General features: G+C 39.5%; 2 protein-coding genes across 6 annotated transcripts; one reads left to right on the top strand and one right to left on the bottom strand.

The window, feature by feature from the left end:
- Positions 1-4580: 4580 nt before the first annotated feature.
- Positions 4581-82078, bottom strand: WDR25 (WD repeat domain 25). Of its 2 annotated transcripts, XM_076345462.1 has the most exons (7): positions 82061-82078; positions 78673-79445; positions 40584-40731; positions 27782-27912; positions 9211-9381; positions 6189-6329; positions 4581-5805 (listed from the first exon to the last, which is right to left on the bottom strand). In XM_076345462.1, exons 2-7 carry the CDS (start codon positions 79384-79386, stop codon positions 5584-5586), a joined length of 1527 nt encoding a protein of 508 aa, XP_076201577.1. In that variant the 5' UTR covers positions 79387-79445; positions 82061-82078; the 3' UTR covers positions 4581-5583. The 2 variants fall into 2 exon arrangements, with proteins under 2 accessions (XP_076201577.1, XP_076201578.1); XM_076345463.1 differs by lacking the exon at positions 9211-9381.
- Positions 82079-82364: 286 nt separating this feature from the next.
- WARS1 (tryptophanyl-tRNA synthetase 1) lies at positions 82365-112838 on the top strand. Of its 4 annotated transcripts, XM_076345466.1 has the most exons (13): positions 82399-82413; positions 83814-83889; positions 84350-84405; positions 87230-87436; positions 88528-88735; positions 99687-99795; positions 100538-100657; positions 101267-101449; positions 102776-102876; positions 104126-104238; positions 105329-105502; positions 109143-109283; positions 112373-112838. In XM_076345466.1, exons 4-13 carry the CDS (start codon positions 87323-87325, stop codon positions 112529-112531), a joined length of 1422 nt encoding a protein of 473 aa, XP_076201581.1. In that variant the 5' UTR covers positions 82399-82413; positions 83814-83889; positions 84350-84405; positions 87230-87322; the 3' UTR covers positions 112532-112838. The 4 variants fall into 4 exon arrangements, with proteins under 4 accessions (XP_076201579.1, XP_076201580.1, XP_076201581.1 ...); XM_076345465.1 differs by lacking the exon at positions 83814-83889 and having other exon boundaries at positions 82381-82413; XM_076345464.1 differs by lacking the exons at positions 83814-83889; positions 84350-84405 and having other exon boundaries at positions 82365-82413.
- Positions 112839-115409: the final 2571 nt, after the last annotated feature.

The raw sequence follows: 115409 nt of genomic DNA, 5'->3' as shown, positions 1-115409 counted from the left end.
GGATTGAACTCCATTCACCACAATGGACATTCTTTACCTAATATTCAACTTAAATCATTTCCTATGCACCATGAGGTGGAAGGGCTCTGGAATTTACTTGTATCACTTAATGGTAAAGTAACAAAAGAAGTGGTTATGCAGTAAAACGTGAAAAATAACATAGTGCATGGATGAAGATATATCTAAATTATATCCTGAGGCAATTCTTTGCTACTTGCTTGTAAGAGAGTGGTAACAATCTGAAAGCAAGAAAATTGCTTTCTCAAGGTAACTAGGTCTGTACCAGGGATGGTACACTTACGCAGAAGTTGTTTCATAAATTGCTCTTCTAAGGACACACTTCAAACAATTTGTTAGTACAAATCTTACTCAGAACTAGGAATGATACCTGAGTTTTGTGGCCATACTGATGGAAATTGGAGACAAATGGATCTAGCTGAAGCTGTCTGGACTGTAAGTTCAGGCATTTTCAACCTTGGTGAACTTCAACCTTCTCCAAAGAGTTCCTGCAAGAGTTTTTAGATTGATTTTAAGAGGCACTTATCCAAAATGGTGAAAATCTAGTGAGAATTACATTTGGATGAAGCTTTGTCATTTCTGTGCAGTACCTAGGTACTTTCTGGTAGGCTTCTAAATAAGCTTGTGTAGAAGGATATCCAGGGACTGGGAAAGGGAGGTGAATAAGCTTAATTCCTCTAAACCTCCACCTAAAGCCAGCGAAGGGAGCACTACTCCCATCTAGAGATGCAACATTCCCATTATAGACTAGGCTGCTCTGTCCCAACTCAGAGTCGTTCCACAGAATTCATCAAGCTCTGGGCAGGGGCCAGCTTGTCTTACTACCACTGGATATCAAGTGCTTCTAAAATTGTTTTCTTTTCCCTTCATAAATTAATTTAATTTCCTGCATTTCCACTCTTTGAAGTATGAAAACATCAGATGTATGGCCACTCTGCGCAGACTGGTGAGTCATGAAGAGATAGGTGAGAGATTTATCAACGGAAGGGGAAAGTGCCAAAGACTCTTTGAAACTCCTGAGGCTACATTTATGTTAGCAAGTAGTAAGGCCCTACAAGAGTAAATTTGTAAAGATTGTCTCACTTCTGAAAATGCAGCATCTAACCTACATGCATTTGGGGGGGGTAGGGGATACTCTGAACTATTTCCAGTCTAGTTCCACCAGCTGGGACATGTTAAATATGGTCTTGGAGCACATCTCCTCATTTTGAAGAAGTGTAGTTTGTGCACTCTGTGAACCAAAGCATTGTAAGTGGCAATAACTGGGAGATTTTTTTTTTGTTGTTATTATTTTTTTTTCCCAAAAAGTGCACTCCTGACAAACTAAAACATTGAGGTAGGTACACCTTGTAGGAGCGGCTATAATAGAAAGGATCTGCAAGACAGTAAAGCAGTAATCAAAGGTAGAAAGAGAAGTAGGCAGAAGAGAGGCTAAGAAAGAGGGGAGAAGAAGTAATAAACCTCATCAAAACTGGAAAACAGAGAAAGGCAAGAACAGAGTGCAAAGTGCTCTGGGATTTCTGGCTACCTTTCTAATGACAGCTGGAATGAAAGCCTGAAAGCCGCAAGTCAGAGCACAGCAAAATGAAATTTATTGAAAAGAAGATGAATGGAGTGTAAGCATATAGACTACTATACATTTAAATGCAGAGCACAAGGTGCTGAAGCAAGGACAGAAAAACTGAAAATTAAATGGTGAGGATGCGAGCAGTGGCTAGGAGGAGCTGAGATTAAGAGAACAAGATGAAGGCTAGCCAAAGAAAGCAGAGCAAGTATTTTCAGTTGAATGCAGTCCAACCCCATATATCAGGATAACAGGAAATTTGAGATCCCATGATTTTTGGTCTTCCTGTTTTGTTCTGTTCCACCATAGTCTTGTAGCTTTACATTTGCCTGTCCCCTACGGAAAGAGTCATCCCATTGTAATGCCATACCTTATTTTCATGATTAGGCCTATCCTATAGCTGAAATATAGAGTGACTCACCAACAGTATTTCAGCTGAGTGAACACAATGATTTTAACAACTGTCTGCTAATTAGCAGGTTTTTGAGATAAAGGCAGTTGAATAGCTTGCATCCTCTGACACCCCAAATTACTAACGCTCCAGTAGCAAATAATAAAGTGGTAGAGATTTGCATTATTAATTTTTGGTACAATACAAAACAGATTAAAATGAATCTGGCTTGTTTATCTACACAGCCTAGACCATTTCAAAATGCTGAAGATCTCTGCCTTGGCTCTAATATGTGATGCCCTAGAGAGTTCTATATAAAGCTGGAAGAACTGCTCCTAAAGCAAGATTCAAAAATTTCTAGATTACAATTTTATGAATAAAATTAATTAACCAACAATTCATTACATTCTAAAAGCTTCATCTGACCATAATAATCCTTGTTTGCAGCCCAAACAGTATTTGGTAATTGCAGAATGATGGAGCAATGTGGATATTTTTTGATTACAGTTCATTACATAAGATTACAAGGAAGAATTTGTCTTTGAATCATAATGAAAACTTAATTGACACCACTATTCTAAAATATTTCCAATGACTAAATTTCAGTCTGTGTCTTAATCAGTTTTATATTAGAAAGAGATTTTAACAAGATAATGCTGTGAACATAATTTCATTGCATTATAAAACCTTTGGCTGGATCTCATAAGTAATTAAAACTCCAGCCATCTTGGAAATCTGACACAAATGCAATTCTAATTTTAATATTCTTTAGGATTATACAGTTTCAAGTTTCTTTTATTTTTCTCTACTACCTTTAATCAAATTTAAGCTCCCCCCCCATCAATAGTCTAAAATTTGTACTTGAAAGATAATTTCAGGAGGGATAAAGGTCAGACACCAGAATCATGCCTTAGGACATAAGTTAAACTTAAGCAACATGGGTAATATTACAAAATGCAGTTACTTTTCTACACAGTATGTGCAATGATTCCCAAAGACTGCTCTCTCGGATCTTTCACTCTATCCAGAGGTGCTCTCAGCTGAGGCTGAATGTGCTGAGAGCTCATTCAGATATAGAGCAGTCTTCACATAAGCTGGGGCCTCATCCAATAAGGCATTTCTACCATGAGCTCACATGTATTTCAGAGGCCTTTCTCAACACTGTATGTAATAAAATGACAGACAGACAATCTCTTGTGCAGATAACAGGATGCATCGCACAACCTCAGTGCTGCCCATCCTTCATATAGACACAACTGGTTGCCAGAAGTTTTAAAGTGGCAATAGCACATTTTGACCTAAAACACCTGGAGGGAAGGACACAGAAAACGCCGTGCAGTTGTGATTCAGCCTGCCCAGTGACAGGCAACTACCACTTCACTTTCAGCTGAACTCCTTCTGACATTTATGAAGATCCCACAGCTTGAATTAGGAGTAACTTAACAAATCACTGAACCAGTTGTCACTTAAAGGGTCCAGCCTGGCTTGTATGCTAGAGGCACAGTCAAGAGAAGTGCAAAAGCCAGGCTCCCGTCGAACAGCTAATTGCCAAAGAAGGAAGCAAGAAATTAAGAACAGTTTGGGGGAAAAAAAAAAAGTTACTTGTGCTACGTTGCATGTTCACTAAAATGTAATGTCCCGTGTTAAAACCTGTCATAACTGTTAATAAGATGATTAAAACCACGCAGCCACAATATCTTGGTCCAGACCTCAAACAATATAACTGTGGATGCACAGTTTTGGTACGGGCTTATTTCTTACTGCAAGCTATAAGGAACACAAGCTACAAACCAATGGAGTACATTTTGCTCATTACTTAATTAAAATCTGCCATTTGCAAGAGTGTTCTGAAAATTTTTCTCTGAAAAACCTGTTTTAACTGAGTATGTGAAAAACGGATAAAAACCCCTTGTATTTGTGCCAATAAGAAAAAATCAGAAGAATAAAAAGATGCTACAGAGGAAAAGTTGCTAGTATACCTGTCTTCTGGATTCCATGACAGAGACAATTTACTCAACACATTTATGCTGTGTGTGTTAAAATACCTTTATAGACTAATCAGACCAAACACAAGCCAAGCTTATAGCACTCACTGCAAGGTAGCACATATTAATATGGAGCCAAGGTTGGGAATACATATGGTTTATGTGATGCACAGACACACGTTTTTCAGTGATACATGTATGTACACACACACGCACACATATAAAATGGATAATAATTTATAGAACTAAGCAATACAAGTGCAGGGAATGCAAATTTAAAATACATTTACAAGCAATCTATACATATGTAAATACACAGTTATGGCCTAATGAATTTTCTATTCGCTGCAGAATAGCCCAGCTCCTGTCTGAATGTCAAAGAACATCCCCTGCACTGAATAGCATGATGACAATTTCCTGTGTCTAAGTGCCATCAAGAAGTATGGAGAAATGCATGTGTGTGCGCTATAAATTAGGGTAGCATACTCATTGTTTCCCCCCCAAGTATTAATTCCATGATAGTCTTGAGTACTAACTTGTCAAGAATAACAGGAGTAAAATAGTGAAATACAGACACCATGTATAAAAAAAAAAGTTTATTTTTTCATTAAAAATATTTACACATAGTTTTGCTTTGTTTATGTACAGTCATAAATGTAAGTTTAAAACTCAAGTTTAAACATCGGGATTTCAAGAACACAAATTTATTGACTTCAAAATTAGCTTCAAGTTATCTGGCACACCTTTCCCTGGAACTCTCAGAAGGCATTTTACAATAAGTTGAGCTGGTAACAGCTACCCATTTCCAAAAGAAGCAGTCCCACCTGCCCTGCGATCTTCCTCCTTCTTGTGCATAGAAGCTGTTTTGCCTTGAACTACATTATTGCTTGTCTAACCCTACAGTGACCAGGTCGGGAGATAAACTAGTGAAAACTAGTTTAAGCTAGTGAAAAAAAAAATCCCAGAAAGATCAAATAGGCATTAATTGATCTGAACGTCATCCTCTGTTAAATAATATGTCCTCACCAACTTCTGGTGAGGATGGGAGGAAACTGCCCCAAGTTGCACCAGGGGAGGTTTAGATTGGATATTAGGAAAAATTTCTTCACCAAAAGGGTTGTCAAGCATTGGAACAGGCTGCCCAGGGAAGTGGTTGAGTCACCATCCCTGGAGCTATTTAAAAGACATGTAGATGTGGTGCTTAGGGACATGGTTGTGTTAGGTTTACGATTGGACTCAATGATCTTAAATGATTCTGTGATTCTATGAATCTAACATAAAACCTGGTTTAAGAAAGCTGCATTGAAAAGCTACATAAAAACAGCCATAATTTTCCTAAGTTTAGCTACTCAAACCAGGGTGGGGCTAGATGAGCACTAGAAGGTTGACACAAAAGGGGCAGAAATTTGTCACCAGGGCTGAGGGAGAGAGTAAGACCACTTCTTTGCTCAGCAGCTAACCACAAGACCATCTCAACTGCATTACGAAAGCATACACTTAGAGGTCATAGAAGAAAAGACAACAGTCTCTCCTGCTTACAACACATCACAACAATGCATACCATGGTTTATTTCCTACACCTTTGACAGACTAACAGGAGACATCCTGAAAAGTAACTCTGCTTGTTATTGCCAGATCTTGATTTCTCCAGCCCAATCACATGTCGCAAGGAGCGATGGCAAGACTGGGTGAAATATTGCACTCACACAAGCTTCTTTATGTGCAGACAAAGTGCGAATAATCCTAGCGGTATGATAGTTGTAGAAAAACACTTTGCCATCTGAACTTCCTGTCACCAAAAGTGTTCCATCTGGAGAAAATTCACAGCCCACTGCAAATCCTTCCACCTGTGAAAATCAATAACAGTGTAACTCCTGATGCTGATTAGAAAAGTTCATTGTGATATACTGAAAATGAATATAGTACGAAAAAAAATTGTATCTTTAAATAAATATACACTAAGGACTTCTCCAGGTGTTTATTAAGACACAGCTGTAACACAAACTTATTTAATCAAGCTATTAAGTATTCATAAAATCTTAAAATAACTATTTTCTTCAGTGTGCATATGATTCAAAATACTGGCACACGGGAAAGCAAACGAAGCCAATTAGTATCTATCACTGATTTACAATCAAACACTATTAGCAGACATATTAAAAAGCACAGGTACTTTGCTATCTATCTTCCTTCTAGACTTGGATACTAAGTTCCCGGTGAAGAAGGATACCTTATGTCCTTCGTATCTTTTCTTTTTGTTGATTCGGTAAGGTCGCTGGGCAGAAAACAAAGCCATGTAGTTCCCATTCGTCTGAGCAACAAACATAGACTCTTTTGGGTGCAGAGTCAGACTTGGGCAAGTGTAACGCTCCTGAAAATAATTTTAAAGAAAGTTTTGTTGTATGAAACAAAGGATTTGTTCAAATGATTCAGGTTCTCTTTAGACATTTGAAAGACCATTGTTGTGGTTTAACTCGGCAGGCAGCTAAACACCACACAGCCGTTCGCTCACTCCCCCTGCTCCCCCAGTGGGATCGGGGAGAGAATCGGGAAAAAAAGAGTAAAATTCGTGGGTTGAGATAAAGACAGTTTAATAGGACAGAAAAGGAAAAGAAAATAATAATAACAACAACAATAATAATAACAACAACAACGACGATGATGACGATAAAAGAATATACAAAATAAATTATGCACAATGCAATTGCTCACCACCTGCCGACCGATGCCCAGCCAGTCCCCGAGCAGCGGCCCCCCCCGGCCAGCTTTCCCCAGTTTATGTACTGAGCATGACGACACATGGTATGGAATGTCCCTTTGGCCGGTTTGGGTCAGCTGTCCTGGCTGTGCCCCCTCCCAACTTCTTGTGCACCTCCAGCCCTCTCAGTCGGTAGAGCATGGGGAGCTGAAAAGGTCTTGACTAGTGTAAGCACTGCTCAGCAACAACTAAAACATCAGTGTGTTATCAACATTGTTCTCATCCTAAATCCAAAACACAGCCCTGTACCAGCTACTAGGAAGGAAATTAACTCTATCCCAGCTGAAACCAGGACAAGGTATACCTAAGTCATCTCCACAGTATATATTATATAAAGATGCTTAACTCATTACAATCCTCTGAAAGTCTTACACCAAGACAAATATCAAATCAAATCTCTACCCTGATTTCCCACATACTGACCAAAATCCCATCTCCCTTTGAACCATAATTATACTGCAGAACAGCTGCAGAAAGGTAACTCCAACCTGATGGTACTCAATCATCCTCTTCCTGCCCAAGGAAAACTGAAGTTTGAATGTGAAAGTGAATCCTCTTCTCCCATATCCCTTCCTCCATAGCCATACCATGCCTTCCATGCTACTTTGTACAGTTCTTGAATCCTCCATCCTCTCATTTCTGGCCACACTGACAGGAATAGAAATCACCCCATTTAAACAGACACCTTTCCCCACCCCATCCTTATAAAAAAAGAAAAAAAAAAAAAAAGGGATCATTATTAGCCGACTAAGTCAGAAGTTCCTTATGACAGTGATTTGCCATGTAGACTGCTGCTGGCTGTAATTTCATAAATATTTGCAAAAATTAATAACACTTGGCTTTACTCTAGTGTTCCTATTTAAGACTGAATTAAGATTACTTTCAAAACTCTGCATGATGACTGCATCTCGCAAGGTTTCCACCAGGTCCAAACCTCTTCTAGCTTCAGCCTAACCTAAAGACGCAGTGCTGAATTTTGATGCCATGAATACAAATTAAGAGAGCTTTGGCTGCAGGATGTGTCTGCATGTGAAGGACAGCAGGCTGACAGTGACCACTGGACACCATGGGCTATGTGGTAGAATGGGAAGAACATCAGACTGGTTTTGTTGTGTGGTTTGGAAGTGATGAACGGGGAAGGAAGTTCTGGGTATTGTAAGGTATTGGGCACAGAAACCAAAACAGGGTTAGGCAGTGTGCCTGGTTAGGAGTGTGCTCCGTGGCAGAGCACTGCATGGTTCTGGGGAGAAACTGGGTCTAACCATAAGGGATCAGAAAGCACAATGCAATCTGCAGGAGCACTGTGCTGTTATGCTGGGTATACTGTAGTAATGGGTTATTTTAGAGCTCTTAACTATTCATTTGTTAATGCAGAGAAGCAATAGATCAAGTCCTGTTTGGATCTAATCTGTTTGGAGGGCTCAGGGGTTCTCTCCCACCTTGAAGGGTTCCAAGGTGAAATTCAGAAAAGTGAAGCACAGTTTCCAAAATCACCACCAAGTTTTGTTTATTCACAGTGCAGAAATGGGGGAAAAGAGTCCATTTCAGAGATGCTGTAGTCATGAGAAGGTAGGCTGGGGGGGGGGTTGTTGGTTTGTTTGGCGGGGGATGAGGAGAAAAAAGTTGTTTTTTACTCCTTGATACTGAACCTGACTGGTCTGTACTTTATATATTCACAGCTTTTTTTTTTTTTTTCCTATTGCCTATCCAAGATGTTGATAGATCCGATATTGGATAAAGGCATAACTGTGGAAATTAAACATGAAACAATCCCATTAGATCATCAACTACATGTCCTTGTCAGTAGAGAACTCTTCCTTTCAGCCAAAAAGCATCTATATACAATCCAATCATATTATATTACATAGGATATTAGACTTAGGTTTTCAAAAAACACCCAGGGAGTTGGAATTATCTAGTAACTTCCTTGGTAATCTCCTTGGAAGCTGTCAGTCTTTCTAGACAATTTAGTCCATTAAATATCTTGCCTGGATAGATTACTGAGAGAAATACTGCACCTGCACTGATAAAAGTAAATTTTGCCCCTGTGATTATGCCATACTAGATATACATATACTATGCAAATATTAAACCCAATTTGTCAGTAGCCCTCATTGCAGCTGATGAAAAACATATGAAAAAGTGTGGGAAAAGAAACGTGGCACTATAGCAACTAATGCCATGCACCATTGGCAAGCTAGAATGACACTGCAGTGGCCTTGCCTAAATATAGCTTAGATGTCAGTGAATGAGCACTGAAATGTAAATATTTTTAACACAAGGAGACCTATCAGTTTTCAAGGTCATTTTTTAAGAATAAGTAAGTGTTTTTAAAATATAAAAATAAAGCAAGCCCTCAACTTACATTAAGAGCATTTTATACATCACACAATGATCTTACAGAAAATCAAAAGCTTTTTTTTTTTTTTTTTACAACACTGACAAGCATGAAATACTAAATCATGACCCAAACAATACTAGTTGTTAATCTTACATGAAAAATCTGATTGGAGATTTTCGCAGCACTTTGGAAGTCCCATGCAATAACGGTACGATCAGCTGAGTCCCGGCTTACTGCATCTGTGCTTGTAAGAAATTCTCTTCCTTCAGGGAGAAAGAGTATATCCAATGTCTGTTGTACTGCAGCTTTGTACATTCTTAACATCTAGTGGATAAAAAAGTTTGTTATTTTTTGACAGATTAGAAGAACACAATAACCTATGTTTTCTCTCTTTGCATTAATAACGATCTCCAACAAATTATATATTATTTTAAAATATGAAGTAACAACTCATTTTTAAATGTTGAAGTACTAGTATATTAAACAGCTTGTTAATGTATGTAAAGAGTTCACACACAGGAAAATTAAATGAGATAAAAGAAAGCATCAGTGTGTACAATTTATATATTATATTTATCTATACATAAGTTTCTGTTATAAATTCCCAAGGAATTAAGAGTTAGATCCAGAAAGGGCTTTAGACAACACAATGCTGTGGAGCTGGGTCTACACAAACTGCCTTCTATTTTATGAACTGTTCTAGGTTCCCTAGAAGAGGCAAGGGAATCTTTGGCAGCAGGCTGGTCAACTTGGTGAGGCAGGCTTTAAACTGAAGAACTTGGGGGGTGGGGTCCAAAGTGGCAACACTACGCCATCGCAACCAACTGGGGAATAAGCCAGGCCAACCAGATCAGCAACAAATGTTCCTTAGCTGCCTCCCAAGATGAGAACCAGAAGACCAACCACCTCAAGTGTATGTATACTAATGTACACAGCCTGGGGAACAAACAGGAGGAACTGGAGCTCCGCGCCTAGTCAGAAAGTTATGATATCATAGGAATAACTGAAACATGGGACAACTCACATGACTGGGCAATCACAATGGATGGTTATAGGCTGTTTCGTAAAGACAGGCAGGGAAGAAGAGGAGGAGGAGGAGTCACACTCTGTGTTAAGGAGAACCTTAGAAGAAGGTTAGTAGAAGTCAACTATGGTGATTGTGGAAGCCCTATCGAATGCCTCTGCGTCAATATCAGAGGGGTCATCTCCAAGGGGGATCTTACAGTAGCATCTGCTGCTGACCTCCAAACCAAGACAATAAGGCAAACGAAGCAATATTTGGGTCGCTTAAGTAAGCTTCGGGTCAACAGAACCTTGTTCTTATGGGTGACTTCAACGACCCAGACATTTGCTGGAAGAACAATACAGCAGCTCACATCATCCATCAAGTTCCCGGAATGCGTAGAGGACTGCTTCCTCATAAAAATGGCAGATGTGCCAATCAGGAATGAGGCACTGCTGGACTTGCTACTCACAAACCAAGAAAACCTGCTTTATCTCGGTTAGTGATAACCTTGGCTGCAGTGATCACAATACTGTGGAGTTTGGGATCCTGCTGAGCATGCTGAAGGTTAGTACTAAGACAAAGGTTTTAGATTTTAGAAGAGCAAACTTCAGCTCGCTCAGACCTCAATTGGGAGGGATTCTGTGGGAAGCTTCCATGGAGGATAAAGGAGCTAGTGAGTGCTGGGAGTTTTTCAAGAACACTCTCCTGGAAGCACAAAAACAGTTCATCCCCTTTAAAGGTAAGGGAAGTAGGCAGAGCAAGAGACCCCCTTGGCTTAACTGTGAGCTTCTGTGCCTGTTCAAAATCAAAACAGGAGCGTACCAGAGATGGAAAAGCAGATGAATACCCGTTGAGAACTACATGGGCATTGCCAGGGCGTGCAGAGATGCAGTTAGAAAAACAAAAGCTCAGCTCAAATTGAAATTGGCTAGACGTCAAAAACTACAAGAAAGGGTTCTTTAGGTACGTAAACAACAAGCAGAAACAGAAGGAAAATATTGGCCCACTGTTAAACAGGAGAGGTGAATTAGCCACCAACAACACTGAAAAGGCAGAGGTTCTCAACACTTTCTTCACCTCTGTCTTTACCAGCACCGTTGGGCCCCAGGCCTTGGGAACAAAAATCCAAGTTGATGCAAACACAGACCCACTGTCAGTGAAGAAAGAGCTGGTATGTGAACTATTACAGGAGCTTGACCCCTACAAATCAATGCGCCCTGACAATATCTACCCGAGGGTGTTGAGAGCTGGCTGACGTCATTGCAAGGCCGCTCTCCATAATCTTTGAGAAGTCATGGAGATCGGGGGACATCCCAGAAGACTGGAAGAAGGCTAATGTCACCCTCAACTACAGGAAGGGCTTAAAGGAGGATCTAGGAAATTATAGGCCCATCAGTCTTACATCAGTCCCTGGGAAAGTTATGGAATGAATCCTCCTGGTGGCTATCACAAGTCAAATGAAGCACATGATTGGGAAAAGCCAGCTCAGATTCACCAAGGGCAAATCGTGCTTGACAAACCTGATCACCTTCTATGACAAAGTAACCTGCTCGGTTGATGTGGGGTGAGCGGTGGATGTTGTCTACCTGGATTTCTCCAAGGCTTTCGATATGGTTTCCCACAGCCTCCTCCTTGAGAAACTGATGCATTACAGTCTAGACAAATGGTCTGTGTGGTGGGTGGGGAACTGGCTGACCAGCTGCATCCAGAGGGTGATGGTAAATCGCTCCTTTTCAAACTGGTAACCTGTGACAAGTGGGGTCCCTCAGGGATCGATATTGGGCCCGAGGCTGTTTAATATCTTCATAAGTGATCTGGATGATGGGACCAAGTGTACCCTGATGAAGTTTGCTGATGATACCAAACTGAGTGGGGAATTGGACGCTTTGGAAGGGAGAGCCACCCTGCAGGAAGACCTGGATAGGCTGGAAGAGTGGGCTAGCAAGAACCTTACGATGTTCAACAAGGACAAATGTAAGGCCTTGCACCTGGGAAAACATAATCCAGGAGTGCAGCACAGGCTAGGATCTACCCAGCTGGGGAGCAGCTCTGCGGAAAGGGACCTGGGGGTCCTGGTGGACAACAAGCTCAATATGAGTGAGCAGTGTGCTGCTGCGGCAAAGAAAGCCAACAGGATGCTGGGTTGCATCAGCAAGGGCATCACCAGCAGAGATAAAGAAGTCACTATCCCACTCTACTCAGTGCTTGTCAGGCCACACCTGGAATACTGTGTTCAGTTTTGGTCCCCGCTATACAAAAAAAGATGTGGACAGGCTGGAGAGGGTCCAGAGAAGGGGCACAAAGATGATCAAAGGACTGGGAAGCCTGCCATATGAGGAAAGGCTGAGAGAACTGGGTTTGTTCAGCCTTGAGAAAAGAAGGCTTAGGGGAGGCCTTGGCACCACGTTCCAGTGTTTAAAGGGTGTCTCCAAAGAAGATGGAGACTCCCTTTTTACAAGGAGTCACATGGAAAAGACGAGGGGTAATGGGTACAAGTTACTCCTGGGGACATTCCCATTGGACACAAGAGGAAAATTTTTCACAATGAGAACAATCAGCCATTGGAATAATCTCCCCAGGGAAGTGGTGGATTCCCCAGTGTTGGACACTTTTAAGGTTCAGCTGGACAGGGTGCTGGGCCATCTTGTCTAGACTGTGCTTTTGTCATGAAAGGTTGGACCAGACGATCCTTGAGGTCCCTTCCAACCTGGCATGCTATGATTCTGTGATTGAACTTGGAGCACTCTGAGGATCAGTCTGAGGATCTCTCCTTCCTCCTTCCAGGAAACTTCAGAAGTTTAAGTTTTTGGTCTTTTTGTTCTCAAAATCTTCAGCTATAGAGCCAGGGAAGGGAAAGTAATTAGGTTAGTGGGGATTTGGGACTTACAGGTATAAAAAGAACATGGCAGGAAGTGAATATCTTGTTGATCATTCTGGACTTAATTATAAACCACTGTTTATGACTGGGGATGAGTAAACTTGATGATTCAAGTCTCTCCCAGTCTCATGCTGCTGTGTGTCATTGCTTAACTTGCAAGTGGTGAGACCGCGGTGTCAGGACTGTACGGCAAGGGAGCAAAGCTTGCATGTTCAGTCAGAAACTGCCAACTGGACACGCTCAGCAGAAGAGTACACCATTCACCCTGCAGAAGATACTTCAATCCCATTAAGGACTCGGTCTGACACCCTCTCCTGAAAAAGAAACCCAAGCAGAGTTTGCTCTTCCAAAGTGCTGCCAGAGAGGGAGGGATGGAGGTGACAGGAGCGCTGCTGTCAAACAGTTCAGTGCTTTAAGGACTCAGCCAGGATCCTGCCTTGTTCTACACGGATTCAATCCCACACCTCCCACCTCACTGTCCTGGCAAGAGGCAGACTCTACAGCTTCTGCTGAAGCAGAGGCTTTTTCTGTCACTCTGCTGAAAATGCAGGGCAGCGGAAAAAGAGTCATCAATACTTCAAAGCACGTCTGGGCTCAAGAGTAAATAATGTGTCTCATCCACTAGTTCCCATCACGTAATTAATGCATATGAACAATCACTGAAGAAGTTTGTGATGTAAAAGGAAATACCAAAGTTCCCGAATCTTCTTCCCGAATCAAAACCACCAGATTTCCCAAATCTAGATCCTCTTTCAGGACTTATACCAAAGTGGGTTGGAGCCATGCAGAAACAGGTCCTCAGCCACAGGATTCTGAATATTTTAACAGCCTGTGAGTTGGATCTTAAAAAGTAAGAGAGATTTTTCTAAGGAACTATTAGGGGAATTCTATTCTAAGGAATATAGGAGCTATTCCAAGGAATATATGAACAATGTGAATTTCCTTTCTTTCCACCTTTCTTCATGAAATTCTGCATCTATGTTGTCTACTTTGAATTTTGCAAATCAATACTTTTGCTTTCTTTTTCTCTGATTTGCCTCCAGTGAAGAGAAACTTCAAGGCAACTGGCCAGATCAAAGCAATCCATCTCTCTGAATATGGTGATCCTTAAAACTAGGACACTGGAAGACTCCTAGTTATTAATATCTAAATCTCTCTCTCTCCAAGATAGCTAAAACATAGCAGCCTGCACTTCCAACAGGGTGTTCAGACGTTAGTCCTTCTTCTAATGTCACTGGAAAAACCAACAGAGCAGAGAGAGTGCTTAAAGTATTATACTGAAACGGTTCCCAACTTCGTGAGGCATTGCTTACTGTCGTGGTTTAACCTTAGCAGGCAAGTAAGCACCACCCAGCCGCTCGCTCACTCCCCCCCACTGGGATGGGGGAGAGAATCGGAAGGGTAAAAGTGAGAAAACTCGTGGGTTGAGATAAAGACAGTTTAACAGGTAAAGCAAAAGCCACGCACGCAAAGCAAATCAAGGAATCCATTCACTACTTCCCATGGGCAGGCAGGTGTTCAGCCATCTCCAGGAAAGCAGGGCTCCATCACGTGTAACGGTTACTTGGGAAGACAAACGCCATCACTCCAAACATCGTCCCCCTTCCTTCTTCCCCAGCTTTATATGCTGAGCATGACATCATATGGTATGGAATGTCCCTTTGGCCAGTTTGGGTCAGCTGTCCTGGCTGAGCCCCCGTCCTACCCCCCCCTCCCCGTGCACCTCCAGCCCTCTCAGTCGGTAGACCATGAGAAGCTGAAAAGTCCTTGACTAGTGTAAGCACTGCTTAGCAACAACTAAAACATCGGTGTGTTATCAACATTGTTCTCACCCTAAATCCAAAGCACAGCACTGTACCAGCTACTAGGAAGGAAATTAACTCTATCCCTGCCAAAACCAGGACACTTACCTTACACCCCTAACATAGCACGTGACTACTGACTTCAGGGCCCAGACCTTTTACAGATACTGTAAGCACATTCATTTTTAAAAAAATAATTTTCAGGTGTCGCAGTTAAATATCCTGGATTATACCTCTGTTTTATACTTTAACCAATAAAAGAAAAATCATTTCAAATATCAAACACAACATGAGAACTTCCTGATTTCTTGCCTCAAGTTCAAAAATCTATGACTGTTTGGAAATGTTCAGAACTAGCTGATCCTGCTTTAGGGTAGCGATATACTAGCTGATCTCCTGAGGTCCCTTCCAGCTCTGCTTCCTGTGATCTTGGCGTGTAGGAAGATGGCAGCAGCAGCTGCTCCAATTGCTTTTCACAGGTTCTGCAAAATGTACAGTTTAGAAACGCGATGTTTGCATTCCGTGAAGAACCTCAGTCATGCAAGCACCCTACACACCCTGTAATAACATCAACAAGATGTAAACCTGCAGACTCAAAAAACTGGCACACTTTTCAACTGCCTGCAATTTTAAGATAGTGAATATACAAATGTGTAACTTGCTTTCGTCAGATTTTTCAGCCTAGGAATCTGCATAATATACAAAGCAATTAAACTTTGTAAAGCCAAAAGTGGTATTTGCATATTTATAGCCTCCACTTTCTCTATGGAGAAATCACCATGCATAGCTATTTCTTCACAGAGTTATAAAAGGAAGTGCATAGTTCATTAGTAAAGTAGAAAATTAAGCTATTTTGTAGGAGCAAAAATAAAAAATAAAATTAAAAAAACTAAAAAAACCCCCACAAAATATAATAGCTGCCTAGAATGAGAAATGCAAAACCATACAGAAACCTGACAGCTGTAGGAACTGCAGGAGAACTGAAATAAAGTTAAACTGAGAGGAGGGGACACAAAACGCTCTACCACCACGACAGACTGAAGGAGGCAGCTACTTAGCAGCAGGCACCTTCACAGAAATGACAAGTCCCAACCGGAGAGTCGGCAAGATCAGAGAGTGGAGCAGCACAAATGTGTAGAAACAGGGACAGGGAGGCAGAAACAAAGGCCACTTGGTGCTGGGAAATGAAGAAGAACAATATAGAGCAATAAATGATAATAAAGTCCCAAATGGTGATTCACAGTAGCGATTCTTTAATATTTTCTTATTTTAAAGATGAAAAACTCAGACGTACTGTTTGGGTCTTCGTCTTCCAAAAAAAACCCTTGTGAAATGTATGTAGGTACGTATCCATACATACACTGTTAAGGGGTTAGGGTTTAGGTTTGGGACTTGTTTTTAACAGCTTTTGGAGCAACAGACATCTCTCAGTAAGGAAAAAGAGGAGACTGTGAAGTTGGTAATGGGCACACGCTTTTAATTTTTGCTGAAATCCTGTTGGGCTCTTACATAAACTGCCACTATCAATTTAAACATTTTCACTGCTAATCATTAAATATATTTGCTTGTCTGTAATTTAATAGGATATCTAACCAAATTATCTGTGAATCTTAGCTCTGCAACAGGAAAGTGTCTTTATAAAAATTAGTAAAAAAGACCATCTTTTTCTATATGTTTGATACATACCTTAGAAAAACTATGCTGTTTAATCCTCAAACCACATAGTAAGAACTGACTCAGAGAACAATAAATTAACAATTTGAATAGCAGATGGGAACTTGATATACATAGTATTTAAATTCCCCCATAAAGATAGCTTTCAAAAATAACTAATTGCAATACCCCTGCTCAGAAAAGTACTCATAATTAAACCTGCTTCGTTCTACCTTAGACAATTAATTCATGACATGCCTGAGGAACTTGCTTGGGGAAAGCACCAGTTTCCCTACCCTGCTGGCTTTAGTTTGTTAATAACAGCTTTTCCTCTTTTTCTATTTGCAGATTTATCACCCATAAGCATTGGAAAACCACAGTCCACTTCTTCAATCTAAGCATTTTCTGGACATAAAAGAAATCATTTCAAAGGAAGGCCTAATGGTTTCTGGTGTCAACACAATTCAACATAATAATAAAGCTTCATCACTAAGGCAAGAGTTCATGGCTGCAGGCATTTGACAAGAAAGGTAATTTAAGCAAATTAAATCAGTTTCAAACAGATTCTTATGGTTCTGGTGATTTGAAAAGCATGCTGTGATGCTGAATTCAAGGTATGTATTTTAGATGGGTGTTCTATAATACTTCTCTGCATAAAGCACATGCCATGCCTGGTATTTTGTTTGTCAAGAAAGCTCAAAGCCTCCACACAAGCAATTCAGAGGCTGCTGCTTGCGCCAGCTCTGTGCTGGTCACCTGTAACCTATGTGCACTGCATTTTCTTACAATCCCCTCAAGCTTTATGTAAGCAATGAGAAAGAAACGTGCTTTTATAGTCATTGCCCTGAGCATCAGGAGATGAGGTCTCAAAACAAAGCTAACAGGACTACAGGCAATCTGGATGGTCATGGAAAAAACCCTTAATCAGTCAGTGCCATGGCTTCCAACCTGTACAAATGGCCATATTTTTTCTTCCACTTCTTGTCCTACCTTTTTAGATTGAGTGCTTTGGCATGAAACTGCCTCTTCCTACTGGCATGTTGGGTAATTAATGCAATGGGGGACTGATTTAAGTTTCCTCTGTGAAACAGTACTACACCATTACTAGTAATAAAAAGTGCATTTTAACTTAAAAGAAAGCTTATTTTGCACAAAATAGAAGCTTTTTTATGTACTGCAGTGCAAGCCATTTGTGTTGATCTATTCTAGAGAGTAAGGTGTTGAGGCAGATGACTACTATTTGCTTTTTAGCTACATACTCACAACAAAACCACAACCACATGACAAATCCAATGTATGTCTCTGATCTCCATCTGAAAACTATAATGGTAATTTTAATCAAAACACATGACAATATCATAGACAAGATCAAGCATGCTACAGTCATGTTCTTTTAGAGTCTTTTAACATGACTGCTGTATTTCTCTTTATGTAATTGAAAAAAAATATTTTGCCTTTCTATTTAATTTTCTTCCTGTTTGCTCTGTTTTCAGACACCTCAAGATTATCAAGGGGTCTTGAGAATAATTAAAAGGAAAGGGAGACTGATTAAAATGAAGAAGTGGTTGAGCTTAATCTGGTATTGATCTATAAGACTTTAGGTATGAACAATGTACACTGGTTTTTTTAGTCACTTTCAGATTGCTTGAGAAGGCACAAGAATCTTGTGATAGAAATTGTCAACCATTTATTAGGGAAAAAAAAATATATTTTCCCATCAGATTTTTTATTTAAAATTATCTCCCCATCTCAATTAGGATGAGAAGTGAAATCTGTATATAGGAAACAGACAAGGAACATCTGAGATACAGAATGGCTTTTCTATGAGGAGCAATAATCAAGGACTTTTCTGTACAGAAATGAGATGACCGAGGGGAATTTGAAAGAATCAGAAATCAAGCCTGAGCGGCATGGAGAAGGGGAACGGTTTCTTCCGTTATAACAAGTTAGACTCCAAACTAGCAGAAGGCAGCTTCAAAACACATAGAACAAGATGCTTCTTCACACAATACATATTTAAGTTGAATTCCTTGCTACAGGATGTTGCAGATGTAAAAAAATCAAGAACAACCAATTCCACAGCGTGAAAACTCAAAAGAGAGCCATGAAAGACAAAGACGCCATCTGTGGTGCAGGAAGTCCCCAAGCTGTAAGTTAGAAAGGCCTGGGTAACCACTGCTGGGAATTGTGATAAAGAAGTTTGCTGTGCTTTCATATTCTTGTTTTTTAAAAGCATACTGGTCGCTGCCAGGGTTGTAAAATTTGTCTAGAAATGGGCTGAAACCGGAACGGCTATTCCCCAACAGCTTCTCACTCGAATATTCATGCTCCAGAAGGAGGCATGTTTTGTTCCTGGCCCATTTCAGCATCTCCACTTGCTCCAGGAGAGATTGTATGCACAGACCGGTCTACAATTCTCATCTGCGATACCACTATATGAGATTTCCAAATAAACACAGCAGCACTGCTCATGTATGTGATACAACCACATAAAATGTGTCTTCACACTCAGAAAGGACCCCTGAATGTTAACATTTAAAAACAAATGCCATTTCGCAAGTACAAATGTACCCCCACCATATTTCTTTGAACTTTTTGTCCATAGATTCAGTAAGGATTTCTCTGACTGTGAGAAGAATAACTTTAGTTTTCTAAAGCACTGAATAAATCATCTTATTTTAATTACATTGTTCTTCCTAATACCACCAGTACATGACAATGTATTGGCTGTTTCTATAGAAACCAGAAGCTCCACCAATTTCTACAGCCGTTTTTCATATTTATATGCTATCCAGAGACAAATTCATTAGGTCTCCTAAATACATGCTACTTAAAATAACTGCATCTCATCTGAAAGAAATTGCAATAGAATGTTTCCAAGGAAACAAATGCACTGCACTTGCACTCTAAATTTATTATTTTTTTTTTAACTGTGCTTTAATGACTTAGGCTTATTTCTTTATAAACTCAAGTATGGAGAAATAGCTCAACAACATAAAGAGCATCTCTTTCATTTTTTCTTTTTAAGCATAAAGCTATAGATGATAGTTGCAATTTTGTAGCTAAACAATGTTCAATCCAGAGTAATAAACCAAGACAGAGAAAAAAAAAACCCTGTTGTTTCTCTGCCTTGGCCTCTGTTAATAATAAAAATTCTGCAGTGCATTTCTAGACTAATTTTAAAAGCTCAAAATAACTGCTTCCACCATTTTTCTAGTTAATTTGTTCTACAGCTTATAAGACCTCAATTTCAAAAATGGGAATTTTGTGTAAATCTTCAAATCTAAGTTTTCCTTAAATTTGCCTATCACTCCAACAGATTGACTTTGTATTCATCTTTTTTGAAACCTTCCTTGTGTCCTGACAAAATTTTGTTATTAATCCCAAAAAGCTGGACCTTTGTATTCATTTGTACTCTTCCTCTTTCTAGTAAGTCATTGCTATTCGTCCTGCATGATATTCTATTCCTTTTTTTTTATTATTGATTGTGCTAGCATGATACTTTCTGTAACAAACATTCTTCAAAAATAAAATAATAAATGTTTTCTCCATTTGGAGCCGTTCCTGAAGCACATCACTAATTTCCTCCCAGTCGGTTTCCTTTCTTGAGATCTCCCCTTTAGCTAGTTTTTTCATTTTACAATACCTAGGTTAGTCCCTGCCTTCTCCACCTCCTCTAATTGCTCCATCAGAGTCCAAAATCATAGAGTGACATCAAGTAAGCTTCCCACAATCAACCTTCACTTAACTCCTATAATTTACTTTTTTAATAATTTCATTTATTCCTGTATCTGTAACTAATCTTTCCTTCAAAGTCTGTTCTGTGGCTGTGTCAGGTCATACTACTGGGTCTCCACTGCCTCATGCCCTTCCTCTCTTTCCCTCCCTGTTTAACATAAGCAGTGGATTTGCATTTATGGAGGTCTAAGAGCTTCAAATATTGCTTAAAGATTAGAGCCACAGCCCTGTCGCCTTCCACTTATTCCCTCTCCAGATTACTGCATGGTGCTTTGTCAGGACTTGCTGTTCTGACAGCTATAGCAGATAGCTCTTGCCAAAGCTCCAACGGGCCTCAGTGGTTTATGAGACAGAACACATGAACATCGACAGACAAAAGATCAAAAACAGAGTACATCCAACAGCTGAATAAATTATTCCTCTATTTTTAACAGAGTCCAAAAAAAAATGTTAGTGATCTCCCTACCTTTAGAGTTCCTTGCATTTCTGTATGCACATGATAAAGAACAAGTTCCTGAATGCTTACAAAATGTGAAGTTTCATCAATCAAAGCAGAATGTAAATAAAAGGTAAAATATGCAAAACTCAAAAATAATTATACAGATACATTTAGAAAATTTAACTGAATACATTCAGATGCAAGTTCTTGAGTGCTCTATGTCCCTTCAGCGGAGCTAACAGCATCCCTGCTTTACACTATGCAAACCTTGCTCACGCGTGTAAATAAATCTTTTCAATTCAGTTTGGCAATTCACTCATGATATATGGAAATTTAACTCCTTTAAAAGTATTATCAGTACAAGACAGTTACAGTTGTATTCTTGTTCTGATATCACATCTGTGTAAGCTTAGAAACCCAAAAGAAAAAGAAAAAAAATTAGCTGTAGTCATATTTTCTTTTGTGAACACAACAAAGTCCTTATTGCTGAGCCAAAGGATACAAGTCTCAACCCTTTGTTCTCTTTGGTATTTTGCAGAATATTAAAATTTCAGGTAGAATAAGTTGTTGGAATATATATTGCCTCCTGTCTGAAAAGCTAATGTAGATCAGCCAAAATGGAGAGTGACTGTGTAATTTAACTGCTTGTGCTGAACATCTTAAGAAATTCTTCCACAGCTCAGAGAAAGGAAATACTTCTGAAATACATAACTACTTTAAGGTCTCAGTGTTATTGCACAATTCTTTTTACAGGGCATTTTACAGGGTTTTTCTAGGTTCAGCTCCAAGGTCCAAAGATCCCATGGGGGTTGTTCAATATGATGCTCTCTCCTTGGTTGACACTGCAGAGATTTTTTTTGTTTGTTTTTTTTAAACATAGCAGCTCGCTTCCGAGTTTTCTGGTCTTTTCATAAAGTCTCTATAAACATTCTCCAAATGTTTCATAAATTTAATCAATCTGTTATACAGCAATATAAGATCTCCAGAATAATCTCTTCGCCAGGGAGACAAAACTGGGTTTAACACAAACAGAAAGAAATACCACTGTAATAAATCTCTACATGCTGTTCAACTGCCTCTTTTATTCTTTTTTTTTTCAGGCTTTGATTACTTGTCCCTGTAATTTTGAGATGCCTGTATACTTTACATTTCACTGAGCAGTTAACAAGCTGTTCCATCCATTCATTTCTCTGAGGTATATTGCTTAGCTTTATCTTGAAGATTTTAACTCCCTTATTGTTCTTTCATTCTTTATCTTCTCAATACCCAATGCTACATTTGAAATAATTTTTCCTACTTGCTCAACAGAACAGGGGTAGCAATAAATGTCTTTCAACATTACTCCTTTTTTTTTGGTATCTGCCTTTCTGATTAATAGCCTACTGTACATTTCTCAATGTTTTAGTAGCTGAAAGGCTGCCTCAAACCTATCTTCATACATTTTCTCTGGGACTTAGAAATCCAGTTTTTATACCACATTCAATACATGAATAAATATTAGTAATTCATGCTCATAAATTTATGCTCCTGTTAAAAACTAGTTGCCCATCAAAATTAAAGCAAGATTTCAGAAGTACTAATTTGGAAAAATGCCACTATCAGCTAGTCTATGTCATTTTCCATCAGCAGAAAGCACCAATGTGTGGCATGCTGGCATAAAGCAGCCCATTTCAAACACTGCATATGTATGTGTAATTGGACAATATTTTTGTTATTAGTCATTCTCTCTACCTCCGTGATGCTTATTGCTTTGCTCTGAATTTCCACCAAAAATTCCCTCATTTCCTGATACACAATTATCATTTTGCCTCACATAGTTAAATTTAAGATGTGCAAGCAGATAGCCTGTTAAAACACAGGAGTACATCCTAAAGAATGACCTCTGAAATTGAATTACCAGCGAATGCTGAAATTGAGTTTTCAATGTGCAATGAGTAACAAGATTCAAGCTCTTGATTTAGGGTGCTCACTCTATTGACAAAATATGCTGCAAAGCCTGAAAAGGCTATCAGGAGTATGATGATGGGAACAAAAAGAACCATTAGTTCACCCACACGTGGTTCCAAGCTGAATGACAGGCTAACACACTTGAAAGAACAGGAAAAACAGGAAAATCTTGTAATGAACTAGGATGAAAGCACTTGAAAGATATTAAGATTGTTTGCATCAAAACTGAAACGAAGTGGCAAGAAGCCTCAGACATCTATTTCAGTTAAGAGCAAATGGCACTTGTTAGAACAGGGCAAATTGCAAAATACTAGCCAGCATGCTTTATCCAATCTTGAATATGGCCTTAACTGTGTTAAGATGGAAAAGATAGAAAGCATGCTGGTTTTATCTTGTGAATTAAGATAACAATATAAGCTGAAAGCAAGAATACCTGAAGAATCCATTGAAATCCCCCAAACTAGAGATAAGCAGACATGAGATACTGACGATGATGATGATTCCGGCCTAACCAACATACTGTTCTGTGGCTGAGAGTTTGAAATGTAACTACATTATTTTGCAGTAACGATGCATAGGTGATACTCGCCATTCTGCAAGAAGAAGCCATAAGCAATCAAATCAATTTGATATTTTTCCCCTTTTCTCCACTCTGCTATGACCTTCTACATTCACTCAGTACACACACAGAGTTCTTCAAATTTTAAAACCAATACAAATGTAGGTGTCTAACAGTCTACACCCATCACTGAGCTACAGCTACCTCAGATTGGGGGCGGGGGGGGGGATCAAAGGATAATAGAAGCTCTCTCCCCCTTTTGGAAATGTTTCAGAGTAATAGAGTAAACCACACTGCTGATTTAGACAATCACAATACATACAAAATTATGTATGCTCATTTCAAATGAGCAAACATGTCAAACAAACAAAAAAAAAGGATCAGTATCTGTTACCAGGCTAAACCCACACCTTCCACTTTCTAAGGTGATTAGACACTGCTTATTATTAAAATTAATTTCTCATGCACTACTTAATTGGCTAGTTTTCCAACTGATGAAGTTCTGCATGAATATAATTGTTTCCTAATGAACAAAGCAGGTAACAGCTTCTAAAAACTTCCAGAAAGAATCCAGTACAGGATCTGTACAAAAGAAACAGGCTGGGGTTTTTGTTTTACCAAGCCTAAAACCTTTCCTATTTTACCTGTCAGAATACACATTCATTCACTTATTTATTCTCTCGGAAAGTAAATGATTTCCTTGTAATACGGTGGGATGTTTCCCTTATCTCTTCATTAGCATCAGCTTACGGAAATGGAGTTACACACAATCTTTCTAAGCACTGGAAATGGAGTTACACACAATCTTTCTAAGCACTGGAGTGTCCTGCAGGTACAGAGGCAACCATTGTGTGCATTCCTCAGTGATCAAAAGCTCTTTAAGGCAGGTTCCAAAGCTGGAGATTCAGCATTGCAAAAATGAGTGTCTGGTTAGTCGTTGAGATAAAAATGCATTATTCTGCTAGTCTCATTTTTGCTGTATATAACATCCTGGCCACAGAACGCACTGCCTTTTGAGAAATCACATCACAAGATGGGATCAAAGGATGTCACAGCGTGCAATGTTGTGACATATTGCACACAACAGCAATACTCTCAGTCAAAAAGAAAAAATTCATAATGTAACAATCTTGAGTACCGTCTACTTCAGCAACAGTATTAAAAGTGTACAGGGAATGGCCCATGGAAAGACAAATGCCTCATCGCACCCATTTGAAAAAGGTACCACACCCAGATCAGTAAGCAAGGAGGCAAAAAACCACAGTTGGGCAGTAAAGCATAAAGATATAATAAAATACTGTTTGAATCTCATAAAGATAATATACTCCCTAATTAGCAGAAAACATGAGGGCTGTTTTGTTAAGTATTCATGTTCCTCTTCTACACAGATATAAATGGCTTTTACGGTGTCTGTCCTCTGGAAATGAATCGTAGATGTTGTCACCGAAAGCGTTCACTACTGGCTCTGCATGCAGACACACACGCAGCTTATACGTCATCCCCTGCAACCTACACAAAGGTGATCCCAAGCATAACTATTGTTTCTTATAACTATGCAGTGGTAAAGTACTGAAAACTGCAGTTTTCCTCTGCAATTTTGCCAGATGTAATTTACACAAAAGTTACTATATCAGAACATCATCTCAAGCCAGGCTACTGGTAGTCAGAATTACAGAAGATGTGAATGGGTGGGCTATTAAAGTCTCCAGTTTATCAGTATGGGCTTGCTCCTTTGCCTTCTTACAACGCCTTTTACAAAGGCCAATACCTCACAAATTGCACATTGCCCCTTATCTTTTCATCTTCTACTGCAACCTCCATCTCAACACATTTGTCTGCTCCTCACTGCAATAATGCCTCATGTAAAATATGCCAGACATATCAATTGACAGTTTGGCTGTGGTTGAGCTGAGGCACCAGAATTTAAAACCTAACAGGAAGGAGCTGCTTTAAGAGATGAACACATTTAGTGTCCTCATTGCTTGGAATAAAATACTGTTTGATACCTCATCTGGTACAAAGAGAAAGCACTATTGAAACTCTGAAATTTCTTAAGAGGGAAAAAAGACCAAGAACAGCATTTTTCAAGCCATTTGTCTTGGTGCCACCATAACACCGTTCAAAGATAAAACCAAAATACAAGGATTGGCAGAGATACTGACAATAGGAGAGCATCAGACTCAGGAGATTGCTCAGAACTAACTTATCTAGCACAGGCATTAACATCTGTTATTTAGCCCTTTAATTCCACTTGAGTCAATGCCAATTTTGCATTATCCTCAGGTCTTGTCATCACAATCTCTGGTATCAGAATTGCTGCCAAAAAAAATCTTGTTCAAGCATAACCCTTGAACTGTAAATATCCATTGTAAATGAATCCTCTGTTTCCTTGAAACTGAAGTGCCTTCTCCACTATCAATATTTGAGATTGTGTCCTACCATCTATGAAAGATTTCTAACCACATTCCCCCATAACTGTATTCAACAGTAAGCTACCGTTCCAGACATGCACATTTTTGCAACATGCCATTTTGGTCATTTGTTACTATAGAACAGAATCACTTATAATTTTCCATCTGTAGAGACTGGGCACCTTAGTTACATGCAAGCTGGAAGTAGTGCCATTTTTGGCATGAACATGCTCACTAATCACAGCTGATTTCAAATCTAGAGAAAAATCATCTGTACAGGATTCTCAGAGATAGTCATTCAAAGACATACATAGGCATAAAATCCATCATAAAGAAACTACAGGGGGTAAAAGAAAGAATGTCTCTGGCTTTGTACACAACTAGACTACCATTTGACTTTGTGTATAACTACAATATCATTTACAGGAAAGCTTATTGCACCAAGTCAGAAAATCTCAGAAATAATGTTTTGTCACCTACATCTGCCATCCTCTCCTTGACTAGGACCAAATATCTCAAATTTTGACACTACAGTCAACAATCTTTAAGCCTTAAAAAGATTATACCCATTTAGTTCCTGAAGTGCTTTTTAAAGGAAGTTCAGCCTACCATGACATACAATGGCTTCTCTATGTTAAAAAGGACAGCTAAGCGTTCAATTAGAGATTGCACCTCCTCCCCACAGTTAAGGTCTACCGTTATGAGAATCTCAAGAAAGAACAATTGTATTCCCTACTTCATCTGCATGCTATTAAACCACTGACCCTGCTGTTCAGGAGAGAAGACTTCTATTAGTCTTTCTTCTACAGCCCGCTGCCAGAAAAAAAGTAATGTTTTTGTTCTACAGTGAATTTACAGGGTAACCTCTGATCACCTGGAACAAACACCCTTTGAACTGGTACTACTTCCTATTTGTGTGATATATATTTTCATGTTCTGTAAGTTGCCTATGCTAAAGACAGTATACCAAAATCACTTATTGACAACACCAGAATACTGTATACCAGTGCAAGGCAGGGGGAGGGAAGAGTTACTATGGAAAATCTGATAACTTTTTTAAAAGTTACATAGATATTCTTTATCATAAGTATTTACAATTTTGGCAATCTAAAACTAGAATCATCTTCCTTCATAGAACTTTGTGCTTTGAGTATCTCTTCATATCCTTATCAAGGAAAACCAGGCATCATACAAGCATGACGGATGGAATAGATCCCATCAGACTTTTTACAAAGGTTTTCATGCTGACACTGTAACTCTGAAACTCACAGTAAATTTATTTTCAGAGTAGCCTCAGACTTGGCAGTCTTGATATGTACTTAACTAATGTTTTTCTTTTGAGAACTTACTCGTGTGAGGGAAGCCTGTGGTATAGATCCTACACAATTAAATTCTTTTCTCAAACATCAGTGACAAATCCAAAGGAACAACTGCAGCACAGGAATGAGATTGTTAATTGCACAATAATACTGTGTTTCCTTAATAGAGCAACTTCCATAACTATTTCATAACTCTGCTGTTAGAGCCCTCATACCTGAAATGCATCTGCCTACATCTCTCACCTATTATTCTTAGTACATCAAAGTCAGAGACAAAGTTTGGATAAGCAATCTTGTCTTTTTCAGATCCCTTCTGTCACCCTCAAGAGCGAACAGATGGCTAACTATGATGAGTAGGATCTATCCACATAGAAATTCAAAGGAAAACAAAGAACTATTCACTTTACAGTAATGCTGCTCTTTGAGCTGTTCTGTGCATGAGGATGTCAGCTTGCCTTACACTTCCACTGGCAGAGTACAGCTCTGGTCTTACCTGAGCTCTGAATGGCAGCTGGGAGCACTTCATAGTTCAGGATAAAGGCAGAAGCTATACATGCCTCTCTGTGGCCCTTCATGAATGTAAGATTACTCCAGGCTTCTACACAAAAGCTACAGGCACACATCCTGACCTGCACATAGCAGCTTGAAGAGCAAGTTAGCTGTACTGCTTCCTAGTACACAACTGCCTTTTTAACAATCCTGAAGCGAGCGATTGGCTTTAATTCAACTGTATGTTACTCGTATTTACATAAACCAAAAAAATCATATTTTCTGTGTACAATGTTCCTCTTCATGCTTCAAAAACATTACAGAGGTTCATATCAACAAATGGCAACAGAATCAATGACAAATGCAAAATACTTCAGAATAACATTTCATCGAAAGACCAGTACATCTAGCAGCTTAGTAATGCACAACACATCCAACCTAGGAAACATTCTAAATGAGAAAGAGAAAAAATATTTCCATTACCTTAGAAGTCCTTATATCCCAAGCTTTAACTTCTGGGCTGAACCCCCCACAAATGAAAATATTTGACTCTGTAGGGTGGAACTTCAGCGCGCTGATCCTAAATTCATTTTTGCTGCTAAATATCTGCTTCCCTAAAATAAAGTGAGAAGTGGAGATTAGAATTTGAGCAGAAAATGAAATACGTTATTCATTTCAACCTAGTTTGAAAAATATCAAGGTTGTCAAAGGTGAATATGTTTATATTAACACATTTGAAGTATCGGGGGCGACTCTGATTTATTGAAAATATAAGACTGAACTCACTAATTTCTATCCACGTGAAATTGCTCCTGCTCATGGGCCTCTGCACCACTGACTGCTTCCTACTGAAAGGAGAGAACAAGTGGTTTCACACACTAAGGAGAGGAGCTCCACCGAGGTCCCAGTTCAGTTGACATGCAGGACTAAATCTACAAATGGTTGAATGTTTCCCTACAGAGAAGCCATAGTCTTTCTTCCAGTGGGATAAAAATAACGAGAACAAAATATTGTCTGTACAGAAATACCATGTCCCAAACTATACTACAACTCTTGAGTTGTTTACTTATCTTTCTGTGAAGGTAGGAGTGAAGCTTCATCTTGAAAGTAGGAAATAATTTGCATACCATCATATGAAGGCAATAGCTGTTCCCATGGATACACTATTCCCAACATTTAATTGTGTACACTAATCTCCGCGGGATCCTGTGGTTAGTATCAGTTGGATTGTTGACACTTTCAAAGGCAACAGAATGCAGCTAGGTTAATTTATAGGACTTTTCCACAGTCCGCTGCTTCTTTTCATCCTAACAAATTCATGATATTAATGTACATTCACTGAAATATAATTTTCGGAACAGGAGCATAGACCAAGATAAATACATAAAGCACAATTTCAGCTGTGCTTTATATTCAACATATCACATATAAAGATCTACATTAAATAAAGTTACTGCTTTAAGCCACAGTGAAGAAGGTACTGCAGAAGTAAAAAAAAAATCCACCTTAAAATACTATGACAAAAGCTTCTTAAAACATTCATTAATCTACATTTTCAGCAAGTGAGAGTTGTCTTAAGATAGGCTTTCTTAAAGAACTGAAAATACTTTGAGCTAAAAACATTAGTGACAGATGTAAATACTTACTGTTAGGTGAACAATACTGAAAATCATTCATATAGATTTTTTTTATGCTTCTTTCATGATTTGGAGACAATTTATTTGATTTCATCATCAGTTCCATTTTTCCCATCTGCTGAACTCAACTTACACAGTCAAGAGGCTGACTTGTCAATTTATTTATTTATTCGTTTTAAAAAAGAGAACAGAGAGATTTTACTTCATCACACGTGCTTTTCAAGCTAGCAGGGGCAGAGAAAATGTATTGCAGGGAGCATAAGGGAGGGTTGAGTGTTGTTCTACGTGAACTCTGGTTTCTGTAGGGTTTTTTTGTTCTTTTTAAAAAGATTCTCCACCAATTATCCATGCAAGATCTAAAGGGCTTCTATGTCACTACTGAGTGAAAGATTTACTTTAGTCCATAAGTTCCTTCCCCAAAAAGAGAAAAAAGTTATAAAGGTAGCAGAGGTTCTCTCTACAAGTCATATGCAACAGTGACCATCTCTCACCATGGGAGCTTTCAGTAGCCCAACAGCTACAGAAGGAAAAAAAAAAGACTCCACAGGGAAGGAAGAAAGTATTAAAATCATCAGTTATAGGAGCAACAAGATATTGCTCTCATGTACACCACTACCAGGCATCATTTGCAGGCTTTAGAAAAGCCACATACACATGCATCTTTCTTACATCCACAGCACTTGAGAAAATACTGAATTTCCCCATGGAGGTTCACTAGTCAGTTTAATTGCACTTTGCTCCCAAAGAAATTTGGTTCCTACTAGTACCTAGTTTAATAAACACTCGATGTTTTCTCCAGAAACTAAAATTCTCTAATTCCCTACTCCATCTCCCCCTGTTTTAAGACAGACGGGGGCACTCCGTTTGCCATTTTCTTGTCTTCTAGAGTCTCTTATTTATCCAAAAGCTCTCATAGGACTGAGATCATTACAGTCCAATTCTATGAATTCTACATTACAGTGTAATACTAAATAAAATTAATGCAAACAACTTGAGCATCTTGTTCACCTCTATGTTCTTTAACCCCCTTCCTTTTTCCTATTTTAACCCATTTGATGCAGATGTTAACCATGCTAGCTTTTTGACTGGTCTGAGGAGTAATCAGCATACATTCATCTTAAAAGCACAGGCTCTCCAATTAATACTTTGAAATACAACTCTCTTTCTCATTCTTTCACACACACCCCAAGTGAAATTCAATGAAATGTCTCTTTTTGGAAGCTCAGTAAACAGTGTTCTGAAGAGTTTGGTGTTATTAGATGCATATGTGAATTTCATTCTACTGCCATGTCACAGAAAAGGAGAAAAAGGCTGGAATGTAGAAAAGAAGAGCATGGGAGCAAAGAAGCAGCAGATAATATACTCAAAAGGGGAGGATCACAACAGTACAGCAAGTAAACCCTCTTATTGCTAGGACTGAAATTTATGCACAATACACAGAATCTAAATTGGACTGCTTGCCATACAAACATGCCTGAACCCAGCAAAATGAACTTTCCTAACATTTATATGAATACATGCCTTAAACCCTCCCCTTTTAGGTATTAGGACTGCAGGGCTGAAGTGCTGAGGCACATTCTCTACACAGTTATGAAGCCTCTAGCACCGTAAATCTTTCAGAACCTTAGAAACTTAGGAAAAATATCCATCTGAGTGATGAACAGATCACTGTGGAAGATGATGTGGGACAAAATAGCTCATGCAATTCAGTACATTACAACAATGAACTCAACTCTTAGCCCCTTTCCGTACAAACTTTATTTAGTGTGTTTTACTACTATGAGCAGAATTTGCTGCTTCCCGTGCTGTAATGGTGCTGCAACAGAACCTAGCCCCATGGCTTGAGAAATCCAGCTTCAGTGTTTGCTGGAGACCCTGCTCCACCTTTCTGGAAGTCGGTATTTAGTTACATATATTTTTGTCTACAATTATTCAGTTTATTAACATTAACATAACTTTTGGGGGCCTTATTTTATATATTGCAAAAGATGTCCTTTGAGGAGAAGTCTCCCTTATCCATAATAGAGTACAATGGGTGTAAATCAGCAAGCTTTTATATACCTTTATTGTGTATGTATTTATTGTATTTTAGTTCCTAAAGGCAGCATAAAAAAATTCAACCAACTCATAGGCTGTAGAAAATTACATATTCTGAAAATCTATTTGGCTAATTGAGGCAAAATCCATATCACATACCACTTTCCTGTATGAGAGGTTGTTATTCCAAAGCAGAAAGCAAATGTTTCTCTCAATCTTTAATTTTCACAATTTCAGTAACAATACCTACTACATCTTTGCAGTGTGTTTTATATTCTTAAAGTGCTTTAATTCACTTCTTCATTCATTAAAGGCTCACCAGTAACATGCACAGTATGAAAAAAAAACTTTAAAAATATCTTGAACATATGTTTCTGCTCCTTTATGCTGCAGCCTACTGTGAAACTGCTCAACTATGAAATCAGATATTTTAAAGGCTATTTAACATTGTGAATTTTTCACAGAACATCAGCACAGCTATTGAGCACAGGATGCTTCTGTAACTGTGTTTAGTGGTCCTCAGGTTCACGCCCCTACCTGCATAATCCAAAAACATTCACTTCCTTACACTAATCTGTAAAGAAAAGTGAAGCCTAAGACTTACAAGGACATGAGAGTAATCTTGCTAAGCAGAACGGATTTCCTTACTGTGTTTACAAAAAGACACAAGACAATGTATTAAAAAAATAAAAATCTCATTACAGTCACAAACTCTCTCATGCACAATAATGAGAAGAAAATTAGATTGATCAGACATAATTTGTTCTTAACAAATCAATGTTGGCTGTTACTTATCCATTTTATCTTGGCGCGCTTACAAATTGCTTTATTATTTTTCCAAGAACTAAAGTTATACTGACTATGTGTTTCCCAATTTTTTCCCCTACATAGTCACAAGTTTCTGGCAAGCAAAGGTGCTTGAAATATTAGATCATTTTATCTTTTACCCTTGAAAATGTCCCCAAAATAAACATTTGTCTCGCTTCTTATTTCAAGGACTTTACATTAGTGAGTATAAAAAGTAAAATGCTGTTACCTCCTAGCTGGAGAATGACCACTAAACTATGTTGAACAAATTACTTAAAACTGCTGAATTTTGGGGGGAGTCTTGAGACCTCACATCAAAGATGCCTGTAGGCATTCAAAAGAAAAAAATAAAATAAATTAAAAAAAAAAAAAAAACAATCAACTGGGCTTTTTTCTGAGGTGTCATATAAAACCTTCATGCATATTAAATCAACATACTATCTACATAGTACTGGGAGAGAAGGGGAGGAATAGGAGAAGAAAGTCACAGCTCTCCTGAGGTGATGTTTATGTATGAGCACTAAAAATTCTATGTGAACAAATACAATTACAATAACAATAATAATGTTATATCTATAGGACTACCAAATTGGAATGTAAAAGAAAATATAGAAAAGCAAATTTGGACCATCCTCTTGGGGGTACAAAATATTCCATTAAGGAACTCTCAAAATAATGTAAAATAAAACAGGTTAAAATAAAACAAACCAGATTTAAGTGACCACATTATATATAATCTGAACTTTCCTTCAAAACCAACAGCTTAATTTCAGTTTCCTGGCCATGGTAATGTGAAAACTTTCAAAATAATGGGGAATTTAAATTCTCCATTATAACTCTGAGGATGTTATGTTTGAAATTAAACTCAGTCTATGAACTAAAATACAACTGCAGCATTTGGCAACATAGGAAATGTGCCAAAATTTCTTGGAACATTGCCTCTGTCATAATATTAAAAAAATGAAAAGTATCTACAATATGCAAATAGTATCAACCCAGCCAATGTTCTGCCTATGCTATTGTACCAATTCATTTGTGACTAATGAAAAATCCACTGATGAATAAAACATATATTCCAAAAATAAAATAGTTATAAATAAATTTTTAAAATACAGTTACCTTTCTAAAGTTGGTAGAGCATGTCCATTACATCTGGACGTAATAGAAGTTAAATGACAAGTGTACTTGACCTAGAATTGTTTTAAAAGCAATTTTTTTTCAGTGCTCTCTGAATATACCACTACTTACTACTCTGTAAATAACAAAGTGTCTGAACTATCACTAGTAGAAAATGACTGCAAGTGTGGTGTTAGTAGAGATGCACAAAACCAGGGAGTCTCACTGGTTCAGAGTGCTGCATTATTATCACATTTGTGAAACCTTTCAAAAAGCTTTATTTTTATACAGACATAATGTATATAAAATAAGACAATAAAAAAAATTAATCAGTAATCTTCACAGGCAGCTCAGCTGCAGTTTCTGGATCTACTAATATTTATGAAACCCCATATTGCAGTACTGAACTTGCCTCATGCAAACTGTAGCCACAGAACCACTGATGTGAATGACGCATGAATAACCTTGAGTTCCTTAAACATTTTATGCATATTTTGCATCAGACCCATACTCTGAATATGTATAACAGTTTTCAAGAAAACCATATTTGTGGAGCGTCTTAGCTTGACATCCTGGTGTCATGACAATGGATGACCATTTAAGATAATAAATGACAAACTATAAAAAATGAATTTAGAAAAAGACGACTTAGAATCATAGAATCATAGAATCATTGAGGTTGGAAAAGACCTCTAAGATCATCAAGTCCAACCATCAACCCACCACCACCATGCCCACTAAACCATGTCCCTAAGCGCCTCATCTACACGTCTTTTAAATACTTCCAGGGATGGGGACTCAACCACCTCCCTGGGCAGCCTCTTCCAATGTTTAACCACTCTTTCAGGAAAGAAATTTTTCCTCACGTCCAATCTAAACCTCCCCTGGCGCAACTTGAGGCCATTTCCTCTCGTCCTATCGCTTATTACTTGGGAGAAGAGACCGACCCCCACCTCGCTACAACCTCCTTTCAGGGAGTTGTAGAGAGCGATGAGGTCTCCCCTCAGCCTCCTCTTCTCCAGGCTAAACAACCCCAGTTCCCTCAGCCGCTCCTCATAAGACTTGTTCTCCAGACCCCTCACCAGCCTCGTTGCCCTTCTCTGGACACGCTCCAGCACCTCAACGTCCTTCTTGTAGTGAGGGGCCCAAAACTGAACACAGTATTCGAGGTGCGGCCTCACCAGTGCCAAGTACAGGGGCACGATCACTTCCCTACTCCTGCTGGCCACACTAGTTCTGATACAGGCCAGGATGCCATTGGCCTTCTTGGCCGCCTGGGCACACTGCCGGCTCATGTTCAGCCGGCTGTCGACCAACACCCCCAGGTCCTTTTCCGCCAGGCAGCTTTCAAGCCACTCTTCCCCAAGCCTGTAGTGCTGCATGGGGTTGTTGTGGCCGAAATGCAGGACCCGGCACTTGGCCTTGTTGAACCTCATACAGTTGGCCTCGGCCCATCAATCCAGCCTGTCCAGGTCCCTCTGCAGAGCCTTCCTACCCTCGAGCAGATCAACACTCCCGCCCAACTTGGTGCCATCTGCAAACTTACTGAGGGTGCACTCGATCCCCTCATCCAGATCATTGATAAAGATATTGAACAAGACCGGCCCCAAAACTGAGCCCTGGGGAACACCGCTCGTGACCGGCCGCCAACTGGATGTAACTCCATTCACCACAACTCTCTGGGCCCGGCCGTCCAGCCAGTTTTTGACCCAGCGCAGAGTACACCTGTCTAAGCCGTGAGCCGCCAGCTTCTCGAGGAGAATGCTGTGGGAGACGGTGTCAAAGGCCTTACTGAAGTCCAGGTAGACCACATCCACAGCCTTTCCCTCGTCCACTAGGCGGGTCACCTGGTCATAGAAGGAGATCAGGTTGGTCAAGCAGGACCTGCCTCTCATGAACCCGTGCTGGCTGGGCCTGATCCCCTGGTTGTCCAGCTCATGCCTTGTGAGCGCCTTCAAGATGAACCGCTCCATAATCTTCCCCGGCACCGAGGTCAGGCTGACAGGTCTGTAGTTCCCCGGATCCTCCTTCCGGCCCTTCTTGTAGATGGGCGTCACATTGGCAAGCCTCCAGTCGCCCGGGACCTCCCCCGTTAACCAGGACTGCTGATAAATGGTGGAGAGTGGCTTGGCGAGCACCTCCGCCAGCTCCCTCAGCACTCTTGGGTGGATCCCATCCGGCCCCGTAGACTTGTGAGCATCCAGGTGGCGTAGCAGGTCATTGACTGCTTCCTCTTGGATTATGGAGGGTTCATCCTGGTCGCCGTCCCCGTCTTCCAGCTCGGGGGGCCGAGCACCCTGAGGATAACTGGTCTGACTGTTAAAGACTGAGGCAAAGAAGGCATTGAGTACCTCAGCCTTTTCCTCATCCTCGGTGACAATGTTCCCCCCCACATCCAATAAAGGATGGAGATTCTCCTTGGCTCTCTTCTTGTCATTAATATATTTGTAAAAGCTTTTTTTGTTGTCTCTAACGACAGCGGCCAGATTGCGTTCTAGCTGGGCTTTTGCCTTTCTCATTTCTTCTCTGCATGACCTAATGAGATCCCTGTACTCTTCTTGACTCGCCTGCCCCTTCTTCCACAAGTGGTAAACTCTCCTTTTTTTCCTGAGTCCCAGCAAGAGCTCCCCGTTCAGCCAGGCCGGTCGCCTTCCCCGCCCGTTCTTCTTACAGCGTATGGGGACAGCCTGCTCCTGCGCCTTTAAGACTTCCTTCTTGAAGATCATCCAGCCTTCCTGGACCCCTTTGCCCTTCAGGACCATCTCCCAAGGGACTCTCTCAACCAGCGTCCTGAACAGGCCAAAGTCCGCCCTCTGGAAGTCCATGGTTGTGGTTTTGCTGCCCCCCCTCCTTACTTCACCAAGAATCGAGAATTCTACCATTTCATGGTCACTAAGCCCAAGACGGCCTCCGACCACCACATCTCCCACCAGTCCTTCTCTGTTTGTAAACAGCAGGTCGAGCGAGGCACCTCCCCTGGTAGGCTCCCTTACCAGCTGTGTCAGGAAGTTGTCTTCCACACACTCCAGGAACCTCCTAGACTGCTTCCTCTCTGCCGTGTTGTATTTCCAGCAGACGTCCAGGAAGTTGAAGTCCCCCACGAGAACAAGGGCTAGCGATTGAGAGACTTGTGCCAGCCACTTGTAGAATGCTTCATCTGCCCCTTCATCCTGGTTGGGTGGTCTATAACAGACCCCCAGCAGGATATCTGCCTCATTGGCCTTCCCCCTCATCCTTACCCATAAACACTCAACCATATCATCATTACAATCATTGAGCTCTATACAATCAAAACACTCCCTAACATACAGGGCCACCCCACCGCCTCTCCTTCCTCGCCTGTCCCTTCTGAAGAGTCTATAGCCATCCATTGCAGCACTCCAATCATGAGTCACCCCACCGTGTTTCTGTGATGGCGACTAAGTCATATCTCCCGCTGCACAATGGCTTCCAGCTCCTCCTGTTTGCCGCCTGTGCTGCGTGCATTGGTGTAGATGCACTTGAGCTGGGCTATCGATTTCACCCCCAGCATCGGCATGCCACCCCTAGGCTCATCTCTAGTGAGCCTGGTTTTATCCCCTTCCCCCTTTGAACCTAGTTTAAAGCCCTCTCAATGAGCCCTGCCAATTCATGAGCCCTGTGAGACAGCTGGACTCCATCTGTCGCCAGCAGGCCCAGTGCCGTGTAAACCTCCCCATGATCAAAAAAGCCAAAATTCTGCTGATGGCACCAGCCCCTGAGCCACGTGTTGATCAGGTGTGTTTTCCTGCTCCTTTCAGTATCCTTCCCTGCCACTGTAGGGATAGAAGAAAACACTACCTGTGCTCCCGATCCTTCAACCAGTCGCCCCAGTGCCCTGAAGTCCCTTTTGATCACTGCAGGACTTCTCTCTGCAACCTCATCACTGTCAGCCTGTATAACCAACAGCGGGTAGTAGTCGGAAGGCCGTACCAGACCAGGGAGCTTCCTAGTGATGTCTCTGACCCGGAAATTTACTTGTACAACAGCATCTATTTTCACCAAACCAGGACAAGTGTGAACTCCTTGTACCTCAATAATTTGAATTCTTCTCTTTCCCTGTTCTTCATCATAGCATCAACAAATCATGTGGGTTGGACCTCCAGGGGTCATCTAGTCCAAACGCCTACTCAAAATAGGTCCAGCTGCAGCAGGTTACTTAGGGGTCTGTCCACTGAAGTTCTGAGTATCTCCAAGTATAGAGACACCACGGCCTCTCTGGACAGCCTGTTTTAGTGTTTTATGATCCTTGATTTGAGCCAAAAAGTTTCCTGTGTTCCTACATTTGTCCTTTGTCTCTCATCCTTTCACTGCACATCTCTGAGAAGAGCCTGGCATCATCTTCTCTATGTACTAGGTAAACACTTGCTAATCTGGCCTGGGATGAAGTTGACCACCTTTGCTGCAAGAGATCACTGCTGGTTCATATTCAGCACCAGGACGCCCAGGTATTTTTCTGCAAAGCTGCTTTCTAGCCAGTTTAGCACCAGCCTGTTCTGTTGCAGAGGATTACTCCATTCCAGATGCAGGACTTTGCATTTGTCCTTGTTGAACTTCATGAGGTTCCTATCAGCCCATTTTTCCTGCTTGCAGCATCTTAGATCTTCTTATATATAAGAAATTTCATTAAATACACTTGACAAGGGGAAGAAGTTTGATGGTGTAAAACTGCAGGATAAGATTTCATGGATGTGTCTTCTACACTTACATCAGGATTTCTATGCCAACAACAACAAAATTTCTGCTTTGTGATTAATGAGATTTCAGTGTTTGCTTCTATTCTGATCTTGTTCAGATCACAAAGATTAAAAAAAAAGAAATCACTCCAGAAAATGCAATATCCTAGGACAAAGGATACCCAAACTTAAGTCCAAGCTTAGAAACAAAATTTCCTGGAGAATTTATTCTAGAACAGTTTGTTACAACAATGCTGGTACATTCCTTTGAAGAATCTCATAACTAGCTGTCATCAGATCCAGAACAAACAATTAGCTAGACTACAATTTTGATTTAATAGGGCAGAAACAATGTTCCTAACAGAAAAACAACACAAAATGACAAAAAAAATACCCAGCTGAGCAGCTTGATACCGCTCATGTACTAAGCTGTATTTGCAACCTTTCCTAAACTTTTAAAAGTAATTATCTTCAGATGTTAGGTTTCTTTTGGTGAAGGACATGTAGCAATTTCTGTAACACAGACGTAATATGTAAAATCTATACTGAAAACAAAGATGAGAAAGATTAGACTTTAGCAAATCTGACTAAAAAAATGTTGAACCAGAACAACGTACACAAGAGATGAGCATAGAGCCTTAGAGACAGCATTATTATTTATAATATCCCACCGGCATGCATTTACTGCATTTAAACACACTGGTAGTTAGTTCAGTCTAGCAATGGAAAGTAATTAAGACCAAAGTCCAAAAAAGTATCTAAAAGTCCTCTGTGAAGGAACAGTTCTAACATCTATCTGAAGTTAATCAAAGAAGAAATCATCTCAGCACTGATGAAGAGTGAGGAGGAATGAATGATTCAGTGAACTAATGTAAATCAAAATCTTATAGCTGCCTTAGTGTTTTTCAAATGGAAATGAGGCTTTTTATATCAAATTGATTTGGATTCCAGAGGCAAACTGCTTGCCCTGTTTCTCTGAAAAAAATTGACTGAAATGTATGAAAAAAAAGAGTAACTTTACAACAGGGAAGGAAATCAGAAACTGGCCTGCATGCGTAGGAAATCAGAATAAAATTCCAATCACTCATATCATACTTTTCCAAATGAGGTGTGTATCACTGAAAGTCAGGTCCAAACATCAACATTACAACTGCAGTTCACAGGAGCTACAAGGAATCCTGTATCCTTGAATTAAGGCAATAATGAATATCTGGTATTTTCAAGGATTATAAGCATTCATTTTGCCTTTACACATACAGTTTATTTAAGTAGTTAGAAATACTACATAACTCACCAGTCAGTAAGGAAAGAACCATTTATAAGCTTATCTGTTCTGAAACTTGGTAAATATAATTTGTTACTGTTGTCATTGCCTAAAACACTAGAAATACCTTCTTTCAAATGAACCACTACAATCAACTTAATCCAGACTATTATCCCATTACTGGATAGTTAAGTCGAAGAGATGTTAGAAATTAAAGTATATGATTAAAATTACATATCTTTGGAATTTGTTCTATGATTTTTTAAAATGAGATTTTCCCCACAGTAGTCCCTTCGAATGACTCAGGCACATAAAATCTATTCTACTGCTATAAATCCCATTAACGGCAGTAGCCATTCTGTTTAGAATTTGTAAGCAATACAGTCAAAATTAAATCCCCTTGGATTAGTAAGATTCAGTTATATATGAGACTAGAAACGAGAAGGTTGCTGCAATGAGAATGAAAATAAAAAAAGACCAGAAGTCTGACAAAATTAACAACTTAGTATATTAACCTCATGTACTACTACTACATCAGATATATAAAGCTCTTTTCCCATTACACAACCTGAATATTCTTGAAACATCAATATGCCATAACTGTGTCACATTTTACATTCCCAAACTACAACAGCTCCCTTCCAGCCATCACTGAATTTAAATAATTCTCGTATGACAAATGTTGAGAAAAATAAATTCTTAGAGCATAGGAAAAAATCTTCTTTTCATGCGAACAATATTCACAAATTTCCTTGGCCACTTTCCCAGTTCATCTGAATAGGACTTCTGCTCTCCAGATATTCACATACAATGTACTTCTTACTTTTATGTATGAGAAAACCCTCCTAGACAAGAACTTCTTGTAATTTTTGTAAGGATTTCTTTTGTAGTCTTGCAAAAAAATATTGCACCTTTGCAGGAGTTAAACATTTACAAATAAATTAAGTGGCAAAAATAAAATTGCATCTCTTCAGTTGACAAGGTACTATTTTAGGCCTAATCCTTCATTTATACACACACAGAGGTGCCCTATTATGTACAGCCCCAATGAATGCTACTGTATGAATGCTGATAACATACATAAAGGAGAGAAGAAATATAGCTGACAGAAGTACTTTAGTTTGTGAAGGAGACATGAGGAGAGACAGCATCCAGAAAATTAGTTGTTAAGGTCACAACAATCAAATCCCAAATCAAATTCACAACTGCATCAAAGCAACACAGGTTCAGTCTCAAGGTTTCATACCAGAATTTAATTTTCTATACTCCTAATTAAGGTCCTATTCAGGGAAAAAAAAAAAAAAATCACGTAATTAACTTCAAGCACAAACTTAAAACCAACCCAACTGAGAATGAGGTACAAGCCTATGTTTAAATTACCCATATGTATAAATGTTACTGAAGTCAGCCTTAAGAGGTTCTTCAAACGCTTTAATGAATGATCATGACAGAGCATAAAAAATACATGCTTCATTCTGTTCATCTGTGCAGTATCTGATGACAGAAGTTACATGTGATCATGAAGTTAAAGATAGCTCAGTTTTCTTAAATATCTCCAACTACCCTTAATCGCTTAGATTTTTTTTTCAGTGAGGACACGTTTCAACAATTCTAACTTTGATCTATAGATTTTATCTATATTTTCAGAAGAAAGAATAAGGCTAACGAGATCCAAAGTTATCTGTACTCAATAAAGATAGGGCTATAATGCACCCTTATGAGACCTTTACCTGTTTCTACATCTGTTAAATGCAACATGGAATCAAAGCCCCCACTGAGGATCCTTCTTCCACAAGACGACCACCGGGCAGCTCGAACAGCACAGGAGTGACAGGAATATGTTTTTAAACAGCAACCTGTATCCACAGCATCCCATACCTAAAAAGAAGGATAAGGACAACTTTATAAAGAATCACAATATTTTTTTCAATGTACTGATAAGGAGCTACAGCAAATCATCGTGGCTGAGAAAGCTTTGCATTCCAAAGTTGTATCTGCTAAACTGTAAAATTCTGTTTGAAATAATTGCACAGTTGATTAGAATTAGGGCATTTAATTAACAAGGCACAAATCAGTAACACATTTTTATGACTTCTATGATTTCTTGAAATGTCTACATTGCTCTCAATGGCAATTCACGTTATACTTTTCAATTCATAATGCTGTCCTATCTCTGTGCAGGGATGTATCCAAATACATTTTCCCTTTAAATCATTTTTCTTCCAAATTTTTGTCTGTATCATATCTTGCTTTCCATCGAGTAAGAGGAATCCTAGCAGATTACAGCTTTCACATCTGCCTATAGATAGGTTATTATATTTCTCACTCAGTTTGTAATTTTAAGTAGAATTTTAGCTTAACTTCACTGAGGAGGCAGATAAGAATATCATCATGCATCTACATGGAGATTTCTAAGGACTGGTCTAAGTCCTCTCATTTTTCAGTTTCTTCTGGACAGAATTAGGTTGATGCTGAGCACTTCTGAAAATCCTATTCTACCAGTTATCCAAATTTTTTTTAAGTATATAAAAGCTAATATTTTCAGAACATAAATAGTTCTGCTCATATTTTTAAAATAATTTTTAAAGAGAAAGGCAGTTGTTTCCAAATAATATATTTTAGAAAATAGAACTAGTCTGAATTATAATTTCAGTTAGTAAATATAGTTCACAATAATCAAAATCACATCCTTTTCATGGTGCTCTTTTTGTCCTAGTTTTAAGACAAAATTAGACGTTTAGCAACAAATGACCCATATAAAGGTCCAGTATGCTCACTTCCGTGAGAGAAGGCTAAATATCAAAACTATTTTCCCTCTGAATATTCTGCTTCAGTAAAAGCTAGATTATAAAATATCTTATGATTGTATGATACAATATAATACCTGTTGAATTGTCTAATAAAATGGCTACCAAATGCTATAACCATACCAGTAAATCCTACATTTTATTACTTCCAAAATTAGTAGTACAAATAAATCACACTTTGACAGTGCTTCATGATAGTTTTATTGCAGTTTCAGTAAACCCAAGGCAGTTTATTGCTTTAAAGTAATCATTTTACTTCATGGTACTTGTCTTTGCAATTAGTCATTTTCATCCTGCAAAAACCTGCAGGATGAAAACAACACTGCATATAAGCTTAGAAGGTTATTCTGAATTTTGTCTATTCTAATCAATTTCTCAATTCTAAGAGTGTTTATATAATGCTGGGAACAGACTAGGCAATTAACAGAATAAAAAAAAAAACAAAACTTTTTTTAGAGTGAGATCAAATTCAACCTTCATGTATGTTGACACAAGAGCACTGAAGTTAGTACCAAAATAAAACTGACTGCATGCTTGTGTATTTTAAAGGATGTTAAAAACAAAAACAACTCAGTAAATCAGAAAACATAAGTAGATGTTTGCTTTCTTGTGGCAACAGCACAATTCACAATACAGGAGAATGTAAAGGGGCAGAAAAAAGCAAGACTTTTGGTAATGTATTTTAATCTTCAATTATATTTTCTTCTACTGGACAAAAAGGACTCGCTGACAATATCATTGTTATATAGTCCATCCTCAGAAGACAACATTCCATTATAGAAAATTATTTCATCAAAGTATCTTCTAGCACGGAGTGTAGTTCTGCAATGCAAAGCAACCAATTATCATTAATTACTTGAATAGTCAGTTAAGACTGGAACCGTGATGGCCACACCCTAAGTATTCTACCCTATCCACAAGAAAAGAAATCAAGAAAATTTTAGTATTAAACTGCTTTTGAAAGTAAGTTTCTCTGCTTTAATGAGTTTTAATGATCATTTCAAGCTTCACAGTATTAAAAAAGGGTTAATTGTGTCTTGGAGGGTTTTTAATATGAAGAAGCTAATGAATGAATCAAGATTAAAGTAAAACCAGGTGGTACATGCTTCAGATATTTTTCTGTCATGTGTTAGTGATTAAGTATGAAAACTCAATTTTCACAAGAAGGATGAAGTAAAGCAAGTTCAACAGCACTGATTAAAAAAAAGCTGTATAAATGGAAAAAGCGCATGCCTAAAGCTGCACATTTCCCTCCATTATGTAAAACAGACTCTTGTGGATGAGACCACTGACCATGCACAAGGGACAAGTTACCGAATACCACAACTCTCTCCACTGTTACGCTTTCCATCAGCTCTTTTTGCTCAGGTAATGGTGGTTCTGCGATGTCTCCTGGAATTAGAGCCGCATGGGCAAGGCAGTCTTGACTGAGGAAATTCACTTAGTTTATTGCCAATTAACATAAACTCTTAATTACAGATTCAAGTATTGAGGAAAAAAGATCAAGAGTTAAACGAGCACTTAGGGGAGCTCCTTCCCTCCCCAGGCCCCACTTCAGTCCAGCACTTCTCCTCCCCTATTCCTACCCCAGCTTCCTCTGTTTTCACCAGGCGTTACGCTTGGTCCCTTCCACATCCCTTTGGTGAGACAACAGCCATCGCAGGAGGCTGGGGCCAGGGCTCAGAGGTTTCTTGTTGCCTCTCCTTGCGTCTTACTCTTTTCGTCCCCTGCTCTTTGCTTCTTACTGCTTCTCTGCTCCTTCTCTCCAGACGTACATCTCTTCCCCTATCTCCTCCCATCACCTTATGTGTATCCTCACACACATCCTCATGTTTCCTCATGTGTGTCCTTGTGTCCTCTGTCCTCAGCAGCTGCTCCTTTTCTTCAATATGTATGAACAGAGGCACCACATGCTCCTCTGAAGTTCTGGCCCACGGTGAGTTGTCTTCATCCATTTCAGAGTGAGCTGAAACCAGCTGTAGCAGCGCCGGGCAGCTCACGACCTCCTCCCACACAGGGGAACCCTGCAGCCCCTGCTACCAAACCCCGCAGTTTATGCCCCATACAAGCAGCCAGTTCAGACAGAAAGTTAGGACAGACCACCATCAAGATATGGTCCAATGCAAATTCACTGGAGCCCATGAATGTGCTTTTAATAAAGGTGAGACGTGCCACTTCTGCTGTGGCTTCACAGCTTAACGGACAGAGAAGTCAAACAAGGCAAGCAGAAGAGGATGGCAGACCCTGTCCTGCTGTGCAGTGGCAATGCTCTGCAAGCTTCATCTGGGCGCATTCAATCCTAGGTATGGTTCCATATGACCTGCCTGGGATTTTCCTTCAAGTCTCACATCTGCTGAATTTAGCTCAGTGTAACTTTGATACATTAGTGTGCGCCCTGTTGCAAGGAGGATACTGTGCAGTGCATCCCCAGAAAAATTTCAGAGTTTTAAGTTTCAATATTCATCTTCCACAGGAAAAGGGAAGCTCTACTTGCTATTTGCAAGAAGTGGTATTTGATATTTACAGTTAGCTCTTCAGCAATCACTTAAGAGATGCAGCCATGCCCACAGAAAGTCATATAAAGGTGTGCCATTGCATATCAAGAAACAGAAATGGGTGTGCAGAACCCAAACCAAGGCAATTAAAGGACAAGCTATGCCCCTTCTGCACGAATCAGAAATTATGAAAAAGTGGGAGCTATGAATGCTCAGCTGTAACAGAATGTGTCTGTCCCAAGCTACAAACACTGTTCTTTCTCTAGAAGTGACAGAGATGTTAACTGTGTTACACCCACAAAATGGAGAATCTACTGGTTTTTGTTACCAAGGAGAGATGCTTCAAATCCCATCACAGCATCATCACAAAGCCACCATCAAGTCTACATTTTCTTAGAGAGTCTGTTCAAGTAGTTTCCCATTCCTGTGGTATGGCATTTCTACTGCTTAATCATAATAAGGGGAAAATGTGGCTAGAGGGAGAGTTCCAGCATACTCCAAAGCTTCAGATGAATGTCTACTCAGTAGCTGGTGCTCGCTCTGTATAGGCAGCCGCTGTCATTAAAAAAAGGAGGAAGGGGGTTGCAAAGGAGTGAGTCCTTTGCATGTGAGTTTGCCTCTCTCTGCCAAACACTCAGATGCCAGATTAACAGATTCTCCAGGATGAAAGGCATTTCAGGGTTTTTCTTTCAACTGAGATAGTCAAGTGTTTCAAGAACAACTTGTGTGGAAATTATTTTTTTTCAGTCTTTCTTTCTTCACTTTTTCCATATGCTGGATATGCTGGCTCAAACCAGGATGGAACAATAAGCCTGAAAGACTGCATGGGCATAACCAGCAGAGTTGATTGAAATAACCCGTATCCTCAAAGAGCATCCAACATGATGCCTGAACCCAGAAACATGTTCTCTACATTACCAAGGTAAATAATAAACAGACACTAATCAACTGGTTTAGAGCATGGCAATTCTGCAAAGAATATAGAACTAGGTTACAATATAGCCACCGGACTTCAACCTCAAAAGAAAATTTTTTCAGGGCCTGGTACAAACCAGGGGACAGAGAGTCCCCTAGGAATTAGGACCATTAAAACCTTCCTATTTCAAGTGAGTGAAGCTGTTGATCATGCCTTCTCTGCCAAAAAGTAACATGAATTGCAGACTATTACAGAAGAGGATCCCAAACTCATTCTTCTGAATGGCATCTACATATGAGCTCAGAAAAAGGATTTGTATCCAAGAACAGCCTAAGGCTGAAGGCAAAGGCTGCAACAATATAATTTTAAAAGTCACAGTTCTAACAACTACAGCTTTAATTTTAAAGTAAGTGTTTTTAAGAAATTAAGTGTCTTAGAACTATTTAGAAAGTTGTATTTTAAATACCAAAGGCTGCTAACTTTAAGCATACCTAATAATAAATACCTTTAAAATAAAGGTTTATAAAATAAACTCATAGATCTACATGGAATAAAGGTTTACATACTTAGTACATAATAAATTACTTGGGCAGTGGGAACAGGTTAATAAAAAATACACAGGCTGAGATACATATCTTCTTTCACAGGCATTTAAACATGTATATCAAGTATTACAGGACTAGACGCTATCATGCATCTGTCTGAAAGGAGGACAGATTTATATTCAATTATTTTTACCAAGAGATCAACTGTTTTAAGTGTTGTTGCTTGACTTCAAAACTCAGATCTTATAGACAGTATTATTTCTAGATGAAATACTAAATTCTCATTAAACCTGAGGTTGTTCTTTTTTCTTGTGATGTCAGATGTGATTTTAATTGCTCAGTTAAAAATTTAAAAGCACACATTTCAGCCTGCTATTCTGAAAATACTGCTTATTGCCACACATTCAAGCAATGTTTTACATTATAAACAGTAATCAGTCCATCCTATCCCTTTACAAAGAATCTTGAAAACAATGAAATATGCAACTGTTATTAGGAAAAAGGCATATATTACTGTCTTATCTCCCCTAAATCTATGATTATAAACTAATGAACTCTCCAACATTTGAAAGAAATAAACAGCCAAGACTCGAAGCTTTGAAATTAGCTAGTTATTTTAAAATATTTTCTTCAATGCCTTTCTGGCATTAAGGTATCAAGACCACTTTAATTGCATTTTTTCCAATTTTACTAAAATTGGCTTAAATGTGTCACTCTGGTTCATATTTCACTACTAGTTCTTACTCTTCTGTACTTCACTATTTATAACATCGCCTTTCCATTTCTTTTCCATCAACTGCTTTCATTTAATTTCCTCTCATAGTATAGAAAGTATGGTGGTTACATAGTTATCTGCTAGGATTAATATATGGGGCTAAAATGGCAGGTACAAACAGCCAAGTGACAAAATTATACTAGAGATTTCTTTACAAAAGCAATTTTCTTTTTACTTTCTCTGAGGCATGTTGTAATTCAATTGCTCTTTCACATTCTTCATAGTATTTGGAAATAAAGGCTTTAGAAGTTGCTTTCCTGTATAGCTTAGGAATGTTGTGAAAATACTGTAACCAGCATTTTAGGTAATATAACCAGACCTCCTCACCCTCAAGATCAAAACTTCACAAATCATGTAAGCAACTAAACAATATAACAGATGAGATTTATTATAGATGATATGTTTCCAGATCCTGTTTTCTGACTGAAAGCTTTCAGGAAAGCAGCCCCTGAAAATAAAGTACTTTGGGTTGAAGATAATAAAAACTCTCTTGGTAAGTCACAAAAGAAAGCAGGAGAGGGTAAGCATTTGATACTCAAGTAAATAGCAGCCACAGAAGAACGTTCAGGGGTCCACTAGGCTGTCAACCAGCTCATAGGACACAGAATAAAGGCTTTTATCTTACTGACCGTCCAAACTAGGCATTCATTCCTGGAAAAAAAGTCACAGCAACATAAGCAGAGTAACCAAAACAATGTGAGAACTCATCTAGCATGTGAAGACTGATAAATTAGGAATTAGGCACGTCTCTTCCATTGTCGTTCTATGATTATCTATAATGCGTTTGCCTCCAAGCAAATTAGATTGCAGAAAAGAAAATATAGCAGCCTTACTTTTAGAAAGAGAAAGGTGCATCTATTCAAACAGACAGTCACTAATTGCACAATGAACCCAAGAACAATGATTCAATTGTCATAAATTAGAGGTTGGAAGCAAGTATCAGGAATTAAGTTGTACGCATTTTGAATTTGCATGCATAAAGGAACTACAGCAGATCCAATCAAGAATACTAAACAAGAAATTAATTTCTGCAGCATGCATAACAAAATTAAAAACTTTTTTAACGGAGCGATTCAAGTTAATTTCAACATAACTTCCATACTAAAATAACAGAACTCTTCCCCCTCCATTCAACCACGTTGTGCCATTCTTCTGTAATTACCAACTTCCTCTGTCAATGGCTCCTACTACACGAACGACAGCAACAAATTGTTTCCAACTTCTCGATCAATCTAAATACAAAGATGGCATTTAAGAAACAGCCCTGTTCAAGGATGATGTGGGATAGTATTGAGTTACAGGAAGCACGAAGAATTACTATGCTTCGACTAGAACATATGCTGCTCCCTTCCAAAACATGCTCAGGTTGCTCCATAGACTTGTGAAGTTGAAGAGACATGACCCTCTCCTTTCCCTTTTTGGAATAACATTGCTCCCTGGTGCAAGGAGAAAAAAACTGATTTTTTTTTTTCTTTTTTTTTAACTGCAGAACTGAATTCATCTCTGAAATTTGAACGTCATATCTGCTAACATGCACAGATTCAAGACAATGGTACTCCCTGAACCATACTGCTTTTCTGATCTCTTCAATATCTAAATCCTGTAATTTCTAATAAATACAGTAAAGAAGGAAGCCCCACACTATCTACAGAAAATCATGCCTTTTCTAGTTTGCAAAGCAGACTCAGAACTGTAGTTTAAAAGGTTCTTCAAAAGTCAATGGGCCAAAGGGCAGCAGTCCCACGGAAAAATTACAAAAGGGTATTTGCTGCTGCTACTTCTTCAGATTCTCCACTTGGATGAGGTGCAGCTTTGGGCAGGATTGCAAGAGTTAAAAGTGCCCCTTGGGTACCTCTAACCAACAGCAGTAAGGGTAAGAAGTCACTCACCTGCACAGGTACGTTCTTTTTTTCATAGAATCGAGGCAAGAGAAAGCCAGGAAAAAAGCAACAAATGGCTGAAAAGCAATAAATAGCCAAGGATTAGAGTTGGTAGGTGTGCCTAAGCCTCTCCAAGCCACTGTGTGATTCAAAAAAATCTGATCTTGAATGGGCATGTAATGTAATATGTATAAATTCCTAGAGTAACTACAGGAAGATTTAGAATGTTTCATTGTTGTTTCAATTAGTGTCTTCTTAAAATAGTGAGCTAAATGTTATAGTTTTAGTAGAAGGTAAAATTTGTTGAAAGGAGAATTACAAAATGGATCACTGCCTTTGCACTCTTTTGTCTAAACATGTAGTTAAACTGTGTGAAAACTAAGAGCTAAGGTCCAGGAAAAACTACGAGCTAAGGTCTAGCTTAGCGTATAACCTGTAAGTGTTAATAAACTTATTTTCATGCAATTATGAAGGATGTAAATAGATGTTCAGATTATTATGTAGACTATGATTGATGACATTTGGGGCATACCAGCTTAATTTGTAAACCAAGTGTCCCAAAAAAGAGTTTTTCAGCAGGATTCTGAAAAGCTAGATAAAGCTAACACATTTTCAGATGTGTTGAACACTTGCTCCAGGAATGTTTTAAAGTGTGCTAGGGAACATATTTTAAATTATATCAATCTTCCTAATCTAGACACGGTGTAAGAAGTATATATCAACGTTGTCATTTCAGCAAGCACTTACAGATTTCCACTAGGTTTCTTCTCGCAGCAGACATAACTCAAAACACTATTATCTTACTAATCCAAAGCATAGGACTAGTGACTGATAAAAAAAAGCCAACTTTATTATTGCTTTAATATCCGAATAAGAGTTTGCATTTGGATAGTTTATTACTAGACTACCCTCGCTACTGTAGAAACAAGGAGAATGGGAAGTAGCAAAATATAATAAATTCAATTAGCTGAGACAGCCAGCATAAGGTCTTCCTTCATTTTTTTTCCACCAAAAATTTTAATATTAAAATGTTTCAAGTACATTTATCAAACCAATGAGGTGGAAAATCTTCTCTTTTACAAAAAAAAAATAGAACAGTACATTAGATCTTAAGATAGCTCTTCATTTGTAGGGGGCTTTATTCAGGCAGAAGCATTTTAAGTTGTAATACTAGTTGCATACTGCTAACCAAGTTAGCAGTACTACTATAAACTAGTTGGTGGTATGAAAACTGGTTTGCAAATATGTCAACAAGCTTTAATCCTCGTGAATCCAGCAAAGACTGAGTTAAGTACAAGCACTACATTTAGCTTCAGGAGGCAGCACTAACATACTAAGCATGCCTGTGAAATACATTTCCAATTATTTGGTGTGTTTTATTTTAATCTTCCCTCCCACAGAAACTCAGCAGCCCTTTCCCCAAGGCAGGCTCCATAATTGTTAATTGTGAAGATTCATTTGGGTGGTTTTGCCATTAACAGGAAAATAAAAACCTAATCAAAAGTGTACTTTGAGCTGCCAGCATCCTATAAGTGTTTTTAAGAAAACACTAATGGACTAAGATAAAACATTGACATTTTCAGCTGGCAAAGGGAGAGACAAGAGAAGTAAAATAGAGTTCTGTAAAAAGAAAACAAAAACCCCACACCACTATGGCAAGAGCTATCCATCCGATTCTATACAATAAGGGAATGTTCTTGGTAAAGCTTTAATAACGAGACCTACTCCACTTAACCTAAGCTTGTTTTTTGGCCATCTACTCTTGAAAATACACCCACTGATTCCATACTTCAAAAGCTAACTTGTAGCACTAGGAACATCTAATCAGCCAATCAAAACTGTAAAATTATTTATGTTTTAAGTATACAAATTGGATGGGTTTTTGCCAATATGAATAATTAACGTAGCCTCCATGGGAGCCTCTCAAATCAAAACTGGCAAACAGAACTCATAAGATGTAAATCATAAAAAAAAAGGGTAATGGTAAGAGACTGAACAAGATTGATAGCAACATTTCATAGACATTTCTATTAGAGAATTTGTGAATTATATATTGCCATTGTATCAAAAGCTGAAGTTTTACCCCACGTGCTATATTTTTCTCAGGACATACTAATCTCACCTGCAAATAACTTTTTTCTCCATCCCCTTGATTTGGAAATGGAAAAAGTAAAGAAAGCACTGACACTAGTGAATTCCTATTTCTTGGATGTTATTCATGTCTGGAATTACAGAAAGACAGACAAGATGGATAGCTGGGACAAGACATTATTTCCATTTGGTGGGTTTCAATATTCTTCCCCTGTTAATTACATACAGTTTCTGGACAAACAAGCTCAATCCTCCAGCATTTCACAACCCTCTCACAGAGGGAGGCCTTCAGTTTCAGTTGTTGGGATAGCACATACACACACATTTAGCGTCCGGATGAAATGTTGCTAAACATTGACACGTAACGCATGCATGGATGTTGCAACATGAAATATCAGAATACTAATAACATATTTAATTGCTCAGTTAAAGTAAATAAATGCTAGAGTATTACATAATTATTCTGAAATAGGCCCTGCTGCCTTTATAAACTGAAGCTACAGATCAGAAGTAGTTTGTTTATAAAGGATGTTTACCCAAAATTAACATCTCTGTGATGAGAACTGAAATAAAACTGTTGAAGTATGAACAAGCTCAGGGTGAAATCTCGGCCTGCCAGGCCATTTACAGGAAAACACAGTTAAAAGTTTCAAAGTTATTCAATAGTGTATCTGAGTGCTTTCATGACACAGCAACTCATTGTAAAATTTCCTTTTTGTTATGGCATATCTGTAGCTGTGCCTCTTGAGCTGAAGTCGTGCCAGATTTATAGTGAACTATTTCCATTCAACACCTGGGCTTCACAAAAATAACAAAGCTGAACAGCCACTTTCTTTCAGTCTATTTGCACAGAATAACATAAGCACTGGATATGTAATAATCTACTTCTTCACGACACCTAGCTTCTGAGTCACACATACACATGAAATGAAGAGTGTATCATGAGAAATTCTCCTCTTGGACAGCAAATCTATTCAATATACACATTATTGTTATTTTGCCATATAGATAAAATTTTACAAAAATCAGTTACTACCTTATTATTGCTGAGACAGACAAAATATTTAGGTGCGGAAGATAGACCTAATACAACAATCAAAAAAAAAAAAAATCTAATACTTCCTTTATTTGACAGAATGGTAACTTAGAGGGTTTGTTATATTTAACAAACCAATGAAAAAAATTAAGGAGACCTTAAATTGTGCTGCTACAGTTCATTATGAAGTGCAATTATGAGAAGGTAAAATTATTTCCGCACAAGTCCTCAGAGAGGCCATTAAGGTGCCATTAAAAGACCATTATAATGTTTAACTTCAACAGTAAAGCTACTTCATTACAAGTCATACCGTTATTTTGAAGAGACGATCGCAATTCTCGCCAAAAAGAGGTATTCTAATTCACAATAACTACATCATCCTCATTTTGGCTCTTTTATTTGCAATTTTAAAGTTTGTTAACCTTCTTCTTGGTTATGTAAGAATTAAGATCCAAGCGGTCCAATTTCCAGATGTGTTGGCACTTACGAGAGTCATTAATGCCAATGGAAGTTGAGGGTGGGGGGTTAATAAACTTTAAGCTTTAGATTGAGTTTGAAAATTTGGATTTGAATCTCTCAGTGTTATAGCATCTACTATAACTTACCCTCCTAACTGAGGGAATATTAACACCGCTATTAATTTCTGATTAAGCAATTAGCGGTTTCATACACGTATTGCATAAGTATGCAGTTAAGAACAATTAGACAATATATTTATGACCACCTGATAAGCATTTGGGTCTGAAAAAATATTGTAAAATTACTTTTACATTCATTAAATACATAGTGATTCTTCACCTTTAGGCACCGAAGAGAGCTCCTCTTTTCAGTCTATAGAGATTCTCTAACCTTTGCTTCACTTTCCACCGGAAAGATCATTTCCCTCAACATCGGAGTAAGTCATCCCTGCAGAAAGTTTGGGTTATTTCAGATGCACTTTCAAGGCTAATCTAGCAGTTATTCTGACATGGCTCTGCCACAGTGAAGTGACTGATGAATAGTTTCAAAGACAGGAGACGTGTCAGAGAGAGCTGTCTGGGCCTCAGCCTGTTGTGACACCGCAGCACACACGATGCTTACAGAGCGGCATCCTCTCTCCGTGCACCAGCACAGCCACATCACAACATGAGTGACTTGCTGCTGAACGCGGACCAGACGCATCTTCCTACAGACGGGCAGGGCAGAATCTGACACAGGCAGCGCTTGGGAGAGCGGTTCAGGGGAACAATAACCAGACATTTTGTTACTAAAAACGGTTTTAAAAGGGTACTGTTAGAGAATGTGCTATTAAGCGGCAATAATCAACAGCATCTCCAAAAAAAGCAATACTAAAGCAGGTTTCGATCTCTTTCAGCTTCCAGAACTGAAAGAAACCCCCAGTGGGGACACAGACCGCGCAGCTACCTTAAACCGACTGTCAAATAACACGCTTTTCTTAATCACTTTTTATGGATCCCTTAGAAGTAATCTCTGTTCCCAAGGATCCCGTAATCACAGGCTTAAGACATTACTACTACCTATTAAATGATATTTTTAAAAGTATCATTACATTATTGAAGTACGATCGCTTCTGTGCAAGTTTTGGCCTATCATTTGTTATATACTTCAGCTTTGAACCTCTCACCCAAAATAAATGAAAATTGATTCATTTCAACAGTAGTTGATTTTTCAACTCTGATAATTACAGGCTGAAGGTGAGAGGGGCGTGAGACTTGGAATCAGTGCATCTTGCTTGAGGAATAAATTATTCCACACCATTTAGAAGTAAAAAATTTTTCCCCAGCCAACTCAAAACACACATTCAGAGTCAAAGAACTAAACATCTATATAGACACACTGTTTAAACAATACCTGGAGTAACTAGAACCGCTTATGCACTTAAAATCAGTTATGAGTTTGAATAGTGAAAACAGTATTATAGCATAGAGAAAGATCTAGATTCCCCAAAGGAAAGAGTATCCATAATGTGTTGCACATGCCTGATGTTAAATACCACATTAAGGGGCAAGATAAAGCAGTATTCTATTTTTTTTAAGTGTCATAATAATTTAAGGATCAATATCTGCTTTAATTCTTAACATCTTTGATCACTACTTAAACAAAAGGCTTTTAAATTTCAGGGAGTCTTTTTTAAGACATATTTCTAAAATGAAACTTCAGAGCATTTTTAAATGCTGGAGTACTCCCATATTCAGTAGAAAATAAAAACAATCTACAATTCCCTGTTTGAGGGGGTTTTGGGTGTTTTTCATTTTTTTAAAATAGGTTTTATAATACAATCATGGACCATCTGACTTCAGTTCGTTGTTTTGTAGCATCTCCAGAGAACATCTAGTTAAGATATGGCACCAAGCTTTGAGTTTTAGGGGCACAAAGTCTACTCATGTACAGTGTGTGTGGCAGAGAAGTTTGTTTTTTAAACAGGGCTGAGGGCTACAAGTTTTGAATATGCATTTATTTTTAGTATCACAGTGGAATCAGAGAATCATGGAATACTTTGGGTTGGAAGGGACATTTAAAGGTCATCTAGTCCAACCCCCCTGCCGTGGGCAGGAACATCTTCAACTACATCAGGTTGCTCAGAGCCCCGTCCAACCTGACCTTGAATGTTTCCAGGGATGGGGCATCCACCACCTCTCTGCACAACCTGTGCCAGTGCCTCACCACCCTCAGCGTCAAAAATTTCTTCCTTAGATCTAGTCTAAATCTTTGAAGTTTTTAAACTCTTCTAGTTTAAAGCCATTCCCCCTTGTCCTGTCGCAACAGGCCCTGCTAAAAAGTTTGTCCCCATCTTTTTTATAAGCCCCCTTTAAGTACTGACAGGCTGCAAGAAGGTCTCCCCAGAGCCTTCTCTTCTCTAGGCTGAGCAACCCCAACTCTCTCAGCCTTTCTTCACAGGAGAGGTGTTCCATCCCCCTGATCATTTTCGTGGCCCTCTTCTGGACTCGCTCCAACAGCTCCGTGTCTTTCTTATGCTGAGGGCTCCAGAGCTGGACGCAGGACTCCAGGTGGGGTCTCACCAGAGCAGAGTAGAGGGGCAGAATCACCTCCCTCCACCTGCTGGCCACGCTGCTTTGGATGCAGCCCAGGATACGATTGGCCTTCTGGGCTGCGAGCGCCCATTGCTGGCTCATGTCCAGCTTTTCATCCACCAGTACCCCCAAGTCCTTCTTGGCAGGGCTGCTCTCAATCCCTTCATCCCCCAGCCTGGATTGATACTGGGGGTTGCCCCGACCCAGGGGCAGGACCTTGCACTTAGCCTTGTTAAACCTCATGAGGTTCACACGGGCCCACTTCTGGAGCTTGTCCAGGTCCTTCTGGATGGCATCCCATCCCTCTGGTGTGTCGACCACACCACTCAGCTTGGTGTCATCTGCAAACTTGCTGAGGGTGCACTTGATCCCCCTGTCTCTGTCATTGATAAAGTTATTAAACAGTACCAGTCCCAAGACGGACCCCTGTGGGACGCCACTCGTCACCAATCTCCATCTGGACATTGAGCTGTTGACCACTACCCTCTGGATGCGACCATCTAAGCAATTCCTCACCCACCGGACAGTCCACCCATCAAATCCATACCTCTCCAGTTTAGAGAGAAGGCTGTTGTGGGGGACCGTGTCAAAGGCCTTACAGAGGTCCAGATAGACGACATCTGTAGCCCTTCCCATGTCCACTGATGCAGTCACTCCATTATAGAAGGCCACTAGGTTAGTCAGGCAGGACTTGCCCTTGGTGAAGCCATGCCGGCTGTTGAAAGATCTTATATATATTCAGGTTCCTCAGGTGGTCACGAATCAGATCTTCTCTTACAGTGGGAGGGACTTTGCTCCCCCAGTCCCTGTCTTGCGGTCCATCCACTCAAGAGGTGTGGGAAGAGAGGTTGCCAGTGAAGACTGAAGCAAAAAAGTTGTTGAGTACCTCAGCCTTCTCCTCGTCCATTGTTACCAGTTTGCCAGTCTTGCTCATCGGGGGGTACACTTTCTTTGACCTTCCTTTTCTGGCTGACATACCTGTAGAAGCCCTTCTTATTATTCTTTGCATCCCTTACCAAGTTCAGCTCCAGCTGCGCCTTGGCCTTCCTGACCCCATCCCTACACAAGCGGGCAGCGTCCCTGTACTCTTCCCAGGATACCTGTCCCTGCTTCCACTGCCTGTGCATTTCCTTCTTGCCCTTCAGTTTGACCAGCAGGTCTCGACTCAGCCATGCCGGTCTCTTGCCTTCCTTTCCTGATTTCTTACACCTGGGGATCGAGAGCCCTTGCACTCTACGGAAAGCGTCCTTAAAGATCTGCCAGCTCTGTTCTGCTCCCTTGTCCCTGAGGGCAGTTTCCCAGGGGGTCCTATTGACTAATTCCTTGAACAGCTGAAGTTTGCTTTCCTAAAATTCAGGGTTCTTACTTTACTCTTTGCCTGACCCATATCCCTCAGGACTGTGAACTCCCCCAGTGCGTGATCACTGCAGCCCAGGCGGCCTCCAATCTTGACATCACTGATTAGCTCACTTGCGTTGGTGGCCATCAGGTCCAGTATCACATCCTCTCCGGTAGGGCTGTCTATTACCTGGCTTAAAAAGTTATCCTCAATGCACTCCAGGAGTCTCCTGGATTGCCTGCGGCTTGCCGTCCTATTTTTCCAGCAGATGTCAGGGTGGTTGAAGTCCCCCTGCAGGATGAGAGCCTGTGAGCGCAATGCCTCCTGTAGCTGGAGTAAGAAGGCTTCGTCAATAGGCTCCCCTTGATCGGGCGGCCTGTAGTAGACACCAACCACAAGGTTCCCTTTGTTGCATCGGTCTCTAATTCTTACCCATAAGCTTTCAACCTGCTCGTGGCTATTCTTCAGAGACAGCTCTTCACACTCTATCCATTTCTTGATATAGAGGGCAACCCCTCCGCCCCTCCTTCCTTGCCTGTCCCTTCTGAACAGCCTGTAGCCATCGATAGCTGCACTCCAGTCATGGGATTTGTCCCACCAAGTTTCAGTAATGGCAATTAGGTTGTAGCTTTCTAGCAGCACGGTGGCTTCCAACTCCTCCTGCTGCATGCATTGGTATAGAGGCACTTCAGCTGGGCTGCCGGCCATGTCACCTTCTTAGAGGAACACCCCTTAATTCCTTTGAGGTATTCCACTGGTGTTTCCCTGTTGGATCCTATTACCTCAGGAGCCCCGGCTCATCTCCATAAGACTTCAAGTGTGTTCCAGCGTATCCAGCACATCTCAGAGCAACAGGTTGAGGGCCCTCGCTGGCACCCCGTCCCTCAAACCTTGGTGTGCCATGCCACAGCTTATCACAGGCAAGCCTGATATTATCCCCCCCTCCCCCTTCAAGCCTAGTTTAAAGCTCTGTCAATGAGCCCCGATAGCTCGTGAGCAAAGACCCTCTTCCTCCTTTGAGAATGGTGAATCCCATCTGACGCCAGCAAGCCTGGTGCCATGTAGGCCATCCCATCATCGAAAAACACAAAACTGTGGCAGTGACACCATCCACGGAGCCATGTATTAATAGATTGGGTGCGTCTGTTTCTTCCAGTGTCGCTGCCCGCAACTGGAAGGAGAGAAGAAAAAATAACCTGTGCTCCAGATTCCCTTACCAACCGTCCCAAGGCCCTGAAGTCTCTTTCGATTGCCCTGTGATACAAGGCACATTTTAAAAGTGACAAAATCAGTTTCAACAAATTAAATACAGTAGGAGCTATATATCTTACTTGTTTAATGAACAGTACTAGCAGCACAGGTTCCACCCCCGCTAAATTAAAAAATATTAAAACAAACTCAGTAAGATGATCTTGCTGTTTAAAAATACTTCCAGGGAAGTAGGCAACGAAGAGAAGCTCTAACACAATTCAGTGTTCCTTAGACATCATCTGAATTTCTCTACAGGAATGACTGCCATCCTGGGGGGGATATAAACTAAAAATTGAGCAGACATGTTGAACAACGAGAGAACTATCAAATTTTATCATCTATTTAAACTATAATCAAGGTGGGCAGGTACACAGAGTGGTGTGAAAAAGCAGCTTGGTTTCTGGTAATACATATTAGGGCTTTAATTCATATGTTGGTTAGAACCTATAGTATAAATATGTTCCAAACACAATCATTGTGCAGTTGCTAGCATTTCTTATTGGTTACATTTCTTTACAGCATTAAAGTTGAGATAAGACTGACGTGTTTATTTTCATTACTTTTATGTATTTTTTCTACATTGCCAAGTGAAATCTTCACAGTTCTAGTTTCCTTCCTTGAAGCCAAAACATCATTATTAACAAAATTCTGAAGCCATTTTATCTTGCCTGCTCACTTAAAAACTTCAGGGAAATTACACCGATAGGCTTTCAAAACACATTGATTCCTTCTGCAAAAGCATATATTTGTCTGTTAGAATGTTTTATATCACATGTATCATTTTAAAAGACGCTAGAAAATTGCAGCCATTTGCAGCATAAATTCTTCGCATAACAAGATCAAGATCTCCAAATACACTGATCCTTCTTTTGACTTTTGTTTTGGCAGACAGCTAGAGTTTTCCCAGTTCTTTTTTGTTCTTAAAAAGGAGAGATTCCAAAAGAATGGAGATGCAATAGGGTAAAGGCAGCATTCTTTCCCCTTCCCCCTATTCCAAGATTTGGGAAAATACTTTGCTTTTCATTGATATCAGACCACTCTAAACATAGCCTTGTTGGCTAAGAGCCCTTTAGAGGCCAGCAAGACACTTGCGGGACAGCAGTGTAGCTGGCAGCAAATACCCTTGGACAAGACATGCCAGCTCCTCAGACCAGCTCAGCATCCTCTGTACTACGTAGCTCCCTCCACTGCTGGTTTCAGCATAAACTCCGCAGTACCAAGACCTCAAGTGAAGGCAAGTGACTCAGTCACATTACACACAGCACTTGCTCGCCTCTCTAAAAGGCAGGGAAGCTGCAACCTCTGAAAACTACACTAATCTAGACACACTGGGAACTGCAACAAGTTGAACATATATTAAGGTGTAGGATCCATATTATCATGGATTTGAAGATATTTGATTTTGGCTAAATATTTTAATACCCAGTTGAATAATTAATTCAGGACTGCCCACGACAGCTGTAGTAGCATTTTACTGAAACTGTATTAAACAATTAGAAACAAGCTGGAGTGATCTTTACCTTCAGAGGAAGAAATATCAGAACCACCTGGCAGCAGAGCAGCTTTAACAGCTTGATTTGTTTCCACAGAAATAGCCTTATCCTGCAGTTCAGAAACAGGGGTGAAGAGAAAAGATGGCTGCAAGTCCACTGTTCGATTAAGTTCTTGCAGTAAAGGTCTTGAAGTAAGAGCAGATTTTTTTAATTTCCCAGAGTGGAATACAGTTTGAGAAATACAATGAGCAGATTGATTAAGTGACACTGAGGATAAGGCTAAACTTTAGTTGTAGCAGAGAGAACTTTGTACTAGAATCAGTTTAGCCAGGACAGCAAGAGAGCACCGAAGAAGGTAATAACTTATTTAAAATTATACTGGATATTTTTAAACTGCTCTGAAGAATACACCTAGCCTGAAGGCTACAGGGATAAACTTTGGTTGAGGTCTTTTAAAGGTTTTTCTCTATAAGATGTTATTTAGCAGGATGGATGCACAATATAGGAGCCTCCACTTGTTCAAGTTATATCAGGGTCACCCAGACTGAGAATCTTTTCCTATTTTTCTTGTGGGAAACATCCCGCTTTATAACAATTGTTTGTACCATTACTAAGCTATTATGATTTTTACGTGTCTCCAAGAACTGGGGAAAGTAATAGGGAAAACATACAGGAAGTTTATGGTCCAAGTGACAAAGGTCTCTGGGTACAAGGTTTGGTCTCCTGCTACCCCTGGAACAAGTTGCTATGTATGTTGTGAATATTATGCCTTCGAACACACACATTGAATTGTTGCATGTGAATTGGAAGTGTGTACTTCCCTATGTAAATTAAAGAGCCTCCAGACACTAACTCCGAGCACAAAGCTGCCTTCCATAATCCTCACGGATGATTCCTCTTATGGAGATCAGCACAAGGTCCAAATCTCTCTGCTGCAGGAATTCCTGCTCAGGTGGGTCTCCACTGGATGGCTGAAGGCAGATTTTATCCAGAATGAAGTCTGTGAAAAATACTGTTAAGTCCTGGAAGCTGAAGAGCATCACAGAATTAATAACATGGTGAGATACTAGTGATTATTACATTAAGGATGTTTGCATTTCCTGGCCACTCACAAGGAGTGTCTCTAGTATTTGGAAGTGTAGGAGGCAGATGTCGAAAAGACCTTGGGACTTCTCAAACATTCACATTTGGCTCCCAAGATATTCAGTGCCTCCTATAAGATCTGCAGACTGAAAGCAAGCAGTTTGCACCACAGATGGGGATGGCTGTCTTCCACAGAGCCCAGGTTTTCTTTAATCTGTGCAGCAGCGCACACAAAAGGTATTCTGTCAGCATATTCCTGACATTTAAATGTAGTAGAGAGAATTCTGCTCTGCAGCGGCTATCTAGGAAACAAGCCAGTTGTAAAACATCTTGCCCATTTTTAAATTTTTTTTTTTTTTGCAATTTCCCTCCACACACAGACCACAACTCAGTTTTCTTCACCCAGTGCAGCCATCACCATAATTATTCCTTGGCCCACTGGTGGGGCACTGCACAGTTGCAGGGCTGGTAAGCATGCCAAGAAGCTTACTATGACCGACAGAAGTCTCACCTTCCCTTCCAGCTTCCCACATGTTACAGACAAAAATATTTCACTTCCACATTTATCTCTAGCATGCTGGGGCCATTGCACTGATTCCTGCTCCTCACATCCATGTGTCTGTACACTAAAGAGAGAGGTACAGTTTTGATTTGTTTCCCTAGTTGGTAAAGCCCCCACCAACATTACATCAACTGTCTCAGGTTAACTGAGACTTGACTAATTCACAGTAATTTTAGCACAGACGTACAACATCGGCTGTGTGATCCTCTCTTCTTTTTAAGTATATTCACTTTTCAAGTGAAGTGATTACAGCAGCTCCTCTTCTCCGAGCAATTTACACAATGTCAACATGCATCATTAGAATACTCATTTTATTTTTTTTGAGGGAGCTCAAGTATCTACATATTAACAGCTTTACATAAAACAAAACTGATTAGCTTTTGTTATTTCTCCTTTGCATATCTATGCAATCCATTAGACAGAAAGGGGCCTGGTATTCATATGACAAATAACAGAAGATTGCAAAAATGTTTAATATTCCTCTTTGTAATATAGTTCGGTTCCTATAACATCATTTAGATTGCCCTACGGAGTTTCTGTACTTTGTACTTTATAACATTTAATCTCTCTCCTGCGAAATCTTGAAGAACAACCTATTACATAAGTCAACCCAACAGTAAGTTATTGACAACGACTTCATGAAGGCCTTTATCCCAAAGGGCGTTGGTAGGTAATTTACAAACCTAATGTACATCTAGTCAGCAGAGAGGGTCTTCTATGTTCGCTTACATTCCTATAATGTAGTACAGTGATATAGCCAACCTGAAGTTGAACAACAGATCTTTGACTATATTTTTCATCACTACAAAGCAGAACAGTTTGCATCAAATTTTAAGATTCAAAAAATAACCTTGAAAGAATGGCTAGCTATTTCTTTCACATCCTCCAAAAGACTTTGGTAAATAGCCTTTTCTTTATTAATACATTAGGGGGCTGTTTAATAATAGATTCAACAACATTAAACACAGCCTTAATATTAATTTTTAAAAAAACACATTTTTTTTTTCCTTAAAGCTGATAAGCATCTAAAAATTGTGTATTTACTTTACCTGGCTATCACATGGTGAGAAAAATGACAGCAATTTAAGATACAAGAAGCTGTGCCTTAAGGAGGAATTATTATTACTGTAGTTCAAATGTTTCAAAGCTATTTTCCATATGTAACTAATCTTTTTTAATTTAAACTAGTAGTAGAGCTCAAGTGAGAAGTCCTGATATAAAAGTGTGCGTGAAAGCATCTATAAATACTCAGAATTGTACAAGTTAAAAAGTATTACTACATTACTCTATGGTAATGATTTAGAAATTAAGTAAAAAGCTTGCATAATTATTGTGGTTTTGTCATATTAAGGAGACAGTATTACTAACTTTCATTTTACAGCTGGTATAAGAGCATACCTTACCCAGTTTTGAACGTATTTCTCAGGAGTATTTAATACCTATTTAAGCACATAAAAATAAACAATTTCTAAAATAAACAATCATAATGTCAGCAGCTGCATATCAAGTTTTTTGATAAACCAGGCTCTGTACTGAGATACCCAAAAGCAGATTTCTCATCAGTCCTTGCAAAGAAAAGAGTCCTTCACGTATAATGGTGGGAAAAAAATTAAGCAATAAATGTTATTTTGCTTCAACCCATTTGACATAGCAGACATATGAGCGAAAGCTTTCTGACATTGAGAACATTACCATTCAGTTAGAATGGGTCTATGATGCTCTCCAAATACTTAAAAATCAAAACCTGTTAGTTGTGAAAAGTGTGTTTTCTCCAAGTCATTCTATAACTGAAAAATTATTATTGGGAAGTTTCCCCAATGAAGTGCTACCACTTCCAACACTATTTTCACATAACACGTTGAAGACCCTTCCACAATCAGATTCATGTTATTATTTCATCTTCCTATCACTCAGCTTCTTCTCCATCTGTGTTGCCATCACTAAAGTAGTTTTACCACTCCAAACAACATTCATCACTTCCTTGGTTATGCCTCCATGTACCTACAGTTATCTCCACTCCCACTGCACAAAGCACAGATAATTAGTTTAATTAATCTTCATGACTGTTTCTAAAATTTAGTAGCTTTTCTTGCTGTTCTCTGAATTAGCTTTAAATTGATGTCTGAGAATTCAAACATCTGTTTAGCGCGTTGTAAGTGCTGTCACAGATTAAAATCTTTATTGTAAAGCATTTAATGTCCTTTACAGAAAAAGATTATTATGAAACGTATGTTATACATTATTACCAGGATTTCAGCGGACACCTCATTCACACAGGTGAATGAAGTGTGCAGGCAAAGAGAATATCCAATCTATAAATATGACTAATTGACAGTAGAGGTTTTCTGATAATTTAAAGCTCTTTACATATATATATTTTAATATATATACACACACAAGCATATGTAAAAAGTGTGCTGCTGCAAACAAGGAGACTATAATCGTTGAAGAAAGATTTATTTTTTAAGGGAAAAAACTTGAAGGGAATCCTTTGACATTTCAATTAAGTTTCTACATGAAAGGCAGAGAAGAAAGATGGAAGAAGGAAGCTGGAAACTAGAACATAGGGAGGATTTTCTAGGATCTATGAGGGGTTTTTTTTGGTTGCAGCGTAAGCTATCTTGGGTTGTGTAATGCTCTTTGCCAAGAAAAGCCATCCTTACAGAGAGAAAAACATACTGAGCATAGATGCTATGACTGAAAAAACCCTTCTGGTATTATCATAAGCTATATTTCTTTAGCTGAAGATGTCAACACACCTTTGTAACACGTCATGATGGATCTAGACTGCCAGTCTAATTTTCTACTGCTTCTCTCTTCTTATTCTGCCTATTAAAAAAAACCCCACACCACAAATGCTTGCCTTTTTTAAAAAGAAAAAAATATTATATACAGCGTGGTTCAGATGTTAAAAACACTGCCCAGATATAGCGGAGGAAATGGAATGGAATAACTGATTCTCCATGCAGCAATGCTCAAGGTAAAAAGTACGGAGGACCTAAGCAACAGTAACACTTTAAGCATGAGTTAAGTAAAATCTGTTTTTTATACTGCTAAACCTTTAGAAGCAAAGTACATTTTTCACAGTGGGTAAGAAATTCCAGAAACATAAGTACTACCTTGAGTAATTATTGTTAATTAACTAGCAATGAGGCACTATTTCCAAATGTGACATTTAAAGCACATAATGTGATTGTGAATATTCACAAAGATAATAAAGTTCATCTGCTTCAAGTCCTTGATTTCAGCACATCTGAAAACACCTCTTAAACTATCATTAGACCTGTAATCAAGTATTTTGTTGCTCAGGAAAATTGGATACCTTTGCTTACCTGCTAATATAGTGATATGTGTTCAAATGCAAGTACATGTCTTTTGTTAAGAAACTCTCCTTCAGGCAAAAGCTGAGAAAAACCACACTAATTCTGATTGTCTTCTCAGAAGAAACAGTTAAAGATAAATACCTCACACCATCAGATGGAAACAAAAATAAAAATGACTGAGCTTCCTTAATTGAACTCAAGATCGCAAGACTGACATGAGGGATACTTCTTTGAAAGTATTCATCATCATGCCAGGGGTACCACTACTGTGCACACTAAGGATACTATCCACGTTAGGCTGTATACTTTCTTCCATCTTGTTTACAGCTAAGTCAAATTCATTACAAAAAGAAGAATTCAACCAAATTACAGGGATAAAATACAATGTGTAATGCAAAAATGTGAGAAATCAGAAAATGTATTGACATCATTACTGCCTTCAGAGAAGGAAGAAGGCTTTGATCAGCACTGATCTTCATCTCGATCAAGACTTCTTGGAGAAATAAACCCTGAAAATAGGAAAAAACTGACCCCAAGAACAGGGTGTCAAAACAGTCATGCCTTGGTATTTTATCCTTTATTCTTTTAAGAGTAAAGAAAGCTTCTTTCCACTAGAAAAAAGATTAATGAATAATGTGCTCCAAGATGGAGAAGAAACATTTAGGCAGCATTCTAAGATACAACAGATTAAGTTTACTCTATTGCCTTCCAATTATTTGACACAGAGTATTTTTAATCAGTCAAAATAACAGCGTGAATAATTGTATGTTATAAGGATGTCCTACTGGTCTGTATCTCTCAACCCAGTTTGACTAACAGTTTTATTCTATACCTGAAAAGTCTCTCCTGACGAAAGTTCTGTCAAGAATTATGTTTGGAGAAAAAAAATAAGGTGAAATCTTTCCAAAAAAAGAAAAATCAAATGTTCTGAGAAAGTGTGTAGTGCCAAGAAACTCCTGACCTTGTCTAAAAGACAGTTCCTGCTGCTGCCTAGCTGTGTAAGTGCACATTTAGCATTCTGCTTCAAAGGTGCATCGCAATCGCTGGCAGTGCCGACTGCCCAGAGAACAGAGAAAGGTATGAGGCACTCCATGCTGCAGGTCATTAACCCTCGAGTCTGTACCCTGCTTATAACAGCAGCCAGCTGGACTTTGCTCAGAAGGATGTCATCCTCCAAGAAAGCATTGGTCCTTATCTCATCAGTGAAAGGACAGTACCTGACCCCAAACAGTGCACACATCTCAGACTCCCGGTTCCAGGTTTGGAAAGAACTTCCTCAAGAGATCTACATGTTACCCACCTTCCCCAGTATCTGTTTTCTTAAGCTGTAAACGGACTGAGAAAGCAAGAAAAAAAAAAGTGTTTATAAAGTCTCTGGAGATGAACAACAGCGAGAATTAAGACCACGTTGCTGTACTCCTACTAAAGACACAAGTTCAGGTAAAAGTGATCTTCAACCAAACTAATCAATAAAATCACAACTATCGTTCTCCAACAAGTGCTCAAGGCTTGTTTTTAGAAAAAAACAACCTACTCAGCCTTATCCAAAAAAAGAAACACAGCGGAGGACTAAAACTTAGTATAAAACTTTCTTGTCCCTCTCTTTATTCTGTGTAAGAACACAAAAAATACTGTTGAAACACTTTCTTACAGTCAAAATTCAGTAACAGTCACTTTTGGAAAGTTTAATGAGAACTACTTCTGTTCCCATAGAAAGTGGTCAGCAGAATAAAACGGGCAGTGGGAGGTTACATTACACTAACATTACCGAATGTAAACGGTTAGCCTAAAGCAAGCCAGGTTGAAGGCCAACTGCCATGGTACACGTCCTCAAAACTACTGCAGATTTTAACCCCCCCAAGAGCAGCTGGGCACACTCCAAGGGATACTGCTTTTTAGAACAATACAACCAGGGAATAGAAGGAATAAACAAGAAGCAAAACTATGTTGTTAGTATTGTTCTCCTATTTTATTTCTGTGAAAGTATGACAAGCTAATGCTTTTTGACATTTCAGGGGAATAAATGTGTATGTTTCAGATGCTCATCACTGAATTTACAGCAAACTACAAGGAAAGCAACATTTTAAAACATGTTTTTCAATAGAATTCATCTGCTCTACAGAGATAGTACGATGGTATTAGACCACATACATCATAACCCAACATGTAGATTACACGTGCTATTTTCTCAAACCATTTTAAAATCCAAATTAAGTATTCTCTGAATTACTGCAGAGATTTGTACTAAAGGAGCCTAGAATTTAACACCCTATGTATTAGGCAGTCCAAATGAAACATCAGAAATTCTCAGCCAAAATATCCAATAAGAGTTACAAGAACAGTTGAGGCAAATGAGACCAAAAAGTAAGATTCATACTATCAGAGACTTCATCTGGTATTTTAGTCATCTGTACCAATCAATCTTTTTTAGCTAATTCCCACTATTTGCAAAAGAAGTATGCTTACCAAATGCTGAATAATAAGGCAAGCTGCCAAGGGAAGGAAAAAAAGAAAAAAGAAAAAGAAAAAAAGAGAACCACCTATAACAAAAAAAATATTTTTTACTCTGAAGTCAGGCAACCTTTACATTACAAGCAAAGCTCACAAAAAGGCAATTTGTAAACAAGCATGTATATCCAGTAAAGGATACTTAAAATCATCAGTTACCAGCGACTCTGTCCTTCTCAACAGCAAAGTATTTCTGCCATCGATTGCCATCTTTTAACATAGTGTGTTCTTTATTGTGCAGAAAGATTCTGGGATAATCACGCCTAAAGCTAATCACAAATTCTCCATAAACCATTGACTCTAAGGAAGATGCTCATACAGATCACATTTTCAGCCAGCTAAAAGTTATGAGCGTGACTAGGTTTTTTTGTACCTACAAAATAGCAATTGTACATTCATGCTGGGCAGACAGTGCAAGAGAAGTAACTTCCCACACACCAAACTAAAGGGAAGAATTCCCACCTATTTTGCAGTTAACCTTTAAGTGTTTTGTGACTAATCACTGTAATATGGCTAACCCTGTGGATGTGCCTCAAATGGTAAGTTCCTGGAAAATGAAGAAATGAAAAGAAGTTACAATATACTTATAAATCAGTTCGTGATTTAAGCTATGGTTTGTTGTACAATATGAAAAGTCGGAATTATTTTAGCAGAAGGCGAAGCCAAGTATGGCAGAGATACTTAAATCCCCACCCCAGTTGTATACTACATATACTAAAATTTTGGCTTGAGAAAAAGAATACACAAAAATTTACTTCAGGTAAATTAGCTACTTTATACACAGTATTAGGCATATTTGGGATGACATGGTTAAAGCAAAGCAGTTTGAGGCATGTATTCAAGTAGTTCAAGAGAAACCAATATATAATGACAGGTAGCTATTAAGAATTACTTTAAAAACACTAAATTTTCTACTGCTGAACCTATATGGGAGAAGAATAATATGGCATAAATTTGGCAGTTTCTCATCAACTTCACAGTGTAATAGTAGTGTTTTAAGGATGACATAAACGTGTTCAGAACACCTAAAAGCACAATCACAGTAGTGGTTACTAGTAGTTAGTATTCGTGCCCAGAAAACACTTAAGCAATCAATATCTTACCAGTAGGCAAAGTAGAAGAACTTCAAACGTATTACAACTCCCCAGGAGATAATTAGCTAAATTACTATAGCCATTTATTAAATAATCTGATTTTCCCTTCACCTCTATGTATCATACTCATTAGCATCAATCACTTCCCAAGTCACATACACTTATGCTCTACTAAAAGTGGGGATTCCTCATAAGCGTTAAACGCCTCAATTTCAGAATCACAGCACTTCGGAGGCAAATTGTGGTAAGTGTCCTCAATTCCTACAGGTAACTAAGGACTGCATAGATACGTTCACAAAAACGTATCCCACGGATTCTTGCATCCCACAGATTTTGACATCCACTACTAGAGTAAGAAACACTGTTCTATTCAGAACATAAGTACAGTCTTAGCAACTGTACGCCCCACCTTCTGAAACACTGTATCTATTTGCTGTTGACCTATGACTTATTTCTGAAAAAAGGAGGGAGAAAACCAACACTGACCAACTCTTAACTTGGGTTCCCCCCCCCCCCCTTAAGCTTCAGTTAAACAGTGGCTATCAAAATTCAAAACGTATCTATTCGTACTGTACGTCAATACTATCATACTTTTTTAATATAAAATTGCGAATCCACTAAGGCCACTCACATGCTTTACAGCTTTATATTGATATGTGTACATCTATAAAACCAGATAACCATCTCTTCTATTCATACAGTCAATAAAACAAATAAGCACAAACACAACAAATTAAAAGGAGCAATTTAAGCTGTCTCATTCTTGCACATTATCCACTGGGAGAACTTGACACAGCAGGGACAACAGCTATGGACAAACTCTGCTGACCCAACCATCGGATGAGTGGCAGCTGTTCTACAGCACAACACAGCCAGATACACCGTAAGCAGGTGCACGATTGGCAGCATTTGTGCAATAGCACAGAGTAACACATTGCTACAACAGTTCTAAAAATAAAGGTAAACAGTTGTACTTAAGGACAAATTTCTACCTGTAAGAAATAACCTAATCCAAATTTACGGACAAATTCTGTCCCATCCCCAACATTAACCAGGTGGCTTTCTTATTTTAAGAAGTTGTTATTGCAGCCTTATTGCCCACACTGATTTGAAGTAATATCTAACTATGAGGGGCAGTATACAGTTAATGATTTAGAACAGCTATCTGAAAACCTGAGCTTTGATAAATCCTGCACTCATTTATCGGTGAGCCTGGGCAAGTAACATTTTCTTTACAACTCTTTATTCTTTCAACTAAACAATAAATTGTTTATTATTCCCGAGGCTATTGAGAATGTTAATAACTGCAGAAAAAACAAAAGATGAAAAATTCTAGGCTATGGAAAATATAGATGCAATCCTAAACCCACTGATGTCAGTGACATAACCCAGTCTTAAACATGAGCAAAACTAGGTATTTAATTATGAACATAAACTATTAATTATGTCAAGCAGCTATGTGTTTCGCTGGCAACGAGGACATTCATAACTAGTACTATCTCAACACTAGCAAGCAGAGTAAGATTGAACTACCTAATTAATTTCTTTTGCATTGTTAACATAGTGCTAGCTTTAACATACCTTGGCAAAGTGCCAAGCTTTAACATGTTTATAATGACTATGTCATCCCTAACCACCTGCATCCCTAACAGCCATCCTTTCCATAGAAAACCAGCTGTGTCCCTTCCTCAGTATATAACAATATACAATTCCAGCCACTAGTCATAATGTTCAGAATGAGAAAAATTCTTTTAATGAGGAAATTATAATCTGGAGAAAGGCAAGACGACTAGACAACAGGACGAATTCCAAAATCTGACTTCAGAAAGCGAGGTGTTACACAGTTGGCACATGCACAACATGGAAGCATGTGCAGTTACTACCTGTCATGCCCAACATCTTTAATCCATTAACCAACTCAAACATCTGAAAAAGGTAAAAGTTTCTATAACTACATTTTTAGATGTGTCCTAGAAGAAAATCAGCAGTTTTATTTAAATTAAAAAATAAATAAATAAGCAGCCTTCATAAGCACATTGATGGTAAAGCTCAGTCATAATATCCTAACCAGCTGGTCAGCCAGCACGTACATACTGGAAGACAAATCAAACGCAGTTCCAGACTAGCCACAAAATGCTTTTTCTTTGAAGAGGGAGGATAACTGCAATGAAACATGATATGTATGATAAAGGACAGTAAGTCATTAGTTCCATAGTAGTGAAGCAACTTCTCTAAAGAACAAGGGTTTTTTTACCATTTGTTTCCCCTTTAATTTAAAGGGAATCTATAACTAACAGTTGTCTTTATAGCACAAATATATAGCAAAATGTCATTAAAGTTCTTTCTGTCAGGCTTCACCTAAAGTTCAAGCGTCAATAATCTTTGGAACATTCACTGATATTATGACCTTAAAGATGCAGCTATTTCACACATGCTAAAAATAAAATCTGCTTTAAAAAAGCAAGGACATGAACATACTGAAAAGAATAGAAACTTCAGGCAAATTGTTTCTACTCCTGATGCTGGATAAATCCTACACAAGTAATCTCTCTATAGAACCTGAAAAAGCAGAGCAAAGCTTCTCAAAAATTTGTTTCCTTGACAACATTGACAGACCAAGAGAGGTAAGGAATCAAAGTCATAAGATGCTTGGTAGCTTTGTTAGCAGATTTAAAAAACCCCCCCCGATATATATATATATATAGCAGTATGTGAGATGCATCTATAAAGCTAGACTTCTAGAAAAGAAGCAAAGTTACACTGGTGTTATTTATATTTTTAAACAGCAAAAATATTCAGAATTTCTCACCTGTTTTTAAAATTGAGATACTCCCATACTGTATTACAGTCACTTAAGAACTTAAAACTACTCTAGCTCAATTTTTTCCAAGCACCAAAATCTTGACTTTTTCCACAAGCAATCTTACTGAAGCATCCAGAAGGGAGATAACACCACCATACATTTTTCCCATCTCAAGTGACATTCTGACGTTAGACTGCACAACAGCTGCCCACAGAGATCCTATACATAATTAAAGGGCTTAATTTATGACATTATCGGTTAAGCTTCATTAGAGACACTACTTCATTGACATCTCTAGCCCTGACTTTCTTCCCTAGTAGGCTGGCTATGCTGGGGGGAGGACAAGGTTGCTTATTTCTCTGCTACAGGCTACTTCAGAGACACTTAGTAAACAGCTGGAAGAGTTCTCAGTAGAAAGGAACTGCCGATCTCAGCCATCCAGGACAGGTGGGTTTCTAAGAAAAAAGTCAGATAAACACTTAATATTCTTGATATTTCTGTAAGTAATGACACAAGTAACCAAAACTCTTTTTAGGTAACATGAGGAAACAGAATCCTTTCTTCCACATCATTTTTATAGAATAGAATCATTAAGGTTGGAAAAGACCTCTAAGATCATCAAGTCCAACCATCGACCCAACACCACCATGCCCACTAAACCATGTCCCTAAGCGCCTCATCTACACGACTTTTAAATACCTCCAGGGATGGGGACTCCACCACTTCCCTGGGCAGCCTCTTCCAATGTTTAACCACTCTTTCAGGAAAGAAATTTTTCCTCCTGTCCAATCTAAACCTCCCCTGGCGCAACTTGAGGCCATTTCCTCTTGTCCTATCGCTAGTTACTTGGGAGAAGAGACCAACACCCACCTCGCTACAACCTCCTTTCAGGGAGTTGTAGAGAGCGATGAGGTCTCCCCTCAGCCTCCTTTTCTCCAGGCTAAACAACCCCAGTTCCCTCAGCCGCTCCTCAGAAGACTTGTTCTCCAGACCCTTCACCAGCCTCGTTGCCCTTCTCTGGACACACTCCAGCACCTCAATGTCCTTCTTGTAGTGAGGGGCCCAAGGATTTAAGGATATGCAAAAGTCACTCTCCATCCTTTTGGATTTCTGCAGAAAAAAAGATTTGTGAAATAACACTGTCACAACAGCCATGTCCCCCATGCATCTCACCTGTGGCCACTTTGCACCTATTGGTCAATGTCAACCAAATTTCACAGAGGTCTCGGTATGTTTCCCTCAAGACTTAATCAAGATAAGCAGCTGAATAAAAGGGAAAGACACTGCAGAAGCCCAGAGGGAGAGAGAAATTGAAGAGGATCTACAGCCAGCCAGCCTCAAGAGACAGCCAGTCTCCATTAACTCTACTGCTCTTGGAAGAACTTTATTTTCTGAATTTTTCTTTAAATAATTCCCAATTTTGGGGGGAAACACAAGCATATTAGCTGTGCCATGAAATATCCATCTTCTCCCGCTCTTCTCCCCCATAGCCACATCCTCTAACATGGCCATAAAGCAGTCAAAAATGCTTTGCAAGACTACTTAGGGTACTACTCTAGTATTCTTTAAGGAGATCCTAATTCAGGAGACATTTCAAAGTGTAAAGAAAAACTAATGCCTTTACAGAACTGAAAACCTAACCCAGAAGCTGAGAGGTTCACTGCATTTTTGCCCCCTTTTTTTTTAAATGTCAGTTTTCACACAAGTGTTAAGATAAATTCTAATCCAAAGCAGCACTGAATTTAGTTCTTGTTAGTGAAGAAGGAAAGAAAACACGGTCTATCAAACAGCATAGAGATCAGAATGGTGCTATTTATACTCAAAGAAACATACTCCTTTGAAAAAAATCCTTTGAGGCACAAGAGTGTGTCAACTACTAAGAACATAATAAAAATTAGACAAGTCATCTCCAGCTCTGGATTCTGAGAAAGTGAACAAAGGCATTACAAGGATTTCTGTTTCCTTGACAACAGCATTGCTGGAAACAAGAAAATAATTTAAAAAAATACATCTCTATGTAACAGTGATCTCTAAATAAATCTAGGTATTAACATACCAAATGTGGAACAACCCTTACCCACACATACCTTTGGGATGAAGAGACCAAAATCCACCACCTTGCTGACTTGCATTAATGGCTTTTGCAGAACAATTGTGTGAGAGCTAGCTATTACATCCTGACCTGTATTATCATCTAGGCATAAGCACAGTCAGAAGCTTTCATTGATGGTCAAGCACATTCCTTCCCACATGATATTCCTTTTCTTACAAAATAAGCATTATGGAGAATACTTTTCATTGAAGTGTATGAAATAATTTTGTTAGAAAAAGATCAAGGTATACAAAGCCCTTTCAGCACTCAGGAAACTGGTATTACTATGCATATATCTATCAAATAATAAGTGTACTTCCATCTTAATAATCAGCAAGCTTAAAGTCCTTGGAAAAAATACACATTGTTCTAAATAGACAAGGGAAGAAAGTCAGAACAAGCCATCATAAAGAAAAGCCAGCTTCAGTATTTCAGAATAGCCTATGTAGTAGCTTCTTCAACAATAGCCTCTTCAATGAGAAAACGACAATGCTTTTTTCACACGTCTAGGTAAGCAGCACACAATCTCCAGAATATGAGCGTTTCCTTGCCACTTCCAAGATAATGGGGAGAACTTCTTGTTATTTTAAAAAAGTATTAAAAGTGTACCAGAGAGAGTTTTTTTAAACCGTTTCAATTAAAGTCGAATATATGTATTAAATAGGATGACTCCACAATTCTCATCTTATGCATCAGCTACAGTTAAAGGAGCATTGCCACAATTAGATTTTAAAAATGAATCTAAAAATTGCAATACCTGGGGTATTAGCAGCACGATACCTAATACTGCTTAGTGAATAGTTTGAATCTAGCTTAGCAGTGACAGGGCTCTAGTCATCTGATGGCTACACATGAGTTCATAGGAAATATGCTGGCAGCTTAAATTCATTCCTTCATAAACAGACATGCATGTGACAGAACAACAAGAAACACTGCCTATTTCAAGTGAATTGTGTGCAGAATGGTTGAAAACAGGAACGTTAGAGTTTGTTACTCTGAGGCAGGGTAACGGCAGTATCTAGGAAATCTGTATTGCTACCATCAGTGCTACACACATTATACAGATGAATGGAGGCTATCATGTTCCATCGCTTTCAGTCCGATACAACAGGATCAAGAATAACAAATTCCTGGAATATACTACTATGCTATCTTTCTCCTAATGAACACACAACCACAAAAGAATAAAAGGTTTTGAAAATATGAATAAAAATGGTATTTCTTGTAGTACTTGATACACTCTAGGAAGCAAAATCTGTACATTAAATTTGACCAGTATGAGTAATATACCACTCTAGATCTAACGATCACGAGATCGTAAGACTGGAGAAGTATCTGGAAGAGATCTCTTGAGGTAGCAAGTTACAAAGATGAACTACTTTGGAGCTCAGAAACCCCCTGACTTGCAAACAAGCAGAGACCAGAAGGACTTAGGCACATAAACCTTTGACTTGTTCTTTTGCTCTAGGCATCTACTTATGGACCCTACTAGAGACTGACCACTGGACTAGACAGAGCCTTGGTTTGAACCAGTATGGCTGTTCTTGTGTTCTTAATCATGAGAAGTAGGCAACACCTCTGTTCAACAGGCTGACATTATTAAACTAAATTTAAAACTTCTACTTTCCTTGTATAGATTCAGCTGTGACTAAATGGAGATACAGTTCAACTAGGCAAGTAGGGAACAAAATGCTTAAGAAAAACTTCCAACAATGTGTTACAATACAAGTCATCCCATCAAAGTGCTATTAATAAACATTTTGCATACTGAAGAATCACAGTACTTTTCTTCCTTGATCCTGTTCATCAACGGAGGGTGAAAGTGCTGAAAATTAAGAAGTACTTTGCAACAAATAGAATACCTGCTGTGATGCTCTAAATAGAAAACCAGGAACACAGAATTAAAAGTTTACAGATGATTATATAAAGACCTTACCTTGAGTTAATTTTAAGACAAAATAGGAAATACAGAATAATGGTATGGGAGGCTTGAAGTTATGAACAATTGTTAAAAAGCTAAGTCCAGCATAAGTAACTAGTGAAAATGTTTACAACTCTGTGGCTCTATGCAATTCCAAATAAAAGACACTAACAATGTGAATGCTGTATGTATAGTGGTTTCTGCAATTGGTAAACATGTCTTTCAAGAGATAACCTTTTATCTACCCTGCTACCTAAGGTAAACAGCTGTATTCAATGGTAACCTGTGATTTTGGATTCTGTATTTGGGGTTCCAAACCAGAAGTACCTAAACAAGCTCTGATGTTCAGAAAGTGTTGAATATCCACACTACAGAAACAAGGCACCTTTAATAATGGTGCTGAGTCTCAAAATCTATGCAAAATATACTAGATGAGATATTAAAATCACAAACACTATTTCGGTGTTTAAGTAGTCAAAACCAAAAATGGCAGCAGCTATTCAAACAGAAGGTAGAGAAGAAGTGTTATCCAAAGAAAACAAATTTAATCAGTCCAGACAATCATGTTTAACAATCCTTAAAATACATACTTAAGCCACTGATAATACAGTTAGAATGTAGTAGTGAAGAGCAGCACTGCCACAGTAAGAGCTCCCAACAGTACTTGAATCAGGTTTCCCGCCCCTTTCTCCAGCTACCTAGGCTGGAAGTACTATCAGCTTCCCCTTTCAAAGCTCAAAATCCTAAGAAAATAGAGGGTAAAAGACTTGCCTAAGCCTAAATCTAAGCTTCCCTCCTGCCCCGCCCCGCCCCCCCCCATTCCTTACAAATTTAAAATGTAGCATGAAATATTCTTCTATTAATGCTCCAGATTTGAAGAACTGTTGGTAATTAACCTGCAATATGTATCACTTCCCATATGAGGTTCTATCTTACTTTCAGGTCTCTATGAAGTTTTCTTATACGTTTTGCAACACATATAAACTTTATTCTGGTCTTTCAACGCAAAACATGGAGGCAAACGTTAAAGTCTTCCAGTCTTTAGAGGCACAGTTGAGTTACCATCCCTTTCTAAGATGCTGAGGAGCCCCATCTGCTGGTAGAAGTGTTACTCTAGAGAATTACACCCCTGAGCTGATAACTGATTTTTTTCAAGTGTACCACTTGATAACTGTTTGGTTTTTTTTAAATGCAGCCATATACAAAAAAATAAAGAGCAAATACTTTTAATGAAAAAGATTAAATCCTCTGGGATGGTGCATTCCTTCCTAAACATGCAAGATATTTGTACAAACTGCTTCAGATAATCTTTCCTGACACTAGGCTGTTCTTCAGGCAACACAAACTGAAAACATCTACTCATTTTTTGCAAACATTTTAATATGACTCACACTGATCCATAAAGAAGATGGTAAAGTGCACGTTGGTTAATCTGGGAGAACATAAAAGGAAGACTGTTCTTTTCCCCTGATTTAAACAGGATACATACACACACCTAAAAAGTAAGAAACCACATAATCAGTTCTATATATACACATTTTAGATATATCCCTGTGTGATATGGACGATTTAGTCATAGTCATTTAGATGGGAATAAAGAAATTAAGGTCACTAAATGAAGATAACTAAACCAAGTATTTCTTCCTTCTCCATGCAAAAAAAAAAGAAAATCCCTTCCCAGAAAGGGAAATTCTTAGTTCGTGAGGAAAAATTTGAGAGGAAAATATTTAAGCACATAAGAACAGGTAAAAGATGCAAAACTGTTTGGCTAAATACTACAAAAATTGCATACAACTATAGATCTTTTGATTTAAGCACAACGTAAACTACCACAGTCAGTCAGATCTGCTTAGACAGAACTCTCAGTTCTGAGAAATCTCCACTAATACTAGACTCTTCAAAAGATAAATGTCTTAATGCATAGGCTGAATGTAAGGACTGAATGCAAGATATTTACACATAAAAATATTCAGTCACAGTTATTCATATGACTAACTGAAAGTACAGAGTTTTGAGGCTCTAGATTGCCTACTCTCTGTGATCATACAGGGATTTTAGGCTTCTAACTGTGCTTTGAGTTTTATCTGAATCAGATGTTCAAAGTAAATAGTGCAAACATCCTGAGTGCCTGCATATTCCCATTAAAGGGAAAGAGAACATGCTTCCACTGCCTGAATTTAAACTAGCAATTCCAAGCAGGTGTTTTTGGAAGAAAACAACAAAAAAAGTAAACCGTGGGAAGGTACAGAATCAGGGGGGAAAAAAAAAAAGTACATCTGCACTTTCAATCAATTGTTTTATGCTTACACCAGAAAATGGAGAACTTCAGGCAACAGTAGACAGCCAAAAAATCCCCAGAAGATAAACTACCGCTGTCATAGTAATTAGAGATTTATGGGCTCGTGACCCTAGAAAGTTAGTGAAATTAGTTTCATAACATCAAGTCGATAGTTAATCTAACCGTGCCCTCTACTGGCCTGAAAGGTACTTGTGTAAAGGTGCAAACTAAAGATGCTACTGCTCATACCGTCACAGGCTTCACTTTCATTAAGAAATAACAGCAGGAAGCATTCACAGGCATTTCTCTACAGGCTACCTTCCAAAATACAGAAGTCTGTTTTAATATACTTTGTAACAGTTATATTACTACTTTATTAACGTTTTAGACTCGCATGCTCTGAAGTGTTGCCAACATTAACATACTCTATTTACATTGAATTTTCACGGTTTGGGGCACCGAAAGCAATAAGGTTTCTTCAAAAGCCAGCTTTATTGTTAAAGATTGCTTCCAATCAGGGGTGGTAACACTGCTTTAGAAAAGAAAGCTATCTTTCTTTCTGCTTAGAAGGCAAAACAGACAGGCTATTATTTCCATTTTTTAATAATTTTACATTGCAAGAACAACTTTTATTTTAGATTGTTTTACCAAATTTAACACATCCATAGTTTCACTCATCAGTAAAATGGGGCTCTGGGATAGTAAACGAACATTGAGTATATGGTGTGACAGTTTAAGACAAAAAGTCAAATTCAGACATATTGAAGTCAGAGGTGCATATAGTTTTGTACAATCCAAATTTAAATTGCTGCTTACCAAGAACATCCATCAGCACTTTTTGCATACCTTAGTCTTTTCCTTCTACATCTGTTCTTCAAGTAGCAGCCAAGACTTAACTTATTCAATATATTAAAGAACACTTGCAAAGAAAAACAAAGGTACTTTTTTCCTCCATTTAATCTTTAAGACAAAGATGTAGAAAAAGCTTGGGAAAGAAGATGAAGGAGGAACTACCCACAGTTCAAAGTATTCAGACTTTGATGGTGTGATAGGTTATGCTGACTACAGAACCAGTGAAGTTATTATAACTTAAGAGAATAAAAGATAAGCAACTGAGAGGAGTACATTTTATTCATGCTATAGATCTGGGGTTTTCTCTTCTGTGAGCACCAGTGCTTTAACAGACATTAGGAGAAAAAGGCAAAAACTCTGTCCAAGATTCAAGAACATTGCTGCTTCAAAGATGCAAAGCCAGCACATATTTCACAGGGCCCCATGGCAAAACTGGGGAAAGAGGAAAGGAAAGAACAAAAAACAAAATTCTAAGATAAGAAGAGTCATACAAAAGCCAAACTAAATGAAACTCAATTCTCCACTACAAATTAGACAGCAAAAGAGTTAAAAAAAAAACAAAACCAAAACAAACACGCCCAACACACCTCAATTTTAATAAGAGAATTTAAGAATATTTTCTCCTACATGAAATCAGAATTCAAATTAAGTTTTAAAGTTCCCTCCTCTCCTTTGGTTTTAGAAGTATGCTGATACAAAGGGTGTTGTTCTTGCCTCTTTACTTAGTAAGATTTACTTAAAGCCCTAAATTTTAGAACCAAGTTTTAAAACAATTGTACCTGCTGTGTTAAATACGTGTTAAATACAGTAAAGCACGCTTTCCACCAAAAAGGACACTTTCTGTGCACTCTTATCAAAACTATGTTCCTGTGTAAACCCACTGCAGAAGACTATTATTTGAACCCAGAGGTGGCATTAGCCCTACATCTGGGAAAGCATCCACATAAAATATTTTTATTACCCATTGTTAAAAAAAAATAAGACTCATTGGACTGACTAAATTAACAAACAAAGAACTGAAGCCAAATTCACTAAAGCTAGAAGGAAAATAACATAAGTATTGAGCAATTAACCCTTGAAACACAGTGGGAACACTCCTTAGATCATGACAGGACACCTTTCTGGGATGCAAGACCTGCCACACTAGTTCAGGTGAAAAAAATCCATGTGACCTGACATACCTCCTCCAGCAGTAGTCACTTAGGCCTGTCAGAAAGGTAAAGTTGCTCAAAATATTATTCCAGTGTTGGCAGTCAGCTGTTCAAGGACTTAAGGCAGAACCTGTATCCAGACCATAGCGCTTATGGCCGTTGTGACATTAAAGTAGGAAATAATGAAAACCTAACATTAATACAGATTATGAGAAATGACTTAGTAGAAATCTAAATTCTTAAGATATAAAACATTGACCTAATACAAAAAAATCCACATTCCAAAAATAATGGAACTGACTGTAGGTATAGTGAAGGATTAGGCTGCAAGTTCATAATAGGGTCTTGTACTTCAAAGCATCTCCTCGAATTCTGAATACATTGGAACTGTTAAACACACACAAGCAAGGATGCTATTCCCAGAAGATCATTATTTAATACAGTATTTTTAAGTTTGATGATTGGTCTGCAAAGCATCTTGTTTTACATTACCTTGACTGTTTTGTCCATAGAAGCCGAGAGAAGCATGTGACTTTGTTCTCGTACAGGACACCACTGGATTTCATTAACAGGGCCGCTGTGTTTAGACATGGGAAATATTAAGCTTTTGGGGACTTCAGTTAATGTATATTTGGATCCCAAATATGGCTTAATTAATTCAGAGACCTTTCTCGAAGTCTGCTCTCCTGATATGCCTACCTTAACATCACAATCTGAGCTATCTCTCTGATCAGATTCTTTTCTTTCAGGCATACTAGAATTGTCTTGACGCAATCTTTTAGGGATATATGGTCTAATTCCTTTTATGGCAGTAGTACTGTCTTTATGTGTTCTCTTCTGGGAAACGCCATTTCCAGAGTTTGTTGAAGAGCTTGATGTCTGTTCATAGTTTTTGTAGGACATACATAATGCAGTATGGCCAGAGTATGCTCTCCTACAAGGAGATGTCAAATCAGTGTTATTATTCTGTGCATAATGCTCAGGGGGATCTTCACAAACAGTGCCTGTGCCAGAACTGTCAGTGTTCTCAGGAGGCTGCATTTCATATGTAGATTTTGTACCCAAACTACCAGGTGCAGAGTACTGAACATGATCCACAGAAGAACTTGGAAGGCTTTTTTGTCTGCTGGAAGTATTGGGGACTTCAGCCTTTTCAGCTTCTGCCTCAGAGTCTGAATCATCATAAGCAACCAGTGATGAACTCATTATGTCTAGGCACAGCAGACTCCAGAAATCTCAGTGCTGGAATCCTCCAAAATGATGATCTACAATAAAGAATTGATTATTCAGAGCACAATTTATTACAGAGTCTACAATCTGAGTAACTTAAGGATATAAATATGCTTTTCTTAAAAAAAAAAAAAAATCCGTAACTTTTATTCCTGTTTATTAATTGAATTTATTCCTCTATTATAACACATCTGTACATTCAATTATGCAACACCATTTGCCTCCAAACACTTTGCATACATTTTTAATGCATTGCAGAGATGCATTTGCATACCACAAAACAATGAAAATGAGCATGAAACGGAAAACAAACTTGTGACATAAGTACTGCAAATCACTTTAACCTTACTTGCAGTAGCACTTCCCCCCACACACACACATAAAAGAGGGTAATTAATTATGCAGTGTTTTGGTATGTACATTTGTAAGAATACAAATACTACAACTATTTTGGAGTCAGTCTAACAATACCTATTTCTTAACAGTACAGATGACTTGAAATAACTATGAAGGGGTTAAACTGGCAACTAAAAAAGTAAATACATTTTTGACCCATTCAGCAGTCCTGCAGTATGAGGAAATTTTCCAGCTATATCCACAGAGCAAGTTCCACACAGCCTTTAGTTTTACAGAACAGGTTTATGCCAGAAGCTACGCTGAATTCACTGTTTGCATTTACTTACAGAAAAATAAGAGCACTTGTTTACTGTGGAACACTTTTTCAAAGTGTCTGTGAGAAAGGAATCTCATGCTGAGACTGCATATGTAACATGCTGAATAACTCACCACCATAACAATCCCACCAAGCTTCTTCCAAAATTTGGACAGAGCATGTGGAGTATAGGGTTGACTACATTCAAACAATTGATGCGTCTGCAAAAATAATCTTTCAACCTCTGCTGTTTCTAGTGAAAAAGTACTGCTATCCTTCAATTGCTAAGATTGATTAAATGGGACATTTTATTTCTGCTTTGTTTCCTTGACCAGCTGTTAGCACTCATCATGCTAAAGTGACTTAACCCACAACACTTTCAGATCAGCTGCTGAAATTCTTGGTTTAGGTCAGTGAAGAAGCTGCCCCCAAAAGCGTCTTGATTAAACTGAGAATGCTGTATGAAAGTCGGTATCTACGTAAACATTTGCAGAATTGATGCCACAAATGTAGGTCCTACAACTACTACTGCAGGAGTACTACACTGGAACTTGTAAAGATTACTCATTTAACTTCAGAATTAAATCTATCTGAATTAAAACAAGCATGTTTCTTTTAACCTACAGAAGTATTACATTACAGGCTATGGTCTGTATTCTGTAACGAAATTTCCAAGCACAGATCTGGAAGACAGGTTCCTGTTAAGACATACATATTCATCATCACAGATCCTTTCCAAGACAAGTGATCAAGACATTTAACTGGAACAAGGTGACTAACATTTTAGCACATAAAAGCATCAAGATCTCCCTCTAGAGGGCATTTTGTCTTTATCTGAAGCTTATGACAGCTATAAGTGACAGCAACTAAGAGCAAGGAAAAGTTCTTTTTTTAATAATACAGCTTCATTTATTAAAACAGCATTTCACTTAAACAGCGTCAAGGAAAGAAATTAAGTGGTGTCTCAGGAAAACTTAACTAACAATTCAATTCAAAAACAGTAAATTGAAGTTTTTAGCAGTAAACTGAAACCTTTTATCAAATAAATAGTAACTGTAAAGGACTGCGCTTCAGTAATTGCAACAAGTGGTCACTATTTGTATTGCAGTGCTGAAAACAGGCCCCAGCCAAAATGCATCATGTTCAAAGAACAAATACAGTAAGACGTTGACCTCTGGCTGAAAGCTATAAATGAAGATACACAAGTGGATTGGGTTAGACTTTCAAAGTGACTTTACTTTCTTTTAACACAAAAAAATTGAAGCTGAGATTCAGAGGTAAGTGCAAGACAGTGCCTTGCACACACCAGGCTAAAAAAGTTTCCTATGGGACATTGGAAAGAAACTGTCCCATTACATTTGGTCAGCATAAATCCATCCCATCACACACGTCACCCATAAGCCTTAGTATTTTTGTAAAAACAAAGCGTCTCTGTCACCTTAAGACTTCCCATTTCAACTTCTGTTTTCAAAGAAACCCCACCCCAAAGTTTCTAATGCTGCCCTAACTACAGAAAAATGCAGGGAAAAACCCCACAGTGTGCTTCATTGGAAACACGCAGTAACTAGACTGTGAATTGATTAACGATGTGATTTACAACGTACTAGGCACGAGGCCGGCACTAGGCATTCCCCGTTAAGGGAAACTGACGGAGCTTTTGTTTCTCTCCCGTTTTCACGCGACCGATTTACCTGTACCCGTTAAACCAAAGAGCATCAGGTTTGACACGCGCAGCACCACACGCCCGCTAAGCGACCGTAAGCGTCAGCAGAGGCACCACACAGACGCCGAGAGCCGTCTCCGCAGGACCCTGGCACCGAGGCCGCTTCCTTCCCCCCTCCCCCGGCGGCACCGGAGCCGTTGCCGCTCCCCACACGCGCGCGCGCTCTCCCCCCACCCCCCCCCGGGCACCGAGGCCACTCGTGGGGCCGCCTCCACCCCGGCGCCGCCGCCGTTACCGCTCTCCCCCCGCAGAGCCCGCCCCCGCCCCGCGGGTACCTGCGCCGCACAGCCGCCGCCGGCAGCGCAGCCCGGAACTCACTAGCCGGCCCGCGGCGGCTCCGGTTTTCAAAGCGCGCCGGGTGGAAACAAGGCGCGGCGCTCGAACAGTGTCCTGTGTCACCGTCCTCCCGCAGGGACGGCGTGTTGGGAAAGGCAAGGGTCAGGCCGCAGCTCGCTGGAGCACTTCTCCCACCGCTGCGGGCAGTGTGGAGGGCGCTTCGTTGGGCTGGTGTCTGTAGGTGGAGGGAGGGCAGGGGGGAACAATAGTTCCGGCGGTATGCGTTTCCCAGCCGGGAGCCGTGAGTGCCGTGCCGGTTGGGGGGTGATGCAATGGCAGTGACAGAGGAGCGGTGAGGAGAGCCGAGCCAGCCGGGGCGGGCAGGGACGGGGATGGGGCCTCGGTGAGAGGCCCCGGCGGGCGGGAGAGGGGCTCGTTGGGCGGTTATCGCTGCCCCGTGGCCGGTGTGGGGCGCTGGGAGCGGGGGTCTCTGCGGGCCACATTTCCTCCCTCCCTCCCTCCCTCCCTCCGCGAGACGTCGGTGCTCGTGAGGGCTTTTCCTCCGCTCCGTGCGGGGCCGCAGCCCCCGTGGCTGCATCGCCAACGCGTCGGGAGAGAAAGCTCTTTTCCCTGGGAAACGGGGGGGGGGGGGCGGGAGTCCTGGCCGCTGGAAGATGCGGCCCAGCGCAGGGAGGGCAGAGCTGGCGTTGCCCTGCCCGGGCATGCGTGCGGTAGGGAGGTGTTGCAGGGCTCCAGGGTTAGAAACGTTAGCTTGCTGGTTAACTTTTTGCATGACCGTTCCCGCACAAGAGCTTAGCTCTTAACAGCTGTAGTATAGTAAAGATTCGTGTTGGACTTTCTTCAGATGAGAGTGGTAGAGTGGTCATATTATCATCTCAGGGAATCGTCTTGCACACTGTTATTGTATTTTCATACATAAATTGATGATTACCATGACTGGGAAGGTGGGCCTACTATAAAATGCAGCCTATGTTGGAGTACTTCTCAAGGCGTGTTTCACACGACATCTGTGTGCATACTACCTGCTTTAATTTCACTTTTAATTTTTTGTTTTATTTCCAGGAGGCAAAACAGTTTTCAGGAGCATAGGTGCTGTTAGACTTAAATTCACGTTCTTTCATTCGTTCATGAAATTTTTGGGGGGACTTTTGTATTACTGTTGTCTTTGGAAGTCTTGATGTACCTTCGTGCAATGTTTGTCACGAAAGAGCTCTTAACGTAATGTGAAACCCTGTTCTTTGATTCTCAGGTCTCTAACTTACCAGATCAGATACCAAACAGTGAAATGATCATAGATCTGTGATTGTCATCCAACTGGAAAGAGAGGAGAATACAGTTGTTTTCTGATACCTGTGCCAAGGATTATTTTTGAGCTTTGTCTCATGACGATTTAATATTCTGAAACAGTCGCAGGAGCAGTAGCCGTTACAAGTTACCATGCATTGTGCAGATAGAAAAGGCACACAATTCTTGGCTTTCAAGTTCACGCTGTGAAACTGAGGCTTTTAAGTTCATCTTAGACTCTGGTCCGAAATGTCCTAGTAGTCCGTTCTCAAGTTCCCGTGTATCATTTTTTTCCTCCAAATCTGTTTGCATATGGTATCTAATGTGTCTGGGACTGTTAGTTTTCATAATATCAATAAGAAAGCAAAAAGAAATGTCACGATAATATGCAGAATATCCAGTAGTTTCTTTTAAATGGTTCACAATTGCATTTATGAATTTCAAAAGATAAAGACCTGTGTTCCATATTATTGAATTCCTGGCTTGAATTCCACCAGCAACTGTGGAACTGGACAGTTCTGAGGTAAATAGAGATAAGTTTTAGGTAGCAGTCAATATCTTTTGCATTCTATAATCATAATATCCTCATCTCTTGTTGCAGTGACTAAATTACTTTTGCTACTTCTTAATGAAAATACACCTTCATTTGGGATTCTTTGCACAGCTTAAATCCACAATATTCCAAACTTTTTGAAGAGTCTTCCTGTTATAGTGCTCTCCAGGATGTGTGCTCAGTCTCAGCTGTGACATTTCAGCCTTCCTGAATGGAGGCAATCTATCAGGAAGAATGTACGTTCAGGAATTAAGTTAAAACACTAAGTCACAATTTGTTCTACACCAAAGAATAATTCTTGTTTACCTTTTTCTATTTTGTAAAATTTGAAGCCAGTAAATATAACTGGCATATTCCTACAGAAAGGATGTGTGTTAATCTTCATAAACATTTTCTAATACAAATTTACTCTATATACTTTCTTTTCCAGTTAAATATCTTGTGCCCATGATAAAGAGGAAAACACTAGTATCCAAATAAAAGAATGTAAGTAAATTGTAGGAATACATCAGAGAATTGTTTGATGTGCTTCAAATTACCTCTTTAAAATAACACTGTCAAACTGTACATAATCAAAGTTGAAGGGATCGAGATTAGGTTAAAAACTGAAGTATTACTGATAATACATTAGTCAGTCTTATTTTAGTCAATTATGTAATCTAAGTATGGTATCACTGTTAATAGACTGAGCGAATTAAATTAGCAAGTGGATGTATACACTTCTCGGCTTTCTCAGGGTATTCAACTGAAGCTGAAATCTGGGAATATTGCAGCTGTTTGACAAACAAAGCCTTAATGATAGTTATGTTTTGGTAACCAGCAAGTTACCAAAGCAACCTTCTTAAGTTTTCTTTTACAGTGGCAGTTTAAATATATACTGTGTAAATATAACCAAGGTTGTGATTAGGCTGATTATTTTGTAGAAGGAAGGCTTTGAAATACTGCTGAATGGCTAATGCAACTATTATTTGCTTTTGTTTCTTCTTTTTTAATTCTGGGAAAAGGGAGCGAAATGAATGTGGTTTTTTATTAATAGCTTTTACGATTCTCTTCAGTTACATATGTATCTTGTAAACTCAATCTATTCATGCTTCATGTGTAGCAATGGATCAATAATATGCCAGCGAGTCTCTCCAGAGAGACATAATCCTTTGCAAGTCAGCAGGACTTTACATGGGCACAGAGTTCTTCCTTCATGGCCATGGGCACGGCATGACAGAGAATGCTTAGGGTGAATGCTGTGTTTCCAACACACCAGTGTTCGCAACTCAGTATGAAGTTAATTTGCTCTTTCAACTTGCATTGCGTTTGTCACTATCACATCTGAATACAGTGCATGTAAAATAAGCATCAGTTTATGAATTAAGATGACATCGCTTTCCTCAAGAAAAAAAGCTGTACAATAGCTTGGGTGATTGCATAAATCGACTGTGTCAGATTGTGAGGCAACACTTCACAACCCTGGCCAAGTTGCAATGATAGTTTTCATGGAAAATTTACCTTTCTCTCAGTTCATTTTTTTCATTAGGATCTGTACTGTTACCTTGTTTTAACAGCCTCATGTTTTATGAAATTCTTTTATAATTCTCTATATGCTTCTCTGTGTACCTTGTTATTGCAGTATGTTCATCCCAAATGGATTCGAGAGAGTTGCAGTTTCACTTACCATGTTGTTTTTCTGACAGATGGTGTCCTCCTTACCCATTTTTAACACTTGTTTTCTTCTATGTAAATATGGCAAGCTCACTATAACCAGAACCATAATGGTTTTAAAACTTTTTTCACATATCAAGTTAATGCTTGTTTATCCTCAGTTCTGAATATTTAAACAGCATGATGCTTGAATCTTTACAAAAAAATGATTCAGAGCATATGTACTTCTAAAGACCTCATCATTTTGTACAGAGAGCTGCTGAGCATGCATAATTTTTGAAAATAACGATTTCTTAAAATAAGGAATTCTGCCTTTGCAGTTGAAATGAGTTTTCACTCATGGCAGGTTGATAACAGATTCACCGGATTTCTTAGACATAAATAAAACTCTGTTTTTAGATCAGAGATTATCTGAAGACAACTTATGAGGTAATTTTAGAAAACTTAGAGGAAGAAATTGCTGGGATACCATGAATTGCTGTGCCACCTTCATGGGAGGCATATGTAGTAAAGTATGAGTTAATTCAATGCAATCCATGTTACAGGAGTTTCCTGTCTTGGAAATTACTAAGAGTTGTTCAATGTATTCATTAAAATTAAGCACAGCAGATCTTATTTGTAACATTTTAGATTATAACTGTTGGGACAAAGATCAAGATATTTCTGATGTAGAGTGAAAATTATTTTAATGCATTTGATAACAGAAACTGTATGCTTACTTAACAATTTAAAAGCATTATTTAACTTTCTGTACTTTCTGTGTTAGTGTACTGTAAACTATGCAGTTGTAGTTTTCCAAAGTCTTGGTTGCTGTTAATTAATAGACTGCTAAGAAGCTTTCAGATGATGTTATTGTTAATATATACAACATTATAGATGTTAACCTGGGAGAGAAGCCCTTTTGTGGAAGCACGGGCGTGCTGTGTGCTAGGAAGCTCCAGTGATGAAGGTATACGTTGGACATAGGAATACTGCTGTGTTATTGTTCTCGGCCATCTCATCATCTTAAGCTATCTCCGAGGGTTATTTTTCCTACGTATTGCTGAGAAACAAACAGTTCATTAAATTTACGGCCTATTGCTTACCCACGGATTGATTGTTCTTTAGAAAGCAGCGTTTCTCACTAATCATCAGTGTGTTTTGTAACCTCTGAAGGAAAGCAATAAAGAAGATGACTAGGCTTTTCTCTTGTATATCTTTCTTTGGGCTGAAGTACTATATTACATATCTTAAGACAAAATTCCATATGATAGTTATAAAAATCTCATTCAGAATTTGACAGGGTATCAAGTAGTACAAAAATAATAACTAATCAGGAATCAGATAACCTCTACCAGCTGTTCTGAGATGCTCTGAATTGTACGTATATTTAATTACTTTTACTTCTGTCAGGAGTTTGACTTTGAAAAGGTGTTCTTGTGTTAAATATGTAGACAAACAGCATTAAGAGTGATCTCTCAATTTATTTGGTACTCTTGTCAGTCTCAGTCCATTTCTGTATGAAACTGAAGCTCATTGTGTTAATGTCTCCACATTTATCAATCTGATATGAATAGAATTAGGTATGGGGTCAGTATAGTTTTTATATTCTTATTCTGTTCATCTAATCTTCAAGATATACATGAAAGAATAAAACACACTATTTTTTGCCCTGCAGTTCTCCTTCTTGTTGCTGCTGTTTTGAATCTACAAGCCAAAGAATTGGAAGACGTTGAATTGTAAATAAACAGGTCTTTTGCAGTCTGGCAAAATGGCTGATAGTCCAAGCTGTGATTTGAAATCTCTGAGTCCGCTTCAGCTGTTTGAAAGAGTAACTGAACAAGGAGAGAAAGTCAGAGCACTGAAAGCAGGAAAAGCACCAAAGGTATTTGAACCCATACTTTTTCAAGTTAGGTCTGTCTTTAAGAGCGCTGGAGAATATGATTGTTCTGAGATCTATTTTGTATTGTAGTAAGAAAAAAATTTTGTTAAAAAATATTTATGTCCATTTTGTGAACTGTGGACATACCTGGAGCAAGGTAGTCACTAGCAAGAGCAAAGTTGTTACTGCTGAAGTAAGAACAGAGTCTCGTAGGCCTAGAAGTCTGCTTCAGCCAGTTGCCGTGCTACGTGGTGGGATCCAAGGTATTTGGTTTTCAAGTGAAATTTATATCACTTGTATTCTGCCCTGGTTTTAGATTCTTTGTTAAAATCTCTTTCTCCGTGCATTATTGTACACATTAGCAAATATGTCTTCCCGTAACTGTACTGACAGTCCCTGCTTAATCTCCCTTAATTAATTTAGTAATTTGCCATTAATTGCAAGTTCCCTATTCTGTCATCACTATGTCAGCAAAGAGAGCTCAGTTTTAATACGGGCTCTCTTAGTGTATTGCCTGTGGGAGTAAGCCTTGAAAACTGGGAGTCGAATAAAGTGTTGATCTATTTATTGCTTGCATGAGATGTTACAATAGCTTTGTATTAAAAAGGTGATAACAAAGAAAGTTGTAAAGAACTTTTTGTTCTAGTTTGTCTTCAAGTCTGTCAATGAATTGTAATGAATAAATTATTTTAAGATGAGCCACTAAAAGCATTGTAAAGTAAATTGGATAATAATTTATATTATATTTATATATCTTAGAAATTTGTGCTTAAAATGTTAAGCATGTTACACATCTGAAAAGCAGGCAAGCATTTTTTTTCCTCAGGCAGAAATTGAAAAGTGAGACAGAGGTGCTTTAAATATCTTGGCAATGGTGATGCTCTAAATTCTGCCGGTTAGGAAATGGTCACCTGCTATTTGCTTTTCTTTTACCTTTGGTAGTGATGCTGCAAATATGTAAATAAAGGTTTAGAGTTTATGAATAATGCAATTCAAGTTAAAGCATGGATGCAGGATTTTGAAGGGTTGGGACATTAATGTAATTGTCTATCTTACGTATGTTAAGTCAAACAGCTTTTTTTTCCTTTATTCAGGATGAAATTGATGCAGCAGTGAGGATGCTGTTATCATTAAAACTGTCATATAAAACAACAACAGGGCAAGATTATCAGGCAGGCTTGCCTCCAAGAGATCTTGTATTAATAAACAATGGTACAACTAAAGAAGAGGATGAGGATTTTGTGGACCCCTGGACTGTGCAGACATCAAATGCTAAGGGCGTGGATTATGACAAACTCATAGGTATAACTCTTTCTTCACTACTACTAAGAAATTTATGTCAAGTGATCCTAATGACCACAAAAACAGCAAGGGATCGTAACAAATCCTGATCAAAACCATCATAGGTATCATTTAATTTATGTCTAATCTTAGCACGCACATGTCTAAAGAATTTGCTGTAGGAGTTGAAAATGTCCCAGGCAGGGACCTCCTATGGAAGACTTAAATACTTTGCAAAGAACTTTTCAGGTCAAAATAAGTTTTACTTGCGGTTTGTTTTTTGGCATAAGAACTGTTATTAGAAGTTATGTTAATGAAGACACTGTGACTGAGTATCTGCATCTTCAGTGGCTGTGATGCAGAACAGCTAGATCCTAGAGTATTCTGACCAGGCTGTAGGATTCTTCATACCATCTCTCTGCATCTGCCTTGACTTCTGAATTAGGGAGAGCAGGGATGATCCAAAACTAATGCAGAAATCTATAACTGTAATAACTCCTTCACAAGACACACTATCAAGCAGCCAAGTGCTGGCTGGGATGAAAAAGATGCAGCGTATTTGAAAAACATGCATGTAATGGAAATTTTTTTAGTCAGGGATGTTACAAAACTTGTTTGTAGTTTTGTAATTTAAGAAACAGGGCTTTAGTTAATTTCCTTATTTGTTTTACAGTCCACTATTGTTATAGCTTGTTTGAGTCTAGCATAGAAACAGGTGAGAGAACTATTCATTAATTTTTACTATTTTTGCCCTTTTTTTTTAATTATTGTCAATCTTCAATTCATATTTAGTACCTCAGTGAAAATTCTTTAACAGAGGTACATTGCTGGTGTCTGCTTAGTAGCTTGTTTCTCACTATAGAACATACACCCTTATGTGGCAGTAACCATATATTTGCTTTTGGGAGCTCAGCTGCTAGTGTCAGCAATTCTGTGACTTATTATTATGACTCACAATTCAGTGTGATGTTATTGTAAGATCATGTCAAATGTATGTGCAGAAGGTAATAGGAGAAAGAAAAAGTTGGAAAGGGAGAAGTGCGCTAAGAAAAGCGCATGGGGAGGTTTAGATTGGATATTAGGAAAAATTTCTTCACTGAAAGGTTTGTCAAGCATTGGAACAGGCTGCCCAGGGAAGTGGTGGAGTCACCATCCCTGGAGGTATCTAAAAGATGTGTAGACATGGCACTTAGGGACATGGTTTAGTGGTGGACTTGGCAGTGTTAGGTTTGTGGTTGGACTCGATGATCTCAAGGGTCTTTTCCAACCTAAATGATTCTATGAAAAATACGTCAGTGGGGGAGAAGGAAGAAGGATAATTGTTAGAATCTAGAAATGGTCAAGATCTCTCATCATCTTCTTACTTGTGTCGGAGGTATGGAGAAGGTTTTTTGTTTTTCTGGGCAGGTTTCTCAGTCTTGTAGAATAGTGGGAAGAACAGAATACTTGTGTTGGCACAATCTCAAGGTCTTTCTGAGAACGACTAGCATGACTTCACTGTAAATCAATTCTCTAAAGCCTAACAGCAATGTCCTTTTTTCTAGTAACTGTTTGTGTATGTGTGTCTATGTATGGCCTTTTGATCTACCCTACAGTGGTGAGTTGGGCTGAAGAATTTTTACTTATTTACACTGCTAGCAGATTGGGGAGTTTGGTGGATGAGTCATTTTGCTTGTTCTAAGTGATGTGTTGGAAATTTTTCAGAGAAGAATGCTAGCCTAGCCACTTCAGGAAGTGAAACAGTTACTGCTTGTTATTGATAAACTTCCTCCTCTTCCTCCCCCTTTTAAAAATAATAATAATAATAAAAAGTTTTGTCCAAGAACTTGACATCTGATAGGTCTTACTGTAAAGGAAATTTTTATGCCACCTATAATCTGTTTATTTACTAGTGGTACCAGAGAAAGTTGCCAGTATGTTTGCGTTTACTCAAACATAGAAGAAATGAAAGTCCTAAAAGCACAATGTAATTGAAAGGGATATTTTTCTCAAATGGTTGTCCTAGACATGCACTTCAGTGTATGGTTACACAACAAAACAGCCTAAAGATATTCTGGGAAGAAAGGTTCTGCTAGCGAAGTACCAGATGTGAACATCCCTAGAGAATTTTTTTTTGTTTGAGCATGAGCAAAGAGCAAGGGGATGAGTGAGAAAGAGCTTTGTATGCTAACCATGCTGATACTTCAGTGAGCTGAATATTGCCAGTGATACAGAATGATTGAAGTTGGCGGGGATTTTTGCAGATCATCTAGTCAACTCCCCTACTCAAAGCAGAGTCGCTCAACTAGAGCAGGTTGCTCAGGACCTTATCCAGTAGGATTTTTATTATCTCCAAGGATGGAGATCCCACAACCTCCCTGGGCAACCTGTTCCAATATTTGACCATGTGCATAAAATGAAGGTTTTTCTTATGTTTAAATGGAATTTCCTTTATTTCAAATTGTGCCCATTGGCTCTTGTCCTTTCACTGGGCATCACTGAGAAGAGTCTGGTGCTATCTTCTTTACTTCCCCCCCGCCCCCAAATCAGATATTTATACACATTGATAAGGTCCCCCTGAACCTTCTTTTCCCCAAGCTCAGCAATCCCAGCTCTCTCAGCCTCTCCCCGTGTGACAGATGCTCCAAGCCTTTCATCTTCATGGCCTTTTGCTGGATTTACTTTAGTATATCCATGTCCTTCCTATACTGGAGCCCAGAACTGGACCCAATGCTCCAGATGTGTCTCATCAGTGCTGAGTAGAGGGGAAGGATCACCTCCCTCGATGTTCTGGCAGTGCTGTTCCTAATGCAGCCCACGAGGCCATTGACATTTCAATGACACAGAGCTGGCTTATGTTCAATTTCTTGTCTACCAGGACCCTAGGACACCAAGGTCCTTCTCTGCCAAGCTGCTTTCCAGCCAATTGGCCCCCTGCTTGTACCAGTGCACAGTTATTCCTCCCCAGATTCAGGACTTTGCACTGCCTTTTGTTGAACTTCATGAGATTCTTGTCAGCCCATTTCTCCAGCCTGCTGTGGTCCCTCTGAATTGCAATACAACCATCTGTTGTATCAGCTACTGCTCCCAGTATTGTTTCATCTGGGAACTTGCTGAGGGTGCACTCTGTCCCATCATCCACGCCATTAATGAAGGTGTTAAACAGTATTGGCCCCAGTATCAACCCCCTGGGGTACATGACTAATGTTGGGCTCCAGCTGGACTTTGTGCTGCTGGTCACAACCCTTTGAGCCTGGCAGTTCAGCCAGTTTTCAGTTCCTCTTGCTGTCCACTTTATCTAGTCCAGACTTCATCAGTTATCTATGAGAATGAGATGGGAGACAGTGTCAAAAGCCTTACTGAAGTTGAGATAAACAATACCCACTCTTCTTGCCTCATCTACTAGGCTAGTCATATCATCATAGAAGGCTATTAAGTTGGTCTGGCATGATTTCCCATTCATAAATCCATGCTGACTACTCCCAGTGACCTTCATGTCTTAAATAATGTTTGGGAATGGTTTCTATGATTATTTGCTCCATCACATGCCCAGAGACTGAGGTGAGGCTGACTGGCCTGTAGTTCCACAGCTCTTTCTTCTTGCCCTTCTTCAAGGTGGGAGTGGCATTTGCTTTCTTCCAGCCCCCAGGAACCTCTCCCAGTTGCCATGACTGTTCAAAGATTATTGAGATTGGCCTGGTTAGTAAAGTTACTGTACAACAAATAGTAGGTCATTAGTTTTCTGTATGCAAATATAATGTGGCAATGGCAAAGAAGAAAAGTACACAATAAACTTTCAGCAAATGCAAATATGCTTTTGAAAATGGCAGCTCTCAGGACTTCTTATGTACAGCAAGTTGAAAGCTGTCTTTTGGTGAAAGCTGGAACACCGGAGATCAAAAGCACGCTAGGAATTTTTTAAAAGCTTGTTAAGGAGTGGAGACTGTGTCCTTGTCAGAAGCTGTTTAGGAAGGCAGATAGAGAAGTGGATAGAGAAGGTCTCTGTAAGAGGAATAAGAGGAAATAGGTAGGGAAAAATTATCCAATTTTTTAACGGGAAAGATGAAGCTGGACAAAGAAAAGGGAGTTGTGCAGTCTGTGAATGTTTAATAAAGATATTTACGCATTTCCAGTAAAGTGTTCTATATATCAGAGAGCTTTTAATCACTTTGTATGACAGTATACACATATTTCTAGGGTGGCTAGCCCCAATTAGTCTGGGGCATTCTCATGTCTTCTGTTTCTGTAAGATTAGCCTCCTACCAGTTGCTATTGTTCTGCTGAATCAAACATTTTCATGTTCATTTGGTCTCTTTTTTAGCATTCATCCAGATTATAATTACTTTGACATTTTGTAATGCATTTTATTTGCTAGGAAGAAATTAATTCAGTAATTAAGATTTGCTTAGGACAAGCAGATGCGGTAACGCTTGGAAAACATACAGATTAAAGCAGCGATTGCTGAATCGTGAACCAGCATTCGTCTTTTTTAGTGACATTTATTTTAATGGGTCAGTGGATGGGCCCAGTGCTTCCCTTGTATGATATCCTGCTTGATTCACCTGGAGCGAATGAACAATTGTAAGCAGGAACTTGTTTCCCATTGGATAATGGTGCATAATAGGCCTAGTTTTCCCTCCCATTTAGTAATGAATTCCTACTAACTTCAAGTTTACTGACTATATACAAAACCTTGTAGTAATGCTGTGCATAACAGTAATTCTAGAAGAAAATGAAATGGGTGTAGAGGGTCTGGAACAGCAGAAATGCTTACCTCCAAGTTGATGCTCAAATTGGATACATTACCACTTTTCTCTCCTGTCAAGATTGAGTCTTTCCTTCAGTGGGGGTTCCTGACTTTTGTTTGTGAAAGGCTATTCAGTGAATAGTTCACATAACAAACTTAAACACACATCCCCATTTTCAGCCAGAGTGTAGGAGAGGAACTCCCTGTACTCAGGGTTTCTCAGCATCCCGGTGCTCCAGGGTGCATGTTGGTCTGACTCTTTTGTCCCATCCCTCATAAATCCCTTGTGAGCACTGCAGTCTCAATGATTAGGATGGCCATGGTTTTAAATAGTCCTTTTTGAGATGTATGGAAAGCCTTGATGGACTTTGAGGGTCAAGGCCGTGGCTCCAGCTGGGGGGTCTGCACCATCTACCCCAGCAGCGGCCGATGCCTCCACCCAGACAGAACTGCTGAAGGGAGAGGCTGCAGAGCAGACCTCAGGCTGCAGGAAGTGCCCAGACCTCTCTCCTGGGGCAGGGACAGGCAGCAGACCTGCCTGCAAAAGGTGTGACCAGGTGGAGGACCTCCTGCAGCAGGTGGCTGAGCTGCAGGAGGCGGTGAGAAGACTGTGTAACATCAGGGAGGCAGAGAAGGAGCTAGACAGCTGGTTCCAAGAGCAGTCTGCAGCGGACCCACGGCCCACGGCCAAACAGCCAAAAACTCCCCCACCGGCACACGCAGAAGGGAGTGGGGGGGCCAATAATGCAGAAGAATGGATGGTTGCAAAGGCAAGGACCAGCAGGAGGAAGAGACTTCCCCTGAAGCCTGAGGTGCCCTTGCAGAACCGCTTCACCGCTCTGCAGGCCGAAGAGGAAAGTCCTGTCACACCAGGAGAAGCGCTGGAGCTGAGTAATGCAGCCCGATCTGCCCCCCGGTATAACCACCAGCGCCACTAAGAAAAGGCGACGGGTGATAGTAGTAGGCGACTCTCTTCTGAGAGGTACGGAGGCACCCATTTGCTGACTGAACGCAGTCTCTAGAGAGGCGTGCTGCTTACCGGGGGCTCGCATCAGGGATGTCACCGAGAGGCTACCAAGCCTCGTACAGGCCACTGACTTACTATCCGCTGCTGCTGTTTCACGTGGGCACCAGTGACACAGCCAGGAGCAGAACGAGGACTATCAAGAAGGACTGCAGAGCCCTGGGAGCGGCGGTAAGGGACTCTGGAGCACAGGTAGTTTTTTCATCAATCCTGCCGGTCAAAGGGAAGGGGTTTGAAAGGGCCAGTCGAATCTGGCGAGTCAACAAATGGTTACGGGACTGGTGCCTCAGCCAGGGGTTCGGCTACTTAGACAATGGGACTCGCTTTGAGAAACCTGGTCTACTGGGGGCTGACGGGGTCCATCTGTCAGAGAAGGGGAAGAGCATCTTCGGTCATAGGCTTGCCAAGCTGGTGAAGAGGGCTTTAAACTAGAGCTGCTGGGGGAGGGGAACCTCAGTCCATCCCACTCCTACCAGTTTGATGCCAGGGCCAGCAATAGGTGCCCAGAGCCTGGAGAAGGATCACAGGTCAGCAGGAGAGCGCCTGAAGAGCAGCACAAAGGAACTCCAGCCAGTAAGACAGCTTCATCGGGGGCCCAACTTAAATGCCTCTATGCAAACGCACATAGCATGGGGAATAAACAGAGGAGTTAGGGACGTGCACACGCCAGCAGGGCTACGACCTTATTGGCATCACGGAGATGTGGTGGGGTGGCTCCTATGATTGGAGTGTTGGGGTGGAGGGATACAGGCTCTTTAGGAAGGACAGGCAGGGGAGACGGGGAGGGGGTGTCGCCCTCTATGTCAATGGCCAGCTGGAGTGCATGGAGCTCTGCCTGGGGATGGATGAGGAGCCAACCAAGAGCTCGTGGGTCAGAATTAAAGGGAAGGCAGGGACAGGTGACATTATGGCGGGGGTCTGCTACAGGCCATCTGACCAGGAAGATCGAGCGGATGAGGCCCTCTATAGACAGACAGGATCAGCCTCACACTCACAAGCCCTGGTCCTCATGGGGGACTTCAACCACCCCGACATCTGTTGGAGGGACAACATGGCAGGGCATAAGCAATCCAGGAGGTTCCTGGAATGCGTCGATGATAACTTCCTTCTCCAAGTGGTAGAGGAGCCAACGAGGAGAGGTGCTATGCTGGACCTTGTTCTCACCAACAAGGAGGGGCTGGTGGGGAGTGTGAAGCTCAAGGGCAGCCTGGGCTGCAGTGACCATGAAATGGTGGAGTTCAAGATCCTTAGGGCACCAAGGAGGGCGCACAGCAAGCTCACTACCCTGGACTTCAGGAGAGAGGACTTTGGCCTTTTCAGGGATCTGCTTGGTGGAGTGCCATGGGACAAAGCCCTGGAGGGAAGAGGGGCCCAAGAAAGCTGGGTAATATTCAAGGATCACCTCCTTCAAGCTCAGGAGCGATGTATCCCAACAAAGAGGAAGTCAGGCAAAAACGCGAGGAGGCCTGCATGGATGAACAAGGAGCTCCTGGACAAACTCAAACACAAAAAGGAAGCCTACAGAGGGTGGAAGCAAGGACAGGTAGCCTGGGAGGAATACAGAGAAATTGTCCGAGCAGCCAGGGATCAGGTTAGGAAAGCTAAAGCCCTGACAGAATTAAATCTGGCCAGGGATGTCAAGGGCAACAAGAAAAGCTTCTATAGGTACATCGGGGATAAAAGGAAGACGAGGGAAAATGTGGGCCCTCTCTGGAAGGAAACGGGAGACCTGGTTACCCGGGATACAGAGAAGGTGGAGGTACTCAATGACTTTTTTGCCTCGGTCTTCACTGGCAAGTGCTTGAGCCTTACCACCCAAGCTGCAGAAGGCAAAGGTGGTGACTGGGAGAATGAAGAGCCACCCACTGTGGGAGAAGATCAGGTTCGAGACCGTCTAAGGCACCTGAAGGTGCACAAGTCCATGGGACCCGATGAGATCCATCCGCGGGTCCTGAAGGAACGGGCAGATGAAGTTGCTAAGCCACTATCCATCATATTTGAGAAGTCGTGGCAGTCCGGTAAAGCTCCCGCTCACTGGAAAAGGGGAAACATAACCCCCATTTTTAAAAAGGGAAAAAAGGAAGACCCGGGGAACTCCAGGCCAGTCAGTCTCACCTCTGTGCCTGGGAAGATCATGGAACAGATCCTCCTGGAAGCTATGCTAAGGCACATGGAGGACAGGAAGTGATTTGAGAAGCCATGCTGGCTGTCACCAAGGCCAAGTCTCGCCTGACCAACCTAGTGGCCTTCTATGATGGAGTGACTACATCAGTGGATATGGGAAGGGCTACAGATGTCTATCTGGACCTCTGTAAGGCCTTTGACACGATCCCCCACAACATCCTTCTCTCTAAACTGGAGAGGTATGGGTTTGATGGGTGGACTGTCCGGTGGGTGAGGAATTGCTTAGATGGACGCATCCAGAGGGTAGTTGTCAACAGCTCAATGTCCAGATGGAGATTGGTGACGAGTGGCGTCCCGCAGGGGTCCATCTTGGGACCAGTACTGTTTAATATCTTCATCAATGACAGAGACAAGGGGGATCAAGTGCACCCTCAGCAAGTTTGCAGATGACACCAAGCTGAGTGGTGCATTTGACGTGCCAGAGGGACGGGATGCCATCCAGAGGGACCTGGACAAGCTCAAGAAGTGGGCCCATGTGAACTGCATGAGGTTTAGCAAGGCCAAATGCAAGGTCCTGCCCCTGGGTCGGGGCAACCCCCAGTATCAATCCAGGCTGGGGGATGAAGGGATTGAGAGCAGCCCTGCCGAGAAGGACTTGGGGTACTGGTGGATGAAAAGCTGGACAGAAGCCAGCAATGGGCGCTCGCAGCCCAGAAGGCCAACCGTATCCTGGGCTGCATCCAAAGCAGCGTGGCCAGCAGGTGGAGGGAGGTGATTCTGCCCCTCTACTCTGCTCTGGTGAGACCCCACCTGGAGTACTGCGTCCAGCTCTGGAGCCCTCAGCATAAGAAAGACACGGAGCTGTTGGAGCGGGTCCAGAAGAGGGCCACGAAAACGATCAGGGGGATGGAACACCTCTCCTGTGAAGAAAGGCTGAGAGAGTTGGGGTCATTCAGCCTAGAGAAGAGAAGGCTTCAGGGAGACCTTCTTGCAGCCTGTCAGTACTTAAAGGGGGCTTATAAAAAAGATGGGGACAAACTTTTTAGCAGGGCCTGTTGCGATAGGACAAGGGGGAATGGCTTTAAACTAAAGGGGGGTAGATTTAGACTAGATATAAGGAAGAAATTTTTGATGCTGAGGGTGGTAAAACACTGGCACAGGTTGCCCAGAGAGGTGGTGGATGCCCCATCCCTGGAAACATTCCAGGTCAGGTTGGACGGGGCTCTGAGCAACCTGATGTAGTTGAAGATGTTCCTGCCCACGGCAGGGGGGTTGGACTAGATGACCTTTAGAGGTCCCTTCCAACCCAAACTGTTCTATGATTCTATGACTGAAAATAGCCTCCTTGCTGTGCTTTGAAAACCTGTGCTGTAAAGGTTTGGAAGATGTCTCTCCTTTCCCTTTTTCGGGGAATTGATTAGTCTAGTCTAATATAATAAGCCCAGGTGTCTGAATATTCAGCTTTTCAAATTACCTCAGTATGTTCAATATTCCTTGCTGCCCCTGTGGGTTAATTTTCTTTGTAAAATGAGTTGCATTCCCAAGGCAGTACACTGGGTAACCCACACAGGTAGAGAGCTCTGCCTGCAACTGGAATCAGTCTCTCTCTGTTGTCCAGTGGTGTAAACTGTTATGCTGTCCAGCTAAGGATCGTTACCGTGCACTAGAATGTAACATTAGAAGCTCACCTGCTCTAGTAGGAAGTTGTAGTCTTTGGAAGGACATTTCAGTTAATTACAGTATCCCTGCAGGAAGGCTTTTAATAGGTTACTTGCTTTGGGCTTAAAAAAATTGAAGATTTAGAAGCAGGAACATGCATAAGGAGGGAATTCAAAGTAAACCTGATTCTGTGTGGGGTATTCAAAGTGATTGTGGTGTTTTCCACAGGGCAGAAGTATAGTAGTCTTATAAGTTACAGTTTACTAGCTGCATAATGAAAGGTTTAAAATTATTTTTTCTGTTTCTAGTTTCCTCAGGAAACTCAAGATATTTGAAATTTGTCAAATGTCATGCATATGTTCCTGTGGAATGATTATTTCCTGTTACAGCTAGGAAGACCCTAAGTGCTTATCCCATGTGGACACGTGTCTTATAACTAGGGAATTTGCCAGTGTAGTCTCTTTTTAATAAGAAACTCAGAATAGATGGATATACTACATACATATAAATGTATTTTTACATCCAGAGTCTCTGTTTTGTTCTCTTGAATGCTTTGCCAATCCCAATAATTAATAGTGCAAGTTGTTCTAATGCTGAATACAGCAGAACAGTAGCAAAGAATAGATTCTTGTCTAGATTTTTTCAATCAAGTCCAAATCATGGAGCATTGACCTGCTTATTAGGGTCCAAGAATTGGGATTGGAGTATAGGAAGCTTTACTGAAGAAATAAAAGATTTCCTCAGTTCAGTTTTATTTGGAATAGGAAAAAACACTGCTATTTCACTCTGTCTAAACCTTTCTTTAATGAAATTACTACATCTGAAAATGTTGTTTTATTAATCAGCTGATTTCCTAAACCACCAAGTGATAAGTCTTACTTGATTGCAATGAAGAGTATTATGCATTACCTTTTCAAGCCTCTTGAGGGGAGCAGTGTCTGTAATCATAGCCATATAAAAGAAGAATGAAGTTTGCAGAAGAGTATTTGGGGTTGGAAGGTGAAAAACCATGTGATCTGAGGGCAGAAAATTTAGATGCCACAAAAGGAACACTCAGAGCCTCACAGCCATTTTTATCCTATGGCTTACAGAGGCCAAGTTATTGACCTAAATATGTTTCTTTGGAATGCTTTTTGTTCTGAACATCAGTAGTCCTGCTATAAGGAAACTGCGATTATGATCAGTCATAGATGGAGCAATGCTACAGATTGTGAATAGGCTGGGCCTCCTAGCATAGAGGTTAGTATCAGAGGCGACTGCTGGGACTCCAGGCAAGAATCGGGAAAATCTAGCCATTTTACATTTTACCTGAGATGTGAAGAAAGAGATGTTCTTTTTAATCTAGGCCGCATCGGTATGTTCTTGGTAAAGCCAAGATCTGGTTGTAGCTATGCTATTCTTATTAATTTATTGTTTTTTACATTTTATTATTATTATAGTTCGGTTTGGCAGCAGTAAAATTGACACAGATCTGATCAACCGAATAGAAAGAGCTATTGGGCAAAAACCTCACCGCTTTCTACGTAGAGGAATCTTTTTTTCTCACAGGTGAGTTTTTCTTGTTTTAAAATTCGGAAACGTCCAGTTAGGTAGACTTTCTGTGAACATTATTGGGAGAAACCTATGACCAGCAAAGGACCATGTTCTTTTACACCAAGGTAAACCAACAGTGTCATTTGAAATTAGCAACTACTGCAGGTTTACGCTGGCAACATTTGAAACCCTCGGTTTTCTGATATGTCCTCACTAATCCCAAATTGAAGAACAAATGTGCAGGAAATCTTTGCTTTGTACACGTTCCATTTTGACTCTTTGTTAGCAGCCAGACGGAGGAATTGGCCTAGCAAGAACCCCACGCTTATATGGTGTCACTGCTGATTTCAACAAGGGTCCACATGGCCTGTGGACGTATGCATATATATTGTTACAGAAAAAAGGGAATAATCTTAAGCACCAGCCTGCCAGTCATCTACACTGTTTAATTGTAAGCATGCATGGGCTTTTGACCCATGGCAGCTATGACTTTTCAGATAAGTACCTGAGCATGATTCAGGGCATAATTTAATTTTTCTTTGAGGTTTTTTTTCATGGAGACTGAAGGAGACAACACTTTTCTTAAATTAAATAAACAAACAAGCAAAACCTTTTTATTTCTAGGACCCGTAACATACTCTATTTTATTTATAAATACGTTTGGCTTTAAAAAGCACTCAAATTTTGAATAGAAGCTTTTTGCTGTAGATGTTTCTTCTTAAAGAGTTGCATCATGTTTTCTCTGTTTTTTCTTTAGAGATATGGACCAAATCCTTAATGCTTATGAAAATAAGAAGTCCTTTTACCTTTATACAGGCAGAGGGCCGTCCTCTCAGGCAATGCATGTTGGTCATCTTATCCCATTTATATTCACAAAGTAAGTTATTTCTACCATTTGTATTAATCAAAACATTTTTTTCTAAGGAAATGTTGAATGCTGTTTATGGAACTACCGAAATGATACATTGCAAGGAGTTCTGTTTATCTGAGGTGAATATTAATGAACTTAAACAATGCAATCTTACCTTTTCATTAAAATGATCATAATCCCTGCATCACCATAAAGCCCTCTTCCTTGCACCCTCAGCCCTGTGGCACTCTTTAGAATTGTTGTTGTTCTTAAAAATTAGTTTGTGATGAGACTCGGTAACATGACTGTATAATGCGGTGCCTGCAGCAGCAGGACACAGAGAAACTGGACTCAAAGAGCTAAAAGGTCTCTTTGAATTCTGTTTCCGTTGCAAATGGTGACTGCTATCATATGTACAGGAAACAATAAGTGTGTCTTTTTTCCAGTTAAGTTGTCATTATAATCTGTATAAAATGTTTACTTCTGTTCACATAAACATAACTGCATATGCATACAAAGAAAAGAGAAGCAGACCTCTTTATATCCTTTTGTTTAAATGTATAAAAAATATTTTAGCTGCGTTTCTTAGTCTTCATTTTAACTTACTTTGAGATAAAATGTTTCTGCTTTTATTAGGTGGCTGCAAGAAGTATTTGATGTTCCCTTAGTTGTACAGTTAACTGATGATGAGAAATACCTTTGGAAGGACCTGACAACTGAGAAGGCGTATGAGTATGCTAGAGAAAATGCAAAAGACATCATTGCCTGTGGTTTTGACATCAATAAAACCTTTATATTTTCTGATTTAGACTATTTGGGGTAAGTATAAATTTCTTTAGGGCATTGTAATGAAAAAAAAGTGTCTGTATTTTCTCTCCAACTTTGACAGCCAGCAATGTTTTAATAAATGTATCTAAATTTGAAAGCTTCAAAACAAGTTTTACAACACTTAAAATAGAAACTTATTAATTTTTCTGCTAACATTTTGTATATATACTATTGTCATTCTTCTGTATAACGTATGAACAAATACTTGTGTGTGCAATGCTTAAATTTAAATTATGAAAAATATATTAAACCATCTAAATTGTAAAAATACCTAAGCCACCAAGAAACCTCCAGATTGATTTGTTTAAGATGGTATCAAAATCTTTGAGATGTGTTTACACTTTATCTGCATTAATAAAAGGCATTTCAGTAACTTGTTGTGGTCAATTAACTTAATAATACAGCATGAAAGATTATTATTTGAACTTTGAGGAAAGTTTAAAGAAGATTTAAGAAAAAGAAACTGCTATTGGAACTGCATTCTCAGAAGGAAGAACTTTTATGGCAGAGTTCAGAACTGAAGTTGTGGGCTTTGTTCTTCCATGTGGGGTGATGAGCTTCCTTAAAGGCTTGGATAAGAGAATATATGTTTTAGAGTCGAGCTGTATAACGTACAGCCCCCAGAATGTGGAGCCTAGAAAGCAGTTTTTCCTCTTTTCACTCCCCTGACGTTCCTGCCTTAGAAAAGTTGCATTACCACAGATCTGCCCTGTGGCTGAACAAGGGCAGGTCAGAACTGCTGTTTCTTTTGCTTCAGCTCTTCAGCAGAAATAAAAAAGGAAGTTGCTGAGCTATTTTTGATTTGGAAATGCTGCTGCTGTATTTGGTGACAGAGAAAGTCCAACCAGGGAACTTAGCCTGTAGAAAATGAGAATTTGGAGGATTTGAGCTACTATTCCTTTGGTGAACCGTAGTGTCCTGTATGGAATACGCACTGGGGGTACCAAGAAACATGGAAGACATGATCCATTCAGGTTGCCTGAATTCACAGAGAAGCATAAGGATAAGTAAACTTCGGGCTCCGTGAGGCATTTGGGCACCATTTCCAAATCAAAATATTTCTGGGTTTAGACAGTTAATTGTGACAAAAAATGTTTGCGGTAAATGTTGGGGGGAGGGAAGAATAAATTAAACTTTCAAGGCATAAAATTCTTGTTCGTAAGTAATTCTGTAATTATCATCTCAATGGCCCACAAAAAGTTTGAACAGTGAGATTTAATCCTGCAGGTTTTTTGACATTCTCAGCATTTGGAGTGAAAGTTTCTACCTACACTTTTCTGCTCTTCTCATTTTATTTTTCCATTTTCTTTCTCACAGGACAAGTACCGGATTCTACAAAAACATCGTCAAAGTTCAGAAGCATGTTACATTTAACCAAGTGAAAGGAATCTTTGGCTTTACAGACAGTGATTGCATTGGTAGGAAATAATATGAGTTACTGGAAGCGATGCTTGCTTTCACTCTCTATGGCACTATTTAAGTAATAATTTAAAGAGATTAGTATCTGCCATTCATGAAACGGATAGAAAAAGCAAGAAGATCCATGTTTCTAGGCTGATTCTAAGAGGGTATTATTGTGGTTCCTTCAGTATAGAAAACACTTTACAGTGAAATTTCTAGCATGGTATCTACCTTTTTGGCCTTAGTAACAGCAAAGTACAAAACACCAATGCTGAAGTGCCCAGGATAGAGAACTATTCTTTTTTTTTTTTTTTCAATAGTGATTGCAGCTATAGTCAATTATGCCTGCTAGAAATGTCTATGCCAAATTTATATAGAAGGTTTTCTCTTCAGAAAAGGTTATATTAATACACACACACATATACATATATGAAAAAAATTAAGGAATGCTCAAAAGCCTAATTATCAAGGTGCTGGGTAACTGTCTTCCATTTACTTCACTGCGATTGCAGGTTTCTATCACATTGGCCAAAAAAAGATTCTGTGTCAAAGATGGCATTAACACCTTGGTGTTCCTGAGCACTAACATCATTCTTTGACCAGTAATTGGGCCAGTGACAGCTTTTCAGCCTTCACTGTAACCAAGGAACAGATTCCTCCTTGTTTTAACAGTGCTCTAATAAAAGTTGGTATTGTGATAATGACTTCATTACAAGTTTGGAAAAATCTGCTATTTGCTTTCTGTTCTGAAAGGATTTTGATCAGGGAAGCAGGTTGGTCACCCTGTGATTAAGCACTGTATAAAAAAGAAAACTAGACACATCTGAGATGCTTCACGAGTACAGCATGCATATAGCAATGATTCTAAGATCTTAGAGGGGAACTTGCCTGATAAGTAGCTCTATAGTCATTCTCTCACAAAGAGGAAAAAAAATCAGCAGCTCAGAGTGATGATACAGTCAATTGTATTTCTGGGAAGGGTAGGTAGTTCAATGATAAAGAGAATATGTACTGATGAACCTTTTCTGATCACAGCCTGCCTTTTTTCATTAGTTTCTATGTTAGTTGAAGGTTTGTTGACATCATGGAAGGTAAAGATGAAAAATTTTCCTCAGATAAGGCAACACTGCTTGATAAAGATAGATGTTGGTCTTCAGCTGAGTATCTGAATGATTCACTTGTGCATTTTACATATTTCAAAAAGTTCTCTCTATTTATCATTGCTTATATTGGCTTCTTAGCTTTTCCAAACATGTTGTTTTCTAGGAAAGATCAGCTTTCCTGCTATTCAAGCTGCTCCATCCTTCAGTTCATCATTTCCACAGATCTTCAATGGCAAGGAGAACATTCAGTGTCTTATCCCATGTGCTATCGATCAGGTAAGAAAATCATATCACTTAATTTGGTTTTCATGGATTTGTTTTTGTAATGTACCATTCAAGCTTCATGGTGGAATATCGAAACATCTGTAAACATTCCTGCAAGCACCTTTCTGGGGCAGAAGCTGGAAGAGATAAAAAGATGTTGTGCTGTGTCCTGACAAAGATGAAGGCTTAACCCAACAATCATGTACTCGTGCATTACTCATTCTTGCCAGTCTTGGATCTGTCTTGATCTCAATGTGGTTCAGTGAGCTGACATCTATGAAAGCAAAGACAGTAAAATCTATGCAAAAGTATACTAACATGGGGGTAGGAAAAAACCTTTGGCCATTTCCATGGTAACTAGGACAAGATGTAATGAGCTTAACTTGCAGCACAAGAGATTTACGTTGAACCATAGGGAAAAACCTTCTATCAGTATGAATAAAGAAGCATTGAAATAGTTTGCCAGAAAGGCAAAAAAAGAACCTTAACAATTCAGATCTATATAGAGAGGTTGGAAGAACATCGACTACAAATGACAATGGTAGCATCGTTACTTTAAATAAGTGTTGTTTCTAGGAATCAAATTCTGCACTGTCTGAATCTTTAGCTATTATAGTCACAGGGACAGTCACTGGAAGATGATGTAATTATATTCATCAGCCACAATGTTATGTAGTAATATTGTCACAGTTGGTTTAAGTCAAATCATCAGCACAGCACTGCCAGCTTGATCACTGATTTAGTTCAGATTCTGTGCTGGTTGTTAAACACTTTGGGAGGAAGCTTGCGTCTTAGTCTGCATTCTGTCTCCAGGCGTACTAAGCATAGTTTTCACAACTATTTGTATTCATGTAAATCTTTGTAAATATGCCTATTAATTGAGGGAATCAGAGTGTACAGCAAAACTATGGAAATAAAAAAAAGGGATTTTGTTTGTTGCTCTGGATGAACTGGATTGGAAGCAGGTTCTGGAACATTTTGTAGTTTGGTTAGTTGTTTTTTTCCTGAGACGACCTGTTAAGGCATGAACGAGTCAGCACTAATCAGCTTTTAAATCACATTTTTCATCTTTATTCTGTGCTTTTATTGATGGTTGTTCTAGGATCCTTATTTTAGAATGACCCGGGATGTAGCACCTAGAATTGGACAGCCTAAACCAGCCTTACTGCACTCAGTCTTCTTCCCAGCCCTGCAAGGAGCACAGACAAAAATGAGTGCTAGTGACCCGAACTCCTCCATCTTCCTCACTGATACACCCAAACAAATCAAGACAAAGGTAAGGACCTGCAAAACCTGCGAGTGCAAAGCTTTATAACAAAAAGGAGTGGTGGTCCTCACGGTTACAATGGCAATTTTTTCATGTTTTCTTTGAACATATCTGAATCCTTTTTCCCATACATTTCATGGCAAAGTGTCTTCAGGAATTGACCGAGTTATGCAAATTTAGCTAGACTATCAAATATAATCTTTTACCTTGCCAACTAGTCTAACAGTACAAACATTAGCTAGAATAATGTACAAAACACCATGTTTGTTTATCTGATATGTGCAGAGCAGTGGTGTAAGAATAAGAGCTGTGGAGGCTCATGCTCTAAAAATAAATATTATGTTGCCATAGTTTTGAAATTTGACAGTCCATGATGTAAATCAAATAAACAGCTCTTTCTCCTGACTGCCTCTCCATGCTGGGAGCACCAAGCGTTGCACAGTGTCGGTTACAACACAGGGCAGACTTTTGCTGTTGCTTGGAGATCTACTGCTGCCATGCCCTCCTCCCTCCAATTCACAAATAAATATTATGTTGAATTTCACCTAAGTTTTAGAAGGTATTTTCTCCTATCTGAGTATATTCCTAGTGCCCCTTCTAGGTCAAAGGAAAATCCCTCTTATCCAGTGTCAGATGATATATTTTGGCAAAAGTTCACCTGTGTTGTGGTATTTAAAAAAATAAATAAAAATCAGTCTTTGGAAAAGGATTTATAGGCATGATAACCAGACATGAAATAACTTATCTGTCACAACAAGAAAAAAGGTGTATATGTTTGTTCTGCTGGGTGGGCTTCGATTAATTCTCTTATGGTTGACAAACCCACGTATAGGTCAGATTCTTCTGCAGCCATCTCGTAACCATTCATTATCTTATGTAGAAACTGATTAAACAGTACTGTTTTGAAGAATTGGAATTCTTCATGTGTTGGATTATAATAATTCCAGTTTATTTGCACAGTTACACAGTTGCTTTTTAAAAAAGCCTATAATTTCAGAATAGAGGTTATATGATTAGTGGCAATGTTGGTAACATTCTTCCATTTTTTTCCTGGCAAGTAGCTAGTAATCTGCGAAGAGATCCAAGATGCCTTATGTCCAGTTAATAAGTTGCCGTGGTTTAACCCCAGCCGGCAACGAAGCACCACACAGCCACTCGCTCACTCCCCCCGGTGGGATGGGGGAGAGAATCAGAAGAGTAGAAGTGAGAAAACTCGTGGGTTGAGATAAAGACAGTTTAAGTAATGCAACAGCCGTGCACGCAAGCAAAGCAAAACAAGGAATTCATTTACTCCTTCCCATCAGCAGGCAGGTGTTCAGCCATCTTCAGGAAAGCAGGGCTCCATCACACGTAATGGTTACTTGGGAAGACAAACGCTGTAATTCCAAACGTCCCCCCTTTCCTTCTTCTTCCCCCAGCTTTATATGCTGTGCATAACAACATATGGTACAGAATATCCCTTTGGTCATTTGGGGTCAGCTGTCCCAGCTGTGTGCCATCCCAACTTCTTTTGCACCCCCAGCCTACTTGCTGGTGGGGTGGGATGAGAAGGAGAAAAGGCTTTGACTTAGTGTCAGCTCTGCTCAGCAACAACTAAAACATCAGTGTGTTATCAACATTATTCTCATCCTAAATCCAAAACACAGCACTAAACCTGCTACTATGAAGAAAATTAACTTTATCCCAGCCAAAACCAGGACATAAGTCCTATTTCTGCTTTCTTTAAACTAGTTGGAAAAATAACAAAATAATTCTAGCTACTTGGAATAGAAAAGCTATAAAGAGAAAATTCTGAATAGAACGTAAAGTGTTGAGTAATGGAGGACAAATTGAGATTTATTTCAGCTTCTGAAGCCCATCAGAAACAAGTTTTTATGGAAATAGAGCTTGAGTGAAAGACTAAATATTGTTGTGGCCAATAAATAAAAAAACAGAGTAGGAAAGGTGACTTCTGGTGATGGATAAAGGTTAAAAAGAGAGTGCCCGTGCTGCACAAAAAAAATTACTGCTTACTGCATTTTTCAGATCACTAGTACTTTACTAAGTAATGAGGTTCAAAACTTACAGGTAATAGAAGATGAAAAATTACTAGATACTGGGAAAGGCTGAGAAGCTTCTGGGAAATCCAAGAAGATGAATGGCAACATAATAAACTATTCTTATTTCACCTATCATCACCAAATTACAGCTCAATTCTTTGTTTGTTTTCTTAGAAACTGTTATTTAGATTCTAAGTCTGTATTAATTCAGGGAAAAGATCAGTGCATCGCGATAGATAAATCATTGAGACCCTCAGTCAATGAGTAGGTGCCAGAATATATAAAATGAACTTGAGATTAATATAGGAAACATTTTGTATAAAACAATAATGTGCCTTCACCTGGCATATTGTATTTAATCCCTCTCAGCTTAGTAAGAAGACAAACTGTAGAGATGAGGGACATAGAAAAAATTTCATACAAAGACTTTCAAAATCTAGTAAGGAGAGAGGTGAGGGGAAGTGCAAAACAATATGTAAAATACAAACAATATGTAAAAGACAGCTATTCAGGCTGTCCTACAATATAAGAATAGATATAATGTGACAGATGGCAGTCTATTTTCTTAAGATACTCATCAGTGCATCATTTTTGTGTGTAATTTGTTGCCACAAGACATCATCTGTAACATGGTGGTTAGAAAGATTCAAAAAAGCACTAGACAGTTGTACAGATAGTAAGAATGTTCAGAAATTGTACATATATAACAGTTCCTAGATACCGGAACTTAAAAAAAAATCTACTTCATATGCATGTGTGTCTCTTGGCTGGTTGATGATGATATCTGAAAAGATAAAAGAGCCAAATGAAAGCTCAGCTTATGGTTGAGAAATACTTTTTTTCCTCTTCCTGGCAATTTATTTTCTTTAAATCTGTAGGAAGATTAGCATCCTCTGAGAATTCTACACATGTATAAATTTTTAAAATACGTCGGTGGCTTCTGAATTTACTGGGAATAGGATTAGCAGGTAGATCTATTCACCAGTGCAGTTCATCTGCCTATAGGAAGCTATGCTTAAAAAGAGCAGGGGAGATTCAGCAAGTATTCCATGTTTAGACTGAACAATTGGGCATTTGTCTAATTTCAGCCATTTTAGCCAGAGTTTTGTGATCTTTAACTTTGCTTTCTCTTGTTTTCCTTTTCCCTGAAAAGAGGAGGAGACTAGGTTGTCTCTAGGATTTCTTCAAAATTCTCCATGCCTTCTTCAACTCTTTCAAAATTAATTTCTTGATGAAGTGAATATGTTATTTTTTCTTACATGAAGTACATTTCCTGTGAGCACAAATTCTATCCAACAAACAACAGCTTCAGCAAAAGGGACTTAAAACTTTTTTGACTGAATCTTGGGTGATTATTTTTACTTTTTGCTTCATTTTTGTTCTGGTTATGCAGTCTGAGGAGTATGTGTATAGCCATTTTTCCCTGCTGGATTCTAGCGACCTCCTTTTGCCTCCCTGCTTCAGTCCTGATGCTCTGCATTAACTTGCCCCACTCACCCTTCAGCTAGTCCTTAATATAGAATTTTGAGGATCATGATACACCTCTGTTTACAGTATAATAATCCAGAATTTAGTAGAAATTATACCATAACATCATTATGTTGTTTCAGATTAACAAGCATGCCTTCTCAGGAGGCAGAGATACTATTGAAGAGCACAGGAAGTACGGAGGTAACTGTGATGTTGACGTGTCTTTTATGTACCTGACTTTCTTCCTAGAAGATGATGACAGGCTTGAACAACTGAAGCAGGTAAGTAGCCAAGTTGAAGATAATATTATTCATTCCTTATTGTGAGGACAAAGCTTTAACTAAGTCCTCAACAAAGCTGTAACTAAGTCCTCCTGTGAACCTTCTCCAGAAGGGTAATTGTGGTGTTATTCTTGCACTCTCCATCCCTTGCAAGTTTCAATATTAAGACCTCTGTGTTTATTTGTTTGCAATGTTCTTCTTTCTCACAGGCCAATCTATTTCTTCTTTAAAAGAAAATAATTTAAAAATTCCCTAGTATTTTCATAAGGATCTTCGACACTGTATAGGACAGTATCTTCCCCACCTTTCAAATGAGGCCACCTTAGGATTAGCATTGTATATTACACTCTGTCTGTTCCTTATGTGCAAGGTACTTAAATACTCTCCAAAACTACAAAAGCTCATGTCTAAAGCTTGCTGGTTTTTTGTTTTTTCTTATCACAAGAAATGTACAGCTACGAGGAATTGATTCACTGATCCCAAGCAAAAACTGCTTCTTATAAGTTGCATTTTCCTTAAACCTGTCTGGTGGACTTGTGTCCCCGGGGGTGGTAGCAAGACATTTCACTTCCTTCAGCTATATGATCGTCATCAGTACTAGGCAGTATGCATTCTCTGGAAGGCAGTATCCACAGTTGATAGTACCCATTGGTTTATCAGCTTTCTCCTGCTGAGAACAGCTGCAAGAAAGTCAAGAGCTGCAGATTCTTCTCCAACCCTCTACTCTTTCCCACAGAAGAGCAGGGCTGGATAGCTACTAATCCCCATGCAGACTGTTGTAAATTCCTTATGGAAATAGAACCATAGAATGGTTTGGGTTGGAAGGGACCTTAAAGATCATCTAGTTCCAGCCCCCCAGCCATGGGCGGGGACACCGTCCACTAGACCAGGTTGCTCAAAGGCCCATCCAACCCGACCTTGAACACTTCCAGGGATGGGGCATCCACAACTTCTCGGGGCAACCTGTTCCAGTGCCTCATCACCCTCATAGCGAAGAGTTTCTTCCTTATAGCTAATCTAAATTTACCCTCTTTCAGTTTAAAGCCATTACCCCTTGTCCTATCACTACATCCCCTTGTAAAAAGTCCCTCTCCAGCTTTCTTGTAGGCCCCCTTCTGGTACTGGAGCCTTCTTTTCTCCAGGCTGAACAACCCCAGCTCTCTCAGCCTGTCTTCACAGGAGAGGTGCTCCAGCCCTCTGATCATCTTTGTGGCCCTCCTCTGGACTCGCTCCAACAGGTCCATGTCCTTCTTATGTTGGAGGCCCCAGGCTGAACGCAGTATTCCAGGTGGAGTCTCACGAGAGCGGAGAAGAGGGGGAGAACCACCTCCTTCTACCTGCTAATCACGCTTCTTTTGATGCAGCCCAGGATACAGTTGGGCTGCAAGCGTGCATTGCCGGGTCATGTTGAGCTTCCCATCAACCAAAAACCCCAAGTCCTTCTCCTCAGGGCTGCTCTCAACCCATTCTCCGCCCAGCCTGTATTTGTGCTTGGGATTGCCCCAACCACGTGCAAGACCTTGCACTTGGCCTTGTTGAACTTCATGAGGTTCGCACAGGCCCACCTCTCAAGCCTGTCAAGGTCCCTCTGGATGGCATCCCTCCCCTCCAGCATGTCAACTGCACCACACAGCTTGATGTCATCTGCAAACTTGCTGAGGGTGCACTCAATCCCACTGTCCATGTTGCTGACAAAGATGTTAAACAGCACCGGTCCCAATACCAACCCCTGAGGAACACCACTCATCACTGGTCTCCACTTGGACATCAAGCCGTTGACCACAACTCTTTGAGTGCGACCATCCAGTCAATTCCTTATCCACCGAGTGGTCCATCCGTCAAATCCATGTCTCTCCAATTTAGAGACAAGGATGTCATGTGGGACAGTGTCAAATGCTTTGCACAAGTCCAGGTAGATGATGTAAGTTGCTCTTCCCTTATCCACCAACGTTGTAACCCCATTGTAGAAGGCGATGATATTTGTCAGGCATGATTTGCCCTTAGTGAAGCCATGTTGGCTGTCACTAATCACCTCCAAATCTGGAGCACATTTGACTTATTGAGCTGTTTTCCATTAGTCTCCAACCACTGCAACAGTATTGGCCTAACTCTGCTACAAAGAGCACAAAGCATAGACCGCAGCTAGCAGCTTGCTGCAATGCTGCCTTGGAACCAGATTGGAAAACATGAAGTCGCTGCTTGTAGTGGCATTAGCGGAGCTGTTTCAGTTATGGTACCAGAGGAAGAAGCTTTCAGAAGTGGATACTCAGAGAAAGCAATATCGGTGTTTTTATAACAAGCTAACAAACAAACAAAAAACACCACCCCCCAAAATCCACCACTGAAATTACAATTCAGTTCATTCCCATTGACATATTTTACTGTTGCTGAGTGAGCAACAGTTACACCTTGAATTGGTATTACAAATGGCTTGATGACAAGGAGAGGTAAGATTATCATGTTACTGCCTTTTCAAATCATAGTTGAACTGCGCCAGCCATGGTTTCTAACCAGGGCTGAACCAGTCAGCTGTTAGTCTGTGCTTCTAGCTCAAGCGTTTTCAGTATCAGAGCAACTGAATGAATTACCAACTGTGAATATGACTACTAGTGTGAACATAGATTCTGGGTGTCTTTGCTATAAAAAGGATACTTTAATCACATCTAATTGCCCACATGCAATGAGAAAAATATGAGAATTTGTACCTCTTACTGCAAAAAACAGCTTAGGGGGACCGTTTATTTGAACTGGGATTCTGGGGAGAAAAATACACAGTTTCCTGCAAATAATTACAGGATTTCCCAGTTAAATTCCTGTGAATGTAGCTTTTTCAGTCCTGTGAATGTAGTTTATTCAGTCCATATAACTTGTCACATATTAAATTGCCCAGCTGTCTTAATCTTTTAAAAGGCAATAAGCAATTTTGCAAGTTACATTTTTAGAGTAATACCACATGATCTTCTAAGGCATGTGCTTATTTTTAAGACATCCAAATCTGTATTTGCTAGAGCCAGGCTTTTAAAGAAATACTTGTCACTTAGTCTTTTTCCATATAGCGCCATATTTAGCAATCAACACTTTCTTGACAGGCATACACAAGTGGGGAATTGCTCACGGGGGAGCTGAAGAAGGTTCTTATTGAAACATTGCAGCCCTTGATAGCAGCTCATCAAGAGAGACGGAAGCAGGTCACAGATGAAATGGTGAAGCAATTCATGACTCCACGGAAGCTAGCTTTTGAATTTTGAAGAAATGCGTATGTAACTTACCACTTGATAAACCAAAACCGAGTCATTGTTGTCTTCTGTTGTATGTCATCACTCCCTAGTTATGTACTGCCTGCAATCAGTGCTTTATAAATATTGCTTTTAATGAGTTAATTACAATGAATGTCGGAGTACAGGAAAAGTTTAAAACAGGACTCGTATCTATTTAAAATCACAATATACAAGACAGAATTTCCCAATCTTGCAGAAAAGCATGTCTGTCAGCACAACGCTATTTTATTGTATTTCATGTTGAAAATATAAATAAAACTTCCATTTTGATTATAAAGCCTAACTTGTAAATTGTTTTAGATATGTTGGTAAGAGGTCATATCTCAAACTAATAACTAGTAGCTCCATTTTCTTTTGTCCTGTGTACCTTGGTTTACTAGACTGCATGTCCTTTTGGGCTACTGGGAACATGCTGCACACAAAAAGATAGTGAATGTTACAAAGTAGATTACATGGTGACTTAGGCCTGGCATCAATATGGAAAGAATGGAGTTCTGCGAGCTGAATACGGGAGAAAGAATATCAGCCTGGTTTTGCTATCGTCTTCCTCTTTGACCTGGGGCAAGTCGCAGAAATCTCACTGTACTTTTGTTTCTGCAGCTATTTAACTGGTCTGACTGCCTCTGGAGGGAGGAGATTATCACAAGGTTGTAAAGTTCCTTCATATTCTCAGGTGGAAGATAGTATAGAAATGCAAATTTTAGTTTCTAGTTACAAAAAATACCAAGTGTTAAATCATGCTGTGAAAATGAAGTCACTGCTGGACACAGGGATACTTCTAGTACTGTCTGTTCTGTTTACTGTACCAGGTCATTTAAACTAGGGGTACTTATTTTAAGATGTATTCCAATAAGAAAATACACTTTGTTAAAATACCTCATGTAATAGTTAATTATCTCATTTTTTAAAAAGAACTTCAATGTCTTTGCTATGATTTGTGGAAGAAAAATTCAAATTATTAGCTAATTCGTTTTAATATGTACAGTGCTGAATGCAAACTGTTAGATCTGTCTTGTATTTATATAGAATAGAATGTTACTAGCCCAAACATAGTCTTATCTACATCAAATAAAAATACCTTTGATAACACAGGTGGATATTGATGTGGTATTTGCAAATCATTTAAAAATATAAGGAAGGCACTTGAAAGAGGTGTGAAAGATTTAAATTTTAACAGGTTCTCTACTGGGGGACCTAGTGGACATATATTGACTGTAGCATTCTTTTAAAAAAAAAAAAAAAAAAAAAAAAAGCACACTTTTAATTTGACCGTAAACCTTTGAAGTCAGCTGATTTCGCTTGGGTTGAGGGAAAATTTCAAGGGTGAGACTTCTCATTGACTTCAGTAGACCTTGGATCAGCCTGTTAGTACGTGAGAACGTGCTGGGCTGTTTGTGCTGCCTGGAGCTGGTGCCGCTGCCTTCCCACCCGTAGCGGTTCTGTGACACAGCGTACATGTCCCCTCCAGGAATGACCTTGCGTTTCTGAGATGGAAATGCCTGTGTGCCAAGTTGTATATGAAGTGCCCCTGTTAGCTTATGTTTGTGCAAGGAACAAGGAAAGACTGAAATGCAAGGCGAGTTTAGTCCTATTGCAAGTGTTTCAAACTTGTGCTGAAAATAGCAATGCTTAGCTTTTGTCTTTTTCTTTACAGTTTACGTGAGCTGGCATCGCTAATCTAATGCCATTGACTTTAATGTATTAAAGTAAATGTTTACCAGCGACTGTCTCTCTATAACCCACAGACATAGTATCTTAGTGCTAACAAGTGTTTAACAATCAGTAGAAAAGCTTTTTTTTTTTTTTTAAAGCAGTGGAGCAATTCTTAGAAAAGAAAAATAGCTTTTTAAATCCAGTGGTAATTAAACTAATTCTTGGTTACTGTAGCCTTTAATGATGACCTTCCTGTTCTTGCAGTCCACTCTTTGTCATCTTTAACCTATACATGAAAGATAAGACTTAAATTGACTTTTAAGGGGCATTTACAAACTCATAATGCAAATTTCTTCTTGAAAATACTATATGCAGATCTGTCCTGGAAGATTTATTTCATTTATTCAGGAAAGGGAAATATGCTGTAGGAGGAACAGTAGTGTGTTCTATTCTAACTTAGCATATGGATTAATTTTGTAACACAGCAATTAAAATCTGTTTTGAATGTTCTAGAAAGGAAAGTGATAGCAAAATTATTTAGTATTTGTTTACTGAGCAAGCACCTTACTCAAGTACTCCAACAAATTCTTACAACCATGCTTCTGAAATGATACAATTTCTCAAAGGAGTTTTGGCAAGTTCCTAAATCTGTTGTAATTACAATTCATATCCCAGAGGTATTTAAAAGTCAAGACAAGACAGGCTTCAAAAGCATGCGTGAGATGTCTAAGAATGTTATCAGGCAATGTTCATTACATTTTCCTCAATTTGTTCGTATTTTGTTTATCTCACTGTAATAAAAATGTAGATAAAAGTCTATACCAAACTTCTTTGATTTTACTCTTTTTTTTTTTTTTTTTTAATTTTTAAGAGGCTTAATTTATACTTACTCTATTTTTGACCTCTCTTCCTACCCTTTTAGGTGTTGATTTAGTCATCTGATGGAGCTGGTTCTTGTTTTGATGTCCAGTGCCTTTCAAGTAGACTTCAGATTCCTCCCAGAGCAAGCCAATAAGGCTCAGTTGTCCAAAGATTAACAGGTTGCAAGACTGGATGTTGCATTTCCCTGTGTACAGCAGCCAGCTTAGAAATAGGGGAAGGTCAATGATGTGACCTGTTTACAATGAAGCTTCGGTAGGTTTGGCGTAAAGACTGGTACTTTAGTGGAAACATGATACTCCACAATTGCTGTTGT

The sequence above is a fragment of the Aptenodytes patagonicus genome, chromosome 7 (assembly GCF_965638725.1).
Source record: "Aptenodytes patagonicus chromosome 7, bAptPat1.pri.cur, whole genome shotgun sequence".
Classification (NCBI taxonomy): Eukaryota; Metazoa; Chordata; class Aves; order Sphenisciformes; family Spheniscidae; genus Aptenodytes; species Aptenodytes patagonicus.
Note: the sequence above shows the minus strand (reverse complement) of the source record. Positions and strands in the feature narration are given on the sequence as shown.

Bases quoted from the DNA above. Each gene is read 5' to 3' on its own strand.
- WDR25 (XM_076345462.1), bottom strand. From the start codon at position 79,386: ATGAGTTCATCACTGGTTGCTTATGATGATTCAGACTCTGAGGCAGAA. The intron at 40,732-78,672 runs GTAATGTAAAAC...CCTTCTTTTTAG, and splicing joins CTATGGACAAAACAGTCAAG to GTATGGGATGCTGTGGATAC. The intron at 27,913-40,583 runs GTAAAGGTCTCA...ACTTTATTTTAG, and splicing joins TTTAACAGATGTAGAAACAG to GGAAGCAGATATTTAGCAGC.
- WARS1 (XM_076345464.1), top strand. From the start codon at position 87,323: ATGGCTGATAGTCCAAGCTGTGATTTGAAATCTCTGAGTCCGCTTCAG. The intron at 99,796-100,537 runs GTGAGTTTTTCT...TTTTTTCTTTAG, and splicing joins GGAATCTTTTTTTCTCACAG to AGATATGGACCAAATCCTTA. The intron at 102,877-104,125 runs GTAGGAAATAAT...GTTGTTTTCTAG, and splicing joins TACAGACAGTGATTGCATTG to GAAAGATCAGCTTTCCTGCT.